This window comes from Xenopus laevis, chromosome 1S (genome assembly GCF_017654675.1).
Source record: "Xenopus laevis strain J_2021 chromosome 1S, Xenopus_laevis_v10.1, whole genome shotgun sequence".
Classification (NCBI taxonomy): Eukaryota; Metazoa; Chordata; class Amphibia; order Anura; family Pipidae; genus Xenopus; species Xenopus laevis.
In genome coordinates this window covers 15995061-16110711 of record NC_054372.1, presented here as the reverse complement: position 1 = coordinate 16110711, position 115651 = coordinate 15995061, and the positions used below count along the sequence as shown (strand labels likewise).

Sequence of the window (115651 nt, the reverse complement as noted above, 5' to 3'; positions counted from 1 at the left end):
TGCAATTATTATCGCAGAAGTACTCCCAGCATCCCCTGACACCCTACAGCTGGACACCTTGTATGTGTATAATAATATTGACATGGTATAACATGCACTTTGTACCAGCAACTCCTGTTACCCCCCATTAAATACAGTCTGTCATTTCAGTGTCTGGCTCCTGCAGGACCTGAGTCTGTGCATCACGAAGCAGAACAGAAATGCCTATGTGTGTACATCAGTGAGATGGGTGTAGCTGCAGACGATTGTGACATTTTATTGTATTCAAAGCCTGCTTTTGTGTAAAAGTGCAACTACCAAGTACAATATACAGGTGTGACGGGAGATAAAGGCAACTCTACGTGATGTGCTTGCGTGCCAAGCCTGCTCTTGGCATTTGAATATATATAAAAATAGAAAAAATGTTATGGATTATTTTAGACTTGTCTCTGAGAGTTTGTTCATCAGCAGTTGTGGCCTAGCCTTCCCACCAGACTTTGCCTGATTGCCACCTGCCTACTCAGCCCCTGCTTGTCTTCTCATTATGAATCTTGCTGCCTGCCCCAACAATTGCCTGAACATTTGCTGCCTGCCTGAACTCCAAAACTGCCTCACTTTGCCCTCCGTAAGATGAGTGATTACCCTGCACTCCTCAGTAAGAAAACTCACTGTGCCAACCCTCAGGTCAGTGTCAGAGGTCCAAATGGTTTACCCAAATATGCTCTTGGTCTACAAGCAACCTGACCACCCACTGAGAGGTCTCCTTCACTGGTTTTTGTAACCCATCATTTAATAAAACCTGACCACTATCTGATAATTCAATTCGCCTTTACTTTGACTTCTGTAACTCATCGTTCCAAAGAACCTATCCCCCCTCTGAGAAGTCTCCTTCCCTTTGACTTCCCGCAGTAGAGGAGATTTGTTGCTGGGCGACTAATCTCCCCATGTGCCACCACCCTTAGAAGAACCTGACCACCCACTGAGAATTCTCCTTTAACTTCTGTACCCCATTGTTCAAAAGAAGCTGACCACCCGGTGAGAAGTCTCCTTCACGTTGGCTTCTGTAACCCATTGTTCACAAGCATACCTCCCAACATTTTGGAACTAAAAAGAGGGACAAAAAAGTTTCTGTGCGTATCGCTGCAATTTTTTGACCATGCCCATTTTGTGACACGCCCCCTAATTACCATGTTCACTTTACAAAATTTGGCAGGTTATGAATGTTTGAACATATTTCTGTGTTTTTTTTTTAGTTATTACAGTTTTGCTAATGAAGGTGAATTGCCCTTTAAAGTGGACCTGTCACCCAGAAACAAAAATCTGTAAAATAAAAGTCCTTTTCAAATTAAACATGAAATCCAATTTCTATTTTTTATTAAAGCATTCATAGCTGTTGTAACCTCATTTAAAAATCTCAGCTGTCAATCAAATATTGTCTGCCCCTCCTCTATGCCAGTGGCATAGAGGCGGGGCAGACAATTACTTTCACTTTCCATTCAGCACTTCCTACATGTCACTGCTCTCCCCACATTCCCCCATTCTCTTTACCATTTAATTGTGTAGCCAGGGCATGGGGATGGACATCAGGTCCCCCATTCTGGTGCACAAACAAGATTCTGAGATGATACAAGGCTTTCCTTAAAAACAGTGTCCACAAAATGGCTGCTGCCTGCTTGCTATCATTTTGAATTCCCAGACTGAAGGAAACAAGATTCAAATAATTTATACAGTGTGATTAAAGTTCATTTTGCTTGACTTATGTGATAAAATAGGATTTTGAATAATTGTTTTTGGTGACGGGTCCCCTTTAAGTTGTGAGTCACAGTTTCCCCAAGAGACCTGTTATCTTATATTGTTACAATTACTTATTTGTTTATCTGAAATTGTTACAAAAGTTTCCAAGTGCACCTGGTGGCTGTTCTGTGCTCTCTGTCAAAAGCCAATTAAGTTAGAAACGTTGTTTCTTTTTCTGGCTGTTCAGTGCAGAGAAAAGACATCGGGTTGAGCTGTCAAAAGAGGGACTGTCCCTCTAAATACGGGACAGTTGGGAGGTATGCAGAAGAACCTGGCCATTCAGAAGAATCTGACCAATAGCAGATGAATTAGAGCTCACCCAAATAACTGATTCCAGTACAAATTAAATAACTGCCTTTTGCACAAATCCTGCATGTAGAGAGACATGATGTCTGGTGATTTTAATAGAGTGAGCTCTAATACATCGTCTAGGCAAAAGGAGCCCCCCCTATAATGAATATCTGACACCCAACTGCTGCATGAAGACAGAATGAAGAGAAACAGATGCTGAGAGAGGAATAGTGAAGATAAACTTGATTATTTCAGAAACAGTATAGAATATTTAATTGATTTAGAATGTTTCTTATTTCAGTATGATGAAGCTTATATTAAATTGTAATTTCCTTGATAGTTCCCCTTTAATAATAATAATAATAATAATAATAATAATAACATAACTGATATGCAAATGAGCTGCCAGTGCCTCAATGGCTACTGGGTAATTTCCAGTAAGTCAAATAGCTTTACTACTGTGGGCGAAGAAAATCCTATGTAATGGCTGGGGGGGGGGCTTAACTTGAATTTTTACATTAATTATAGAATATACTAGCAAATACAGTGCCCATTGGGTTATCATGGATTTTGCTTATTTGGGGTTTAGATAACTAGTGCTTCAAATTCATCACTTCAGCACTGTAGAATGTTGCATTTCTTCTTTGTACTTTCAATAGATCCATATTGGAGCTGAGTGATATCCCGGAGTTCAAGAGTGGGGGTGCAACTCCCCCCAGATAGCCACAGTATCAACATTTTCCGGGGGGCAAAGTTATCAATGAAAAACAAGCTGTTTTCTAGACTAAGCCTGAATACAATAACTAGGTGACAAGATTGTAGGAAATCAAGGATATGCTGCACTATACAAAACTCAATAATAAGTAAAAAGCAGTAAATTATGTGACCATCCAAGCTGGAACTAATAAAGTTTAACTCAGGTGGAAAAGTCTTGCTCAGGTGAAATACCAGGCAGTGAAATGCATTTTCCTTGGGGGAGAAAAAGGGGAAAAAGCTGAGAATTTTTTCCCAAAATAATAATGAATCTGCTCCTCCCCCCCCCAAGTCATTTCTAGTAAGTCAGAGATCACACTAGTAACAGAAAGCTGCCACAATGGAAATGAAATCTCTTAAAGGAAAAAGTAAACCCTAAAAATGAATGTCTAAAAATTTCATATTTTATATATTGAACTAATTGCACCAAACTAAAGTTTCAGCTTATCAATAGCAGCAATGATCCAGGACTTCAAACTTGTCACAGGGGGTCACCATCTTGGAAAGTGTCTGTGACACTCACATGCTCAGTCTGCTCTGATTGGCTGTTGAGAAGCTAAGCTTAGGGCTCGTCACTAATTATCCAGCAGAAAATGAGGTTGGTCTGTAATATAAGCTGATGCTAAACGGCTGATTATTAAATTCTGATGCTAATTGCACTGGTTTCTGTGCTGCCATGTAGTAATTATCTGTATTAATTACTAATCAGCCTTATATTGTGACATTTCTATTCTATGTGTACTGTATATTGTGAGTGGGTCCCTAAGCTCAGTAAGTGACAGCAGCACAGAGCATGTGCAGTGAATCAGCAGAAAAGAAGATGGGGAGCTACTGGGGCATCTTTGGAAACACAGATCTTTACTGCTAAAGGGCTGTGGTTGACTTGGGCTGGTACAGAAGCCCAAAACATATTGTACAACATTTCTACCTACTTCTTTAGTTAGGCTTTAGTTCTCCTTTAAGTGGCATGCCCATATCCCTAAAGATTCCTTATGTAGAAAACCCCAGGTCCCAAACATTCTGGATGAAAGATCCCATACTTTTACTACCTTTCCTCAATATAATCAGGAACTCCACTCAACCCTCTGTACTGCTGGTAGCAGAGCATTATCTGTTGGGAAGTCCCTGGATGGAGCAGACCATTAGCAAATTGATTCTTATGAGACTCCATAAACTGACCTATATAGAGAGTTTGTGGAACAATCGTCCATTAAGAAAAGCTTTCTCATCTCATCTCTAATAAAAGCCATAGGATTCAAGCATTCCCACAAGCAGCCGATACTCATAACTGCCCTATTTATATAGAATGAATGAATCTATTTACTCCTCCTTAAAGGGCATGTAAAGGCAAAAAAATAAAAGCCCATTTTTACTTTCTTTAATGAAAAAGAAACCTATCTCCAATATCTTCAATTAAAAAATGTGTACTGTTTTTATAAGAAACCTGACTGTATGAAGTGAAATTCTCCCTTCATTTACTGCTGTGGATAGGAATTGTCAGACAGTCCCTAACTGCTGAGCAGGGAAACAATCATACTTATGAACAGCAGGGGGAGCCCCCGCCTTACTTCCCAGCCATGCAGAACTCAAGCAGCTTTGTTTATGACGATCCCTAAGCAGCCCAGACCACACTGAGCATGTGCACAGTCTTAGTCTTGCAAAGATGTATAACAAAGTTACAAGATGGTGACCCCCTGTAGCCAACTTTGAAAGCATAAATTATTTGTTTGATTAGGCTTGTGGTGCAGTAAGTTCATGTTTATATTTAGTATACAAAATACAGCATTTCTAGCCTTATTCTATTTTAGACTTTACATCTCCTTTAAGACGCATGGAAACCATTGCATTGTCCCCACAGCAAAATTGCAGACTAGGAGTTTTTATTAAGCCAGATCTGACTGAGATGCTGCATTTTTAGGGGTCCCTGCCGTTTTGAGTTGATAATAAGAACTAAAAGCATCATTGACTCTGCAGTATGTTTATATATGTGTGTATTTGTATGTATGTGACGTTAAATATATTTAAGGAGAAAGAAAGTCGTCTTGCACTTGGGTGTGCCAAATGTTAGGCACCCCAAGTGATTGTATTTACTTACCAGAAACCCTGGGCTGTTGCTCCTATCAGCAGAAAACTGCACTGGCCCAGGGTTATTCTGCTGATAGGAGCACCGGCCCAGGGTTTCAGGTAACTCAATACAATCACTTGCGGTGCCTAACATTTGGCACACCCAAGTGCAAGACGACTTGCTTTCTCCTTTAATGCAGCTTTTATATTTATTTAGCTGGAAAACATAGAATACCCAGTACTACCATTAATGTAGCATGCAGGCTCACAAAGGGTTAAAGCCCTCTAGAATAGAGATTTCATCATAAAAAGGGCCATACTGTATTAGCCAATCCTAGATTACGGACCTCATGGGTTTTATAATCTGTGAGTCTTTATTGTCAGATGACAATTTGTAAAGTGTCTGCCGATAATATACATAAATAACCTTTAAATTGTATCCTAATACAGGTATGGGATCTGTTATCAGGAAACCCGTTATCCAGAAGGTTGCGGATTACAGAAAGGCCATCTCCCATAGACACCATTATAATCAAATAATCCAAATTTTAAAAGATGTTTCCCTTTTCTCTGTAATAATAAAACAGTCGCTTGTACTTGATTCCAACTGAGATATAATTAACCCTTATTGAAGGCAAAACCAGCCTATTGGGTTTATTTAATGTTTACATGATTTTCTAGTACTCTTAAGGTGTGAAGATCCAAATTACAGAAAGACCAGTTATCCAGAAAGTCCCAGGTCCCCGAGCATGCTGGTTAATAGGTCTCATATTATATAATAATCTCCCCTATGCAGAGACTTATCTGAATAATGCCTTCCAGAAAGCCCTTACTTCCCAGTCATCTTCTAATCCATACAATAATCCATACAATAACATCAACAAACATAAAACATATGAACAGACTCAGTGGTCCAGATGTCTATACAGAGAAATAGTATGTGCTCACCAACCTATTTTGTGACTAGATATAGTGCCCAATCTTACCAAATTAAAAGAATTTTGAATAGAAATTTGAACATATTGAGAATATTATTTTCTAGATCAGTGATCCCCAACCAGTAGCTCGTGAGAAACATGTTGCTCTCCAACCCCTTGGATGTTACTCTCAGGGCCCTCAAAGAAGGAGCTTATTTTTGAATTCCAAGCTTGAAAGCAAGTTTTAATCGTATAGAAACTAAGTAAAGTGCCAAGTAGAGCCTCCTGTAGGCTGCCAGTCCACATAGGGGCTACCAAATAGCCAATCACAGCACTTAGTTGGCATCCCAAGGGACATTTTCATGTTTGTGTTGCTCCCCAACTCTTTTTACATTTGAATGTGGCTCACAGGTAAAAAAGGTTGGGGACCCCTGCTCTAGACACTAACTGCGTTGGACTTTGGTTTCAGAGCAGTTACTAAACGTACCCGGACCATAGGCAACACAGTGGCACAGAATCACGGGAAATGGGCTCAGCACAGACGTTGCCTCACATGTGAACATGTCCAGAAAACCAAATACTTTGTGTCCTCAAATACACACAAGAGGTGCACCATCAAACACTACATAAACGGCAACACTCCCTTTGTAGTATATCCCCTAGAGTGCTCAAACTGCAACATCCAATATGTGGATCAAACCATCAGACCACTAAGGAAACGCATTAGGGAACATATTCAAGATATTAAACAAAAATCCTGATTCAAATGTGGCAAGACATTTCAATCATTTCAAGACCAAATGGCATTTTTTCTTACATACAAGAATACCAGATGGCCTAAATAGCGAATATGACGAAACATGTTATAAAGTTGTTTAACATATGAAATATTCTGTTTTTTCCTGACCCGCACACAACCTCCCTGAGCCTGCGCCCGACTTCTGGGTTCCTTTTATAGACCCGCGACCGTCCCACCAACGACGTCACAAAAGGGGTGGGGCGAGCAGACGCAGCGTCTATAAAAGAAGAACCCGGAAGTCGGAAGCCGGCTCTGCAACGTGGCAGGTGGGGAGAACAGGAGAAGAGCTCAACCTGCATCGGCCCGCCATCCGTGAACAGGAGTGCGAGGTCGGCCTGAACCCGCCTGACCCGCGAGTATTGGGCCGGCCCACATATCACTATAGCCTTTTACCCTGAGACCTGACATAAGGGAACAATGCCCAGCTACCAAATGCCCTTAACTTAACTAGTTCTTTTAAATTTGGATTTTAATAACTCTATTAGTATATATTAGGGATGCACCGAATCCACTTTTCTGTATTCGGCCTAACCCCCGAATCCTTTGCAAAAGATTCGGCCACATACCAAACCGAATCCGAACCTTAATTTGCATATGCAAATCAGTGAGGGGTGGGAAGAAATTTTTTTACTTCCTTGTTTTGTGACGAAAAGTCACATGATTTTAAGGATTCAGATTCTGTTCGGCCAGGCACAAGGATTCGGCCGAATCCGAATCCTGATGAAAATGGCCGAATCCTGGATGAATACCGAACCGAATCCTGGATTCGGTGCATCCCTAGTATATATACATATTTATCTATATATTTTTTCATAGGTTTAATTTTCCTTGCTTCGATAGGGATGCACCTAATCCACTATTTGTAATTCGGCCGAATCCCCGAAAGATTTGGCTGAATACCAAACTAATTTCAATTTTTTTACTTTTGTATTTTGTGACAAAAGTCAAGTGATTTCCTTTCTCTCCTAATTTGAATATGCAAATTAGTATTTTGATTCGGTTCTGCCTGACACCAGGATTCGGCTGAATCCAAATCTTGCTGAAAAAGACGGAATCCTGGCAGCATCACGAACCGAATCCTGGATTCGGTGCATCCCTACTTTATACACTTATTTTTAAACTAATTATTTTTGTTATTGGATAGCAATCAGTGTTTAGTACTCAGTCACACAGGTCTAACTTTTTTATGACATATGGTGAATTTCTTCACATAATACACTTTGTTTATGTTTCACACTTTCTTAAATATTCACCCGGCAGAATTTCACATGCTGTACATAATTCCCTGCACAGAAAATAGCTAAGAGTAATATATACTGTATATAATATATAACATAAAATAATATAATACAAACTGTTTGCACTATTTTTCCCAAGATTGTGCATGAATTGCTGTATTATGTGTTCTTCTCCAATCAGACTGTTTGTCTCATTAGACTTTGTTTCTATTGGGAGTAACCTAGTAAGATATAGTTTATGTAGCACATTTCTATTGGTCAATGTCCATGTAATGAGGTCTTTTTCTGATTTGTCAAACCATTATGATGCGATTTATGTAAATTTTTAATTGGTCAACACCCTTTTAAAAGGAATGTACCAAGGGGAGACCTTTAGCATTCCTACAATGGTAATGATAATAAGGTACATACTTAGCTTTGGTTTGGGCAGATAACTCCCTGACATAATTTGGGTCCCTTTATGGAAAAAAAGGTTAAGAAACGAGTTTCAGAATAATCCGAAACTCCGGTCGCCTTGCTCCTTCTAACGATGGATTATTTGCCATGGTTACCTTCCATGATTCAAATAATCCTGGGCCATTCTTTATCCATCTCTGCTGATTCATAAGGCACAAGGGAACTGACAGCCAGAACAGCAGGTTCATGGTAAACTCAATTAAAGGATAAGAAAACATTAGAAACGAGCAGTAACCTGAATACTAGGGATGCACCGAATCCACTATTTTGGATTTGGCCGAATCCCCGAATCCATCTTGGATCCCGAACCGAATCCTAATTAGTATATGCAGATTAGGGATGGGGAAGGAAAAAGTGGGAAAAAATTGGTTTACTTCCTTGTTTTGTTACAAAAAGTCACGTGAAATCCCGCCCTCCCCACAATTTACATATGCAAATTAGGATTCGGATTCGGCCAGGCACAAGGATTCGGATCCTGGATTCGGTGCAGCCCTACTGAATACTCTCATAATTGTGCTCACTGAGCTCAGTGCTGAACTTACACTATTGCTGGACTTGTTTCCTAGGTAGTCACAGTCACCATTATAAGTATCTACCCAGCATTCCCTGGGAAAGGGCCCAGTGATGATTGCTATCAAATATATATCAACTGTATGACTAAATGCCGCCTCCTTATCATTTCCATAGGCAGTGCTTAGAGAAAACAGATTCCGTCGGGCCCCATTGTTTATACAGGTATGGGATCTGTTATCCAGAATGCTCGGGACTTTTCTGGATAAGGGATATTTCCGTACTTTGGATCTTCATACCTTAAGTATGCTAGAAAATCACATAAACATTAAATAACTTTAGCTTTCCCATTTCATTAGCCTTAATGACTGATCAGAGCTAACGTATAATTATATAGTGAATAAAGTACCCCCTTTTGTAAAATATAAGGATTTTATAAGTTACCGAGGAGTTTCATGACCATATAAAAACACGAGGCCGAAGGCCGAGTGTTTTTATACAGGTCAGGAAACTCCGAGGTAACTTCTAATATCCTCATATTTTACAACTGGGGGTACTTTATTTATTATAATACACAAGTTTCGGTGAGTCATGTGACAGAAATGACATCAGAACTCACCGTTTATAACTGATGACATCAGAACTCACCGTTTATAAGGATATAATTTACAGGATATTCATGGCTTTTGTGTATTATAAATGAATATACAGCAGTTGGTCCCTTTTTGGGGGAAGCTAAGCCTCCCTAAACTGTCACTACTCTCTGCCTATGACGGGGCTGTGTACCCCTTGTTTAACTTCAATGAACAGGGAGGGGAATTCACAAAAGTGGAGTAAATTGAAATCGGAGTAAGAAATATGAATGTAGCTATAAAAGCCTGACTTTGTGAATATGGTGATTTTGTGCTTTGACGTTAAAATTTCCTTTCAGGTGCCAATTTTTTTAATGTGGATTGCAATTTTCGACATGCTAACGATGGCGTATTGAATTTTCCAATTATGTGTAAAAAATAAGAACATACAAGTTAGGGATGCACGGAATCCACTATTTTGGATTCGCAAACGCAAACGATTCGGCCAAATTCCGAACTGAATCCGAATTTGCATATGCAAATTAGGAGTGGGAAGGGGAAAACATTTTTGCTTTCTTGTTTTGTGACAAAAAGTCATGTGATTTCCCTCCCCGCCCTTAATTTGCATATGCATATTAGGATCCGAATTCGGTTCGGCCGGGCAGAAGGAATCGGCTAAATCCTAATCCTGCTGAAAAAATCCCGAACCAAATCCTGGATTCAGTGCATCCCTAATACCAGTGCATTATACTCATTTAGATATAGAAGAATTGTGCTTCAGAAAGTAGTGTTTCAGGTTGATTTATTGAATATTTCTGTAAAAACCCTACTAGTCCCTCCCTTCTCTTCCTGCTCCCTGAATTCCCAGGCTGTGCAGGGGAGTCGGCGGCTCTCAGCTCACTGCACTGTAGGACAGGAACCAATCAGCAGCTAGAAGGACCTGATAGGGAACTGAAGCCTGTTTGTGCTTGTGTGACTGCAGGGCTGTGATTGGCTGTCCCCTCCTACTATGCTTCTGGCAGGGTCCGTTAGGAAACGCCCACTTCTCATTTGAAACTCGGACAGTGACCAGAGAACATCTATAGGGAGCTCCAATAAAGGGGCTATTTTTAAAGATAATATTAATTTTCAGCACCATGTAAAAGCAACACCTTATATTACTCTTAGTTGCCTACAAAATTAGGACATTTTGCTGTTGTAGGAAATTCAGAAAGATGGTGTTAAACGGGCAAAATAGCAACCCCCCCAATAAAACAAAAACATTTTGGTTTCGGGTATAGTTAGTAACAAAAATGGCGGCCACTTTATTCCTGTTTAACTGCAAATTCGTCTTAAAACCACTTCCCATCTGGCAGTGGACCTGACATGAATAAAAATGTCTTTCATTTTTTGAAAACAAAAAAAAATGGTGGAAATCCCCTTTAAAAAAAATAAATCTCTATAAATATTTCTTGAGCTAAACAGAGGAAATTGTGATTATAAAGCCAGTTTCAGTTTGCAGGCTGCACCAAAGTACAAACCAGCCAAAGTTTTTCTTGCCTTAATGTGCCAAGCCTACGTCTCCCAGTGCATGTTGGGTAATGAAGTTTCTGCTTAATTTGCCGACTGTCAAGTTGAATGTAAGACTACAATACCCAGCATGCAATGGGACTGACTTGAGTAGTTACCAGATTTTGGGCTCTGTACCCCAGTCTCCCGTCCCTCTTAAGCATTCTCACATTCTCACATTTTCCGGTGACTTTCCTCAATTTGACAATTTTGGGGCAAAAATCTAGTGGCCACAAAAATATTTAGTGGTTGAGCTGTTTTACCAGTATTTATTGAACTTTTCCTATTTTGCTTCATGGAATAATTTGTGAATCAGTGCAAATTTTCACATATATTCAATTATTTTTTAGAATTTTTTCACTGCACATATTGTGCTATTTTATGGCTAATTTTGAAGTGCCTCTTGGCTAGTTTTGGGCTGGTTTTGTAGCTCTCCAGTTTGCATCTTAAGCAATCTAGTAACTAGGGTCCAAATGACCCTAGCAACCATGCATTGATTTAAATAAGATACTGGAATATGAATAGGAGAGGCCTGAATAGAAGGGTCAGTAATAAAGAGTAACAATAACACTACATTTGTAGCCTTACAGACCATTTGTTTTTTTAGAAGGGGTCAGCGACCCCATATGAAAAGCTGCAAAGAAAAAGAAAAATAACTATAAAAAAAAAATAATGAAGACCAATTGGAAAGTTGCTTAGAATTGGCAGTTCTATAACATAATAAAAGTTACCTTAAAGGTGAAGCACCACTTAAAATGCCAGTCTGCCAGTGGGGCTGCCCTATTAACCCCTCCCGCTCCAGAGCGGCCGAGGAACCTGTGCGAGATGCAGGGGGAGCGGCTTCACACGGGAAAAGGAGGCGGCACGGTGTGCGGGGAGGGAGAGTTGAGCAGCAGGAGGAGGAGGGTCAGACACAGTGAGGAAGCGCCTCCCTTCCAGGAACAAACTGCAGCACCTGCCGCTGGGAGAGGAGGGCTCAATCGCACGCTGGGACCCCTGTGGCAGGTGGGTGAGCTCAGGGAAGGAGCTACAGCTCCATAGGCATGGGGACGGGGATCGTTCCATTATCGGGGGAGAGGGGGGGTTGCTGTGCTTAGGTAGTGAGGCAGTGGGGTGTGAAAAGGAGCAGCACAAGGTGAGGGCTCACACTGGCATGTTTACTTTGCAGGGATGGGCTGTGTGCCAGGCTGGGGGGAGAGGCCCTGCTACTACTACTACTGGGCACAGTGTAAGGGAGAAGGTACAACTTGTGCCTGAGAGTCACTTGCAACTTCTCATGTATTCCTCACACTCATTCCTCACACTCATTCCTCACACTGGTTCCTCACATACATTCCCCACATTCATTCCTCACATGGGCAGCACATGACAACAGCTTGCCCAGCATTATTATCCTAATCTCATTCTAATCTTATTACTGCTTCTCATACAGCCCTGCCTGCACATCTCCCACCTTGCTCTTGGGGGGATGCTGGGACTTGTAGTCCAACAAGGAGCTATAGGCTGCCCTTCCCCTGTGACAGGGTGTTAGTTAGATCTCACTCAGCCGGGGATTATATGTCGCCCTACCACTGTCACCTCAATAAACTTTCTCTTAAAGGGACCCACCTTTATATCCACCAATGTTCCCCCACGTTAGAAACTGAAGAGGACAGACCACACGTTGAATGATTTTGCATGTGCCCTTTAATATCCTGCCTCTCATTAATTAATTTATTTATTGTACATCTCAATTACATTGACATTTGGGTTTTGTTTGTTTGTGTCTAGTTACCATTTCATTATATAGTGAATAAAGTAGCGTCTATTGTAAAATATAAGGATATTAGAAGTTACAGAGGAGTTCCATGACCATAAAGGCAGAGTGTTTTTATACAGGTCATGGATCTCTGAGGTTACTTCTAATATCCTCATATTTTGCAACAAGGGCTACTTTATTTTAGGGATGCGCCGAATCCACTATTTTGGATTCGGCCGAATCGTTCTCTAAAGATTCGGGCGAATACCGAATCCGAAACCTAATTTGCATATTCAAATTATGGGTGGGAAGGGGAAAACATTTTTTACTTCCTTGTTTTGTGACAAAAAGTTACGCGATTTCCCTCCCCGCCCATAATTGCATATGCAAATTAGGATTCGGACGAATCCCAAACCGAATCCTGGATTCGGTGCATCCCTACTTTATTTATTATAATACACAAGTTTTAGTGAGTTGACATCACTACTCACCGTTTATAACTGATGACATCACTAGTCACCGTTTATAAGGATATATTTTACAAGATATTCATGGCTTTTTTGTATTATATAGTGAATAAAGTACCCCCTCTTGTAAAATATAAGGATATTATAAGTTACCGAGGAGTTTCATGACCATATAAAAACACGAGGCCGAAGGCCGAGTGTTTTTATACAGGTCATGGAACTCCGAGGTAACTTATAATATCGTCATATTTTACAACTGGGGGTACTTTATTAATTATAATACACAAATTTTAGTGAGTCATGTGACAGAAATTACATCACTACTCACCGTTTATAACTGATGACATCACTAGTCTCCGTTTATAAGGATATATTTTACAAGATATTCATGGCTTTTTTGTATTATAGCTGTATACTGACACTATAGGTATCGGCATTATGGGGGACGCTGTTTCTTTACCTCCCCCTGAACTCATGGTCGTTTTTGTTTCCTCTCTCTCTTCCTCTTTTGTGAAAAGCATTAGAAGAAGTTCAGCGGCACCGGCCTAGCATGGAGCTGGCACCCCTCTGCCCTGCACTCTCGCTCTCCCTGTAAACTATGTCCCAAGCACAACATGCACCCCAACAAAATGGAGGTCTCCATAGCCCAGGTAAGAAACTGCACCCACTGTATCCGGCTGGTTAACCCTTACTTAGCAAAGAACAAATGTAAAGTCCCTCGAGACTGAAAACCACCAAAGCTGCTTCCTGAGTGAGTCTGCGTGATCATATGAATAGGAGACGGCTTGAACAGAAAGATAAATCCGAATAATATTACAATTATCACCTCACAGTGTGTTTGGGGGGACAGGACTGTAATAATTCCACAATACAGTAGATCCCCCATTTTACGTTTTTCCGGGGACCAGAAAAAAAATGATGTAAAATCAGGGAAATTTATTAAGTTTAAGATATAGGTGGGACCACAAAACAACAATGTAAAATGAGGGAAAACTAAAAATCAAGGGATGTCAAATGGTGGTTGTACTGTAGTAGCAAATGTTACAGAACTCAGTGTCTTTCCCAAACAGAAAGTGAGGAGGTGCGTCAGGTTCATGTTAAAAAAGGGTGTTTGTTCTTGTTTCTCAATGTATTGACACATAGTAACAGCTATTTTATTGCCTATACTTCATTTCCTTCCCCACGCTCAAGGAAGATTCTATGTTTCCCGTGGGCGGGAGGCTCCTACCGCTGAGCCTCAGTTTGTTTTTGCCCCCTGTGTTATCTGGATTTGGTTTATTCTGTTCGGATAATTGCCCGTACGAATATATATTTTATATGCGGGCTCTCTATAAATAAACTATAAGGCCGGCTGTCATTTCTCCTGCAGGTTTTTGAGGCTGATGCCTTGGCTAGCTGGTTACACAGGTTTCATTTGGACAGAAAGGTCGAACTCAGTGGGCCTGTGTATTTTATGTTTTCAGCTTAAAGGGGTGGTTCAACTTTTGGTATGTTCTCGAATGGCTAATTCTAAGCAACTTTTCAATTGGTCTTCATCATTTTTTTTTTTATAGTTTTCTAATATCCGCCTTCTTTTTCTGACTCTTTCCAGCTTTCAAATGGGGGTCACAACACAGGCTACACATTTATTTTTATTGCTACTTTTTATTACTTATCTTTCTATTCAGACCCTCTCCAATTTATATTCCAGTCTCTTATTCAAATCAATGCATGATTGCTAGGGCAATTTGGACCCTAGCAACCAGATTGCTAAAATTGCAAACTGGAGAGCTGCTGAATAAAAAGTGAAATAACGCAATAACCACTAATAATAAAAAAAGCAATTGCAAATTATCTCTGAATATCACTCTCTACATCATACTAAATATATAAGATATATCTTATATAGTTTCAGCTCTCTTGGTTTCCACTGATTGGTTACCAGACAGTAACCAATCAGTGACTTGAGGGGGCACATGGGTCATATCTGTTGATTTTGAGTCTGAGCTGAATGCTGAGGATCAATTGCAAACTCACTGAACAATTATGTCCCATGTGGCCCCCCTTAAAGTCGCTGACTAACTCAGAGTTAGAGAGCTGAAAAAAAGAAGTAGTTTTCTGGCTATTATGTTACACATCCAGTCACTCCAGCCTTTATACATTACATTTTTGGCTAACTAACTATATTAGATACATTTTTTTTTTATTTTACACAGCCTATCTATTTACCTACTTTTTATTTTTATACTGAACTGTTCCTTTAAATGTGCCTGGGTCGTGGCAGTCGCTGCATGTTGCACACACCTGGCTGATGTATAATTCATAAGGAAACCCGTGGTGATCTACAAGTGGGAACACGCTGGAGCTGCTCAGCTTTGTTAATCGTAGCCGAAAGCAGACGAGCCAGCCTTTCAGTATCAGTGTGGGGGCCCTGGGAGTGGAAATTCCGGCTTTTGTTTGTATACAAACAGCTCTGCCCTATAGAGGCGCATTGAGTTTGCACAATAAACAAAATCCTCATGTGCCTGTGAGTATAACCTTTGTGTATGCAACCTGGTGGGCTTGTACTTGTAACCTTGCAGGTGTTAGAATGTTCTGTTATCTGGTGAGGCTCCTATAAACTGGACACATGTTAATTCCTCATCCATAATATGGATTTTAAAGGGTAAAGTTGGGATCCGTTCTCCAGAAACCGGTTAATCCTAAAATCCGTTATCCAAAAAGCTACGGGAAGCAGGTCTGGACTGAGAATTAAAATAGGCCCTGGCATTTCAGGTACACAGAGGCCCAAACAGCCCCCACCAGCCCACTAAATACTGACTTTCTATGGCACCTTATAGCAGCCCCTCTGGCATTTGCCAGAACCCACAGATTGCCAGTCCGGGCCTGACGGGAAGGCTGTCTCCCATATACTCCATGTTATCCATATAATCTAATTTCTCTGTTATAATAAAACAGTACCTTGTACTTGATCCGAACTAAGAGGATCTTGAATTATTTCTTGGACAAGCAGAATACAGATCCATTATTTGGAAAATTCCAGGTCCCAAGCCTTCTGGATAACAGGTCCCAAGCCTTCTGGATAACAGGTCCCATAGCTGTAGTATGAATAATGACACACATTTTCCCTTCCCCTTGGCTATTGACTATAATGTACAGGTGCTCACCACAGGCGTCAGTATTTTAATTTCCAAATTTTCCTATGATGTAATATTTGCTATTGAGGCGCTTCAGTGTTATGGAAGCAGCACAGAATCCATGTGGATAAGTGATTTGCAGCCAGATTGCTGACAAACCTGGAATGTCTTGTTTCTCGGCGTCCTTGCTCCCGGTGCCAGAGGCAATGAGAAGAGATGGGATATGCCAGATGCAACACGGAAACAACAAAGAAACAAGATTAGACTTTCCAGTTATGGATCCGTTACTAAGCAAGGTATCCGAGCAAACAGACTATTATCATGGCGGCGCTGCTATAATCATCATTCAGATGGCGGCTCTCACTGACGGCTGGCAGCATGGGTAAAAGATAAAACCCTATTAACATCAGTGTGTCTTTATTCTAACAGCGCTGCCATTATTTTAACTTATTATAATTTCATTTGATGGTTTACAGTAAAACTAAAAGCTAAACACCCATGTCGTGTCTGTGGGACATCCAAAGTAGTCCTTGAAGGGGTGCTTCACCTTTATGTTAACTTTTAATATAATGGCTAATTCTAAGCAACTTTTCAACTGACCTTCATTTTTTTTTTTTAGTCAATGTTTTCCCCATTATTTGCCTTCTTTTTTTCTACTCTTTCCAGCATTAGGGCAGAGACAAACGCTCAGATTCGGGAAGATTTAGTCGCCCGGCGATAAATCTTCTTCGGGACAACTATTCTCTCCGAACTGCCTCCCGCCATCTAGAATCTAAATCATCGGCGGGATGGCACTCGGATCGCTTAATTTTCCGAAGTCACCGGAAGTTTCTCTTGTGAAGGAACTTTGTGCGACTTAGAAAACGAAGTGCCATCCCACCGATCTACATTCTAGCCGGCAAGAGGCAGTCGGGGAGATTAGTCGCTCCAAGGAAGAGGAGATTTGTCGCTGGGTGACTAATCTCCCCGAATCTGAGCGCGTGTCTCTGTCCTTAAAGGAAAACTTTACCCTCAAAATTAATATTTAAGCGACAATTTAAATCAAATTAAGTTGCATATTAAAGAATCTTACCAAACTGATATATATTGTGTGCTGCCTCAGAGATCACCTGACCAGAAATACTGCAGCTCTAACTGTAACAGGAAGAAGTGTGGAAGCAAAAGACAGAACTCTGTCTGTTAATTGGCTCATGTGACCTAACATGTATGGTTTGTTTGTATGCACCGTGAATCCTATGATCCCAGGGGGGCAGCCCTTATTTTTTAAAACGGCGATTTTCTATTTAGGATTTCCCAGTGGCACATACTACTAAAAAAGTATATTATTATAAAATAAATTGGTTTATTTAGATGAAGCAGGGTTTTACATATGAGTGGTTGTGCAATATATTTTTATAGAGACCTACATTGTTCGGGGGTATAGTTTTCCTTTAAAATAGGGGTCACTGACCCCATTTAAAAAATAAATGCTCTGTAAGGCTACACATTTATTGTTATTGCTACTTTTTATTACTAATCTTTCTATTCAGGCCTCTCCTATTCATATTCTTGTCTCTTATTCATATCAAGGCATGGTTGCTGGGATGATTGGGACCTTAGCAACTAGATTGCTGAAAACTGGAGAGGGCTACTGATTAAAAAACAAATAACTCTCTAAATAATAAAAAAAGAAAAACAATTGCAATTTGTCTCAGAACATTACTGTCTGCCTGGGCAAGAGCTAAATATTTGCCATGTGATAATGCACAATAGTGCACTTGTGTATCCAAGGCAGATCCCTTGAAGTCAGAGACTGCAGGAGTGGGCTAGACATTTTATGACTTTAATGGCAGCTTAGTGGGAAAGGGGGTTGGACGTTTTTGGTAGTGTAACCCGAAAATAATAGATTCAGAGTTAAGCGGGGCTTAGAGATCTTTTGGGAAATTAGGTTATAGTACCGTCAAGGATCAGATTCAGCATTGTGAGCATGCATGATTTATAATCCATAGCGAATCTCTATCTAGATTTTGGGTAACCAGTAACTTGGGTTTTTTTTTTTGTGTCTTTTACCTAGTTACGCCCTGGTCTAACATGAATAAAGACGTCTCAACCAACATTAAAAACTTAGGGTTCATTGAAGTCCAGGACATTAACATCGAGAGTGAAATCCCTGCCCTTGGCAAATGGAATCTAAAAGGTGCTCAGTCTTTTGGACTGCCAGAATACCGGCCCAGTCGTCGTTTTGCTACGAGAAGTGGGAGTCTTCCAGTGTCTTCTCGGGATTATGGTATCCCCACACTGGAAATTGCACCTCCAGAAGCAGTACAAACCTTACGACCAAACTTTTCCTCTAGCGCTCTTGCACATGAACGAGTTTTCCAGAACTCCAAGACAATCTCAGGTAGCAATGGACCCCCGTCTTTGAGTAGCACAGAACCAGACCACGTCGTCTGGAAATCCTCCACCCTTCCCAGATCTGGATACAACACCGCAAAACTCTACAGCCCGACGTCCCTCAACAGAAGCGACGACGTCTCGGACTGTAGCATTTCCAGCCTCAGCACAGACTTCTCCACCACTTTGTCTGTCAGTAATGAGGACATTGTGGATTTTGTTGTTATGAGCAACTCAAGTGCGATTGTCGCTTTGGAGAATGACGACACGCATTTTTCCGAAGTGACGCTGAACTCTACAAAAGACGGCAGTGCTGATGGGATTCATGAAAGTTTTGCCCAGGAGGCGGAAGTGGACAAAAAGTTGAAGATATTTGGATCTCTTAGTAATCTCTTTAACAGGTAAGTTTCCCTTTTAATATGTACAACTGTCCCCAATAGGGTGATGTAGTAAGATGGACCTAGCCATCGTTAGAGCAGACCTGTCTCCACCAGTTCAGACGCTTATTAGATATGGGATCCGTTATCCGGGAACTGGTTATCCAGAAAGCTCCGAATTACGGAAAGGCTTTCTCCCCTAGACTCCATTATACTCCCAACAATCCAATTTTTTTAAAAATATATTTCCTTTAACTCTGTAATAATAAAACAGTATCTTGTACTTAATCCCAACTAAGATACAAGTATTCCTTATTGGAAGTAAAATCAGTGTACTGGGTTTATTTAATGTTTACATGATTTTATAGTGGACCTAAGGTATGAAGATTCAAATCCAGATCTGTTATCCGGAAAACCCCAGGTCCCGAGCATTCTGGATGACCGGTCCCATACCTGTAGTTGCTTCTAATTCAGTGATTCTTAATCTATGGGTCAGAACCTAAAACTGGGTCCCCATATGGTATAGGGTGAGTCTCTAAGACCCCCTTTAATACAGGGAAATTCCTGCTAAAACAGGCAGTAGTATTTAATATAACACATAGAATCAATTCTAAATCATTTCTTACATGATGGGAGACTAACGGGGTTGTGAGAATGTTATACACTTAATATAATAAATTGTATGTATCTGTGTTATATGTATATTGTTTATCTTTCTGGAGTCCCCTATTCGATCTATAATCATTTTCAATCTGACTGCCCCGAAACTGGGAAACCACTCTTGTATGCGATGGCCAGTGCCGCATTGGTTGCATTTAAGCTTGGTTACTGATTGGTCAAAATGCTGGGCATCCCCGTTTTTCAGGTGTGGATATTTTAAAGGATAAAAAACACAAAGACATATTAAACTTTTAAATCGCTATGTCTTTACCGAAACTCCGCTTGCGCTCCTCTTCAGAAAAGGCGACATGGAGACAATCCATCATCGGGCGCTCAGTTTCTCCTCCTTGGCTTTCTCCTATAAGGAAAGCATGGAGGAGAAATCGAGCGCCGCACGATAGATCGCTGGATCACCTCATCAAGCGGAGTTTCGGTAAGTTATTTTTTAATAAAGACTTAGCGATTTAAACGTTTAATATGTCTTTGTGGTTTTTTTTCCGTACAACTCCCACTAGTGGGGAACACCAAGCAACACGGTGCCATAAGTTGTAAGCATTGCATTACATTGCATTTTCCATGCTTTAAGATAATTATCCATTTTTTCATGTTTGGTGGCTGGGTTATTCTTGAACAATTATAGAGTTCTATGCAGATCTTGGAGCATGCTGGGGGATGTAAAACTCTTTCTGATGGTGGTACAGGCCCCTAGTTGGTCAGCCCTACTCTAGATGGTCCCAGCATTGTACGAGAACCTCTCAACTTCACACAAACAGCACCCTCAATTCTGCACTGAAAGAGTTAATGTAAGATGCGTGGCAGGGTGCAAGCCATTACATGATTACTGTGCATCGGCCGTGCCTCTGGGCATGTGACTCACTGGCTTCACAGCCTTGTGCTCTTTCCACTTTCTGTTCCCCCCACAGCACAAGTGTGTTTTTTGGCCAGGAACATGTGTGCGTTGTAGTGAAGGGCAAGTTTGCTGAGCTAACACTGGAAAAGAAAGGGAAATGGCAAATGATTAAGCTAACAGCTTCCACAGTGACAAATGAGATTTTTAATTAGATTGACAGAAGCCCACTGTACACTGAATACTGTATGATGACTAACAGGGGAGCCTGCTTTTTTTCTCCATTAAGAAGACCCTTCTGTGCCCCCTCATGTCAGCACTTTATAATGTATATTAATAATAGGAACAGCCATACTGGTTAGTATAAGAAAAGCAGCATTCTTGACCACCTCCTATGGCTCCCATTAAAGGGTTTTTCACCTTTACATTAACTTTTAGTGTGATGTAGAACTGGGGACCCCAACCTCTTTTACTCGCGAGTTACACTTAAATCTAAAAAGAGTCGGGGAGCAACATAAGAATGAAAAAAGTTCCTGGGGATGCCGTGATTTGGTAGCCCCTATGTGGACTGGCAGCCTACAGGTTTGGTAGTACACATGTTTTTTATGCAACTAAAGCTTGCCTTCAAGCCAGGAATTAATTAAATAAATTAAATTAAAATAAGCACCTGCATTAAGCTCACTGGGAGCAACATCCATTGGGTTGCTCACGAGCCATTGGTTGGGGACCACTGATGTAGAGAGGGATATTCTGAGACAATTTGCAGTTGGCTTTCATTTTTTATTATTTGTGGTTTTTGAGTTCTTTAGCTTTTTATTCAGCAGCTTCCCAGTTAGCAGTTTCAGCTGTCTGGTTGCTAGGGTGCAACGTACCCTAGCAACCATGAACTGATTTGAATAAGTGACTGGAATATGAATAGAAGAGGCCTGAATAGAAAGATGGGAAATAGAAAGTAGCAATAACAATACATTTGTAGTCTTACAGTGACCCCCAATGGAAAGCTGGAAAGAGTCAGACGAAAAAAGTCAAAAAATTCAAAAACTATTATAAAAAAAAAAAAGAAAACATGAAGACCAATTGAAAAGTTGCTTCAGGTGGCCATACACACACAGATATTATCTTACAGCAGAAAGCTGGTATATCCGTTGGCTCGTTGATCAGCCCAGGTGGAAAATTTTGATTGGATGCCTATGAAAGCACCTGAACATCGGCCATTGTTAGTGCTGAATGGTCAGATACAGGTAGAATTCTGTTGTTTCTGTCTGTATATCTGACAATTCAGCTCTACACGTGTTTGTTGAAATGAACGATCCGTCTTGGAAACGTCTTTTCTAGGAAAGATCGTAATTGTTACGTCTCTGGCCACCTTTAGAATTAGCCATTCTATGATTTACTAAAAATTCACATAAAGGTGAAACACCCCTTTAACTCTAATGCAAGAAGCACAGAAGTAAAGGCTTCAGTACTTTTTGGCCCAATATGCTTTAGTGGGTATTTTGGGGGCTGGAAAGTGCTCTTACCTGCACCTCTGCTCATTTCCTATAAAAGTAAATAGGGGCTGTGGAAAGTGGTCTGAAGTGAAAAGCAGTGGCTGTGCAAGGCAAATATTCCACCTATGTGTTGGTAAATAATCCTGAATAATATCTGACCCCTGCTTATCAGTGATCATGTGCTAAAACCATTGTATTGTAAACATTTGTTATCTGCTGTGTGAAGAGGAGCCTCTATGGAACCCTGCATGGCAGCCCCCTGACTGGAGATGTATTTACATAAACTATACTGGAGCTTTTGAAACAAACACACCTTTTCCCAGTATAAAGACATATACATCCCTTTCATTTCTGATCCTTTAAAGGGATTGTTCACCTTCAAACACTTTTTTTTCAGTTCGGTTTGTTTAAGATAGTTCACCAGAAAGACCTTTTCCAGTTACTAAAGTTGGCCATACACAGGGAGATCGCCAAACGAGTGGATGTCTCCCTGATATGCCCACATTGAGGTGCGCAATATCGGGCTGACCCTAGGGCCCAACGATCGGATCAGAATGAAGGCAATACAGGTGGTCGGATCGTGGGACTGCATCAAGGAACATATGCGGTTATGATCAGATAACATTTTTTACTTTCGACTAGTTATTGATTGTGGAAGCCGTCAGAGGGCCCCACACACGGGCCAATAAGCTGCGGACTTGTTCTGTCAGCAGCTTTATCGGACCGTGTATGGGGCTTCTAGTCTAATTTTTTGCCTTTCTAAAGGTGGCCATACATGTAGAGATCCACTCGTTTGGCGATTTCGCCAAAACGAACGGATCTCTCCCCGATATGCCCACACTGAGGTGGTCGATATCAGGCTAATCCAATCGTGGGCCCTAGGGCCCAACAGTTGGCCCACAATGCAGCCAATAGACGTGGTCTGATCGTGGGACCGCATCAGCGCACAGATGCGGCCGTGATCTGACGTGATTTTTACCCTGCGCAATCGACATTTACCTGACTTTCGGCCAGATATCGTTCGGAAAAACACCACACACGGGCCAATAAGCTGCCGACTCAGTGGTCTCTGGGAAGGGGGGTCACCGACTCTCTAAACTCTCTAAACTGTTCTAAATTGAAACATTTAGTTGATCCATTTGTTATCTGAGATTCATTAAAGGCAACTGTTAGAATTGATATAATAGTTTCTAATATTCCACAGTTACTGCCGAGAAATGGATCAACTAATTGTATCAACTAAATGTAACAAATTGTATCAGTTTAGAGTCTGCGTCTGAATTACTGAACTGCCAGACTCAAACACCAGAGACAAGAACATTAAACTGTAAACTTAGATTTTAGAAAAACAGTACAAAATAAAAAATGGAAAGCAATGGAAAAAAAAGTCTTTATTTCTGGGGAACAATCTGAAAACAACTGATCTAAAAAAATGTTTGATAGGCGAATAAGCCCTTTTGCACAGACTGTAATGCCAAACAGTGGCCTCTAGTGGCCAAATTATGCAGAAGATTGCAAAGAGGGTTGTCCATTGCACACGTCTTTGTTTGCTGTTGGATGGTGGCAATGACGACTAGGGATCTTAGAATATTAAGAATGTGTTGATAAAAGGGAATAAACAGTTACCTTTCCTGCACCAGGGATGTGATTATACAGTTTTCCCTATACATGAATATTATAGACCCAAAATATACAGACTGAGAACTCTGCATTAAGTGACGCACCAAGCTGAGAAGTGTTATGCACATTACACACCACTACAGCTCCTGCTGATTCAAACTGCCACCCTGGGGACAACATAAACAGCAGGATAATGGGTATATGTTCCACCTGACAAATGCCACAGTTATTTCCACCCCTTTCTTAAACTCAATGATCTTTGACCTGTTAAACTACATCTCCCAGCAGCCCCTGCCAGGTGACTGTGTGGACTGTGGAACACTGGCCACAGGTATAGTTAAGGTTTGTATAACTAAGGGATGGAAATCTTCATCCTTATCCTTTAGGGCTCAATTGTTATAATAGAAACGAAATACCCGTGCACTGAAACCTTCAGTGGGACATTTCTACAAAGGCGCCTGAATTATTGAAACATTCTAAACCTGATCTGTCACATTATACCTAGATCAGCTTGGTGTGCCTTACAGCCAAACAGTAAAACAATTCATTAGGCACTTGGCTATTTTGTTTCCACTCATTAACCCTGACATTGGCTCTGGGAAGTAGCTTTAATTTTTTTTTTTTTACTCTTTCTGACGCAAACAGGTTGTAGAGTTGCTACGCAGCTTCATTGTCTCTAATCCTTTTAAACTGGGGTAATCATAAACAGATAAATAATGAATTTTATAATAGGTGTGGCTGAGCTAAGCCTAAAGGCATGTTCTCAGCTGCTTTTCCCCATAATCGCTGTAAGAACCTTGAGGAACACACAGCAAATTTAATTCAGACGTATTCAGAAGGATTTAATACCTGCAGCAATTCATCCGATGTTCGTAGTTCTATTTCCTCCCACTGACCCATGTTCTAATTTGTGGGGTTTCAGCACTAATATAAAGGTGTGGGACCTGTTATCCAGAATGCTCTGGACCTGGGGTTTATCGTATAATGGATCTTTATGTATTTTATATCTTCGTACTTTAAGTCTTCTAGAAAGTCATGAAAACTATAAGCTACTGTTTTATTATTATAGAGAAAAGGGAAATGATTAATTTAAAATTTGGATTATTTGAATAATCTCTATGGGATATGGCTTTCCAGATAACAGATCCCATACATATGTACATAAGCCCTCCAATATTCTTGTTAATGATAATTTATTCCACTCTGCGTACCAACGCTTCGGTCCACATTTGTACCTTTTATTAAGGATTTTGTGCAAGTGATACATGTGAGCTTAAATCAGTGTTGGACTGGCCCACCGGGATACCAGGAAAAGTCCCGGTGGGCCCAGGTGTCAGTGGCCCCTCATGGTGCTAAACATTTGGCCTATTTCATGGCCATTCCCTATTTCTATGAGAACAAAGAGGCTAATTATATGGAATAATAGATTATAATATGAATTGAAAAGAGACTAGGAGAAAAGAGGTTGAGTAAGGAGAGGAAGAATAATTGTACTGTGAGTGGACCCCTAGTCTAAATTTTGTTTGGTGGGCCCCTGGTCTAAGGTTTTTGGGTGGGCCCCTGGTGTCCCAGTCCGAAAGTGGCTTAAATACCCAACATTCAAAATAATGTGCTGTTGTGACATCATTATTTGCATACATCAATTAGCCAATAAAATTATAGTTTCAATCAACATCTTCCTTATTGTATCTCTTAATGTGCCTTTCATATTCATGTTACAAACTTACTATTTTCACCAATGCCCAGTGCAGTCTAAAGATGTGAAAGTCCAATTTATGTAATTTTGTGCAGGATACCTACAGGATAAAATAAAACATTTCAGCATGTTTCCACCATTGCTGTGTGAATAAAAATATATAGTAACTCAATACGTCCTTTTGTATATTTATTTACAATCTGTAGGATTTACCTTGATGCTGTATTGCTACACAGTCTCCTAACCCAGGAAACAATTCAAGATCAACTCATTTAGGCCCCTGGGGCCACACAGTCGAGCTCATGGATCCAATAAGCGTAGTAACATTTTATCTCCCCGCATCGGTTTGGACACATGCTCAATAGCCATACACCTGAATGTTGCAGGGTCATGCCTCACCTGTGCCCAAAGTCTAGCCACAGCCTGTTGAGCTATGTCTTGCTTTTTATCATGCATTTTAGAGGCTCTCTCGGGATCCATTGCTGCCCTTATACTTGACCTGTGCATACCAATACGCTCGTTTTGTTGCCTTATGGTTTTGCCGCAATACAATAGGCTACAAGAGCATTTAATGATATATATTACCAGTCGTTCTCTGTTTGATGAGGTATTTTTTTCCCATATATGGATGGTGCCATAAGGCAACTAAACGAGCACAGGTCAAATATAAGCAGCAATGGATCCCTCTAAAATGCATGATGAAAAGCAAGACATAGCTCAACAGGCTGCGGCTAGACATTGGGCACAGGCATGACCCTACAACATTCAGGTGCATGCCTATTGAATATGTGTCCAAACCGATGCGGGGAGGTGATCATAATAAAATGTTATTACAAAGAGAGGCGTATTGGATCCATGAGCTCGACTGTGTGGCCCTAAATAAGCAGTTGGTCTTGAATTGTTTCCTGGGTTAGAAGACTGTGTATCAATACAATATCAAGGTAAATCCTACAGATTGTAAATAAATATACAAATGGACGTATTGAGTTACAATATATTTTTATTTTGGTCACGCAGCAATGGTGGAAACATGCCGAAATGTTTTATTTGATACAGTAGGTATCCTGCACAAAATTACACAAAATGGACTTTCACATCTTTGGATTTAAAGTCTGACACTGGACATTGAGACACATTGGTTGAAAATAGTAAGTTTGCAACATGCATATGAAATGCACATTAAAGGAGAAGGAAAGGTTAAAACTAAGTAAGCCTTATCAGAAAGGTCCACCTAAATATACCAGTAAACCCCCAAAGTAATGTTGATCTGAGTCCCCTGTCAAAAGAAACACTGCATTTCTTTCCTTCTATTGTGTACTCATGGGCTTCTGTATCAGACTTCCTGTTTTCAGCTTAAACCTCATTGCCCTGGGCATGAGCATGCTCAGTTTGCTCCTCTCCCCCCACCCCTCCCTTCTCTGCTGTAATCTGAGCCCAGAGCAGGGAGAGACTCAGGCAGGCGATGTCACACCATGTTAATACTGCAGCTCCTATCCTAAACAAAGAGTTTCTAGAGCTTTTTACTCAGGTATGGTTAAACATTCTCCAGAATAAATATAGCATTCTAGCTTGCACTATTGCAGCTAATCTATTGGCAATAAAATGCCTCCCTAGCTTTCCTTCTCCTTTAAGAGATACAATGAGGAAGATGTTGATTAAAACTGTTATTGGCTAATTGATGTATGCAAATAATGATGTCACAACAGCACATTTTTTTGAATGTTGTGTATTTAAAGAACCAGTAACGTCACAATTTTTTAAAAAAAAATATTCGTTAGTATACATTGAAAAAAATCCACCAAGATAAATAAAATTTTAAAATCGCAAAGTCTTTATTAAGAAATAACTTACCGAAACTCCACTTGCACTCCTCTTCAGAAAGCGATCAGACGAGCCATCATTTGGTGCTCAATTTCTCCTCCCTGCCTTCCTTATAGGAGATAGCCAGGGAGGAGAAATCGAGCGCCGCACGATGGTTCGTCGCGGTTTGGCTTTTTTTGAAGAGGAGCAGAAATACATATCCATTCGATTATAATCTCCACTAGGGCAGAGACTGATGTGAATCTCTGTAAAGCCTCAAGTAGTAAAACACTGGCACTCAAGGAACTTCATGCAGGGTTACCCCTTGCTGGTTTATAAGGTGCGAACGTGCAACGTTTCAGGGCGAACCCCTTTATCAAGCATAAAGGGGTTCGCCCCGAAACGTTGCACGTTCGCACCTAATAAACCAGCAAGGGGTAACCCTGCATGAAGTTCCTTGAGTGCCAGTGTTTTACTACTTGAGGATTCACTGGAGGTTGCCGTACTCCAAACACTGTGCACCAGGTGTTCTCGTTTCATAAGCTTTAGGAGTGTGCTCTGCCTCACCTTTCTTCACTTGAATCTCTGTAAAGCACTGTATGATCCAATCATAGGCCCTAGGGCCAACGATAGGATCATAAGGATTGCAGGTGGAGGGATCGTGGTCGGATCTTGGACTGCATAGATGTGTTGATTCCGATGGGAATTTTAAGCCCGCCCCATTGACATCTGACCAATTGTCAGGCAGATATCGATCTCTAAAGCCCATTGGAGCGCCCATACACTGGCCAATCAGCTGCTGACTTTTTCTGTAGGCTTGGCCCATGTATGGAAACCTTAATTTAAGAGCCACCACTACTTTTTCTACCATTTTTATTATAATAAGGATGTGAGCATTTAGCTTGCTGAAGTAATGCAATTTACTCAGTGTATTGTCTCTGTTAACCAAGGGAAAATGAAGTGTGCACATTATGTTCATGTATCAGTAGGAGGTGGTAGAGTGTTGTACTGTGTTAGCCTTAGTTCAAGACAGGAAAATAGATTTCTTGTGCTAACATGGTACTGTTTATTGACTTATAAATGCAGGAAGGTAAGCTTAAAAAAAATATTACTCTAATATTATCTCTTCATCAGACATTTTCATAAAGTTACAATTTCTGAAACAGTAACTGAATATAGTTCAGATGGGGGGGACCCTTGGATACATGCAGCTTGGGGGGTTATAGATCTTAACTGACCATGAAGGTTCCATGTCATGTCAGGTGCCGTATTTTGACGTAACGTCATTCTGCTGTGTCTGCAAGTGTGTAGATATATGTAATATCTTCAGTTACTCTGGCAGAAATTGTAACATCATGAAATTATGTCATTTTTTTCTTAAAGGGATACTGTCATGGAAGAACATGTTTTTTTTCCAAAACACATCAGTTAATAGTGCTGCTCCAGCAGAATTCTGCACTGAAATCCATTTCTCAAAAGCGCAAACAGATTTTTTTTTGTATTCAATTTTGAAATCTGACATGGGGCTAGACACTTTGTCAGTTTCCCAGCTGCCCCAGTCATGTGACTTGTGCCTGCACTTTAGGATGGAATTACTTTCTGGCAGGCTGTTATTTCTCCTACTCAATGTAACTGAATGTGCCTCAGTGGGACCTGGATTTTACTATTGAGTGCTGTTCTTAGATCTACCAGGCAGCTGTTACCTGGTTACCCTCCATTGTTCTGCTGATGGGGGAAGAGAGGGGGTGATAGCAGTCCAATTTGCAGTACAGCAGTAAAGAGTGACTGAAGTTTATCAGAGCACAAGTCACATGACTGGGAGCAGCTGGGAAACTGACAATATGTCTAGCTCAATGTAAGATTTCAAAATTGAATATAACAAAATCTGTTTGCTCTTTTGAAAAATTGATTTCAGTGCAGAATTCTGCTGGAACAGCACTATTAACTGAAGCATTTTGGGAAAAAACATGTTTTCCCATGACAGTATCCCTTTAAAGGATCAGTATGACCTGGGCTTCAAGCTGTCAGATATACTGTTATACTGTGCTGTCTCCACAAGAGGGCAGAAGTGCTCTCATGCTGCAGCCTCTCATTTAGCAAGTAAACAGCCGAAATATCAAAACGTATGGGTTTCCCCGTAGACGCTTGCCAGGTGTTTATTCTTTTTCTACTTTTAAAACAAATGGGTGCTCTGGGCAGGTCCATGCTTTTGCTTTATTTTGTGTGTAGGGTTGCCACCTTGCTTTCATATGGTTGCTGGGGCCATTAGAAGCCGGCATGCAGAAGCATGTACAGTACGTGATTGGCCAATTATACAATCCCTAAAGAGCTACATGTCTGCATCTGATCCAATGACTATAGACACTGGCACCTTGGGCGCCTGGTCAATAAACTATGGTAACCAATCAGATGTTTGCATTCATTCTACCAGCTGTTGGCTGAAAAAAGCTACTCCCTGATTGATTGCTATAGGTTACTGCCCAAGTGCAAATGATCCAAGTGTTGGTGGAACACCCTTAAATGTCCAGCTAGTCTCTTATCTGTTGCTTAACTGCATCTGATACTCGCATATGTGTGTTTGCCTTTGGAAAAAAAGATTTTTAGGGAATTTTTCCAGTGGGATTATGTGCCCGTGGGAAAGCGCTTACTGCAGCCCCAGCAGGGTTCCTGTATCTTACCCCTCCGAGTTGTGTCTGTATGTTACCCTCCCATTTAGACTGTAAGCCCTATGGGGTAGGGTCCAAAAGCGTTTTGTTTCCTTGACACTGAGCACTTAATCTGTATTGGAATTATATTTTATATTTATGTGAATTGTATTACTAAGAATGCACCTATTGTAACGTTTTACTTCAAAGACCCCTTGTTTGTTACTACTAATTTATTGTTTTGCTGTACAGTGCTTTGCCCTCAAGGAGCGCTATACAAATAAAAATATACATACATCTTCCTTGTAGCCGTGCATCTCTGGCACAGCATTTGTATTTCCCATATAACAGGATTAATCTACTCAATTACCTTTAGCTACTCTTACATTGAATAGTGTTACTTTTGTGCCAGTCACATCTCTTCTATGTCACATTGTTCACAATAAATTCCTTCAGCTCTTCTGTGACCTTGGTGGAACTGCCTTGGAAATACCTGTAATTCAGTGATTGGCCTATAGATAAGGAGCTGCAATTCCATACACACAAGCTATTTGTGCATATACAGCTTTTAGTTCCTTTGTCGAACCTGTTCAGTGCCAGGGGTCTGCTGCAGCCTGGCTTGCCCTGCGTACAGGGGAACCTGTTATAGAAGTGATGGCATTGGCACAGTTGTACTTTTGTGCCGGCACTCTTCATTCTTAAAGGGTTAACCATTGTATAGAAACGTGTCTCTGCTCTGCTCTTATTGGCCGTTCATGCTTGCTTGGTGTGTATTTGATTTTCCACTGTGCAGGTTTAAGGCTCTGCTGCATTATGCGGGTCCGGGTTGTCAACTTTGTGATCCATAATTTGGTGTAAACACAGAACTCAGCCTGTAGTTTCTGCTACAGGCATTGGTGTAACTATAGAATCAGATCTTGTAGTCGCAGGGGGCCCAGACTGTGGGGTCTAATAATAAAAAAAAAAAACCTCCTCCCCAGCCGCTGTCTTACCTGCGTCGAGGAAGGACACAAGTTGGACAGGAAGTGGGTGGTCATGTTTCAGGGATATAGTGGTTGAGAAAACCAATCCACACGTGCGGATTAAGATAAAATCCATCTTTATTTGAATATTAAAAACAACAAACAGGCATCCATAACAGATGTACTCCTACCCTATGACATGTTAGATCACCTGACGCGTTTATGTTTCTATTCTTGCTTCAGTTTCTTTCTGTTATATGCCTATAGATAGCGCTGCACATGTGAGTGTAGATTAGTGTGACCATGAGTAGTTCAGTAACTTGAAAAAAAGGCCATGCAGGCTTGAAACTAGAGTCCTGTGCGTGTCCATTTTTTGGGACCTGTATCCGACACCTGCAATCCGCAACCCACATTCTTACTCGCTTGGAACCACTACCCGACCATACCCGCAAGTACCTTTTTGGTCGATAAAGACTAGGTGATATATCATCGGATATGGTCCTACCTCGTTTAAATACGTATTTTAAATTTCTCAATAGTGTATTGTCCAACAATGGATCTAACCGCAAAATGTCCAATCTTTTATCAATAATTGTGGGTGGTATGGGGCAGTTGGTAGGCACTTACCCAGACCTTTTAGGCTCTCAAGTAGTGCAAAGTTGTCCAATTCAACTGGCTTGGATACTAAAGTATTGAAGTCACAGCACCATCCCAGTTTTGTAATTATAAAAAGCCTTTATTGGAATCCTGGCTCAGATCTCGGACAAAACAACGTTTCAGGTAGAGTTCTGCAGCGGGTTGGGTTCCTGCAGATTAACAGCAAAAACATGCGGTACCCTTTGGGGTGCGGGTAAAGACGTGGGTTGGCGGTTCTGCGGGTTTGCGGGTCAGGCCGCAGGTCTTTTCAATAGCGATATTTACTCCTTTGTTCTGGTCACGTCTACTTCCGATGACGTCATTTCCAGTTTACAATGACAGCACTTCCTGATTGTTGATGGTCAGCGGGTCTGGGTTGCGGATAAGGTACTTGTGGGTCGGGTAGCGGTTCCAAGCGAGTAAGAATGTGGGTTGCGGATTGCGGATTGCAGGTGTCGGGTATGGGTCCCAAAAAATGGACACGCACAGGACTCTAGTTTCAGTCCTGCATGGCCTTTTTTTCAAGTTACTGAACTACTCATGGTCACACTAATCTATACTCACATGTGCAGCGTTATCTATAGGCATATAACAGAAATAAATTGAAGCAAGAATAGAAACATAAAGGCAACATAGACAGATACTAGAGTCCTGCACCGGTCCATTTTTTTTGACCCGACCCGTACCTGCAACGGGGGCCCGGTGCACTCTAGTTACGCCACTGGCAACAGGTATGGGACCTTTTATCCAGAATGCTTGGGACTTTCCGGATAAGTGGTCTTTCCGTAATTTGGATCTCCACACCCTAAGTCGGTAAAAAAAATTATTTAAACATTGAATGAACCCAATAAAATTATTCTGCCCAAAACAAGGATTAATTATATCTTAGTTGGGATAAAGTACAAGGTACTGTTCTATTATTACACAGAAAAAGGACATAATTTAATTTAAAAGACTGCCTTCCCATAATTTTGAGTTTTCTGGATAATGGATCCCATACCTGTATAAAAAAAAAAATCTGCATTGTTTTTTCCTGGAATAGTGAGAATTGTGGAATTTTTTACCCCATTTAAGGATGAAAAGCCTATGTCAAGCCCTGATGAAGTCTTTCAGAGCGCGGCAGGATTCTATATGCAGGACTCTAAGGGAATTCATAGAAATATCCCTGGGTCACCTCTATATATTTTTTATTGAAAAAAAAAAAACATTAATATGTATATACTGTATGAAAAACAAGAGCATACAATCATTTTTGTGTTGCAGAGATCTATACTGGTAAATACTGTGTTCCTGAAATCATCTGGTTGGCTAGAAACCTTGTATTGTAAGGCAGTAACCAAAATATGAGCTTGTTGCAATCATAGAATCTTGCCCCCGGGGATACAGAATGGGAGTACAACAGAACATTATCTCCGTCATAAAATTGCTTTGCTCTGAGGTGGATTGAATGTAATTTCACATGGATTAACCCATGCAGAACCCCTAGATATATATGTGACACACTTCAAACCCTCCAGTACTAAAGTGAGTAATTCACTTTTAAATGAACTTTCACTATGAAACGGGCAGTGGTGATATACTAAGAAAGTTTGCAATTAGTCTTTATGTTTTATTGTTTTTGTAGCTTTTTGTTCAGTAGCTCTCTAGGTTGGCCTTTTCAGCAGCGACCTGGTTTCTAGGCTCTTATTTTCTCTAGCAACCAGGCAGGGGTTTGAATATGAGACTGAAATGAGTATAGGAGGAGGCTGAATAGGAAGACAAGTAATAAAAAGTAACAATAACAGTAAAATATTAGCCTCACAGAGCAACAGCTGGTCAGCAATAGAAGAAGAAGGCAAAAAACTATAAAGGATAAATAATGAAAACCAATTGCAAAGTTGCTAGTAATAGTACATACTATAACACACACACACACACACACACACGTAAAGCTCAGCCACTAGCTTTAAGCCCGAGCAGAGTTGGGGAGATTTAATCGCCTCTTCTTCTGGGTGACAAACTCCCCGAACTGCCTTTCTTGTGTCTTCCCGTCTCCTAAAACGAAAAGTCGCCTGCGCTAAAGCACATGTGGCGCTTAGTTTTCCGAAGTCATCCGAAGTTGCCTCACGTGGAAACTTCGGGCGACTTTGGAAAACGAAGCGCCGCGTGTGCTTTAGTGCAGGCGACTTTTTATTATTGCAGACGAGAAGACACACAAAGGCAGTTCTGGGAGATTGTCACCCAGAAGAAGAGGCGCTTAGTCGGCCCCAAATCTGCTCGTGTGGACTGACCCTAAGGGCTAGTCCACACGGGGAGATAGCGACGCGTTTGCGGTCGCGGCGACAAAGCGCCGCGACAGTCGCCGCGACAGTTTTGTATGGGCGCCTATGTAAAAACGCCTGTGCTAACCACACGAGGCGATGCGCTTTTCAACAGTCGCCTGAAAAAGCCTGGCGAGGCATTTTCAGGCGACTGTTGAAAAGCGCATCGCCTCGTGTGGTTAGCACAGGCGTTTTTACATAGGCGCCCATACAAAACTGTCGCCTGCGCCGGTCGCGGCGACTGTCGCGGCGCTTTGTCGCCGCGACCGCAAACGCGTCGCTATCTCCCCGTGTGGAATAGCCCTTAATCACTGCTCATTTCATCCCAATCTGGCTCTTTTGATCATTTTTAACATTGAATAGTGGTGGGCAGCTCCCTGGCTTGCTTCACACTATCATGGGCAGTAAGTAGTCCAGGGCTTGCAAATATCGTTCAAAAACATACCTGCAATAATTATGGGAAAATGTCCCGCTTCACCTTCCAGACACTTTTTTCAGTTCAGATGTTTTTAGATTGCTCACCACAAACAAAGACTTTTTTTCAGTTGCTTTCCACCTTTTATTTTTTGCCATTTTCCCAAAATTTAAGTTTAAAGTTTAATGTTTGTGTCTCTAATGTTTCAATCTGGCAGTTCATTGATCCAGGAGCATCTGATCTATTTTGTTGATACAATTAGTTGATACATATTCTCTGTGGAATATTTGCAACTATTGGATCAATTCTGCCTTAAGGATAAGGTCACACTTGGAGATTTGGGGAGATTTAGTCACCCGGCGACTAATCGCCTCTTCTACTGGGCGACTTCAGAAAATGAAGTGCAGTGAGTGCCATCCCGCTGTCGATTTTTCATTATAGCCATTGGGAAAGCAGTGCGGGGAGATTGTTGCCCAGAAGAAGAGGCGATCAATCGCCGGGCAACTAAATCTCCCTGAATCTCCCAGTGTGACCTTACCCTTAATAAAACTCAGGGATTCTGCTCAGCAGGGACAAAGATAAGAAATGTATCAACTTAATGTATCAACTTAAAACAGAAAAGTTTTGGTGACCCCCCCCCACAGAAAAATAAAACGTTACACTTCATTATTAAAAAAAAAAAAGGTCTCAAATAGAAAATAGAAAGTAATTGGATAAAGTCTTTATTTCTTGTGAACTATCTGAAACCAACTGAACTGAAAAAAGTCTTTGACGTATGATGTAGTGAGGGATATTATGAGACAATTTGCGACTGCTTTTAATTTTATTACTTGTGCTTTTAAGTTATTTAGATTTTTTTTTTTTATTCGGCAGCTCTCCGGTTTGCAATTTCAGCAATCTGGTTGCTAGGCTCTAAATGACCTTGGCAACGATACATTGATTTGTATAAGGGACGAGAATATGAACAGGATAGGGCCTGAAAGAAAAAATATTAATAACTACATTTGTAGCATTTGTTTTGTAGATGAGGTCATCTGGAAAGAGTCAGAAGAAAAGGGCATATCATTTAAAACCTATGAGAAATATTGAAGACCAATTGAAAGTTGCTGAGAGTTGACCTTTCTGTACATACTAAAAGTTAATGTAAAGGCGAACCACCCCTTTATTTGCCCAGATGCAATGTTTGGATACAGCACCACTGCCCTTTTGCCCTGTAACCTTGTTGCTATGAATGCAGCCCTTGTGCTTGTTGTGTCAGGGTCACGAGCAATTCTTTTCTGGGCCTCCTACTGCTGCAGATTAGGGACCTCCTTTAGAGTGCCCCCAGAAATGCTTTGCTTGGTCATAGAGAAGATGCAGCACCAGACCGTACCAATATAATCCAGCAGTGACGTGTTTCAGGTGGTTTTTGGATGTCTTATAGGTTGGTCAAAAAAACCTGCTCAATATCAAACTATTCTGTTAGTAAAGATCCACTGATTTATCAGATAGGGATGTGGCCCTCATTTTCTTCAAGGTTGTTTGCATGGCTCACGAGTGACCTGCTTAGCTGGGACATCAACACTGTGCAGCTAAGCAACATGTGGTCACCACTTCAATCCAAATATCCCCATAGTCCATTGCTTGTTCGTTTTCCATAAATTTTTTGCCTGTTTTTACCAATTCTCTCTTTACAGTAAACTTGTCTGCGGGCCAAACAGTCCCTTTCACAAGGTGATGCTTATCATTGGCTTCCCAGTAACACAAACAAAGGAGCCAGTGTTTTTAGTAGATAACTAGTTCTTCCTTTGATTTCTGCTATGCCCTTGCATAAACACAAACTAAACGCAAACTAACTGAAGGATTAGTGCAATAGTTATACCACAAGGATTGTAGGGCATTTGGAGACATCATGGAGGCATCAGGTGACAACTACTAGTGATTTGCCTGATGGAGAACCTGGAACCAGAGGCCTTTGGCTGATGGAGAACCTGGGACTAGAGGCCTTTGGCTGATGGAGAACCTGGGACCAGAGGCCTTTGGCTGATGGAGAACCTGGGACCAGAGGCCTTTGGCTGATGAAGAACCTGGGACCAGGGGCCTTTGGCTGATGGAGAACCTGGGACCAGAGGCCTTTGGCTGATGGAGAACCTGAGGCCAGATGCCTTTGGCTGATGGAGAACCTGGAGCCAGAGGCATTTGGCTGATGGAGAACCTGCGGCCAGAGGCGTTTGGCTGATGGAGAATTTGGGGCCAGAAGCTAGGATAGTTTTCCTTTAAGTGATGCTTAATGAATTTGCTGCAAAATAAAAAAGTCCATAGCGCTGACTGATGCTGGTGGGAATTGTAGTTTAACAATCTCTCGATAGCGGCACTCTTGGGGGTAGATTTATCAAAGAGTGAAATTCCACCACTATTCATTCATTTCTATGGGAGTTTGAAAGGCTTATTTATCGATGGGTGAAAGTTCTAGGGATGCACCAAATCCAGGATTTGGTTCGGGATTCGGCCAGGATTCGGCCTTTTTCAGCAGGGTTTGGATTTGGTTCGGGATTCGGCCAAATCTTTCACAAAGGATTCGGGGGTTTGGCCGAATCCAAAATAGTGGATTCGGTGCATCCCTAGAAAGTTCACCCTTTGATAAATACACCTTTAAAAATCCCATAGAAATTAAAGAGAGTGGCGGAATTTCACTCTAGTGGTGGAACTTCACTCTTTGATAAATATACCCCATGGTGTCAGGGTTAAACCCCTTTCTCTCAACAGCAACTAGTCTTGCAACTGAGACATACTTATCTTTAGGTGTCTTCGTGGTGGTTTATAAAAAGTGAAAAAGGCTTGTGTTGAGCCTGCAGGCAGCGTAGATCATACATAGGACATGGTAGATAATTCTAATATAACATACACTACAGCAGGTGACATGTGCTCTGCATGGGGATTGAGCTGTGTAATGTGAGCAGCTGAGTTTCAGTGGGTGTGGATAAACTCTATGGCACCCAACCCTCTTATTAGGGAAGTGAACTAATGTACCCTTCCCCTGTTGACACAACAACTAAACGCCTCTTCAACCAGAGTCCCTTCCTTTTCACTCTGAGCTTCCCAACTATCAGGCCCGGCAATGGATTGCGCTCAGCTCAGCAGGACTGGAGTGTAACCCATGAACCCGATGTCCCTGGAGTGAGGGCCCCCCCCGTGTGTGACCATGGCTGCTCCCTCTTTGCTGCTCATAGTAGACAGGTGTGTATGGAACAGAGGGAACACAAGAGATTGTTACATTGTACAACTAGCAGCTGAGATTATGTGCAAGAGAGCAGAATCAGTGTCTCTGTTAATAGGGATTTAAAGGGCATACAGTACAACCCCCATTTTAAGTTTTTCAGGGGACCAGGAAAAAAATATTTAAAATCCGGGAAAATGTCAAATCAGGGAAACATGTTAAAGTAACTTTTTCTTCAAGTTCTGAAAGGATATAAGCACAAGGAGTCCGTTTTACTTTGAGATTCAATATTTACTGTGTTTAATAACAAGGGTCAAGCATTGCAGTGTTAATGTAAAGCTTGTCATACTTAGAGAGATCCACTCGTTTGGAGATGTTGCCAGACGAGCGGATCCCTATCCGATATGCCCACCTTGAGGTGGGGGGATATCGGGCTGATCTGATCATGGGCCCTAGGGATCATAATGCACAGAACACGGGAGGTCCAATCGCGTGGCCGCATCTGACTGGATTTTTAGTCCTGCCTGATCGACATCTGCCCGACTTTCGGGCAGATATCAGTCGGGGAAGCCCGTGGGAGGGTCACATACACAGGCCAATAAGATGCCGACACGGTCTGCGGCAGCTTTTATCGGCCCGTGTATGGCCATCTTTACACTATGGGGGCATGTGCAAGCCTCTGTCGGTAACATACACAACCTAAAGCAATAAGTGATCATTGCAGGACTGCATAAGGGGCAGACAAATTGCAATTCACCATTGCAAGCAAAAAGCAGTTTTTGAGTAAATCAGGACAAAATTTTGGAAAACATTACTTAAAATCAGGAAAATGCACCCACTGAAATGAATTATAAATTGGTGGACCACAAATAAAAAATGTAAAATGTGGGAAAACTTAAAATCAGGGTACTTTAATATCGAGGTTTCACTGTATAAAGGTTTCAGTGCAATAGGGAATTTAGGGCTTCGCAGTGCGTCTGTGTCATGGGCAGTTATACACAAGAAAAAGTATCATTATATGGAGTAACTAATACACAGCAATGTAAAGACTGTCTGTTTGCACTGGGAGTTGTAGCTTTACAAGAGCTAGGAGGCTGTAGGTGTAACTTTGTACATTTTGGTGGTGGGCTTGGGAAAGACCCTCGAACAGATTAAATGGGGACACAGATGGTTATAGGGTGACCCCTGCAGCAGTGCTGTTCTGCAATCGTCACATTCAGGAGACTTGCAGGAGGTCACAGATGCAACACACCATGCGCAGCTCGAATCGCGGTGTCTCCATCTGATCCCGCAGCTTTGTTACTTGTCACATTCCAACCACAAAACAGCTGCAGGGATCAGTTAAAAGGGGATTGAAACTAAAAAATCTTGCCTGGAAATGTAATGCTACACAATTGTCATAAACACATAACTTACAAATTATTACGTTGGCTGTAAATGTAATTGAAAACAGTACAGGTATGGGACCTGTTTTCCAGAATGCCCGGGACCTGGGGTTTGGGATGCTGTTATTCAGTTCACCCCTAGGACTATCCCTAAATTTTGGGAAGTGCTAGTGTGGGAGTGTCTGTTGCTAAGGTGCGACGTTTTGAAATGCCTCCTCTGTGTGTCATAAGCCCCGGTGATTTGTCTGCGAGATGGCAGAGAGACTGAAACTGTCAGCAGTTTGTTTGGCCAAGTTTAGGATCTCTGTTCCACTGGTTCTGTAGGTTCTGTAGGCTGCTGAGTCGGGCACCAGATTGTGTTTGGTGCTGCCATGTAGCTTTAGATACCTGTATGTAAATATATGTGTTTTTCTGAGTAGGCGCCACAGTCATTTAAAGGGATACTCTCATACAATAAGACTCTTTTCTGTTATTCATACACGGTTCAATAAAAGATGCTGACTCTGCCCCTCAGCAGCTTATAGGCCCATCCATGGGGCCCATAGAAGGTCCTGGCCAATCAATAGATGTGTTAGGTTTGAAATCCCATCAGAAAACGGAATCCGCAAATATGATCCAATCCTTAGTCCAAGGACCAACTGGATTTAATTCTCTGTGTTGGTGACCTTGCCAACCAAGTGGATCTCGCCATGTATATGGCCAGCTTTATTGCTTTCATATAATATGTATATTTACATTGCTTATAAGTTCAGTGGTCTGCTTTACTTTGCCTCAGCTAAGCCCCATTATCTCTCTCACTGTTGTTGTTAGGGTCAGGGCACACAGGCAGATTCAGGGAGATCAGTTGCCCGGCGACTAATCTCCTCTTCTTCGGGGCGACTAATCTCCACGACCTGCCTTCCCGCCAGCTAAAATACAAATTGCCGTCAGGATGGCACTCGGCGCGATTCGTCTTCCGAAGTTTCCTCGATGGTTCCGACCCAAAAATTGAATCGTATTCGATTTTGTACGAATCTAATTTTTCTCCCCCCCTCCAAAAAAACTCGAATGTCAGGAAGGCTATTAACATCTCCAAATGGCTCAACGGACCTCTGCCATTGACTACATGAACTCGGCAGGTTTTAGGTGGCAAATATTAGAATTAGGACTGTTTGCATGGTCGAGGCGTGATAGTAGAATTACATTTTGAATGTGTGAAACTCGAAAATTCAAATTTACTATTCGACCCGATAAATATGCCCCTTAGTGTCTTAGCAAAGCCAATTATCGCTATTGTAGGCATGACAAGTAACTGCTACTGTAGTTCTGTGTGTCTTCACCCTACAAGCAACCATTCTAGACGGAAGTGTAGTAAATGTTAAGTAGAGACTCAGATAAAGGGAAATTGATCCTGCTTGGGGCAGTGGTCAATGCGGAGATTTGATGCCTGTGATTATTTATGTGCGACTGCAAATCTCCCGAAAATGCCTCTCCATTGGAAATAACTGAAATCACCATCGGTAAAACCAATGCGTCGCTCCATTCTTCAAAAGTAGCCTGAAGTGCCTCTGGAGAAAAGTAAGTAAGTTTTACCACTGGCGATTTCAGTTATTAATAATGGAGAGGCATTTTCGGGAGATTTGTTGCCCGCAGTTATCCATAAGTAATCATGGGCAACAAATCTCCCCATCTGCCACTGGCCTTAGTCCCACGAGACTCTGACTCTGATTATCAGAATAGATATAGGGTCCCTGCCATAAAGCAAGATTGGTCTTCTGCAGGTGGCCGGATAGGAAGCGATAATATAATTTACAGCGATGACGTAAAACATTGCACATTGCTTTATGGCAAAAGTAAAAACTATTTTGTTTTGATGACAGTACCTCTTCATTCAGTCACCTGCAGGACCGCCATTGCTCCAGCCTCAGGATATCCGTGGTCTGTACATGCTGAAGAGAAGTGGGATTGGGGGCTCAGTGCCGTAACGCACAGCCGGGCCCCCGCCCCCCTCCATACACGCCGGATTCCAGTGGCGAGCGGGCTGCCGGGGGGCCCTTAGGGGGTGCGGGCCCTGGTCCGCTCGCACCCCCTGCTCCCCCGGTAGTTCCGCCACTGTGGGGGCTGCAAATAAGGCACTAGACTGCTGGCACCCAAAAAAGGTTGTGATTGACTATTGGTAGCCCCTATGTGGACTAGCAGCCTACAGGAGCTTCTGTTTAGTAGGACGCCTGGTTTTTATACAACCAAAACTTGCCTCCAAGCCTGGAATTCAAAAACAAGCACCTGCTTTGAGGCCGCTGAGAGCAACATTCAAGGGGTTGGGGAGTAACATGTTGCACACGAGCTACTGGTTGGGGATCACTGCCCTATGGTATAATGCATTTATATGGAAGATTGGATAATTTCACCAGGGTTAGTAAACCAAGGTATATAAAAATGAAAACCCTTTTGCCTTTTTCTTAATTTTTTTCATTTTTTTTTTCATTTTGCTTGTGTAGTCATCTCCTTGTTGAACCTTGTAATGTTAATCACATAAAGAGTGATCTATTGTGTCCTGGCTCGGGTTAATCATCCAGCTGCTCCTTCTTGGGAGTCTGTTGCAAAGTTCATTTTCAGAAGTCTTTGTGCAGTGTTAGCAGTGAATGGGGTGAAAGTCTGCTACAAGATAATGCCCAGACCCAGGTATTGCATTCTGCTGATATCCGAGCAGCCAGACTGAATAATCCAACCCTGTACACCCTGCTCACAGCCCACTCTAATTTAGTAACACGTAGTTTAAAGGGATACTGTCATGGGAAAAAAAAATGTTTTTTTCCAAAACATATTGGTTAATAGTGCTGTTCCAGCAGAATTCTGCACCGAAATCCATTTCTCCAAAGAGCAATTAATTGTCAGTTTCCCAGCTGCCCCAGTCATGTGACTTGTGCTCTGATAACACAAGATAACAGCTGCCTGGTAGATCTGAGAACAATACTCAGTAGTAAAATCCAGGTCCCACTGTGACACATTCAGTTACATTGAGTAGGAGAAACAACAGCCTGCCAGAAAGCAGTTCCATCCTAAAGTGCTGGCTCTTTCTGAAAGCACATGACCAGGCAAAATGACCTGAGATGCACCTACACACCAATATTACAACTAAAATAAAATACACTTACTGGTTCAGGAATTAAATTTTATAATGTAGATTGAATTATTTGCAGTGTAAACAGCGTAATTTACATAAAAATAAAAACATCATAAAAACCATGACAGAATCCGTTTATGTATATTTACACTTCTCTTTCAATGGGGACTTGCAGGTGGTTTTGTCTTAGAATTCAAACAGAGTCTATTGTGTATAACTGTATAACTCTCACCTTTCAGCCCTGGCAATATTAGAAAAGCCTTACGCACAACCAGATTTCCCTCTGATATAATTGTAGAAACAAAAGCAGAGAGCTCACACCCTGAGTATATACCTTTTGTGCTATCAGGTGCTGTACTGGAAGACCTGCGCCTGCTTCAAGGGTAAGAAATCCTATGAAGAAAATGCCAGCAGCACACTGAAAATTTGAAGTAGCAGAAGGTTTATTTAAACCCAAAACGTACATAAAAAAGGCAACATTTTGGGCCACCTGAAGGTTTGATAAAGGGCTCAGGTGGCCCGAAACGTTGCCTTTTATATGTATGTTTTGGGTTTAAATTTACCTTACACTACTTAAAATTTTCGGTGTGCTGCTGGCATTTTCTTTATCTGATATAATTGTAAACTATTGGGATCAGTAGTGGGATTGTGGGCATTTAGATTATTACATTGGAATCAACTTCCAGGTGCTACGCCCCAAATAGGGCTCTTGGGACGACTGGTCTTTGTGCTGATTCCCAACACAAGCTGTGGATGTACAGGGCTAATAAGTAATGAATACAGATTCACATTACATGGCAGCTCAAAAGCCAGTGAATTCTGCATCAGAATGTTGCATCAGCTTCAATGACAGATAAACCTCATTTTCCACTTGCATTTCAGTGACCCCTGAGCTTAGCTTTTCCAGAGCATACTGAGCATGTGCAGTGTCACTGACATTCAAAAGACCAACTAGAACCAAGATGGCAAGCCTTCATGAAAAGCTTTGATGGCCCAGATCATTACTGTTAAAGGGTTCACTAAGTTCAATACAATATACAGCATTTTTAGCCATTTTTAGGCTTTTTTTCTCCTTCAAAGTTTGTTTATTTATAAGAAAAAAATAGCAGTAGAGCTAAGAAATGTGGGGCTGAATTAAATACAGGTATGGAACCTGTTATCCAGAATGCTCTGGACCTGGGGTGTGCTGGATAACTGATCTTTCCATAATTTGGATCTTCATAGTTTGTCTACTAGAAAATCATGTAAACATTAAATAAACCAAATAGGCTGATTCTGCTTCCAATAAGGATTAATTATATATTAGTTGGGATCAAGTACAAGCTACTGTTTTATTATTACAGAGAAAAAGGAAATCGGTTTTAAAAATTTGGATTATTTGGATAAAATGGAGTCTATGGTAGAGGGTTTTTTCCATAATTCAGAGCTTTCTGGATAACGGGTTTCCGGAGATAACAGATCCCATACCTTTATAGGTATGGGACCTGTTAACCAGAATGCTTGGGACCTGGGGTTTTCTGGATAATGGATCTTTCTGTAATTCAGGTCTTCATACCATAAGTCTGCTAGAGGATCATGTAAATATTAAATAAACCCAATAGGCTGGTTTTGCCTCGAATAAGGATTCATTATATCTTAGTTGGGATCAAGTACAAGCTACTGTTTTATTATTACACAGAAAAAGGAAATCCGTTTTAAAAATGTTAATTATGTGCATAAAACGGAGTCTATGGGAGACGGCCTTTCCGTAATTTGGAGATTTCCGGATAACATACCTGTATATTAAAAAGTTAATGTTTTAGCTTTATGGTGCCATTGCTGGATTTGCAGCAGTTTTATTGCTGTTGAGTAATTGATTTGTGACACATGATTGGTCTGTAAAGGCTTTGGATTGTCCTATGGATCTATTGGAACTTTCTTGCTATTCTTTTCCCTGTGATTGAGTATAAAGTGGCCGAGGAGAGAGAATAATCGTTAAAGCTGATGTGACGAAGATCTTCTCTTGTGGTGAATAGAAGGGCAAGAATGGTTCCATTGTGTGTCACAGGTACATGGAAATAACCGAGCCCTTTTTCTTGCCAAGCTTTGTTCCTTATTACGCACACACGGGTTGTGCTCTGCTGCTTTTGACTGGAGTTGTGTAAAGAGACAATAGTTGTGTAGCGCTCAGGTTCTTTCCATTCCCAGGCTTGTTTGCGCGTTTTGTCTTCCTAGCTCCGGGTTTATGTTTGGCTTTGAGACCTTAGCCATCTGTTGATAAATATGCATACACTGAGTGGCTTGGGCTTGATTTCTAACATCACAATGCATCCCGTGGCACCCGCTGTGAATACTGGTACAATAGACTTCTGGCTCATTGGAGACCATAATGTTAGGAGGAAAAAATTGCTGCGGAAATCACCAGTTATGTGAAAAATAACCTTTTATGGAGTGTTAAAGGTCTGTCATTAGTTGAAGTTCAACCTGACTTGTAGACTATGGGGTATATTCATTAAGGATGCACCGAATCCACTATTTTGGATTCGGCCGAACCCTCGAATCCTTCACTAAAGATTTGGCCAAATACTGAACCGAATCCAAACCCTAATTTACATATGCAAATTTAGGGGTGGGAAGGGGAAAACATTTTTTACTTCCTTGTTTTCTGACAAAAAGTCATGCAATTTCCCTCCCCGCCCCTAATTTACATATGCAAATTCGGATTTGGTTCCGCTGGGGAGAAGGATTCGGCCGAATCCGAATCCTGCTGGAAAAGGCCGAATCCCGAACCGAATAGTGGATTCGGTGCATCCCTAATATTTATTAAAGAGCGAAGTTAGAGATCGCCACAGTTCTCTAGAGTGAAATTCACCCACTCTCCATTCATTTCAAATATGGAGAATTGAGTATTTATCAATAGGTGAAAGGGAAAGTTCATTCTTTGATAAATCAAAGTCAAAATCCCATAGAAATGAATGGAGAGTGGCGTAATTTAACTCTAGAGGACTGTGGCGATCTCTAAATTCACTCTTTGGTAAATATACCCCTTTTGTTCCTACACATGAGATTGGCAGAACAGATATAGGACTTGTTATCCACAATGCTCGGGACCTGGGGTTTTCCAAATAACGTATCTTTCCATAATTTGGATCTTCATACCTGAAGTCTAATAGGAAATCATGTAAATAAAAGCAATAGGTTGGTTCTGCCTCCAATAAGGATTCATTATATCTTAGTCGGGATCAAATACAAGCTACTGTTTTATTATAACAGAGAAAAGGGAAATCCTTTTTGAAAACTTGGATTAATTTGGTTAAAATAGAGTCTATGGGAGACGGCCTTCCCGTAATTCAAAGCTTTCTGGATAACGGATCCCATACCTGTAGCTTATTCTTCTTGCAACCTTGAACTCCAATACTGCCTGAGCTGGCTGAGCTATTCTAGTGCCATCAATCATTCCAATGACCATAAACCTGATGTAAATGTGCACCCTTTAATTGAATGTAAAATTGCTCTTCTGATAGTCGTCATTTTTCAAACGCTTATATAATGAATTTAAAACAACAGCACCACTTGCTGTTTATTTTGTCTGTCGGAACTGAGCTGGAATAAAATTAAGTTAAGGGTAAGGCCACACTGGGAGTTTTGGGGAGATTTGGTCGCCTGGCGACTAATCACCTCGTCTTTGCAGTGACCAATCTCCCCAAATGCCTTCCCTCACTCTTAACCGGCTAAAATGAAAAAAACGCCGCGCTAATCACACGCGGCGATTCATTTTCCGAAGTCGCACGAAGTTTCCTCGTGAGGCGACCAAATCTCCCCAAAACGCCAAGTGAGGCCTTAACCTAAAGGCCTTAACCTAAAGGGGCAGTAAAACCCCTTTGCTCACCGTTTTACAGCATGTTTACAACCATAAGTACAACCCCTTCAACTTGCAGTTTGTGTTGCGATAAAGTAATTCAATGGATGCTTAGACTGAGGATGAGGAAGGCTCTTTTGAGGTCATTTGTACACTCCTGTCTTAAGCTGGCCATAGATGTTGAGATTTTTAAAAGATCAGATCCTGATCGTGAGACCACTATCTTCTCAGAACGATCGTACGAATTGACCATCAACTAAAAAGACCAATTTGGCAGGAAAACAAAGGGGAGCTGCCTGCTTGGCCCTGCAAACATAGATAGATTGCACTGGGACCGACAAAGATTTTTTGACCTGGCCGATCAATTTCCTGACAGACCGAAAAATCGTAAGATGTACGATCGTTCGAATCCCACTAACCGCACGATAATTTCGAAGGATTGGTCGGACTTCCCTAAAATCGGTCGTTCAGCAAGAAGAATCGTTGCGTCTATGGGGAGCTTTACTCCTAGTAATCTACATGTTGGCCAAGCTAGCAACACAATCATCGACGACTTTCTACAACAATCGCCTCCATGGAAACTTCTAAAGAATTGTCCCTAGCAAACATTGACTTTTCATTTGCATATTTCATTATCAGATGTACTGAGCCAAGTCACTAAGAATTGAGTTATTAATGAGTGTTTCCCCATTCAGCATGGAAACGATTGTTATTTTTGGCTTGCTCTTTCTCAATAGTCTTAAGAATTAGCACAAACTTGTTTTTGTAACCTTTGTGGCAGCACAGTTGACTTTCCAAGGAATATTTCCTCCCGTGGTTTGTAATCCAGTTTGATGACTTGTGTTGGAGTTATTCTCTCTTGATACTGAAGCCTCTCGTTATTTTGTTCTTTTCATGAGAAACCAAACTGCACCTTCTCTACTTCTAAGGTCACTGTCATCAAGAAGTACATTATGTATTCAGTGGGATACAGGGGTTTGAGATACGTGGTTCATGGTACTTCATTTTTTAGAATTACTTGCGGGTTTTCCATCAGTCCCACATCAACTGTAAGACCTTGTGGTGTGTTCAGAATGGACTGACAATATAAATCACTTAAATTGTTGCATAAAGAAATTCAATGTGGACTCTATGGGTTTATACCCTCTGTTTGTACCTGCTTAGTTTAGAAGTATAGATTTGGGGTATAACAATTTAAGATATGTAGATATTTTGATGGCTTATATGAAAAGTCTTTTTGAATAATTATTTTTTTTTTTTGTTTTTTTTTCCCCTTTAGGAATATATTTGCTCGGAAAAAGAGTGTTTCGGTAGAAAAACCAGATGACCTGGGCTGGAAGTTGTTCAGTAGATTTCCCCAACAAGGAAGCCCTAGGACTGTAACAAAGGTATTTGCTTGTACTTGGTTTATCTTAATTTATGTTTGGTGGCCTGTAAAACTTGAAATTCCTGCTCTGAAAGTACCTGCTGTGGGGATATTTCTGGTGCTTTTGCTCACCCTGCCCTCTAGTGTGTGTTGCCATAGTTACATGAGCTTTCTTTGGATACAGTCTAAATACATGGTAAAATCCACTCATTTGACCAGATCAAAAAACAATCTGATCTTTACCTGATTTGACCACTAACATGGCCAACTATCAGTGATCGGATAATAATGGGACCAGGGATTGGCTAATAATGGGGCCAGTGATTGGCTAATAATGGGGCCAGTGATCAGATGATAAAAATAGGGCCAGTGATTGGATAATAATGGGGCCAGTGATTGGCTAATAATGGGGCCAGTGATTGGATAATAATGGGGCCAGTGATTGGCTATTAATGGGGCCAGTGATTGGATAATAATGGGGCCAGTGATCATATGATAATAATGGGGCCAGTGATCGTATGATAATAATGGGGGCAGTGATTGTATGATAATAATGGGGCCAGTGATCGTATGATAATAATGGGGCCAGATTATAATAATGGGGCCAGTGATCGGATGATAATAATGGGGCCAGTGATCGGATGATAATAATGGGGCCAGTGATCGGATGATAATAATGGGGCCAGTGATCGGATGATAATAATGGGGCCAGTGATCGGATGATAATAATGGGGCCAGTGATCGGGTGATAATAATGGGGTCAGTGATCAGATGATAATAATGGGCCAGTGATCGTGTGATAATAATGGGGCCAGTGATCGGGTGATAATAATGGGGCCAGTGATTGGATGATAATAATGGGGCCAGTGATTGGATGATAATAATGGGGCCAATGATCGGGTGATAATAATGGGGCCAATGATCGGGTGATAATAATGGGGCCAGTGATCGGGTGATAATAATGGGGTCAATGATCGGGTGATAATAATGGGGCCAGTGCAATATTCAGTAATATGTTTATAAGCTGTCCATGTGGGCCGAAACACGTTGATGCACCATGCATAATTAAAGATACGCTGATACACGCTTGCCTTTTGCTGCAGTGAATGCTTTCATGGAGTACTACTAAATCATTTTGGTTAGCACCCGGCCAAACTTTTAGTCTATCGTTTCGGTCCCACACAGGAACCTTTTTCAAGGAATCACAGTGCAATGTGAGAATACAACATAAATCGCCAAATAGAGGTTAAGTGATTAAAGGGCCCACCCCCTGTGAGATTAAAATGGCCTTCTGGTTGTAACAATTCAAAATTTAGTTTGGGTGATACTTTGATTGAACACTTATAGGCTGCCCTATACAGTATCTCCTTGGATCTGTGGCTGGATGGCTGATAGAGAAATGTTATTGTGCATATGTAACATGAACTAGGGGAACCTCACCAAGTACTGAACAAAATATGGCCATAAACCAAAAGCTAGAAATGCCTGATCTCTTTCTCTGTCTGAGATGTGCCCTGTGTCTTCTAGGCAATAGCAGCCTTGTTGGGATTATACTTCACACCACCTGTTTTGGGCCTGATTAAAGTCCTTATTAATCTCACAGGAGGGGGGAGATGGCTCTATGTACTTTCCTGGGAATAACTCTGAGCACTCTGGTGTCCCCTCTGTTTTATTTCATGTTTCTAGTGTTTCATTACTGGTACAGGTATGGGATCTGTAATCTGGAAAACTTGTTATCCAGAAATCTCCGAATTACAGGAAGGCCAGCCCCATAGACTCCATTTTATTCAAATAATTCAAGAATGTTAAAGGAGAAACAAACCCGTACTAGAAAAAAACCCTACCCTGCGTAGACCAACCTCCCTCCTCCCCACAGCCTAACTGCTCCCCCTGGGCAAGTGCCCCTAATTTTTTACTTACCCCTCCGTGCAGATCTGGCCTCGGGAGTTCACAAGCGCCATCTTCTTTTTCATGACTTTCGGCGCATGCGCAGTTGTTCGGGACCAGACATTTACTCCAGCTTCGCATGCGCCGAACTTCTGCTCAGATTCCGAAGAAGACTGAAAAAAGAAGATAGCGCCCGTGAACTCCCGAGGCCAGATCTGAACAGAGGGGTAAGTAAAAAATTAGGGGCATTTGCCCGGCGGGGGGCAGTTAAGCTGTGGGGGAGGAGGGAGGATGGTCTACGCAGGGTAGGGGTTATTTCTAGTACGGGTTTGTTTCTCCTTTAACCATATTTTATTTTTCTCTGTTATATTAACAGTGCCTTGTACTTCATCCCAACTAATATATAATTAATCCTTACTGGAGGGGAAACAATCCTGTTGGGTTTATTTAATGATTAAATCATCCAAATTACGGAAAGATCTCTTATCATAGGTCCCAAGCATTCTGGATAACTAGGGATGCACCGAATCCACTTTTTTGGATTCGGCCGAACCCCCGAATCCTTCACGAAGGATTCGGCCGAATACCGAACCGAATCCGAACCCTAATTTGCATATGCAAATTAGGGGTGGGAAGGGGAAAACATTGACTGATAAGTCACGTAATTTCCCTCCCCGCCCCTAATTTGCATATGCAAATTAGGATTCGGTTCGGCTGGGCAGAAGGATTCGGCCGAATCTGAATCTTGCTGAAAAAGGCCGAATCCTGGCCGAATCCCGAACCGAATCCTGGATTCGGTGCATCCCTATGGATAACATACCTGTACAGGGACCAGCAGAATATTGGTCTCATACGCATTCTCTGGTCTGTACGACCCACAGATTTGGCACAATTCAGCATTTGCTGGACACACAGCCACTTCTTACCATTTGTCATAATGACCACCTGAAGCATAAGCCATTTTTGTACCAGTGACATTGGGCTAGTCTTTGGCCAGTGTGCCAAAAATGGTATTATGGTAAGTTCTGGAGCCTACATATATAGATATGATCTATAATTCATCCCTTTGCTAGAGAATAGTCACAGGAGCCAGTACTGTGAAATTACTCCCAGCGATTGAATAATTCATTGCTAAGGCAACATCAGCAGAAATAACAGGTTCATTCATACGCTGTTATCCAAAAATAGATCTGTTTAATAGTTCTTCCATTTAATAGTTCTTCCATTTAATATTTCTTTGTATGTTGGGATCTGGCTATTAGGGGAGGATGGGGAGACTGGAATGGCAAGATATTCTGTGCACCTTTATCATATCTCCCAACCACTGGTGTAACTATTAGGAATGCACCGAATCCAGGTTTCGGTCCGGGATTCGGCCAGGATTCGGCCTTTTTCAGCAGGATTCGGATTCGGCCGAATCCTTCTGCCCAGCCGAACCGAATCCGAATCCTAATTTGCATATGCAAATTAGGGGCGGGAGGGAAATTGCATGACTTTTTGTCAGAAAACAAGGAAGTAAAAAATGTTTTCCCCTTCCCACCCCTAACTTGCATATGCAAATTAGGGTTCGGATTCGGTTCGGTATTCGGCCGAATCTTTCACGAAGGATTCGGGGGTTCGGCCGAATCCAAAAAAGTGGATTCGGTGCATCCCTAGTAACTATAGTGGAAGGTCGTTTGCTTCTATAGTGTTGAAATTCCCCTTTCTACTGCTTACTTTTTCTTTAAATTGACAAACTCGATCCTCATCGAGCAGTCGTGGGGGTGTGGGAATGCGCGCTGGGATCTCCGAGTATTTTTCTGATGGGGGGGGCCTGGAGCACCATTGTTACGCCCCAGCTCCCAACTGTCCCGTTTTTTGTGGGGCAGCCATGATTTTAACAGCTCATCCCACCGTCCTGGGTTGTTACTGAAATGTCCCCAGAATACGTGGCAGGTGCACTTAGATACCGTTGTATCAATTTAAAATAAGCAAAGAAACAATTGTAACTATTTAAAATAAGAATGTCTCTTGGGGGAAACTGTGACTTGCAGCTTAAAGGACCAGTGACAGCAAAAATGTTCTAAAATTAGTTAGTATGCTACGAAAAAAGACACTTACACATATTAAACTTAAAAGTCGCTAAGTCTTTATTAAGAAATAAACCGATACTCGTCGCTGTTTCTGAAGAGGAGCTTCATTAAGTTATTTCTTAATAAAGATTTTAAAGTTTAATATGTGTTGGCGTTTTGTTTTCGTAGCATACTAACTAATTTTCTTTAGAAAATTTTTGCTGTTAGTGGTCCTTTAAAGGGCAATTGACCTTCATTAGCAAAATTGTAATAAGAAATGTGTTCAGACTTTTAGAACTTACAAATTTTGGTAATTAGGGGGTGTGGGCACAAAATGGGCGTGGCTCTGCTTGCCAAATCCTCCTGTCCCTCTTTCTATTTCCAAAATGTTGGGACGTACTGTATGCTTTATACATGGGATAATGCTAATTCTTTTCATTCAGTTCTCTGTGTTGGGGTACATTATTCCTGCTTGAGTTGTTGAAGGATAACCAGTCACTAAGACTAGAGATGCACTAGTGATTAGGTGAGCATAGCCTGCAAGACATTGTTGGCCCCAGGTAGGAGTTAACTACCTCTCCTTCTAGACCTCTATTGATACTTATGCTCATATCAGTGGCTGAGGCTCAGATTATTGGGTGCAAGGCAAAGTCTTGTATAGGGAAATGTGGGCAGCAAACCAACTTCTACCTAGTGAGCTGGTCATTGAAGCTTAGGGGCTGTACTGTACAATGTGGTGCCCCCAGTGCATCAGGTCCTAGGGACAACTTTAGTTAGAACATGATTATCCCTAAGGTATGATTATGGCTTATGGATATCTGAAGTCAAGAGCTGATGGGACTGCAGGTTGGTTATTCTATAGGGGGATATAATCAGTGCATTGTTCTTAGTGATTCCTCTTAAAGGCGTTGCAAAGGCAAAAAAATAAAATCCCATTTTTACTATCTTTAATGAAAAAGAAACCTATCTCCAATATACTTTAATTAAAAAATGTGTACCGTTTTTATAAGAAACCTGACTGTATGCAGTGAAATTCTCCCTTCATTTACTGCTGTGGATAGGAATTGTCAGATGGTCCCTAACTGCTGAGCAGGGAAACAATCATACTTATGAACAGCAGGGGGAGCCCCCGCCTTACTTCCCAGCCATGCAGAACTCAAGCAGCTTTGTTTGTTTCCCTGCAGAGCAGTCGGCGACTGTGTAGAGATTTGTATTGGATTTTATCTTTGCCTTTACATCCCCTTTGCTGTTTCCAACTCCAGCCAAAGACAAAAGATCATGGAGACAGATTTAAACAGATAAACTGGAATTCTATTTGGAGGATTATTTTGCTGCAGCCACTGGTTCTGCAGAGTTGGAGAAACTATAAAATCCACATTAGATCACATGACAAAACAGGACCCAGTACAGTCTGTATATTCTGATTATTAATCAGCCTTGCTTTATCGGCTTCTGGCAGATATTATTTGACTTGTGCTGTTTTGATAATTTATGACGATCCCTAAGCAGCCCAGACCACACTGAGCATGTGCACAGTCTTGGTCTTGCAAAGATGTTTAACAAAGTTACAAGATGGTGACCCCCTGTGGCCAACTTTGAAATCATAAATTATTTGTTTGATTAGGCTTGTGGTGCAGTAAATTCATGTTTATATTTAGTACAGCATTTCTAGCCTTATTCTATTTTAAACTTTACTTCCCCTTTTAAGGTTGGGTCCTATTCTTTATATAGATTAAATTATCAGGTGAGTGTACAGAGGAACAGGGAAGAGACATTCATTCACTCACATGGTTATATACACGTGGCTCCCATTGTGTGGAATTCATGGGCATTTCAATCAGGGAACAGGGAAAGAATTATAAATGCAATAAGCAGCAGCTTCTTCTATCTTCTGATCTTTCCACAAAGCTTGGGACCTGCCATTTTCTGGATAAGGGGTCAGCTAGAATTGCTCAGGTATAAACATGTTATCTGGCTTACGTAACGGGAAGTACAAGGTTCTATGGTATTAAAGGGGAAGTTGCCTTGCTGCAATTCAGAGCTTTTTGTAGCATGGGTTTCTGGAAGTCGTTATTATATATTCATATTGGTTCTCTATATAAAGCCATATGTACTTTGGGTTTCATATTTAATCAGATTGCTTTGTCTGCATTGCCCTGGTGCCACAGGTATGGGATCCGTTACCCGGAAACCTGTTATCTAGAAAGCTCTGAATTACGGAAAGGCTGTCTCCCATAGACTCCATTATAATCAAATAATCCGGATTTGTAAAATTGATTTCCTTTTTCTTCGTAATAATAAAACAGTAGCTTGTACTGGATCCAAACAAAGATATAACTAATCCTTATTGGAAGCAAAACCAGCCTATTGGGTTTATTTAATGTTTACATGATTTTCTAGTAGACTTAGGGTAAGGGCATACCTGAAGATTCGGGGACATTGTCGCCCGGCAACTAACCGCCTCTTCTTTGGGGCGACTAATCTCCCCGAACCGCTTCCCCGTGTCTTTTGCTTGCTTCAATGAAAAAACGGCTGCGCCAATGCCCTCGTGGCGCTTTGATTTCTGAAGTCGCCTGAAGTCTACTCATGAGGAAACTTCGGGCGACTTCGGAAATGGAAGCACCACGAGATTAGTCGCCCCAAAGAAGAGGCGATTTAGTCGTCGGCCGACAATGTCCCCGAATCTTCAGGTATGCCCTTACCCTTAAGGTATAAAGACCATTATCCGGAAAATCCTAGGTCCCAAGAATTCTGGATAACTGATCCCATACTGTACCAGTTTCCAGCACACCTGCTGCACTGTCACCATAAATAGAAAATGTATGTAATGCTGCCTGCCATTTGCAGTATGCCAACCCCTGGGCCTCTGCATATGTGTATTTTTGGAAAGGGCTGTCAGCAATGTGGGCTTAGCTGAAGTTAGAGCTTAATGCAAGTAGTTGATTGAGGTTATGAATTGACAGCCAAAGGACGCAGGCTTCAGCAGCAGCTACATGGGGAGCCCATTGAATTCCGCTGAATTTATTAGTAATATGTTATGTAATATGCCTTTGAAATGACTTCTGTAAAACACACTTCAGTTGATTTTGGTGCTGACCTGCAAAGAAATACTGAGGCTAAAGCCTACCAAGCTTTTCACTCGCTCTGATGCCTCCGGTCACTAGGTGGCGCTGTGCATCCTAGGGCAACCTATGGCTGCACCCATGGCTTCACAGCAGCTTGTTTATATAAACTATAGTAGTACTTATCTGTTATCTACTGTGTATCCTGTGCTTGAATGGCTGCCCCCATGGCTACTCAGCAGCTTGTTTATATAAACTATAGTAGTACTTATCTGTTATATGCTGTGTATCCTGTGCTTGAATGGCTGCCCCCATGGCTACACAGCAGCTTGTTTATATAAACTATAGTAGTACTTATCTGTTATCTACTGTGTATCCTGTGCTTGAATGGCTGCCCCATGGCTACACAGCAGCTTGTTTATATAAACTATAGTAGTACTTTATCTTTATCTACTGTGTATCCTGTGCTTGAATGGCTGCCCCATGGCTACACAGCAGCTTGTTTATATAAACTATAAGTAGTACTTATCTGTTATCTACTGTGTATCCTGTGCTTGAATGTCTGCCACTATGGCTGCACAGCAGCTTGTTTATATAAACTATAGTAGTACTTATCTGTTATCTACTGTGTATCCTGTGCTTGAATGGCTGTCCCCATGGCTACACAGCAGCTTGTTTATATAAACTATAGTAGTACTTATCTGTTATCCACTGTGTATCCTGTGCTTGAATGGCTGCCCCCATGGCTACACAGCAGCTTGTTTTATATAAACTATAGTAGTACTTATCTGTTATCTACTGTGTATCCTGTGCTTGAATGGCTGCCCCCATGGCTACACAGCATTGTTTATATAAACTATAGTAGTACTTATCTGTTATCTACTGTGTATCCTGTGCTTGAATGTCTGCCCCATGGCTACCAGCAGCTTGTTTATATAAACTATAGTAGTACTTATCTGTTATCTACTGTGTATCCTGTGCTTGAATGGCTGCCCCATGGCTACACAGCAGCTTGTTTATATAAACTATAGTAGTACTTATCTGTTATCTACTGGTATCCTGTGCTTGAATGGCTGCCCCATGGCTACACAGCAGTTGTTTATATAAACTATAGTAGTACTTATCTTTCTACTGTGTATCTGTGCTTGAATGCTGCCCATGGCTACACAGCAGCTTGTTTATATAAACATAGTAGTATTATCTTATCTACTGTGTTCCTGTGCTTGAATGCTGCCCCATGGCTCACAGCAGCTTTTTATATAAACTATAGTAGTACTTATCTGTTATCTACTGTGTATCCTGTGCTTGAATGGCTGCCCCATGGCTAACAGCAGCTTGTTATATAAACTATAGTAGTACTTATCTGTTTTACTGTGTATCCTGTGCTTGAATGCTGCCCCATGGCTACACAGCAGCTTGTTTATATAAACTATAGTAGTACTTATCTGTTATCTACTGTGTATCCTGTGCTTGAATGGCTGCCCCATGGCTACACAGCAGCTTGTTTATATAAACTATAGTAGTACTTATCTGTTATCTACTGTGTATCCTGTGCTTGAATGGCTGCCCCCATGGCTACACAGCAGCTTGTTTATATAAACTATAGTAGTACTTATCTGTTATCTACTGTGTATCCTGTGCTTGAATGTCTGCCACATGGCTGCACAGCAGCTTGTTTATATAAACTATAGTAGTACTTATCTGTTATCTACTGTGTATCCTGTGCTTGAATGGCTGCCCCATGGCTACACAGCAGCTTGTTTATATAAACTATAGTAGTACTTATCTGTTATCTACTGTGTATCCTGTGCTTGAATGGCTGCCCCCATGGCTACACAGCAGCTTGTTTATATAAACTATAGTAGTACTTATCTGTTATCTACTGTGTATCCTGTGCTTGAATGGCTGCCCCATGGCTACACAGCAGCTTGTTTATATAAACTATAGTAGTACTTATCTGTTATCTACTGTGTATCCTGTGCTTGAATGGCTGCCCCATGGCTACACAGCAGCTTGTTTATATAAACTATAGTAGTACTTATCTGTTATCTACTGTGTATCCTGTGCTTGAATGTCTGCCACTATGGCTGCACAGCAGCTTGTTTATATAAACTATAGTAGTACTTATCTGTTATCTACTGTGTATCCTGTGCTTGAATGGCTGTCCCCATGGCTACACAGCAGCTTGTTTATATAAACTATAGTAGTACTTATCTGTTATCTACTGTGTATCCTGTGCTTGAATGGCTGCCCCATGGCTACACAGCAGTTGTTTATATAAACTATAGTAGTACTTATCTGTTCTCTACTGTGTATCTGTGCTTGAATGGCTGCCCCATGGCTACACAGCAGCTTGTTTATATAAACTATAGTAGTATTATCTTTATCTACTGTGTATCCTGTGCTTGAATGGCTGCCCTATGGCTGACACAGCAGCTTGTTTATATAAACTATAGTAGTACTTATCTGTTATCTACTGTGTATCCTGTGCTTGAATGGCTGCCCATGGCTACACAGCAGTTTGTTTATATAAACTATAGTAGTACTTATCTGTTTCTACTGTGTATACTGTGCTTGAATGGCTGCCCCATGGCTACACAGCAGCTTGTTTATATAAACTATAGTAGTACTTATCTGTTATCTACTGTGTATCCTGTGCTTGAATGGCTGCCCCATGGCTACACAGCAGCTTGTTTATATAAACTATAGTAGTACTTATCTGTTATCTACTGTGTATCCTGTGCTTGAATGGCTGCCCCATGGCTACACAGCAGCTTGTTTATATAAACTATAGTAGTACTTATCTGTTATCTACTGTGTATCCTGTGCTTGAATGCTGCCCCATGGCTACACAGCAGCTTGTTTATATAAACTATAGTAGTACTTATCTGTTATCTACTGTGTATCCTGTGCTTGAATGGCTGCCCCATGGCTACACAGCAGCTTTTTTATATAAACTATAGTAGTACTTATCTGTTATCTACTGTGTATCCTGTGCTTGAATGCTGCCACTATGGCTGCACAGCAGCTTGTTATATAAACTATAGTAGTACTTATCTGTTATCTACTGTGTATCCTGTGCTTGAATGGCTGCCCCCATGGCTACACAGCAGCTTGTTTATATAAACTATAGTAGTACTTATCTGTTATCTACTGTGTATCCTGTGCTTGAATGCTGCCCCCATGGCTACACAGCAGCTTGTTTATATAAACTATAGTAGTACTTATCTGTTATCTACTGTGTATCCTGTGCTTGAATGGCTGCCCCATGGCTACACAGCAGTTTGTTTATATAAACTATAGTAGTACTTATCTGTTCTCTACTGTGTATACTGTGCTTGAATGGCTGCCCCCATGGCTACACAGCAGCTTGTTTATATAAACAATAGTAGTAATTATCTTATCTACTGTGTGTCCTGTGCTTGAATGTCTGCCACTATGGCTGCACAGCAGCTTGTTTATATAAACTATAGTAGTACTTATCTGTTATCTACTGTGTATCCTGTGCTTGAATGGCTGCCCCCATAGCTACACAGCAGCTTGTTTATATAAACTATAGTAGTACTTATCTGTTATCTACTGTGTATCCTGTGCTTGAATGGCTGCCCCCATAGCTACACAGCAGCTTGTTTATATAAACTATAGTAGAGTTTCTGAAGCAAACACACCAGTTTTACCAGTGCAGGGCAACGCTACATTATTTATTCTTTACTTAAAAACACTTTCATATGTTGATGTTACAGTTCCTTTAAGGGAGTTATATGACTTTACCAATATGATGAGAACCATATATGTTTAGCAGTCAAGGCGTTAAATGCCAGCCTTTCTCCTAGTGTCAGTTTTATGTTACCCTGTTGCAGAGGAAGGATACAGTCGCATGCAGCAGTGCAGGGGTTAAGCCCAGTCCCAGAGGGGATCATTAGCCTTTGTGGTCCACAGAAACGGAAGCGAATAATGTCCCTGGTACCCTGCCCCCTGCATCCCTATCAAGGCATGAGTAGTTGATTGGATGCATTCCATCTGCAGCTGATTGAAATGGCTGCCGCAGCCTTGGGAGCATCAGGGAGAGAGGACAGGAGTCACGCACGTGACAGGGTAATCCTGTATCCTTCAGGCATGTCCTGATAGAAGCCTGGACCCCCACACCCCCTGCAGGTGACTAGGAATCTAAGATGCTGCTACACCGACACCCATTCTCCGAGCCAGCAGCGCTGTGATAGCAAAGGCAGGATGGGGCTTCATTGTCTGTGAGGAATTGCAGCTTTCATGGTGAGTGAATCCAGCAGGGACCATCAGCAGCAGGACTAATTGTGCAGCAGCAGCAGCAGCACCGGGAGGCTTTTCTGCCTGTGTTTCTTATGAGCGGTGCAGACACAGGGGAAACAGGGAGTTCTTTCTTACCTGCAAATAACCAGGAGTTGCTTCTCTTTCCACTGACCTTGTTACGCTGCGCCCAAGGAAATCGACGAGCAGAAGGCAATGTGCGTTCCGACTCCATACTTGTGCTCAAATCCTGCTGTATCATCTCATTTTTATTTCTAGCCGTAGCAATATTGGAGTTTTAATGTGCCGTCTCATAAAATTCCTTCTTGTACTACATCTCCCAGCAGCCCTCATTGGCCATAAACAGTGGAGAGTGTTTGTAGCTTGGCTTGAACTTCTCTGCTTTGTAGTTTATAAATACAGTAGTTACATATAGTTTAGAACCCAAATCCTGTTCTGGTTCATGTACAAGGCACCAGGGTGTATAATGAATGACAACTGGATTCATTACTTCTTGCATGTGGGGTGTATAATTCCACTGTATAAGAACATTGAATCATTTGGGGTGAGGCATAGCCCCTGCCTAATACTGTAGTGATGCTCTCATATACGTTCAGATCTCGTTTATACTATACACCAGAGAGCATGAAACTGGGACTTTCCTATACAGCTAGCTACTGGCTTTTTAGTATACAGTGAATAAAGTAGCCCCTATTGTAAAATAAGGGGATATTATAAGTCACAGAGGATTTCTATGACCATATAAAATTTTTATATTTTATACAGGTCATGGAACGCCAAGGTTACTTCTAATATCCTCATATTTTCCAGCAAGGGTACTTTATTTATCATAATACACAAGTTTTATGACCGTATAAAAACACAAGGCCAAAGGTCAAGTTTTCTTATACAGGTCATGGAACTCCGAGGTGACTTTTAATAGCCTCATATTTTGCAATAGGTGGTACTTTATTATAATACACACGTTTCAGTGAATCACGTGAGAGAAATGACATCACTCCTCACCATAACTGATGACATCATTACTCCCGTATCGTTTATAAGGATATAATTTACAAGATATTCATGGCTTTTATGTATTTTATATATATATATATATACATACATGCATTGTTGCTTGTTACACACATTAGTTAACACCATCAGTCCTGCCCCGTAGAGCTTGCAGTCTATATGTGGTGCCCTAGGCATAGCCAGATTACTAGACTCTAACACATGCAGTTCTTCACCACTTATTAAACTGGGTTGTGTATGTGTGGCTAAATTGTATGTTTAGCCACACTGTATGCGTGATAAAAATCATTGTGTTTAGCTGCACATAGAGCCATTAGCTAAAACAGATTAGATGCAATAGAGTTGGCTGGTATCTGCCCACACACGTGCAGATGCAGCCATTGGCCAGCCAGGTCACACGAGTCCCAATGCAGTTCATTTGGTGGGGTAACTACTCTCTATGGTCCCTGACTGAATATGATTTTGTCTCGCCAAATCAAAATCCATTGATCGGGATTGCTGTACCTGTAGTTTTTCATAACAAGGACTTCCACACTTTTGGCCATATAAAGGGAGATAGTCAGGGTCAGAATGGCAAAATCAAAGGACCTTCTGTTGGGTTCCAGCATAGAACAGTTGCCATAAGCTCATTATTATTTTCACCCTGGACCTGGGCCTCATTGGTGGGTCTTAGGCAGACCCTTTATGCAACTCTGGAGATAGTGACGCCCCTTGAGTGACACCAAGTTCATGTGCAGCTATGGAGCTTAGAATGGAAGCATAATAATTCTTAAAGGGGAACTATCGCAAAAATGAAAATGTAATATAAGCGTCATCATACTGAAATAAGGAATGTTCTAAATACAATCAATTAAATATGCTATACCGTTTCTGAAATAATCAAGTTTATCTTCACTATTACCCTCTCAGCATCTTTTTCTCATCATTCTGTATCATGCAGGAGTTGGGTGTCAGATGAATGATCCAATATATCTTATAGGGGGGTTCCTTTTGCCTAGAAGATGTATTAGAGCTCATTCTATTAAAATCACCAGACATCATGTCTCTCTACATGCAGGATTTGTGCAAAAGGCAGTTATTTTGTTACATTTTGTTTGTACTGGAATCAGTTATTTGAGTGAGCTCTAATACATCTGCTAGGAAAGGAAGCCCCCCTATAAGATATATTGGATTTAACTGTTAATGAATATCTGACACCCAACTGCTGCATGAAGAGAGAATGAAGAGAAACAGATGCTGAGAGAGGGACAGTGAAGATGAACTTGATTATTTCAGAAACAACACAGAACATTTAATTGATTGTATTTAGAAAGATTCTTATTTCAGTATGCTAAAGCTTATATTAAATTTTCATTTCTGCGATAGATCCCCTTTAAACAGCTCCGGCTCATGTAGGTGCTCGTGCTGTGTACTATCTGCAATGTCAAAAGGATACCTCAATTCATCATTTCTCTCTCTCTCTCTGCCCATAGGAATATGAGGAAAGAATTGGACGAGCTTCAAAGTCTCTCTCTCCGAAGCAGAATGTGAGGAAAAGCCTCATCTTTGAGCCTCTCTCCACCACCGCGCTTATTCTGGAAGACAGACCAGCGTGAGTAGAGTCAGGATCTTTTAAGTTCCTAAGTCATCTTTGCCTCCCAGGTGGCGGCCTACAGGGTTAAAGGAAAACTATAACCCCAAAAGCAATTCTTGAGCAAAAGATAGTTTATATCAAATTAAGTGCCTAGTAAAGAATCTTACCAAAGTGGAATATATATTTAAGTAAATATTGCCCTTTTACATCTCTTGCCTTGAACCACCATTTTGTGACTCTATTTGTGCTGCCTCAGAGATCACCTGACCAGAAATACTGCAGCTCTAACTGTAACAGGAAGAAGTGAGGAAGCAAAAGACACAACTCTGTCTGTTAATTGGCTCATGTGACCTAACATGTTTGGTTTGTTGTGTGCACCGTGAATCATGCAATCCCAGGGGCGGCCCTTATTTTTTAAAATGGCAGTTTTGTATTTATGGTTTCCCAGTGGCTCATACTACTAAAAAAGTATATTATTATGAAAATGGTTTATTTACATGAAGCAGGGTTTTACAAATGAGCTGTTTTATGTGATATCTTTTTATAGAGACCTACATTGTTTGAGTGGTATAGTTTTCCTTTAAATGGAATTGCTCACTGGCAGGAGAGACAAGGTCACAGTTTCCTATTCAGGTGGCTTTCAGTGCAGCCAGACCCGAACAACAGGTTTATCAGCTTCTCAATAATAACTGTGACCCGCTTGCCTTCAGTACAGAGAGGTTTGGCCTCCATACTCCAGTTGCTAACAGTCGCGGTGTATCTTGGCCATCCCTTTACTACAGTGTATATATAATATATTCTATAAGCTCCAAACATTCTACTCACTGTGGAATTGCTAAGGAATGTGCATCTCTGTCATTCATAATAACCCAACCCCCACTGACAGCTGCTCCCTATTCAGCTCACTGCTTCCAGACCATAGACATTCTGCCACTGTTCTGCATAGAAGGGAAGCAACCAGCACTACATGACACTTCTAGCCTTTCTTTCTTTGAATAATTCAATACAATATCAATATCAAACCTGTCTACTGGTTGTGAGATGGGTATAGTAGGGAGAGATGGTGCCTATAGTAACAGTGGGATAATAGTCTCTGGGAAGGGAGTGTGACTGTGGGATAGCAGGTATAGTAGGGAGAGATGGTGCCTATAGTAACAGTGGATAATAGTCTCTGGGAAGGGAGTGTGACTGTGGGATAGCAGGTATAGTAGGGAGAGATGGTGCCTATAGTAACAGTGGATAATAGTCTCTGGGAAGGGAGTGTGACTGTGGGATAGCAGGTATAGTAGGGAGAGATGTGTCTATAGTAACAGTGGATAATAGTCTCTGGGAAGGGAGTGTGACTGTGGCATAGCAGGTATAGTAGGGAGAGATGGTGCCTATAGTAACAGTGGGATAATAGTCTCTGGGAAGGGAGTGTGACTGTGGGATAGCAGGTATAGTAGGGAGAGATGGTGTCTATAGTAACAGTGGATAATAGTCTCTGGAAAGGGAGTGTGACTGTGGGACAGCAGGTATAGTAGGGAGAGATGGTGCCTATAGTAACAGTGGATAATAGTCTCTGGGAAGGGAGTGTGACTGTGGGATAGAAGGTATAGTAGGGAGAGATGGTGCCTATAGTAACAGTGGATAATAGTCTCTGGGAAGGGAGTGTGACTGTGGGATAGCAGGTATAGTAGGGAGAGATGGTGTCTATAGTAACAGTGGATAATAGTCTCTGGGAAGGAGTGTGACTGTGGGACAGCAGGTATAGTAGGAGAGATGGTGCCTATAGTAACAGTGGATAATAGTCTCTGGGAAGGGAGTGTGACTGTGGGATAGAAGGTATAGTAGGGAGAGATGGTGCCTATAGTAACAGTGGATAATAGTCTCTGGGAAGGAGTGTGACTGTGGGATAGCAGGTATAGTAGGGAGAGATGGTGTCTATAGTAACAGTGGATAATAGTCTCTGGGAAGGGAGTGTGACTGTGGGATAGCAGGTATAGTAGGGAGAGATGGTGCCTATAGTAACAGTGGATAATAGTCTCTGCGAAGGGAGTGTGACTGTGGGATAGCAGGTATAGTAGGGAGAGATGGTGTCTATAGTAACAGTGGATAATAGTCTCTGGGAAGGGAGTGTGACTGTGGGATAGCAGGTATAGTAGGGAGAGATGGTGCCTATAGTAACAGTGGATAATAGTCTCTGGGAAGGGACTGTGACTGTGGGATAGCAGGTATAGTAGGGAGAGATGGTGCCTATAGTAACAGTGGATAATAGTCTCTGGGAAGGGAGTGTGACTGTGGGATAGCAGGTATAGTAGGAGAGATGGTGTCTATAGTAACAGTGGATAATAGTCTCTGGGAAGGGAGTGTGACTGTGGCATAGCAGGTATAGTAGGAGAGATGGTGCCTATAGTAACAGTGGATAATAGTCTCTGGGAAGGGAGTGTGACTGTGGGACAGCAGGTATAGTAGGGAGAGATGGTGCCTATAGTAACAGTGGATAATAGTCTCTGGGAAGGGAGTGTGACTGTGGGATAGAAGGTATAGTAGGGAGAGATGGTGCCTATAGTAACAGTGGATAATAGTCTCTGGGAAGTGACTGTGACTGTGGATAGCAGGTATAGTAGGGAGAGATGGTGCCTATAGTAACAGTGGATAATAGTCTCTGGGAAGGGAGTGTGACTGTGGGATAGCAGGTATAGTAGGGAGAGATGGTGCTATAGTAAACAGTGGATAATAGTCTCTGGGAAGGGAGTGTGACTGTGGATAGCAGGTATAGTAGGGAGAGATGGTGCCTATAGTAACAGTGGATAATAGTCTCTGGGAAGGGAGTGTGACTGTGGATAGCAGGTATAGTAGGAGAGATGGTGCCTATAGTAACAGTGGATAATAGTCTCTGGGAAGGAGCTTGACTGTGGATAGCAGGTATATGTAGGAGAGATGTGCCTATAGTAACAGTGGATAATAGTCTCTGGGAAGGAGTGTGACGTGGATGGAAAGTATAGTAGGAGAGATGGTGCCTATAGTAACAGTGATAATAGTCTCTGGAAGGGAAGTGTGACTGTGGGATAGCAGGTATATAGAGGAGAGATGTGCTATATAACAGTGGATATATAGTCTCTGGAAGGAGTGTGACTGTGGATAGCAGTATAGTAGGGAGAGATGTGCTATAGTAACATGGATAATAGCTCTGGAAGGGAGTGTGACTGTGGATAGCAGGTATAGTAGGGAGAGATGGTGCCTATAGTACAGTGATATAGTCTCTGGAAGGAGTGTGACTGGGATAGCAGGTATAGTAGGGAAGATGGTGCCTATAGTAACATGATAATAGTCTCTGAAGGGAGTGTGACTGTGGAAGCAGGTATAGTAGGGAGAGATGTCTATAGTAACAGTGGATAATAGTCTCTGGGAAAGGAGTGTGACTGTGGATAGCAGGTATAGTAGGGAGAGATGGTGCTATAGTAACAGTGATAATAGTCTCTGGAAGGATGACTGTGGATAGCAGGTATAGTAGGAAGTGTGCCTATAGTAACAGTGGATAATACTCTGGAAGGAGTTGACTGGATAGCAGGTATAGTAGGGAGAATGTGCCTATATAACAGTGGATAATAGTCTCTGGAAGGATGTGACTGTGGATACAGTATAGTAGGAGAATGTGCTATAGACAGGATATAGTCTCTGGAAGGAGTGTGACTGTGGAAGCAGTATAGTAGGAGAGTTGCTATATAACAGTGGATAATAGTCTCTGGAAGGAGTTGACTGTGGGATAGCAGTATAGTAGGAGAGATGGTGCCTTAGTAACAGTGATAATAGTCTCTGGAAGGAGTGTGACTGTGGATAGCAGGTATAGTAGGAAGATGGTCTATATAAAGTGGATAATAGTCTCTGGAAGGAGTGTGACTGTGGGAAGCAGTATAGTAGGAGAATGTGCATAGTAACAGTGGATAATAGTCTCTGGGAAGAGTGTGACTGTGGGAAGCAGGTATAGTAGGAGAGATGTGCTATAGTAACATGGATAATAGTCTCTGGAAGGAGTGGACTGTGGATAGCAGTATAGTAGGAGAGATGGTGCCTATAGTAACATGGATAATAGTCTCTGGAAGGAGTGTGACTGTGGATAGCAGTATAGTAGGAGAGATGGTCTATAGTAACAGTGGATAAAGTCTCTGGGAAGAGGTGACTGTGATAGCAGATAGTAGGAAATGTGCTATATAACAGTGGATAATAGTCTCTGAAGGAGTTGACTGTGGATACAGTATAGTAGGAAATGTGCCTATAACAGTGATATAGTCTCTGGAAGGAGTGACTGTGGATAGCAGTATATAGGAGAGATGTCTATGTAACAGTGATAATAGCTCTGGAAAGAGTGACGTATACAGTTATAGAATGGCCTATAACAGGATAATAGTCTCGGAGGGAGTACTGTGGATAGCAGTATAGTAGGAGATTGCCTATATAACAGTGATAAATCTCTGGAAGGAGTACTTGAAGAAGTCTCTGGGAAGGAGTTGACTGTGATAGCAGTATAGTAGGAGAGATGTGCTATAGTAACAGTGGATAATAGTCTCTGGGAAGGGAGTGTGACTGTGGATAGCAGGTATAGTAGGAGAATGGTGCCTATAGTAACAGTGGATAATAGTCTCTGGAAGGGAGTGTACTGTGGATAGCAGTATAGTAGGAAGATGTGCCTATAGTAACAGTGGATAATAGTCTCTGGAAGGAGTGTGACTGTGGATAGCAGTATAGTAGGGAGAGATGGTGCCTATAGTAACAGTGGATAATAGTCTCTGGAAGGAGTGTGACTGTGGATAGCAGTATAGTAAGGAGAGATGTGCCTATAGTAACAGTGGATAATAGTCTCTGGAAGGAGTGTGACTGTGGATAGCAGTATAGTAGGAGAGATGGTGCCTATAGTAACAGTGGATAATAGTCTCTGGAAGGAGTGTGACTGTGGATAGCAGTATAGTAGGAGAGATGGTCCTATAGTAACAGTGGATAATAGTCTCTGGAAGGAGTGTACTGTGATACAGTATATAGAAGATGTGCTATAGAACAGGATAATAGTCTCTGGGAAGGATTGACTGTGGAAGCAGTATAGAGAAGATGTGCCTATAGTAACAGTGATAATAGTCTCTGGGAAGGAGTGTGACTGTGGATAGCAGTATAGTAGGAGAGATGGTGCCTATAGTAACAGTGATAATAGTCTCTGGAAGGGAGTGTGACTGTGGATAGCAGGTATAGTAGGGAGAGATGTGCTATAGTAACAGTGGAAATAGTCTCTGGGAAGAGTGTGACTGTGGGATAGCAGTATAGTAGGAGAGATGTGCTATAGTAACAGTGGATAATAGTCTCTGGAAGGGAGTGTGACTGTGGATAGCAGGTATAGTAGGGAGAGATGTGCTATAGTAACAGTGGATAATAGTCTCTGGGAAGGGGTGACGTGATAGCAATAGTAGAGAGCATAGCATGGTATAGCTAGATTGACTTGTACAGAGATAGAAGATGTCTATAGTAACAGTGATAATAGTCTCTGGAAGGAGTGTGACTTGGATAGCAGGTATAGTAGGAGAGATGGTGCCATATAGTAACAGTGGATAATAGTCTCTGGGAAGGGAGTGTGACTGTGGGATAGCAGGTATAGTAGGAGAGATGGTGCTATAGTAACAGTGGATAATAGTCTCTGGGAAGGGAGTGTGACTGTGGGATAGCAGGTATAGTAGGGAGAGATGGTGTCTATAGTAAAGTGGATAATAGTCTCTGGGAAGGGAGTGTGACTGTGGGATAGCAGGTATAGTAGGAGAGATGGTGTCTATAGTAACAGTGGATAATAGTCTTTGGGAAGGGAGTGTGACTGTGGGATAGCAGGTATAGTAGGGAGAGATGGTGCCTATAGTAACAGTGGATAATAGTCTCTGGGAAGGGAGTGTGACTGTGGGATAGCAGGTATAGTAGGGAGAGATGGGGCCTATAAGAACAGTCATTAACTCACTACAATACCCCAAAATAGCCCTTCAATTAACCTTTAATTATAATTTACATGAGTTTCAGAATACAAAATTTTTTCTTTGAAATCACCCAGCTTAGTGTTGAGGAATAGTGGCTGCTCAAGTTGTGTCCTTGTTTTTTATCGCATTTAACCCAAACTGTCTGCGCTTACGGTTTCCACTGGGCAGATAAAGGCAAATTAATTATGGCTTCCAGACGCCCAGGGATCATTGTGGCTCGGCCGTGCCATCCATTGAATACAAATGATTATTTGCCTGTCTTTGTAGAAGGGAATTCCGAGTGACGGAGACATAATCTTGGGGTTTTTTTTGTGTCTAGGAACCTTCCAGCCAAACCGGCTGAGGAGGCCCAGAAACACCGTCTGGAATATGAAGAAATGGTGGCCCAAGCCAAAAGGAGAGGTAAGTGCCTTGTGTCCTGGTAATGAAAAGTGAGAACTGGTAGCCAGATGAATGAGACCAGGCTGGATGCTTCAGTTGAGTTTATGTACAGTATGGATACAAGATACTCTATTACCAACCATGATATTTTTTATTTTTAAAGGGAAACTAAAGCCTAAAGTCCTATATTCACTTGTGTTCCAACGACAGTGCGGTTTTGTTGCACCCATTGTATGGTTCTACCCCTTTTGCTGCCCGGGTGTTCTCTCTCTCATGTTTTAATTTAAGGTGGCGCGGTTGTTTTGCAGCCCTATGGGAAACGGGCATCGGCCATAACTGGCTGCAAGGGGTAATTTACATAATAAATTATACTGAATTTTTCAATGAAGCATCTCCCAGAAAAATTGCGATTTTTGAATCCGTGGAAAGCGGTCATGCATCAATATGAATGTTATTTTATATGACGAGCGATTTGATTGGTCGGTTCTTGGCTGCTGTTGTGCAGTTGCCAGATACAGGAATTGTGGGGCTTTATGCAGAGTTAGGCATCTTGCAGAGCTGCTGTTTTACTTGCGTTGCATTCATTAACCTTTCCTATCTCCCCTGCTGTCCTTGTTCTAGTGCTGTAAATTCAGAGACATGCTGACTGAATTCCGGAGGGACTATATTAGGCTGCTTTCCTATCATACACAAGCAGAATGATGATTTAAAGGGATACTGTCATGGGAAAACATGTCCCCCCCCCCCCCAAATGCATCAGTTAATAGTGCTGCTCCAGGAGACTTCTGCACTGAAATCCGTTTTTTCAAACAGCAAACAGGTTTTTTTATATTTAATTTAGAAATCTGACATGGGGCTAGACATATTGTCAGTTTCCCAGCTGCCCCCAGTCATGTGCCTTGTGCTCTGGTAAACTTCAGTCACTCTTTACTGCTGTACTGCAAGTTGGACTGATATCACCCCCTCTCTTTTCCCATCAGCAGAACAATGGAGGGTAACCAGATAACAGCTGCCTGGTAGATCTAAGAACAGCACTCAGTAGTAAAATCCAGGTCCCACTGAGACACATTCAGTTACATTGAGTAGGAGAAACAACAGCCTGCCAGAAAGCAGTTCCATCCTAAAGTGCTGGCTCTTTCTGAAATCACATGACCAGGCAAAATGACCTGAGATGCACCTACACACCAATATTAGAACAATAAAAATACACTTGTTGGTTTAGGAATGAAATTTTATGTAGAGCGAATTCTTTGCAGTGTAAACAGTGTCATTTAGAAAGAAAAACTACACCATAATGACAGAATCCTTTTAAGTAGGAAAGCTCACATTCATTTCCCCAAGCCATGAGGCCGGATCCCTTCAGGGGGGCCAAATAAGTTCAGACCTGTGATCCTGGAGAAAAACTCCCAGCAACCTACTAATGATGATTTCTCAATAATCTCATTCAGCAGCAGCTGGAAAGGGGCAATCTGGCCACCCATGGTCTAATCGCATATGGTTTACTGGTTTAGACTGAGAATAGAAGCTGACAGTTGGGTGTGCATGGTAGTGCCACTTTTTGGCTAATAGAGAGAGAGAGAGAGAGGTTGAAAGGAGGGAGTGCACAGGTGCAAAACCACTGGCCCATACGTATATTAGCCATCTCCAATAGCAGTATTGGCTGTAGTGGGGTGGGCCAGGGGTCGTTGGGGCAGAGCAAATGTTTTGGAGAATTGATTGAAGGCTGATGCCACATCAGTAGCTTTCCTTGTCCTTGAAACAGCCATTGTTAGTATTCAGGGCAGACATGCTGCTAGCGTGTTGTACTAATTAACTAATGTTCCCTTTATGAATGGAATTGCATATTATTCCAGGCACTCATCGCCTTTCTGCTATTCCACATTACATTATGCCTGTTTGTCTCCCCTCCCTGATTAATTGTTCTGTACGATGCCTGGCACTGCAGGGACCATCTCACGGCCTCGCTGCATAACTTATCAGCCAATCATATTTATGGCTTTGTAAAGCCCAGGCATTTTAGTCATTCTGTTCTTAACCCCCAATGGTTCCAAAAGTAAAATATATTTGTTCCGCAAAAGCTCTGGGAACCTACTATTTCACAATGGACCCCTTATCCATAATTCCTGCAAACTGAGTTGGCCTATTACATGGTTGTGTGTCAGAAATTTCCCTTATTTACATTTAGATTGTAAGCTCAACTGCTGAAGCAATTTACTGCTCCGTGTGCATCCTCCCAAGATTCTTTCCATTTAAAGGAACTGTTCAGTGTAAAAATAAAAACTGGGTAAATATGCTGTGCAAAATAAAAATGTATCTAATATGGTTAGTTAGCCAAAAATGTAATGTATAAAGGCTGGAGTGACTGGTCATGACATCATCTTCCCTAGTCGTCGGTGCAGAATACCAATTATGTTTGTAATGGAACATTGTATTGTATTGCAGCCAGTACTGATGGGTGTTTTTAAAGGAACAGTTCAGTGTAAAAATAAAAACTGGGTAAATAAAATTGTGCAAAATAAAAAAATGTTTCTAATATAGTTAGTTAGGCAAAAATGTAAAGGCTGGAGTGACTGGATGTCTAACATAATAGCCAGAACACTACTTCCTGCTTTTCAGCTCTCTAACCCTGAGTTAGCCAATGACTATAAGGGGGCCCACATGGGACATAACTGTTCAGTGAGTTTGCAGTTGATCCTCAGCATTCAGCTCAGATTCAAAAGCAACAGTTATGGCCCATGCGCCCACCCCACAATTCACTGATTGGTTACTGCCTGGTAACCAATCAGTGGAAACCAAGAGAGCTGAAAAGCAGGAAGTAGTGTTCTGGTTATTATGTTAGACATCCAGTCACTCCAGCCTTTATACATTACATTTTTGGCTAATTAACTATATTAGATACATTTTTTATTTTGCACAGCCTGTCTATTACCCATTTTTTTATTTTTACACTGAACTGTTCCTTTAATAACATTATGAGAGGTGACAGGTGGCCTTGTGGCTCTAGATTTGAGCCCATTGGGAGAACAGTATTCAGATTAGTGGTCATTATTGGTAGTCTCATGTGCAAAGCTCGGTGTATATGGAGAGTAGGATTAGTCTCGTAGCAGCATGACATGGAATTCAGAATAGAATGCCCGGAATGCTGAGTGATAGGATGGTGGGGGTAGAGGAATAATTAGACTGAGGAGCGGCTCCCTGAAGGCAACCGCTGTTCCAGATAATTTGCAAACCTTGCTGATAAATAACTAATTCTATTTGCTGCGATTCAGCCGGAGAGACACAGCAATGAGTAAATCCCCCACCCACCCGCTCCTTCGGAATTGTGTATGTTTCCAGCCGGTTGGATTGAAATAGCTTTTCAATTACATTATCCCAGTAGGGAACAGGCTGTGTTGAGTCTTGGCAAAGAGCTTCTTGGGAGGGGGGGTTCAAATATTGAACTTGAAGTTTAGCATGAAATAAGGTCTGGGTTATCAAGCTCGTTTTGCCTTGGTTAATGAAGTTCCAGTTAATTGGAGAGAGGTGCTTGTGCCACTTTTTGTAGTGGGAGTTGCCATATTGCTGGTGTTAGCTGGGACACACACATCTGGTGGCCATAAACCAACAGTGCAGCATTTTTCTATTGGGGCTTCAACAGATATAAACAATATGGCAGCTTCATGCTGTGGGCTGTTCTTATCTAAGATTAGGGTCCAGCTTGCAATATACAGTACAGTATAATAGACATTATGAAATTCATGATACATGGCTGATTAGTAATGAATTTGGGTTCACGTTTCATGGTAGGTACCATACGTTCTCATTTAAAGGAGAAGTAAAGACTAACTAAAGAAGTCTCCAAAGATGCCCTAGTAGCTCCCCATCTTCTTTTCTGCTGATTCACTGCACATGCTCTGTGCTGCTGTCACTTACTGAGCTTAGGGACCCACTCACAATATACAGTACACATAGAATAGAAATGTCACAATATAAGGCTGATTAGTAATTAATACAGATAATTACTACATGGCAGTACAGAAACCAGTGCAATTAGCATCAGAATTTAATAATCAGCAAACCTGTAGCATCAGCTTATATTACAGGAGAAGCTCATTGTCTGCTGGATAATTAGTGACGAGCCTTAAGCTTAGCTTCTCAACAGCCAATCAGAGCCCACTGAGCATGTGAGTGTCACAGACACTTTCCAAGATGGTGACCCCCTGTGACAAGTTTGAAGTCCTGGATCATTGCTGCTATTGACAAGCTGAAACTTTAGGCTGGTGCAATAAGTTCAGAATATAAAATATGGCATTTTTAACCATATTCATTTTTAGAGTTTACTTCTCCTTTAAGACTTTTTGTGTTGCATCTAATGGGGGTTCAATCCCTCCTTGTGCCTGTGCCAATGTGTCCCTGAGTGTCTTTGTACAAAGGTCAGTCAGGGTTAGGGATAAACAGGCTCACGTGCCCTGTATCATATAATATTGGGGGGGAATCGTCACTGATGTAGAAGATGTAGCGGTTGAGTAGACCTGGCAGAGAAGTAGCTGCAATAATAACCTCCAGGCCATTGGCCCTGCACATTGTCACCCTCATTTACTGTGCCGCTTACAGCACTTTGAGGAATAATTATTTATATGAATTGCCTTTTTTCCTAGAATTTAAGGACGCCCAAAGGAAAAAAAAGCAACTGGAGGAAAGGTGCAAACTGGAAGAAAGTATCGGCAATGCAGCCTTAACCTGGAACACTGAGATCCTGCCCAACTGGGAAACCACGTAAGTGCCCCTCACTATTCAGGGAGAATGGGGGTGCCCATAGCAGCCAATGAACTGCCTTCATAAAGAGATGGGGAACCCGTGATGATGTTGCTCCTTATAATTTATGTTTATTTTGGCCTATTTACTGTTGCACATTGTGCTCAGCAGCTTTATGGCGTTTCTGCTAATGATTCTGCCGGCTGCTGCTGTTGGGAGGAGATGGGTCTGTGTATAGTTGAACGTTCAGCAAAATGGCTCCCGGTGGAATCAACAATCGCACGCTCCTGTTTCCTCTAAATAGGTCATGACATCATCTTCCCTAGTCGTCGGTGCAGAATACCAATTATGTTTGTAATGGAACATTGTATTGTATTGCAGCCAGTACTGATGGGTGTTTTTAAAGGAACAGTTCAGTGTAAAAATAAAAACTGGGTAAATAAAATTGTGCAAAATAAAAAAAAGTTTCTAATATAGTTAGTTAGGCAAAAATGTAAAGGCTGGAGTGACTGGATCTGTAACATAATAGCCAGAACACTACTTCCTGCTTTTCAGCTCTCTAACTCCGAGTTAGTCAGCGACTATAAGAGGGGCAACATGGGACATAACTGTTCAGTGAGTTTGCAATTGATCCTCAGCATTCAGCTCAGATTCAAAAGTAACAGTTATGACCCATGTGCCCCCCCCTTCAAGTCACTGATTGGTTACAGACTGGTAACCAATCAATGGAAACCAAGAGAGCTGCATTACATTTTTGGCCCCCATACACGGGCCGATAAAAGCTGCCGACAGACCAAGTCAGCATCTTATCGGCCCACGTGTAGAGCCCCCCTAAGGGCTTTCCCAATCGATATCTGGCCGAAAGCAGGTTAGAAAATCTCATCGGATAGCGGCCGCATCTTTTCATTGATGTGATCCGACTGCCCGTTTGGCCTCCGTTCTGATCCGATCCGATCATTGGGCCCTAGAGCCCATGATCGGATCAGTGCGATATCGCCCACTTCAGTGTGGGCATATCGGGGCGAGATCCGCTTGTTTGGCGACATTTCCAAACAAGTGGATCTCTACGTCTATGGCCACCTTAACTATATTAGAAACATTTTTTATTTTACACAGCCTATATATTTACCCAGTATTTATTTTTATACTGAATGCACATTTACATACTGATTGTTATTTTAAAGAGCAAGTAACATTTTCAACATGGTGTGACTTTCCTTCCGCTGTAGGTGCTGCTCCCGTAGAGTGCGCGACATGTGGTGGCAAGGGATACCACCCAGTGTGAGAGGGAGAGTCTGGAGCTTGGCAATTGGCAACGAGATGAACATCACTCACGGTGAGACAGCCGCACACCCTGTACAAAACGCTATCTCCTTGCCTACTCAATAAATATAGTGTTATAGCTTGCTCTATTGAGGCTAATCTAGTGGCAATAAAGTGCTTTGGTAGCTTTACTTCTCCTTTAATACACCTGAATATATAGTGTTTGTTGGATTGCTATGCAGGCTATTAGAATACTCAGGCACCTGTCCCTTCTATTGATAATCCTCCCCTTTATACCCCCATCTGGCTAGCCAGTCCCCCTCCCTTTCCTGTCTGGGGGTTGTAACACAATAGGAGGGCAGTGGGAAGCAATAAGGAAGTCTGTTTCCAGACAGCCTGAGAACTAGTTTGTCATATTACAAGCAGCGATAATCTAAGCAGCCTTGCGGTTGATCGTTGTTTTTCTTTTCTACAGCTTTTAAGTGGTTGACCAATCATGTTTCTTTCTAAGCTGGCTTTAAACTTCAGATGGTCCCTAGTAACCACAAAGCAGGAATTTGCTTCATTTCACCGGTTTAATTTTGTTTGCTTTAAACAGATAAAAGCTGAAATTCCTGATTCCTGATTGGTTGTCAATGGGTTACTCCACCGAGGTTTATGTTTAGGCATAATTTATAACCTGCCTGGCTATAGGGAGTAAATTTAGAAAAGTCAGATAATATAGTGCCCAGTTATTCACAGAGCCGGAAAACTACAGTTGGAAGAAATAGGTTACTAATTGCCATTCTTTCTTCATCCCATTGTCTAGTTTTATGTGGGGATGTCACTGGGGCTAATGATTTCCTTTTGTTGTTTTTAGACCTCTACGATATTTGTTTGTCCAGAGCCAAGGATCGATGGAAATCCCTGAGCATGGGAACTCAAGAAGCGGAGAATGAAGGTACCCTGTTGCGCCCAGAACTTTCATTACTAAAAATATGTATATTCAAGGCTAATTACTGGTTGTAACTTACCCCAGGGATCTGAATGGCCCAATGGTCAAAGGCAAATGCAGCCATTTTATCATTGAGCCAAATTCAGTCATTCTGCTTTGTGTCATTAACAGATTCTGGATTGTCTGTAGCTGATAGAGAAGCCAGTCTGGAGTCTATCAAGCTGGATATCTCCCGGACATTCCCCAATCTGTGTATATTTCAAAAGGTAAGTTCCATTCACTGTCATCTGCACAGCTTTATCCAACCTTGCCCTCTCCCGCCAGTGCCCAGCCCTCTCCAACCATCGCCCAGCCCTCTTCCGCCATGCCCAGCCCTGTCCACCTTCGCCACCCTCCCACCATCGCCAGCCCTCGCCCACCCAGCCCGCCACGCCATCGCCCACCCCCATCGCCCTCTCCCACCCCTCCATCGCCTCTCCCACCCACCATCGCCCTCTCCCGCCCACCATCACCCTCTCCCACCCCACCATCGCCCAGCCCTCTCCCACCGTCGCCCAGCCCTCTCCCACCATCGCCCAGCCCTCTAATGACCTTTAGTAATTGTATTGTTATGCATTCTTGCTTATCATATAACTTCTGATCTTCTGTGTTCTTATGTAGGGGGGCCCTTACCACGACATGTTGCACAGTATTTTAGGAGCTTACACGTGTTACAGACCAGATGTCGGTTATGTAAGTCAATGTGAATTCCCACGTATGTTCTCAATTATAAAAACACTGAGCTGATCATGGATAAGGCAGAATAACTGCACTTGAGTTCTGGCAGAGATGCCTATAAGGAAGCTGTTTATCAGCCCAGTGTTCTTTACAGTAAATAAAAAGAGACTGCTCACCCAGTGTGGTGTTATCTAACGGATTGTTCTCTTGGGTGTCCCATAGGTGCAGGGCATGTCCTTTATTGCTGCTGTGTTGATCTTGAACTTGGATACTGCAGATGCCTTTATCGCTTTCTCAAATCTCTTGAATAAACCCTGTCAGATGGCATTTTTTCGAGTGGACCATGGCCTTGTAAGTCTGACACCTGCAAAGTATTACTCAGATTCCAGGTTTGTGCTTAATACAGGGCAATGCTAAGACAGGCTTCGATTTATGGCGCCTCTATGGACAGAAGACTAAGGGATTGTCCGTAAGGAGGAGGTACATTGAGTGCACTGGTCAACTGATCTTGCACCCTGATGGCGTCTTGTAAAGGGGAGATCATAAGGAAGGCTGTGGGCAACCAGCTTAAAATAATGTCAGCGTTTGAGAGGATATACAGTTGTGTTTGAAACCAAGCGGCGGCAAAGTGCCCGGTACAGCGTAGCTGCTGCCATTATGAAACTCTTCCAGTGCTGGAAATTTGCTCAGGTCCCCATGGAAAGCCTCTTGCCACCAGATGTTGGGGTTCAAAATATAGACGGATCTTCCCTGTGACAAAATCCCATTCAGCTGTACCCCATCTAAAATAAACAAATGCTCAGTAAGGCTACAAATGTATTGTTATTGCTACTATTTATTACTCTTTCTATTTGTGCCCTCTCCTATTCGCGTTCCAGTCTCTTATTCAAAATAATGTATGGTTGCTAGGGTAATTTGGACCCTAGCAACCAGATGGCTGAAATTGCAAACTGGAGAGCTGATAATTAAAAAGCTAAATAACTCAAAAACCACAATTAATAAAAAATGAAAACCAATTGCAAATTTTCTCAGAATATCACTCTCTGTATCAAACTAACAGTTAACTTAAAGGTGAATAACCCCTTTAACATTATTATTTTTTGAATAAAAGGGGGTGCATAACTTAATTATTGTAGAGGTAGAAAACAGAATCCATCATTGAGTATATCCACAGCGCCCGGAGACCAGGTATAGTCTGGGCCTCAGACTCTGCCCACACGAGACACAGATTGGATCAGATGATACAAATACACTACATTCTTTGTATTCCTAATGGGGACAGATAGTTTGTGGCTCTATTTGTCTCCAGCTTCCAACATTCCTACAGCAGAGGGTGGGGTCCTGACGTTGGACAATCTCCTACTATATCTGTAACTATAATATTAATAGTGAGAGTGGAATGCTAAATAGGGAATGCTGTGGCTTTAAATATTAAAGGGATACTGTCATGGGAAAATTTTCTTTTTCAAAACTCGTCAGTTAATAGTGCTGCTCCAGCAGAATTCTGCACTGAAATCCATTTCTCAAAAGAGCAAACAGATTTTTTTATATTTAATTTTGAAATCTGACATGGGGCTAGACATATTGTCAGTTTCCCAGCTGCCCCAGTCATGTGACTTGTGCTCTGATAAACTTCAAGTTACTCTTTACTGCTGTACTGCAAGTTGGAGTGATATCAACCCGCCCCAGCAGCCAAACAACAGAACAATGGGAAGGTAACGAGATAGCAACTCCCTAACACAAGGTAACAGCTGCCTGGTAGATCTAAGAACAGCACTCAATAGTAAAATCCAGGTCCCACTGAGACATATTCAGTTACATTGAGTAGGAGAAACAACAGCCTGCCAGGAAGCAGTTCCATCCTAAAGTGCAGGCTCTTTCTGAAATCACATGACCAGGCAAAATGACCTGAGATGCACCTACCCACCAATATTACAACTAAAAAATACACTTGCTGGTTCAGGAATGAAATTTTATATTGTAAGAGAATTATTTTCAGTGTTAACCGTGTCATTTAGAAATAAAAACTACATAATAAAAATCATCACAGAATCCCTTTAACTAATTGTTTCTCTTTCAGATGTTGACCTATTTTGCCGCATTCGAAGTATTTTTTGAAGAAAATCTGCCAAAGTTATTTATTCATTTCAAGAAAAACAACCTAACGCCAGACATCTACCTAATAGACTGGTAAGTATAGGGCACAAGTATATGGCTGGAACGGTCTATGGAATTACCTGTGCCATTAACCCCTTGATGACCGAGGCACTTAAAGGGATTGTTCACCTTCCAAACACTTTTTTTCAGTTCAGTGTTTTTCAGATTGTTCACCATAAACAAAGTCTTTAAAGTTTAATGTTCCTGTCTCTGGTGTTTCAGTCTGGCAGCTCAGTGATCCAGGAGCATCTGAATTGTTACAATTTGCTCCATTTAGTTCATAAAATGAGTTGATACATTTAGTTGATAAAATTAGTTAATACATTTAATTGATACAATTAGTTGATACATTTCTCGGCAGCATCTGTGGAATATTAGCAACTATTGTATCAATTCTAACAGCTGCCTGTAATGAAACTCAGGGATTCTGCTCAGCAGGGACAGGTAACAAATGTATCAAATAAATGTATCAATTTAGAACAGTAAAAGAGTCGGCGACCCCCCTCCCCCCAGAGCTGCTTTTAAAAGGTGAAAAAATGAAATTTTATACTTCAATATTAGAAAAAAATGTCACAAATAGAAAGTAATTGAAAAAAGTCTTTATTTCTGGTGATCTATCTGAACCAGCTGAACTGAAAAAAAGTGTTTGAAGGTGAACAACCCCTTTAAGGAATACTCCATGGAAAAAATAAGGATAGTATTTGTGCATGAAAGAGGTTTGGGAAACTGTTAAAAAAAACATTTTGGATACATTTCTAATCCATCTTGTGGTTGCTTAGAGAAGTGTAATCCTGTGGGTAAGTCTTTCTGTCTCTCACAGAGCAGCACTTCTCTCATGCTTTATGGCTGGGATTGTAGCTTTATTTATAACAGAACATTTAGGGGCAGATTTACCAAGGGTCGACTTTCAAGGGTTAAGAAACCCTCAAATTCGACCCTTGAAGTAAAATCCTTCGAATTCAAATATCGAATTCGAAGGATTTACAGCAAATACTTTGATCGAACGATCAAATAAAAATCGAACGATCGAACAATAAAATCCTTCGAATTCAACGATTTTAATCGATCGATCAAAGGATTTTTATTCTACCACAAAAAACTTAGAAAAGTGCTGGGGAAGGTCCCCATAGGCTAACATTGAACCGTCGGTAGATTTAATAATAATTGTTATATCGATGCACCAAATCCACTATTTTGAATTCGGCCGAACCCCCGAATCCTTCGCGAAAGATTCAGACGAATACCAAACCAAATTTTCTTAGGGTTGGGAAGGGGGAAACTTTTTTTACTTCCTTGTTTTGTGACAATCTCTTCATTACCCTCCCCGCCCGCAGAAGGATTTGGCCGAATCTGAATCCTGCTGCAAAAAGGCCGAATCCCAAACCCGAATCCTGGATTCGGTGCAGCCCTAATTTGTTATAGACTATGAATTATTTGCCTGCCTCTTCCCAGCTTTCAAATGAGGGTCACTGACCCTGGCAGGTAAAAGCGATTACTTTCTGAGGCTGCAATTTTATTGCTTTTGATTTTAAATCTTCCTATTCAGTTTTTTTCCAATTCATATTGCAGCCTCTCATTCAAATCACTGGTTGCTAGGGTAAAACTCCTGGTACCTGGATATCTGCTGACGTATTAACAGCTGCTGAACAAAAAAACTAAACTGAACAGCAATAAAAAATGAAGACCAGTTTCAATTCAGATTTTTGATTGAAAACCACAAAATATTATTGCACAAAACCCAGCGCAGATCCAGATATTTTTTGGAACCTCTCCCATTGACTTATATTCAACCTGGGCAGTTCTGAGATGCCGGATTTTCGGATTTGGACATTTTCCATCATCGGGGTATTATAAATCCTTAAAGATTTGGGGGGGGGGGTTTCCACTAAAAATTCTGATTTTATACAAAAATACCCACATTTTTCGGGTTTTTGGAATTCGCCGTTTAATAAATAACCCCCTTAAAGTATAAAGATCCAAATTACAAAAAACTGGAATACCCCAGGTTCTGAGCATTCTGGATAACAGGTCCAATACCTGTACTCTAACTAAATAATATTATTAGTTAATATTATTTAATAAAATAATATTAACTAATATTTTATAATAATAAATAATAAAATGTGCCTCCATTCTGTAGTTACCAAAGACCAGCATAAGAATTGCAATTGTTTTGTTGAAATTTGCCAAAAATCATTGAAGCCTAAATCCAGAAGTGGAAGTTCCCCTGAGGTTGCAGGACAAGTAGTGATGTGGCATTTGCTGCTCAGTGAAAAGATTGATGAAAGAAGTGTTTGCTTTCCATGTGAAGCAGAAATGTAGCTCCCAGTTTAAGAGCCACGTTGCAGAAGTTCTTCCTTGGAGATTTTCCACAGCCCCATAAAGGACTTGCCTGCCATTCCATCCCCATAATTCTCAGGAACCGCTGTGAGCTGAAAAAATAATAATTTAGCTGTTCTCTTTCTCCCAGTACAAGTATGGGACCTGTTATCCAGAATGCCTGGGGATTTCATTGCTAAATTATACTGTTTACACTGCAAATAATTCACTATATAATATACAATTTAATTCCTGAACCAGCAAGTGTATTTTTTAGTTGTAATATTGGTGGGTAGGTGCATCTCAGGTCATTTTGCCTGGTCATGTGCTTTCAGAAAGAGCCAGCACTTTAGAAAGAAACTGCTGTCTGGCAGGCTGTTGTTTCTCCTACTCAATGTAACTGAATGTGTCTCAGTGGGACCTGGATTTTACTATTGAGTGCTGTTCTTAGATCTACCAGGCAGCTGTTATCTTGTGTTAGGGAGCTGTTATCTGGTTACCTTCCCATTGTTCTGTTGTTAGGCTGCTGGGGGGGAGGGGGTGATATCACTCCAACTTGCAGTACAGCAGTAAAGAGTGATTGAAGTTTATCAGAGCACAAGTCACATGACTTGGGGCAGCTGGGAAATTGACAATATGTCTAGCCCCATGTCAGATTTCAAAATTGAATATAAAAAAATCTGTTTGCTCTATTGAGAAACGGATTTCAGTGCAGAATTCTGCTGGAGCAGCACTATTAACTGATGTGTTTTGAAAAAAAAACATGTTTTCCCATGACAGTATCCCTTTAAGTCTACTAGAAAATCATGTAAACATTAAATAAACCCAATAGTCTGGTTTTGCTCCCAATAAGGATTAATTATATCTTAGTTGGGATCAAGTACAAGCGACTGTTTTATTATTACAGAGAAAAGGGAAATCATTTTTTTAAAATTTCGATTATTTGGATAAAATAGAGTCTGGGAGACTGCCTTTTCCGAAATTCTGAGCTTTCTGGATAATGGGTTTCCAGATAACAGATCCCATACCTGTACAAGGAAAGATAATGAGCCATTTATAATAAATCCCTCACCATTCATATTCTGCACATCTCTGGCATAATAATTGTTTATTATTCAGAATGAGTTAGAGCCCCTTGTCAGTTCTTCAGCACCATAGAGTTCAGTGTGGGCTTTGAAGATTTCTGATGCATATATTGTATATTTTGTGTCGTCATGATCTCTCCTCTGTCCCTCTGTAGGATTTTCACTTTATACAGTAAGTCGCTACCACTGGACTTGGCGTGCCGGGTGTGGGACGTGTTCTGCCGCGATGGAGAGGAGTTTCTGTTCAGGACTGCGCTGGGGATCCTTAGGCTTTTTGAAGACATTTTGACTAGAATGGACTTCATTCATATTGCCCAGTTCCTGACAAAACTACCTGAAGACTTGAACTCTGAGGACTTATTCGCCTCCATTGCTGCAATTCAGATGCAAAGCCGGAATAAAAAGTGGTCTCAGGTAATATACTGATAATGTGTCTTTACAGGTTTTATCAGCTATAGTGTTCTACTGAAATGTGTATAATTCCTATTATACCCATAACTGTTCCAATCTGCCTCCTGTAGTAACGGTGGGATACTAGTCTCTGGGAAGAGAGTGTGACTGTGGGATAGCAGGTATAGTAGGGAGAGATGGTGTCTATAGTAACAGTGGATAATAGTCTCTGGGAAGGGAGTGTGACTGTGGGATAGCAGGTATAGTAGGCAGAGATGGTGCCTATAGTAACAGTGGATAATAATCTCTGGGAAGGGAGTGTGACTGTGGGATAGCAGGTATAGTAGGGAGAGATTGTGCCTATAGTAACAGTGGATAATAGTCTCTGGGAAGGGAGTGTGACTGTGGGATAGCAGGTATAGTAGGGAGAGATGGTGCCTATAGTAACAGTGGGATAATAGTCTCTGGGAAGGGAGTGTGACTGTGGGATAGCAGGTATAGTAGGGAGAGATGGTGTCTATAGTAACAGTGGGATAATAGTCTCTGGAAGGGAGTGTGACTGTGGGATAGCAGGTATAGTAGGGAGAGATGGTGTCTATAGTAACAGTGGGATAATAGTCTCTGGGAAGGGAGTGTGACTGTGGGATAGCAGGTATAGTAGGGAGAGATGGTGCCGATAGTAACAGTGGATAATAGTCTCTGGGAAGGGAGTGTGACTGTGGGATAGCAGGTATAGTAGGGAGAGATGGTGTCTATAGTAACAGTGGGATAATAGTCTCTGGGAAGGGAGTGTGACTGTGGGATAGCAGGTATAGTAGGGAGAGATGGTGCCGATAGTAACAGTGGATAATAATCTCTGGGAAGGGAGTGTGACTGTGGGATAGCAGGTATAGTAGGGAGAGATGGTGCCTATAGTAACAGTGGGATAATAGTCTCTGGGAAGGGAGTGTGACTGTGGGATAGCAGGTATAGTAGGGAGAGATGGTGCCTATAGTAACAGTAGATAATAGTCTCTGGGAAGGGAGTGTGACTGTGGGATAGCAGGTATAGTAGGGAGAGATGGTGTCTATAGTAACAGTGGATAATAGTCTCTGGGAAGGGAGTGTGACTGTGGGATAGCAGGTATAGTAGGGAGAGATGGTGCCTATAGTAACAGTGGATAATAGTCTCTGAGAAGGGAGTGTGACTGTGGGATAGCAGGTATAGTAGGGAGAGATGGTGCCTATAGTAACAGTGGATAATAGTCTCTGGGAAGGGAGTGTGACTGTGGGATAGCAGGTATAGTAGGGAGAGATGGTGCCTATAGTAACAGTGGGATAATAGTCTCTGGGAAGGGACTGTGACTGTGGGATAGCAGGTATAGTAGGGAGAGATGGTGCCTATAGTAACAGTGGATAATAGTCTCTGGGAACCATTGTAACACATTTCCTTTAATGAAACCGTTGATTCTCTTGCTATTGCAGGTACTGTCTGCACTACAGAAAGATAATCGTGATATGGAAAACCGAAGCCCCTCTCTTAAACGCTAAAAGTCACAAGTCTCAGGAGGGATCCCCCTGTCTCGGTGTATGGAGAGTCCTTCATTCTCTGCTTCCAATGTCTTGGGTGGAACGTCATTTTTAATTCAAGACTGTGTGAAACCACTGGAATTGGCCTTAAACTCTTTGAGCCAATATTTGCTAATCAGACTTGTTCCACCAGACTGGCTCCCCCTCTGTACGGCGAGCGATGGCTTCCCATGCCGGGAGAATTCTGTGGAATGACCGAATTTAGTAAATACAGGCTTTAAACCCGAGGCCGGACCTCCGTGTGCTGTAGTCTGAACAGACTGTGCATTTGTGAGCTGGTGTCTGATTTCCATTGCACACAACCAAATCCATGTTTGATTTTTATTGACCATAAACCAAGGATATGCAACCTGTCACCCTCCATATGATCCACGCATCCTTCACTGGAATGCTGTTAACTGTAGTTCAACAACCTTTGAAAGGCCTGGAACTGCCACTTGTCCTGTTTAATTCTGGCCACATTGATTGGTAATCGGCTCATGTGCACCCTGCATGGCTGTTTAGAAAGTAGATTTGTCTCATGTAATTCTGTTGAGCCATACAACATCCAGATGGTCATGGTCTAGGTGGCCATGTTTAAAGGTGCAAAGAAGCAACTATGAGAGTGCTGCAGGTGGTACACCATACTTGTAGTCCATCATGGGCCACGCTGCAGGTTGTACACCCTACTTGTAGTCTATCATGGGCCACTCTGCAGGTTGTACACCATACTTGTAGTCCATCATGGGCCACTCTGCAGGTTGTACACCATACTTGTAGTCCATCATGGGCCACTCTGCAGGTTGTACACCATACTTGTAGTCCATCATGGGCCACGCTGCAGGTTGTACAACATACTTGTAGTCCATCTTGGGCCACGCTGCAGGTTGTACACCATACTTGTAGTCCATCATGGGCCACGCTGCAGGTTGTACACCATACTTGTAGTCCATCATGGGCCACGCTGCAGGTTGTACAACATACTTGTAGTCCATCTTGGGCCACGCTGCAGGTTGTACACCATACTTGTAGTCCATCATGGGCCACGCTGCAGGTTGTACATCATACTTGTAGTCCATCATGGGCCACACTGCAGGTTGTACACCCTACTTGTAGTCCATCATGGGCCACTCTGCAGGTTGTACATCATACTTGTAGTCCATCATGGACCACGCTGTCCAATAAACCCAAATATTTTTCGTGGCATCTTTGTTGTACCAGACGCTTTAACCCTCACAAACCAGGGCATTCATGTGTTGCAACGTGGACTCTTTTTAGTTTTAAAAGAATGTTTTATAATTTAATGGGCATTTTACCAAAGATATATATGCAAAACAACAGAAACCTATTCTCCAAGAAAAATGGTTGCTTAAGGTTAATTTAATATCATCATTCAAGTTGTTTTTGGGTCATTCGTGGTTATGCCTTATAGGTGTCTCCCAGGATCTAGAAAATCCCTTACTCCAGACTGCTGCATGATGGGACCTGTAGTTGATGGCACCTAAAAGGCTACATGTTTGGCATTCCTGCTGCTTCTTGTAGAGCACATAGGTGTGAATACTGAATACATTCCTTTGCAGAACCAGCAGTTGGGTTCTATGTTGGTCCAGGAAGGAAGGATCACATTATGTTCACTGCAGTAGTGATTGTGTGTATCTAGAATACTGCACGTGCAAAAGATGGATGAGCCCTGAAATACCGTGAATCAGCTGCCATCCTGCTCTTCACTAGCACTTGCTTTTGGGAGCAAGAACAGTTCTAGAGCATGTGTTATATAGGCTTTTGTAAGAAAGGGCAAAAAGTCTGGGGCCTACAGGGCAGATCCTTTGGCCAGTCCTTGTGTCCCGCCTTTCTGTATTCTCTAATATTCTTCGCTCTTTTATTGGTTTTCTTTGCTCATACCGGTCATGTCACATTACCTTGGTTTCACCAATCTTTTTTCCTTCTAGTTCATGAGTCCTGATTCTTATTTCTTCTGCCCTATGTCAGCTTCTTATCACCAGTCTCTTTCATCCATGCTTCTCTCTATCCTAACATCACCATATCTGCAGCTCTATTCCTTTTTAATAGGGTATACCAGAAAGGAAAGCTTAACCCTAAATCTATGATGATAAGATAGTGGTACAGCACCGAGTAGAGGGAGTAAGTGAGCAACGGGCTGAATGTAGTGGTAAATGAGACGGGAGAAAGACATTAAGAGAGATGATGAAGAAGGAAAATAATGAGACACTGAAGCTTAAGAGGATGAGATGGTAGAAAACGAGATGAGATGGAAATGCTTCATGGAGCTAAAGAGGTTTAGGTGGAAGATGATGGAGGATGAAGGCAAACATATGGATTAAGGTGATGAAAGTTGGGGTTATGGAAGATAAAGCTGGTTGAGTTGGTGATCCCCAGTTGGCAGTTAAAAGAAGATGGAGATTGAGTGGGACAATGACACATGAGATCAAAGAAAGAGGTGGATGATAAATTTCAGGTGGGACCAAACATATGGGAAGTGGGGGGATGAGGAGTTGAATATGAATCTGGGCGTTTGGAGAGGACACCAATAAAATAATTGATTGGATGTTGATATAAGGGTGGGGTCAGCACTGTTCCACATCATATTTTTCACTGTTTCGGTTCTGATTCTTTAAAATATATATTCTTACCCTGTACCTGTAGACAAGCATGTGATTATTTAGGAGTAGCGAGAGTGTCCCTTATGATCAGAACGTTGATGAAGTGGGAAGTCTCGATAGACACTCCCCGAAACCCTCACTGGATTTTACAACAAGCACTTTTAAATGGTTTGTTCCGATATATTTAGTTGGATGTACAGTACCAGACACAATGTTCCACACCACTCTGTCTTGGATAAAAAAAAATAATAACAAGAAAGGTCAATGGTTTTTTTTTTTTTCCATGATTTTTTTTTTTCCACAGTTGTGATTTTACTGTTTATCAACTCAGGCAAATTGTCTCTATCCCCTCCCCTAAATTTTGATTGCACTAGTGTCGACATTAAGATTTTATTTTCACTCTATACAGCAGTTCCTGGAGTGGGGTGTGGACATGGAGTGACATGGAGAAGTGGGGGAAGCCTACAATATTCAGTCATGTATTGACACGTATGGCCGTATTTATAGAGATATGTAAAATGTTTTGCACCAAAAATAAATGGTGTAGAAAGTGGTGTAAATAAAAGAGATATTTATAAAGTCTTGTGGTTCTTCTGAGCTGACCCCATCCGGCACCATTTGCTATATCAGCAGGCAGAGTCTATTGCACAATTAACAGTGGTGATATTGATCATATATATATATAACTTTTGTGACTCAGTGGGATGAGTTCTAGAGGAGAAGACATTCATTCAATGTTACAAAGGTAAGTGAATGGGAAAAAATCAGCAGTTTCCCAGAGAATACTCGTGCGTGTGTTTGGACCCACTGGCTTAACAGACTCATACCGTACAAGAGGTTCTACACCGTACAAGAGGTTCTACACCGTACAAGAGGTTCTACACCGTACAAGAGGTTCTACACCGTACAAGAGGGGCTACACTGTACAGCCACTTCTTGTACTGTTCGTAGAGGTGTCGGACCGAACAATCAGAACAGCAAGAGTGAAAAGGAGCTGCTGCTGCTTCTCATCACTTCCAACTTCACCGGCCAACTTGGTGCATTGGTAGACGACATTGTGAAACCTTCCAATCAATGAACTGACCAATATCTATGGAATGTCTGCCCAGTTTACAATATATAGGGACTCATAGGGTTAATGTGCCCCTATTGCTTTAAATCCCTACACTACCTGATCTCCCTAGTTGCTGGGCAGATGTCTATGTATCCAGTTGTAATTTGCATAGATGTATTATTGGCCAACAGATGTTGTGACCACTTACTGTCACGCTTTGGTATAGTAAGGGAGAAGGGATGGGTCTTCCTCTTTGGCCTATGGTTTGACCCAGCTGGACCTGTTCCAGGGAGCCTGGGTGCAACAAGGCCCAGTAAAACTGTTTTGCCATTGAGGGACCAGTACTCTGGAGCAGAGATCCCCAACCTTTTTTACTCGTGAGCCACATTCAAATAAAAAAAGAGTTGGGGAGCAACACAAGCATGAAAAGTCCCTTGGGGTGCCAAATAAGGTCTGTGATTGGCTATTTGGTAGCCCCTGTGTGGACTGGCAGCCTACAAGAGGCTCTACTTGGTACTTTACTTAGTTTTTATGCAATTAAAACTTGCTTCCAAGTCTGGAATTGAAAAATAATCACTTGCTTTGAGGCCACCGAGAGCAACATCCAAGGGGTTGTAGAGCAACATGTTACTCATGAGCTACTGGTTGGGGATCACTGCTCTAGAGAGAAAAGTTGGGGTGCAGGGACCCCGTGAATGATGCCAGCTAGCGATAGGATACTACCTGTAATAGTAGTCTCTAGGAGAGGAAGATAGGCAGGTTAAAGGAAAACTATACCCCCCAAACAATGTAGGTCTCTATAAAAAGATATTGCATAAAACAGCTCATATGTAAAACCCTGCTTCATGTAAATAAACCATTTTCATAATAATATACTTTTCTAGTAGTATGTGCCATTGGGTAATCAGAAATAGAAAATTGCCATTTTAAAAAATAAGGGCCGTCCCCTGGGATCGTAGGATTCACTGTACTCACAAACATACCAACAAACCATACATGTTAGGTCACATGAGCCAATTAACAGACAGAGTTGAGTCTTTTGCTTCCTCACTACTTCCTGTTACAGTTAGAGCTGTAGTATTTCTGGTCAGGTGATCTCTGAGGCAGCACACAGACCATCACGAAATGGTGGCTCAAGGCAAGAGATGTAAAAGGGCAAGATTTACTTAAATATATATTCCAGTTTGGTAAGATTTGGTAAGAAAAACAAACCGCTGCATATGGTTGAGTGGGAAGTAGTGGGAAATAATTTACAGGAGATTAGTCGTCCGCTTGGTGAGGATTTATTGCAGGTGACTGATCACTGCTTCTGCCAGTACCCTTAAATTCTGAGGAATTCTTTACTTCCATTGCTGCAATTCAGATGTAAGGTCACAACAAACAGTAGTCTCACTTAAATATTTATGAGATACCCCTAAAGCTTTACTGTGCAGTTATATTCTATTGACATGAGCACTTTCAACTCTCCATTTCTGTGAATCCAGTTGGATGGTGCCTATAGTAACTGTGGGATAATAGTCTCTGGGAAGGGAGTGTGACTGTGGGATAGCAGGTATAGTAGGGAGAGATGGTGCCTATAGTAACTGTGGGATAATAGTCTCTGGGAAGGGAGTGTGACTGTGGGATAGCAGGTATAGTAGGGAGAGATGGTGCCTATAGTAACTGTGGGATAATAGTCTCTGGGAAGGGAGTGTGACTGTAGGATAACAGGTATAGTAGGGAGAGATGGTGCCTATAGTAACAGTGGGATAATAGTCTCTGGGAAGGGAGTGTGACTGTGGGATAGCAGGTATAGTAGGGAGAGATGGTGTCTATAGTAGCAGTGGGATAATAGTCTCTGGGAAGGGAGTGTGACTGTGGGATAGCAGGTATAGTAGGGAGAGATGGTGTCTATAGTAACAGTGGGATAATAGTCTCTGGGAAGGGAGTGTGACTGTGGGATAGCAGGTATAGTAGGGAGAGATGGTGTCTATAGTAACAGTGGATAATAGTCTCTGGGAAGGGAGTGTGACTGTGGGATAGCAGGTATAGTAGGGAGAGATGGTGCCTATAGTAACAGTGGATAATAGTCTCTGGGAAGGGAGTGTGACTGTGGGATAGCAGGTATAGTAGGGAGAGATGGTGCCTATAGTAACAGTGGGATAATAGTCTCTGGGAAGGGAGTGTGACTGTGGGATAGCAGGTATAGTAGGGAGAGATGGTGTCTATAGTAACAGTGGATAATAGTCTCTAGGAAGGGAGTGTGACTGTGGGATAGCAGGTATAGTAGGGAGAGATGGTGCCTATAGTAACAGTGGATAATAGTCTCTGGGAAGGGAGTGTGACTGTGGGATAGCAGGTATAGTAGGGAGAGATGGTGTCTATAGTAACAGTGGATAATAGTCTCTAGGAAGGGAGTGTGACTGTGGGATAGCAGGTATAGTAGGGAGAGATGGTGCCTATAGTAACAGTGGATAATAGTCTCTGGGAAGGGAGTGTGACTGTGGGATAGCAGGTATTTTAGGTAAAGTGACAGTAGCAGTTTACTGATATTAAAAACACACTGTGGGAAAGGTGTATAAATGAATGTTTAATTTAGTTGTCACATATTGTGAGAGTTTTACTACAGTGCCTTCTATGTGTTTCATATGTACAATTCTTGTCATTAGTGGAGATGTGACCTTGAGAGAAGACGAGTCATTGTGGCATTACAGGGACTGCAGTTTGTATCACTGGCTGGATAATCACTGAAACACAAGCAGCACTGCCCCCTACTGGTGACTTGATAATAACATTTATAGTAAGTGATTTAGAAATATCCAATTCTGGAGATGTCAGTGTCATAGAGTAATGCGACTAAAGAATGTTGAAAAGTTGTTGTTAATTATGAACATAGAAGGCCCTCCTTATTCACCCAATGTCTCAGCAAAGACAAGTTTACATGGAGATACAATTTCGAGTATTAACTCTTTCTGGGATGAGCTAAGCAACCTGCAGCCCCTCACTGAGAATAAACATATAAGTGTAATTAAATATAAAAGGGCCACTGTACCTTCTAATTCTAAGTAGCTTTTCAATTGTTTTCTTTTGTTATAGTTTTTGAATTATTCGCCTTCTTCTCTTTCCAGCTTTCAAAGAGGGGTCACTGACCCCATCTAAAAAAACAAATGCTCTGTAAGGCTAAAAATGTATTGTTATTGCTACTTATTACTCATCTTTCTATTCAGGCCTCTCCTATTCATATTCCAGTCTCTTATTCAAATCAGTGGATGGTTGCTAGGGGAATTCAGACCTTTGCAACCAGATTGCTGAAATTGCAAACTGGAGAGCTGCTAAATAAAAAGTGAAATAACTCAAAAACCACAAATAATAAAAAATGAAAACAAACTGTCTCAGAATATGAGTTGCTAAATCATAGTGAGGGGGTTATTCATTAAAGTCCAAATACAAAGAAACTCAAAAAATTTGAGTTTTTTTACTATAAAATCTGAATTTTTACTGAAAAAAAAATAGAATTTTTCATGATTTATTATACCACGAGGATGGAAAAAAGTCTGAATCCAAAAATCCGGCATCTCAGACCTGCCGAGGTTGTAAATAAGTCAATGGCAGAAGTCCCGAAAATTTTGTGGTTTTGGGGCTGAAATAATTTTTTTTGAACGGAAAATTCGAAAAATTTATACAGTTTGAATTTCCATACGATTTTCACAATTTTTTCAAATTTTTTTGCCCCCAAACTGGAATTTTTCGGGAAAATGTATTGATAAATAATGGGAAATAACCCGTGCGGATGTGGTCGGAATATATTTAAGTAGGGATGCACCAAATCCACTATTTTGGGTTCGACCGAACCCCAAAATCCTTCATAAACGATTTGGCCGAATACATAACCCAAATTTGCATATACAAATTAGGGATGGGAAGGGGAAAACATTTTTTACTTCCTTGTTTTGTCACGCGATTTCCCTCCACCCCTAATTTGCATATGCAAATTAGGATTTGGTTCAGATGGGTAGAAGGATTTGGCCGAAATTCTGCTGAAAAGGGCCGAATCCCAAACCGAATCCTGGATTCGGTGCATCCTTATATTTAAGAAAATAATGAGGTAAATTTGGATTTTGATAAATAACCCCCTTAGTGTTAATTTAAAGGTAAACAACCCCTTTAAGTTTCTTTTATGAAGGTGTTGCACACTTTGTTTGCAGTTTCAATCCTGCCCTCCTCTCCATTGTTCACTGACTGTGTATCATCGCCCACAGCTCTCCTGTTCCATTACATAGAAGCCAATAGGAGCTGTGGCCCCAAGCAGCCAAGGGAGCACAGTTCAAAATAGTAATGCACCGAATCTATTGTTTTGGATTCGGATGAACCCCCGTATCCTTCATGAAAGATTCGGCCAAATACCGAACCGAAACCTAATTTGCGTATGCAAATTAGGGGTGGGAAGGGGAAACATTTTTTACTTCCTTGTTTTGCGACAAAAAGTCACGTGATTTCCCTCCCCGCCCCTAATTTGCATACAAAAATTCTAATTTGTTTTGGTCGGGCAGAAGGATTCAGCCAAATCCAAATTCTGCTGAAAAAGGCTGAATCCTGGATTCAGAGCATCCCTAGCTCATAATGGGAAACCTCTGCTACACCATGACTAGGTTTAGTAAATACAGGCTCTAAACTCATGGCCGTGCCCCAGAATGTGCTCTAGTTTTAACTGAAGGTGTATGTGCGTCTGTTATTTGATTTCCATTGTCTGTAATGACAGAGCCCTGTCTGTATCACCACAGTATTAGGGATGGGCAAATTTGACCCGTTTCGTTTCGCACAAAATTCGCCGCCGGTGAAATGTCGCCGACGCCCATTAAAGTCTATGGGCGTCAAAAAAAATTGTCGCGCAGCGAAATTGTTTTGACGCGCGTCTTTTTTTTGACGCATGCTGCCATACAAGTCTATGGGCGTAATTTTTTTTGGCAAAACAAGGCAAAAAAATTCGCCCATCCCTACACAGTATAGATGTCCTTATACTGTTCTTCTCATTCCGAGCCTGTCTGCGCGAAGTAAAAACTTCTTATCCTCAGGGGGCGCTGAGAATATAATAATACAGAGCAATATATTGTACATGCTCACGTTTAATGTATAATCTATTAAGGTTCAAATAGTAAATTCGAATTTTCTAATTTGTTTTTGGTTAAAACTCACAAATTTGAATTTAAAAGCACCAACTCGAATTTGAATTTGAATGTGAGATTTATTACACCTATACCGTAGAAACAGTTCTAATTCGATTATTCTCCATCTAAAGCCTGCCGAGTTCATGAAGAAGTCAGTGGTCCCTTGAACTATTTGAAGATGTTAATAGTAGTGATGAGTCAAGTTTTGCGCTTCGAAAATGACGCCAATGGGAGAAAAAAAATGCTGTGCATCAAAAAAAAAATATCACGCATCAGAGGAAAATGCAATTCAAATTTGATTCAAGTTTTCAGGTCGGGACTATTTGATGGAATTTTAGACGTTCGAATTTTTTCATAAATAACATAACATTCAAATTGGGAATAAAATCGAATTTATTGGAGTTTTAAAAAATTCACATTACTCTAAAATTTGATCTTTGATAAATAATCCCCATAATGTTAGTGTCGGTTACCATTTGAGAGTGGTTTCTTCTGGAAAACAACTTGAAGATTACAGAGACTGCCATCAGTTTTTCAGGGTAAGATTTCCTTCCTCTATTTTCTTCATTAACCCTTTACTGGACAGAGACAGCTCAGCATGGCGGCGCTTTAGGCTTTCCAGCTTCTGAGACATCACTTCTGTTGCATCTACTTTGTCTTCAAAGTCCTTTAATAGCAACTTGTTGTCTAACAGACCACTTTGTTGTTTAAGCTTTAAATTGTCTCTCCTTAGGCTGTCTCTCGCCTGTTTGGTTTTTGTCAGGATGTCCCTTTTATTAGCCAAAATGGCCTCTACCTCCATCAGTTGGTCTTTCTTTTCCTGATTCTCTGCCTGCATAAACTGTAGTTTTTCTTTTACGTGAGTCAGAGTATGAACTGTGCTTGTGATTTTCTTTCGGAGCTTGAGCAGCTCTTCGTTCCTCTCTTCGATCTTCTCGTTGTAGGTCTGGTTTTCAATCTTCAGCTGCTCAAAGTCAATGAGGTGCAGCCCCTCGGCCAGCTCTTCTTTGGATCTCAGTGCAGATTGGAACTGATAGATCTGATTCTTCAGCTTGATATTTTCCAGGTGAACCTGTGTGACCTCCTTTTCCTTGCGGTCCTCTTTGCCCTGCAGCTGAGCCAGAGTTTCAATAAAGGCAGATGATACATGCTTTCCAGCTCCAGATTTCTTATATGCAAGGACAGCTATACTTTTCTTATGCTCTTGAAAAGAGGTCCACTCCTTGTCCACCCGACTTACTACCTCCAGACATTGTGCGCTGAGTTCTTCGATTTGCTGCTGATGCATTGCTGCATCCTCCACGTTCTTCTTCTTCATGTCCTCCAGAGACGTCAGATACTTGAGGTATCGTTGCTCCTGGTCTGAGGTACGTTTTTCAGTCTCTGGCCGTAGGTCTTCTCCTTTCTTGCGTCTAAAATATTCATATAGTTTGTTCTGGAGTTGCGCATTGTGCTGCTGGACCTTATCCCGTTCTTGAATTAGGGCTTGGTATTGCTGAATCAGTTCTTCTCTTCTTTCTTTATCGTCAGTATCTTCCTCTTCTTCCTCCAGGACTTCCACCTCATTTGTACGTTCTTGGTCTTCTGCTTCTACTTCTAACTCCTCTTCTTCTGCAGTGGCCTTTGGTTCCAGAGAAGGCTCTGTGGTATCATTCCACTGCTTTGCTGATTCTAACTCTGATGTGTCAATTACTTCTTCACCAGGCACTACCACTTGCTCCATCTCTACCCCAGTTACCTCCTCTTCCTCCCTCTCAGTGGTATCTTCCTTACTATGGACTGAGGATCTGCTACCAGCTCCGTCGCGATGCATCTCCAACATGCTACCTTCTGCCAGCAAGTCGGCCATCTCCGAGGTGCCTTCTTCTTCACTGTGTGGTAACTCTGCTTCCTCTTTAATGCCAGCACTCCTTCCATAATCCACTCCAGTCTCTGACTCGTTTCCATCTTCCTTCTCTTCAGCTGGCCCGTTGCCTCCACTGAGTATTAAAAAGAAAAATATACACAAGAGGGTTAATCAAGTGGTTTGAGGATTGTTAAATGTATTTTTAAAGGCCACAGCTAGGAAGCCATCTGCACAATGCTTTGCAGAAGTTGTTCCAACATTCAATTCGGTCACTTATCCTCTTCCCTCTATTACCATGATAAGAATAAATTTCATCAGGAGGTAGTTTATCTATCTGTACTTTTATGGACTGTGGTAGGAAAAAGAACTGTAAATGGTATAAGTTATGTTAATGTGGTTTGCATATATAAACAGCCACTTAATTTTTTTTTTTTAATTTTTCCTTAAAAGACTGTCACTTATTTGCCAATATACATTTTGTGTTTTCGCTTCAGGTTAAAATAAAGCATTTGGTTCCTGCGAATATTAGGCAACAGCTCCCCCTGGCTGGCATGGTACACTCATTACACCCAGATTTGTAATACTTATGTTGTTGAGTAGAAATCATTACTACAGACCTTTGCTTAATTCTGATCCATGTCAGTTAGAAATTTTATTTCATAGAACTCTAAAGATCTTTGGCAGACAGCTACAGCTTTGACCCAACTGAACTAACCGATGAGTCCAATATATAGGGCAGTGCTCTTCAGACTTATTCTCCTCAAGCCCCTCCCCCCCTTTGGGGCCCAACAATAGGCCAGGGTCCCCCTTAGCCCATAAACAGGTTGGGATTCCAGTAGAATCCATTATAGAAAAGGGCATTCCACCCACATATGTTCCTAGGGTACCCCACACCAAAGATCTGAATCACCCAGGAAACCATTGATCTAAGATACTGTCAGCTTGAAATGCTGGAGGCGACGGTTTACCAATGCAAACCAGAGGCGGTAAACTTTTACAAACAAAGCACTAGATAGCACAAGTGCAGTTGCCCATGGCAAGTTAGTCTACTAACAAGCAGAAACTAAAAAGTGAATATCTGACTAGTAAGTAGGAGTATTAGTGACGTGGAAAGAATAACCAGCACTGCGTTTTAAATTTCTAATGTTCAGATCACTGGACTCAGGGCCACCATTAGAAGTCACATGACCCTGTACATTTATTAACCCACTGGTCACCTGGGCCCCTGAAAGGAGCTCCAACAAGTACAACAGGGCACCCCCAAAAAAGTCTGAACCAGCCATGCACCATGGGCCCCTGACTGCAGTACCCCCTGTACCCCCCAATGGTGGCCCTGACTGGAGCTTATTGCTGCCCTCCTAGTGCTGGGTTATATGTTATACTGTCCAGAACACTGTCTGCCTGCGCTGTCCATGTTTGCAGGGGTGTCTTCTGTAACCTGAAACTAACTGGTCGCACGTGAAATTCACCACATTAAGTGTGTGGGGTAGGGAAATGCTATTACAGGTATGGGACCTGTTATCCAGAATGCTGGGGCATTCTGGATACCGGATCTTTTCAAAATTTGGATCTTCATACTTAAAAGTGGACCTGTCACCCAGACACAAATCTGTATAAGAAAAGTCCTTTTCAAATTAAACCTGAATTCTATTTTTTATTAAAGCATTCATAGCTGTTGTAAGCTCATTTAAAAATCTCAGCTGTCAATCAAATACTGTCTGCCCCTCCTCTATGCCTCAGGTATAGAGGCGGGGCAGACAATCACTTTCTATTCAGCACTTCCCCAACCCGCACCCGATCCTAACCCGCCCTCCCTTAGCCCATGCCCGCCCACATCCGACTTCTGGGTTGCTTCTATAGAAGGGGCGGGGCAAGCAGGCGCATCGTCTCTAAAAGACTAACCCGGAAGTCGGAAGCCGGCATTTGACGGTAGCGGAAGGGGAGAGCAGGAGAAGAGCTTAACCCGCACCCACGAGGAAGAGTGCGAGGTCAGCCCGACCCACGGGTCCCGCGGGTATCGGCCCGGCCAGCACATCACTACTTACTAGATGTCACTGCTCTCCCCACATTCACCCATTCTCTTCACCATTTGTGTAGCCAGGACAAGGGGATGGACATCGGGACCCCCATTCTGGTGCACAAACAAGATTCTGAGATGATGCAAGACTTGTCTTAATAAAAAAATGGCTCCTGCCTGCTTGCTATAATTATGAATTCCAAGACTGAAGGAAACAAGATTCAAATAATTTATATAGTGACATTAAAGTTCATTTTGCTTAACTAATGTGATAAAATAGGATTTTGAATAATTTTTAAAAGGGTCCCCTTTGAAAATCATGTAAACATTAAATAAAGCCAATAGGCTGGTTTTGCTTCCAATAAGGATGATTTATATCTTAGTTGGGATCAAGTACAATGTAATGTTTTATTATTACACAGGAATAGGAAATCATTTTTAATATTTGGATAAAATGGAGTCCATGGGAATCGGCCTTTCTGTAAAAGACAAATATTCCTCTGAACATTACTATGGAACATGCTAGCGCCATACAGAAACAGCTGGAGGACTGCAGTCTGGACATACCTGATTTATGTATTGAAGATAACAAACGTCTGTTAAATATCATACATCTGAAATATTTGTACCAGGCATAGACTGGCAATCTGTGGGATCTGTCAAATGCCATATAGACAATAGTTAGTCAATAATTAGTGGGCTGGGGTTTTTACCTGAAATGTCAGGGCCTAATTTGAATGTCAGTACAGATCTGATTTATGCCAAGGCCATGCCCCTCATGCAGTAACGTAACTACTCCCCGCAGGGCCTGGGTGCAGCCGGGCTACCCCCACCCCCCTCTGTACATTTGCTTGTGTGCAAACTGCTGGTGGGCCCCGAGGGGGGGTGCGGGCCCTGGTACAGATGCACCCCCAGTAGTTCCACCACTGCCAGGCCCGGACTAGCAATCTATGGGTTCTGGCAAATGCCGGAGGAGCTGCTGTAAGATGCCATAGAAAGTCACTATTTATTGGGCTGCTGGGGGCTGTGTGGGCCTCTGTGTGTCTAAAATGGCAATGTCTCATTTTAATCCCAGTCCGGACATGGCCACTGCCCGCATGCTTAGTGATCTGGCTGCAAGTTTAGTCGCATCTTCTGCTGCCCCAGTAGTTACCCCACTCATAAGGGAATGTGTCAGGGGCCACGATTTGGGAGGGACCACGTTAAAAGAGAAGGAAAGGCTGAAACTAAGTGAGCTTTATCAGAAAGGTCTATATAAATACACCAGTAAACCCTCAAAGTAATGCTGCTCTGAGTCCTCTGTCAAAAAAAACTCTGAATTTCTATCCTTCTATTGTGTACTCATGGGCTTCTGTATCAGACTTCCTGTTTTCAGCTTAAACCTCCAGGGTTTGGGCTTGAGCATGCTCAGTTTGCTCCTCTCCCCCTCCCTTCTCTGCTGTAATCTGAGCCCAGAGCTATGAGTGAGCAGGGAGAGACTCAGCCAGGAAGTGATGTCACGCCAAGCTAATATGGCAGCTGCTATCCTAAACAATCAGAGAGTTTCTAGAGTTGATACTCAGGTATGGTAAAGCATTCTGCAGAATAAATATAGTGTTATAACTTGCACTGTTGTGTATAATCTATTGGCAATAAACTGTTTCGGTAGCTTTCCTTCTCCTTTAAATACGCGGCCTGGGCAATAATCCATGGCAAGTAAACAAAATGTTTTCATTGTTTTTTTAGATTGTAAGCTCTTCGCCTCTTGTATCAGTCATTGTTGGCTTTGTAATTCTGTAAATTCAGTGTACAGACACATTTATTGTGTAAATACAGAATAATAATAATAATAATAATAATAACTGGCTGAAGAAGGCTGGTTTGTTGCTATGGGTTACCACCCAGGGGCCTATTTTGCAAGTATATTGCAGAAATACTATTGTATAGTCTCAGTGTATCACAGATATACAAGCAGCAGCTGCTGCAGAACTGCACCTCTCTCGGCTCTCAGGGGGCTCCTAAGAGTATTAATGGTCTTTCAGTGGTTTTGACTCACCTCAGGTCTCTTCCTCCAATAACTACATCTCCTTCTTGCTGCTCAGACTCGGGTATTAGAGCAGGTTCGCTACTAGCGCTGGTTTCAAGCTCCATGCCCGCCTGTCACCTAAAAGCTGTAGAAGTTACTACTGGTTGCCAAGGCGACGGCGTGTAGAGGCGGTACTCATGAAACCACATTGACAAGCTTTCGCCAATAGCGCCTCGGTATTATTGGTTTTCGAAGACTGACACCAAGGTCGGAGGCTCTCAGCCAATGGGCTCCGACGTCAACCCTACTCAGCGGGGCGCATGCGCTTTGGAAAGGAGGGAAACGATGGGCGGGGCGTAGCTTGCAGAGAGTCCCCCAACAACAGCTCAATATGGCGGACCTGAGCAAGAAGTACTGCGTATATTGCTTAGCCGATGTGACCAGCCTGCGCCTCCGTTGCACGGAATGTCAGGACATCGAGCTGTGCACAGACTGCTTCTCGGCGGGGGCAGAGATCGGCAATCACCGGCGGTGGCACGGCTACCAATTAGTAGACGGCGGCAGATTCACCCTATGGGGGCCCGAAGCCGAGGGAGGCTGGACCAGCAGGGAAGAGCAGCTGCTGCTCGATGCAATCGAACAATTTGGCTTTGGAAACTGGGTGAGCAGAATCAATGGGCCCGTAAGGGAGAGCAGATGCTACTCGATGTCATCCAATCTGCTATTAGGCCTGCCCTAGGACTACAGCAAAGTTTACTGGGAGAGGTCTCTATATATAAACAACTGCTGCTGCTTATTGACACCAAAGTAGCAGCTAATGAACTGCAGGGCTGGATTCTGCTACACTCTTTATTGAGGAAAAGTGTGAGACTGCTTTCAAGTGTTATTTTCTTTCATTACAAACACTTTTTTGTGGAGTTTACATCCACTTAAAGCTCCAGCAGTCAAATCCATTGGTAAGAGAAGGCCCTGACAGGAGGGGTGTCTCAGCCATTCAAGCACAGGATACACAGTAGATAACAGATAAGTACTACTATAGTTTATATAAACAAGCTGCTGTGTAGCCATGGGGGCAGCCATTCAAGCACAGGATACACAGTAGATAACAGATAAGTACTACTATAGTTTATATAAACAAGCTGCTGTGTAGCCATGGGGGCAGCCATTCAAGCACAGGATACACAGTAGATAACAGATAAGTACTACTATAGTTTATATAAACAAGCTGCTGTGTAGCCATGGGGGCAGCCATTCAAGCACAGGATACACAGTAGATAACAGATAAGTACTACTATAGTTTATATAAACAAGCTGCTGTGTAGCCATGGGGCAGCCATTCAAGCACAGGGTACACAGTAGATAACAAATAAGTTCTTAAGAATCCCATTATATACTACAGAGCTCATCTGTTATCAGCTGTGTATCATGTGCCTTTTCTCCTTTTCCAGCTTTGAATGGCTGCCCCCATGGCTACACAGCAGCTTGTTTATATAAACTATAGTAGTATTTATTTGTTATCTACTGTGTATCCTGTGCTTAAATGGCTGCCCCCATGGCTACACAGCAGCTTGTTAATATAAACTATAGTAGTATTTATTTGTTATCTACTGTGTATCCTGTGCTTGAATGGCTGCCCCCATGGTCACACAGCAGCTTGTTTATATAAACTACAATAGTACTTATCTGTTATCTACTGTGTATCCTGTGCTTGAATGGCTGCCCCCATGGCTACACAGCAGCTTGTTTATATAAACTATAGTAGTACTTATCGGTAATCTACTGTGTATCCTGTGCTTGAATGGCTGCCCCCATGGCTACACAGCAGCTTGTTTATATAAACTATAGTAGTACTTATTTGTTATCTACTGTGTATCCTGTGCTTGAATGGCTGCCCCCGTGGCTACACAGCAGCTTGTTTATATAAACTATAGTAGTACTTATCTGTTATCTACTGTGTATCCTGTGCTTGAATGGCTGCCCCCATGGCTACACAGCAGCTTGTTTATATAAACTATAGTAGTAATTATCTGTTATCTACTGTGTATCCTGTGCTTGAATGGCTGCCCCCATGGCTACACAGCAGCTTGTTTATATAAACTATAGTAGAACTTATCTGTTATCTACTGTGTATCCTGTGCTTGAATGGCTGCCCCCATGGCTACACAGCAGCTTGTTTATATAAACTATAGTAGAACTTATCTGTTATCTACTGTGTATCCTGTGCTTGAATGGCTGCCCCCATGGCTACACAGCAGCTTGTTTATATAAACTATAGTAGAGTTTGTGAAGCAAACACACCCATTTTACCAGTGCAGCACAACAGTACATTATATTTTCATTACTTTAAAAGACTTGTTTTTTTGGTGTTACTCTTTCATTAAAGGGGACCCGTCACCCAAACAAAATTATTCCAAATCCTATTTTATCATGTTAGTCAAGCAAAATGAACTTTACTTACACTGTATAAATTATTTGAATATTGTTTCCATCAGTCTGGGTACTCATAATTATAGTAACCAGGAAGGAGCCATTTTGTGGACACTGTTATTAAGGCAAGCCTTGTATCATCTCAGAATCTTGTTTGTGCACCAGGGGACAGGGACCCAATGTCCATTCCCATGCACTGGTTACACAATTAAATTGTTAAGAGAACTGGGGGAATGTGGAGAGAGCAGTGACATCTAGGAAGTGCTGAATGGAAAGTGAAAGTAATTGTTTGCCCCACCTCTATGCCTAGGCATAGAGGCGGGGTACGCAATATTTGATTAACAGCTGATATTTTTAAATGAGTTTACAACAGCTATGAATACTTTAATAAAAAAAAGAAATTGGCTTTCATGTTTAATTTAAAAAGGACTTTTATTATACAGATTTTTATGTCTGGGTGACGGGTCCACTTTAACTACTTGAAACTTAGGGTTTTGAGGCACAACTACATTGTTCCAAATCCAGTATGTATGAAACAGTGTCAATGTTACCTTCTCTTGAATGCCTTCCTGGAATTAAAGCAACAGACTGGGATTATTCAACTCTCAGCAGATATGTGGCCTAGCCCAAGAGTTTTGCAGAGAGCTGGAAACTAAAAATAATCATGCAGAGGCTCATGTGCTTTCATCAAGGATACCAGCTCCAATCCTTTGTGCTATATCACCTTTACTCCATGTTCATTTACATAACCATGAATTATGTCATTGCTGAAATATGACTGGATTTACAAACTCCCCTTGGCTTAATGGGTTATTTTGCTTTGTTTTGGAAAATGTGGTTTCTTGAAAGAAAATAAAAGTTGTCTATTGTCAATGGACAGGGTCTGCTACTAAACGTCACAGTTGGACGTGAATGCTAAACCATAATCTGTATTTGGTCACATGTCTGAACGTTGGTGTACGTTAAAGGTAATGTCCACCTTTAGCAAAGTCATTCCAGTATCACAATTAAACATATTAATATGATTAATCATATTGGCAGCCAATACAGAATCTGGATAACTGATCTTTCCCTAATTTGGATCTCCATACCTTAAGTCTACTAGAAAATCATGTAACCAATAAATAAACCCAATAGGCTGGTTTTGCTCCAATAAGGATTAATTATATTTTAAGGTGACCATACACAGGCAGATTAAAGCTGCTGATCGAGTCCTGCAGCCGGGTCGGGTACCCGCAAAAAAGGGGGCACCCTGCGGAATTAGGGGAGGATATTGAAGTGCGAGTAAACCCGTGGGTCGGTTTGCGGGTCTCATCTAAATGTCTTATCTTATATTGTCTATATTTTACTCCTTTTAAAGTTTTACGAAACTTGTTTCTGTGCCCGCCCACTTTTGATGATGTCACTTCCAGTTTGTAGCACAGTCACTTCCTGTTTAATGGTGGTCGGGTTGTGGATAAGTCGGTTGCGGTTCCGGGTAGCAGATCAAAGTTGCTAAATATGCGGGTCGGGTCTGGGTCTTAGAAATTGGTTCCGTGCAGGACTCTAGCTGCCGATGTCAGTCCTTTAGGACGATTTGGCTGCTTATCTGCATGTGTATGGGTTCTCCCGATCTGTATCAGGCCAAAAATCACACAAATATCGATTGGTCAAGTTTGATTTTTTTCTGCGATCCAGGACTGAAACGGCTAGTTGATGCGGTCCTGCGACCCGTTGGCACCCATTCGCAGCATTGTAATGTGATGGCTCGGCCCCAGGGCCAAACGTTTGGATTCACCCAATATCGCCCAGCCGTTAGTGGGCATATCGGGTTAAGATCTGCTCGTTTGGCAGTGTATGATAGTGTATGGCCACCTTTAGTTTGGATACAAATCAAGATACTGTTTTCTTATTACAGAGAAAAATGAAGTAATTTTTAAATATTTGGATAAAATGGAGTCTACGAGAGATGGTCTTTCCGTGATTTAGAACCTTCTGGATACCGGGTTTCCGGATAACGGATCCCATACCTGTAGTATTCATTTTATACAAATGAGCAGTGGATAAGTTCAGTGAAGACAGGCCCTTTATACAGGCCAACTCACCTAATAGAAGAATGACAATCCACCCCCTGCTTCCTCATTGTATGATAATTTTAATGTTTGGCTTTTGAATTTTTTTGTCAATTTTTACCTTTTTCTTGTCAGGAGGATATGGCTGCACACGTGGGAGCTTCCAGAACACCAACAGAAGTAATGGAACACTACGTCACCATGTATATTCACGGCAACCTAGGGAAAGCATGTATTCCAGACAGTATCCCCAACAGAGTAACTGATCACACATGTCCCACAGGAGGTCCACTGTCCCCGAGCCTCACCGCCCCACAGACTCCTTTAGACTTAACAGTTGCAGATCAGCAGCAGTTGGGGTACATGCCACTCCGAGATGACTATGAAATTGAATACGACCAGGATGCAGAAACTCTAATTAGTGGGTTGTCTGTAAATTATGATGATGACGATGTTGAAGTAGAACTAAAAGAAGCCTACGTGGATATGTATGTAAGGAAACTCAAAGAAAGGCAACGGAGGAAAAGCATAGCAAGGGATTACAATCTTGTGCCTGCCTTTTTGGGTAAAGATAAAAAGGACAAAGAGAAACCGGGCAAACGGAAAATTTCCAAAGAGGAGAAAGAGCTCCGATTAAAACTGAGGCCGTTGTATCAGTTCATGTCAAACAAGGAAATCGAGGACTTTTTCGAGAACACGCACAAAGAGCGGATGCTTAGGGCTAAGATCCGGGAACTGCAGAGGTACCGCCGCAATGGCATCACCAAGATGGAGGAATCTGCTGAGTATGAAGCTGCCAGACATAAACGGGAGAAGAGGAAAGAAAATAAGAACATTGCAAACAACAAGAGAGGTAGAGAAGATGGCAAGGAGAGTGAATTTGCTGCCATTGAAAACCTTGCTGGGTTTGAACTGTTGTCTGACAGGGAGAAGGTGCTGTGCAGCTCCCTCAATTTGAGCCCCACTCGCTATCTGACTGTAAAAACCATCTTTATTAAGGACCACCTACAGAAACGGCAAGGGATCCCTTCTAAAAGCCGCCTCCCCAGCTATCTGGATAAAGTATTAAAGAAAAGGATTTTAAATTTCCTAACAGAGAGTGGCTGGATAGCTAGAGATGCATCCTGACAGGTTCTTCTTTGAAAGACTTCAAGGCACAGAGAGTCCTGTTTATATGTCCTCCTATTAACCCTTCATGCTACAGTGATAAGTGGCCATTGGGTTTCTCATCACAGCAGTGTGATGAGGGGAAACACTTGGTGTTATGTTTTATACATCCATTCACACTGTGCTCCAATCACATGTACTTCAAGTACAACACAAGGAGTTACGTGGCTGTTTGCAATTTAGGTCTAACACAGGTTCAGTGGCTGGAAAGGAATTGCTCCCAAAACGTTTCCCTAAGGGAATAGCTGCTGTGCAGTACATTAGAAAGGGTGATTGATATCCATATATTTGTATCTTGTCTATATTGGAGAACATGGGGATAACGTATCCCAGGTGGGCAAATCAGCTTTTTGATCTGTTACCATGCCGATGGACAGAAATAAGTGTACATTTTTGATTAAACTGTTTGCAGATTCTATTTTTCTGCTGGAAATGCCTGTGCCTTCCCCCCCCCCCTACATTCTGCAACCAATGTTGTACCAAGATGGAGTGTAGTCGGCTGCAGGAGAGGCTCTGTCACTTTGTTAGCTGCCACTGCAGGGGCCACACACTTCCCATGTGTCTGAACATAAAGTTCAATATGGTTTCTTTGTCAGTATCAAGGGAATATACACTTTGTTCCTAAAGATCTTAATTTAATCCGATTCTTGTTTTCCAGACATGACCATCCCAAGCATGGAATCTCTGATAATTGGATTTGAGTAACCACTCCATCCAATCCATCTAAAATATCCTTAACAAACATTTTCATATGATAGGTTCATAAAGTGCACCAGTTTGGGGGAATAATTAATAAGTATGTTCATCAAACAGTCTTGGAAGCCAACAGTTTGCTGGATCTATAGTTTACAGACTCCTGGTCCTATATTGTGCAGACTCCAATGGTTCCATTGAGCTACAAATTAATCCTTAAGGTCCCCATACACGGGCTGATAAACGCTGCGGACAGACCAAGTCGGCGGATTTTCGTCCCATGTGTAGAGCCCCCCAACGGGCTTTCCCGATCGATATCCAGCCAAAGTCGGCCAGATGGCAATTGGGCAGGTTAGAAAATCCTGTCTGATCGTGGCAGCATCTTTTCGTTGATCTGACCGCCCGTTTGGCCTCCGTTCTGATACAATCGTTGGGCCCTAGGGCCCACGATCGGATCAGCCCGATATGGCCAAACGTGCGGATCTCTACGTCTATTACCACCTTTAGTGTTTATAAATGGGAAGCAATCTGCTGATAATTTGCCTTGTTGCCCATATTAAGCTCAAAGAGAAGTAGTTGTTCCTATACAACCCAACATCTGACCAGAATGGGCTTGTGTTTGAATCCAATGGATCAGTCAAGGGCTGCTTTGTGCTGCTACCATAGATACGTATACAGAGGTATAAGGAGGATATTTAACCCTAATATAAAATATTAAGGTACTAGAAGCCACAGTGGAAGGTCATAGCCACATAAAGCTACAGGTTGGGTTTTACAGATCACGAAACAGCAAAGTGGCTTCAAACTGTTTTCATTATACCGTATGTTATTTTGTAGGTTGAATTATTTCTTGTTCTACAAGTTTAAATGCATCATATGGCAGTCTATAGGCACTATTTATAGAGATCTGCTGTGGTCTTTGTGTATTACAAGATGCACAACATATAGGGGATATAGCAAGTTACACTGATAAAGAGAAATGTTTGTATTTTGGCTCTTTGTTTTCCCATAGCAGATCAACATATAGGTTGAAGGAAGAGACTGATATAGGTCCAGTCATTACAGTGTGTTGGCATGCTGTGCCTTTACCTGTAGCTGGTGGGAGCAGGACCCCATTCCACTGGGGGTGGGCTGAGGGGGTAAATTTTAGAGGACTCTTGTGCATTGCCATGAAGGCACAGTTGTAATCTATGGCTTCACAGAGAGGGGGCAAAGTTCCATGCACTACCATGAAGCATTCAGTTGTTACTGTCTGTAGAGCCTTGTGTTGACATAAGACCATATGAGCAAACAGAGCACTTGCAGAACATGCCTAAATTTGCTCAGGAGGAGTTTTTCTGGCCAGGTCAGGGGTGGATTGTGATGGACCATCCTGCGATTCTTTCTGATGAAAGATGGTCGCCTGCAAATGTCCAGTATTGTTGAATTTGTTGGTGGAAGAGCCACAGCTCATCTTCACTTCCTACAGTTCTGATCATTTGTGCCGGTTGAACAGAACAGTAGAATATGGCCACCTGTATGGTAGTCATCTGTTTGGCCACATGAGTTGTCAAACTGGAGGCCTAATGTGGAGGCTTCCAGAATTTTCAGGGTTCCCATCCTCTTCTTTGGCTGTCGTTAGTATTTTAATATTATTTGGCCTTCAAAAATTGCCCAGTATATGACTATGCCTATCAGCTTATTCACCCTCGATTTGTGTTTGTTTGAAGGTGAATATAGCCAATTGATAAACAGTCTGTACCTCCCAATTCTTTTATCCATTCATATTTGCACTTATATGTTATATGTAAACTTCCATGGTGTTTGTTATTAACCCAACGGCAATTTTGCCTTAGAATACCCTTCTGTAAAAAAGCTGCTCAGCTAGTGTATGAACGCCAGTATGAAGAGAAGGAATGTCCTTTAAAGGGGAACTATTGCAAAATTGAAAATGTAATATAAGCTTCCTCATACTGATGGAATAAAATTTCTAAATGCAAGCAGTTAAAAATTCTGCATTGTTTCTGAAATAATCAAGTTTTCTTCACTATTCCTCTGTCGGCATCTGTTTCTCTTCTTTCTGTCTTAATGCAGCAGTTGGGTGTCTGATGAATGATCCAATATATCTTATAGGGGGGGCTTTCTTTCCTAGATGTATTAGAGCTCACTCAAATAACTGATTCCAGTACAAACAAAATCTAACAATATAACTGCCTCTTGCACAAATTCTGCATGTAGAGAGACATGATGTCTGGTGATTTTAATAGAGTGAGCTTTAATACACCTTCTAGGCAAAAGGAAGCCCCCCTAAAAGATATATTGGATCTAACTGTCAATGACACCCAAATGCTGCATGAAGAGAAACAGATGCTGAATAAGGGATAGTGGAGATCAATTCGATTATTTTAGAAACGGTACAGAGTTTTTGTATTTAGAAAGTTTCTTATATCAGTATGAAAATATAAAATTTTCATTTTGCCGATAGTTCCCCTTTAAGACATCAAGCATAATTCTCTAGAGCAGCCCTAATTAGTATTGCAGTCGTTCTGGTCCCCACCATGAAATACAAGGTTCAGGTATTGATTGCGTATTCATCAGGTGGCCGACACCAGTTCTATTTTTGATGGAAGCTTTAAGCACAAGCACTCATTTAGCTGCTGAAATAGTTTGGCTGTTCTTGTTTGGTATTGTCCGGGAAACCATCACATTTCTAAAGGCACCTTTAAAGGGCCAGTAACAAAATTGCTGACAAATATTTTATTTTGAATAAGCCTTTATTTTGGGAGTAATATTTGACCTAAGCTTAGCAGCAGCACTAGTAGACTGATTACCCAAAATAGTGTTTTTGGGCTAAAAATTGCCAGGACCAGCACTTTCAGGTGTTTCCAATTATTGGGAACGATTTTTGGATACTTTTTAGCTGGCTGAGCAGTGCTATGTGCGCCAACAGCCCTATATCTAAGGGGGTTTTGTAATAAAAGGTGCTACGTTTGCCCAGGAGCAGTAACCAATAGCAACCAATCAGCAGGTAGCATTTACTGGTCACCTGCTTAAAAGCAAACCGCTTATTGGTTGCTATGGGTTACTGCTCCTGGGCAAACTTAGTGCCTCTTTTTTACTAGGGATGCACCGAATCCATGTTGGATTCGGCCAAGCCCCCGAATCCTTCGCAAAAGAACCAAACCCAATCCTACTTATATGCACATTAGGGATGGGAAGAGGAAACATTTTTTACTTCCTTGTTTTGTGACAAAAAGTCCAGCAATTTCCATCCCCACCCCTAATTTACATGCGCAAATTCAGATTTGGTTCAGCCAGGCAGAAGTATTCAACTGAATCCGAATCTTGCTGAAAAAGGCCGAACCCCGAAACGAATCCTGGATTCTCTGCATCCTTATTGATTACATAAGGGGGTAAATATCTTTTATATTATCTGCTGTACAAAATGGATGTATTCTTCCCAGTATGACTGTTTACATGGCAAAGGAGTGAATACCATTTTATAATAACAAAGTGACACCCACACATAATACATGCCTGTATTTCCATACACAGCACAGAGGTCATTTAATGTAACGTGATAAATTATTGATTAGTTAGCGTTGTGATACCGCCACAATTCCGTCTATTGCTTACTTTTGACTTGAGCGGTGTATCTTGCTTCCAGGATATATTTTCATGTCCAGATACACCAGACGGCTGGAAATGCTAAATAGGTTTTTACGTTTTATTTTCAAAGGTAATATAATTTTTTTTTATAATCGCTGAAAGGAATATTTCAGTATAGGATATCCTGATTATTATTATTTTTATAAATAGGGCAACTTAATCCAGGAGTTAGTGTTTTCTAGAGATTTATATTGGACACTGGACTTTTTTTTTTACAGACGGCAGTTTAGAGAAGGTGGGCCCCTGTTCGATCTGGGTATAAACTGTCATACTGCTGTGGGAAGTGTCCCCAATACAAAGGCTTGAAGATTAACCTGACCCGGGCTTTAGTTGCCCTTTAAGTATTCCTAATCTATGTTTTGCATGGGTATTTATTTTTACTGTGAGTTTTTTAAAAATGTGTTAATGTTATTACACAAGGATGTACAGTGATTGCCGGGGTAATAATCGGAGAACTCTTGTTATTCTATGAGGGGGGTCATGCCCTGTGAAATATTGTGCACATTAGAGATGCACCGAATCCATTATTTTGGATTCGGCCGAAACCCCCAAATCCTTCACAAAACCGAACCGAATCCAAATCCTAATTTGCATATGCAAATTAGGGGTGGGAAGGGGAAAACATTTTTTGCCTCCTTGTTTTGTGACAAAAAGTCATGGGATTTCCCTCCTGCCCCTAATTTGCATATGCAAATTAGGAGATACGGGCAGGCCGGGCCGAATCTTGCGAAAAAGGCAGAATCCTGGATTCGGTGCATTCCTAGTGCACATATAGGAAAACTCTGGTGCTGCAACTGTGACTAGAAACTACAACTCCCATCATTCCAAGGGGAATGGCTGCAGGGAGTTGTAAATGTGCAGAATGCCTCGCTGTTCACACATCGCTGTGTATGTCAGAAATTCGAACAAAAAGATTATTACATCTGTAGGACAAATATATTTCTCTAGAGAGATGCGTTTGCATTCAGATCTTGTTAATGTATATTTAAAGGGGTTGTTCACCTTTAAGATAACTTTTAGAATGATGTAGAGAGTGATATTCTGAGACAATTTGCAATTGGTTTTCATTTTTTATTATTTAAGGTTTTTGGTTTATTTAGCTTTTTATTCAGCAGCTCTCCAGTTTGCATTTTTAGCAATCTGGTAACTAGGGTCCAAATTCCCCTAGCAACCATGCATTGATCGGAATAAGACACTGGAATATGAATAGGAGAGACCTGAATAGAAAGATGAGAAATAAAAATTAGCAATAACAATACATTTGTAGCCTTACAGAGCATTTACTCTTTAAAACGGGTCAGCGACGCCCATTTGAAAGCTGCAAAGAGTCGGAAGAGAAAGGCAAATAACTATAAAATAATAAATATTGAAAACCAATTGAAAAGTTGCTTAGAATTGTCCGTTCTATAACATACTAAAAGTTACCTTAAAGGTGAACCACCCCTTTAAGGGACGGGGAAAGGCTAGAGGCTGCCAGTTCTCCCCCCCCCACCCAGTGTATGAAATTCACTTTTTTTTCTTCAGACTTTTACTCCTTTTTCGAAACAAATTGCACTGGACTGTAGTTCTAACTACAGGTATGGGATCTGTTATCCGGAAAGCTCCGAATTACGGAAAGGCCGTCTCCCATAGACTCCATTTTAACCAAATAATCCAAATTTTTTAGATTGATTTCCTTTTTCTCTGTAATAATAAAACAGTCACTTGCACTTGATCCCAACTAAATTATAATTAAGAAAAACCAGCCTAGTGGGTTTATTTAATAATACGTGATTTTGTAGTAGACTAAAGGTGTGAAGATCCAAATTACAGAAAGATCCGTTATCCGGAAATCCCCAGGTCCCGAGCATTCTGGATAACTGGTCCCATACCTGTATTGTCATTCCTTTAAAATACCTTCATTAGTATTTGGTGTTACTGTTCCTTTAAAAGGATTGGGCCCATAATGCATTGCCTTACGTGCTTCCTCTTAGAATCGACGGTTTCAGAGCTACTGTCAATAATTGTTTTCACTTGATTTCTTACTTTGTAGGCTCCTTTGACGGAGAAATTCTATAGAAAGATTTTTTGTGTTGCTGTTGACACCTAAATCTTTGCACAGAAATACATTTTAATGATATTTTATGTCTTGTGACAGTTTGGTGCCACTTTTGTTTGGGGGGTCCTCCTTTTTCTGGTTTTATGTCTGTGTTGGACTCAAATGGCCTTTCTTGGTATTCAAGACTTTACAAAGATGGGATATCAAAGCTTTCAACTATGGACGCACGGAATCCGGGATTCGCCCTTTTTCAACAGGATTACGCCGAATCCTTGTGCCCGGCCAAACCTAATCCGAATTTGCATATGCAAATTAGGGGTGGGAAGGAGAAAAAAAAAGTCAAGCGATTTCCCTCTACACCACTATTTTGGATTCGGCTGAATCCCGGAATCCATCTTGGAAGGTTCAGCCGAATACCGAACCGAATCTTAATTTGCATATGCAAATTAGGGGTGGGAAAGGAAAAAGTGGGAAAAAATTGGTTTGCTTCCTTGTTTTGTAACACACGTGAAATCCCGCCCTCCCCACAATTTGCATATGCAAATTCGGTTCGGCCAGGCACAAGGATTCAGCCGAATCCGAATCCTGCTGAAAAAGGCCGAATCCTGGATTCTTTGCATCCCTAGTATTCGGCCAGGATTCAGCCTTTTTCAGCAGGATTCAGATTCGGCGGAATCCTTCTGCCCGGCCGAACCATATGCAAATTAGGGGTGGAGGTGGAAATCGCTTGACTGTTTTCTTCTTCCCGGCCCTATTTTGCATATGCAAATGTGGTTCGGCATTTGGCCAAATATTTCACAAAGGATTCTGCCGAATCCAAAATAATGGATTTGGTGCATCCCTAATTTCAACCAATGTTCCTTTAAAAAAAAAGAAAAACAAGATGGGATATCAAAGCTTTCAACCAATGTTCTTTTAAAAAAGAAAAACAAAAGCTCATTCTAAGAGAATATATATCATTGCTGGAAGCGGAAATGAAATCCTCAACGGAGTGTTTTTCTCATGGGGCATCTTTGTGACTTTCATGTTGGACATTTATATATATATATAAAGCAATGGAACCTTTTACATTTTCTAATTTATTATTTTGCAAGAAATAGTAATACTATAAATCTATTGGCATTATTTCCATTTTTTTATGATGTAATAAAGAAGTTTCTGTGAAACTGAAAATCCGTGCCGACTTCTGCCTCCTGCTTGTGTATGTTGAATTAATTCATGTTCCTCCTCCTCTCACAACAATCATAGAGCCTTTCAGAGGATATTCTAATGACATTTTGGAATGCTCGCCAGGGGGGTTATTTATCAAAATCCGAAAATATCTCATTATTGTTTGAAATCTACTCCAACCAAATCCGAACGGGTTAGTTCCCCTTATTTATCAATAGATTTTCCTGAAAATATTCTGTGAGGGGGAAAAAAAGTTTTGAAAAATTAGAATCGTACAAATTTTCAAAAACCACGAAATCTTCGGATTACTGTATGAAACTAGGGATGCACCGAATCCAGGATTCCTTTTTAATCAGTATTTGGCTGAATCAAATCTTAATTTGCATATGTAAATTAGGGGCGGTTGGGAAAGCACGTGATTTTTCGTCACAAAAGAAGAATTTTTTTCAAATTTTTCCTTTCCTGCCCCTAATTTGCATATGCAAATTAGGGGTTTGGTTGGATCTTTCACCAAGGATTCGTTTAATCCCTATATGAAACCCAGCGCAGATAAGGATATTTATTGGACTTCTCCCATTGACTTATATACGACCTTGGCAGGTCTGAGCTGCCAGGTTTTTGGATTCAGACTTTTTCCATCCTCGGGGTAAAATAAATCCAAAAAAATTAGGGGTTTAAATTAGTTTTTTCAACTAAAAATTATTCATATTTTATAGTCAAAAAATTTAAATTTTTTCGAGTTTTTGGCATTCAGAGTTTAATAAATAACCCCCAGCTGTTGGAGATTGCCATAGTCTTAAAAAAGCTGCAAATAGAGGCGACTGCCCATGACTAGGGATGTAGCGAACTGCCGATTTGGTGTTCGCGAACGCCGTTCGCGAACACCGGCAAAAAATGCGAACGTTCGCGAACAGTTCGCGAACTTCGAACACCCGCTAAAATCGTTCGATTCGAACGATCGAAGGATTTTAATCGTTCGATCGAAGGATTTTCATTCGAATCGAACGATCGAAGCCATTCGATCGAATGCTTTTCATTCGATCGAATGCTTTTCATTCGATCGAATGCTTACAATCGTTCGAACGAATGGAAATCGTTCGATTTTTAGCGGTCGAAGGAATTCGAATGGTCGAACGATCGACCGCGAACTCAAAATGCGAACGTTCCCAAACGTTCGCATACATTCGGCGGACGCGAACGGTCGAAGTTCGCGCGAACTAGTTCGCGGGCGAACAGTTCGCTACATCCCTACCCATGACCTCACCAAGCAGCAGTTGTAGGTGGCGCTTTATATCAGTGCTGTTCTTCATTTGTACAAGTATGGGATTTCCGTAATTTAATTCTTTATACCCGAAGCCTACTAGAAAATCATATAAACATTTATTAAAACCAGTTGTCTGGTTCTGCTTCCAATAAAGATTAATTATATCTTAGTTGGGATCAAGTACAAGCTACTGTTTTATTATTATAGAGAAATATAATCATTTAAACAATAAGGGGCAGATTTATCAACCCTCGAATTCAACCCTCAAAGTAAAATCCTTCGAATATTGAATTCTAAGGATTTTAGCGCAAAAGGTTCGAACGATTTTAAGCGATCGATCTAATGATTTTTATTCCATCATAAAAAGTGCACAAAACCTATCTACGATGTCTCCATAGGCTAACATTCAATTCGGTAGCTTTTATTTGGCGAAGAATTGAGTCGAAGGATTTTTTAAAGAGACAGTACTTCGATTATCGAATGGTGGAACGATTTTTACTTTGAATCGTTCGAATCATGCGATTCAATCGAATTCGACCAATTCGATGGTCGAAGTACCCAAAAAATTACTTCGAAATTTGAATATTTTTGGATTCAAACTATTCACTCGAGCTTAGTAAATCTGCCCCCTAAATGGTGTCTATGAGAGATGACCTGTCTGTAATTTGGAGCTTTCTGGATAACAAGAGGAAAGTCTGCAGTGTTAGATGATCCTAGCCATAGTCCTACATTATGTAAGTCATAGAATCCATAGCCCTATTACCAAGCTAAAGTTTTGAGACAATTAAAGATATAGTGGCAATGTGATAACGGGGATGACGGGGAGCTCGTGTGGACAATGTTGAAAGCCCGAATCATCACTGTTGTAAGTAAGAAGGTGCTGGATCCTAAATCTTTCATGAAATTGGGCAAATACAAATCCTAATTAGAGCAAGGTCAGGTTAAAACAAAAACAATGAGTTGCAAAAGTCACATGTTTGGATTCTGTTTGGCCAGGCACTTGGATACAGCCAAATCTGAATCCTGCTGAAAAGGAAAAATGTACAGGTATGGGTATCCATTATCCAGAAAGCTTCAAATTACAGAAAGTCACAAATAGACTCAATTTTATCCAGTTAATCAAAATGTTTTACAATTGTTTCCTTTTTCTCTACAATACATGATCCAAACTAAGAAATAATTAAAGGGATACTGTCATGGGAAAAAAAAAAATTTCAAAATGAATCAGTAAATAGTGCTGCTCCAGCAGAATTCTGCACTGAAATCCATTTCTCAAAAGAGCAAACAGATTTTTTTATATTTAATTTTGAAATCTGACATGGGTCTAGACATTTTGTTAATTTCCCAACTGCCCCTGGTCATGTGACTTGTGCCTGCACTTTAGGAGAGAAATGCTTTCTGGCAGGCTGCTGTTTTTCCTTCTCAATGTAACTGAATGTGTCTCAGTGGGACATGGGTTTTTACTATTGAGTGTTGTTCTTAGATCTACCAGGCAGCTGTTATCTTGTGTTAGGGAGCTGTTATCTGGTTACCTTCCCATTGTTCTTTTGTTTGTCTGCTGGGGGGGGGGGGGAAAGGGAGGGGGTTGATATCACTCCAACTTGCAGTACAGCAGTAAAGAGTGATTGAAGTTTATCAGAGCACAAGTCACATGACTTGGGGCAGCTGGGAAATTGATAATATGTCTAGCCCCATGTCAGATTTCAAAATTGAATATAAAAAAATCTGTGCGCTCTTTTGAGAAATTTTTTTTTTTTCCCATGACAGTATCCCTTTAATCCTTATTGGAAGCAAAGCCAGCCTTTTGGGTTTATTTAATGTTTATTTGATTTTCTAGTATGAAGGTCCAAATTATAGAAAGAGCCATTATCTGGAAAACCCCAGGTCCCGAGCATTCTGGATAACAGGTCCCATACCTGTACTAATTTTGGCAAATATGGTCACCTAAGATCATCAGTTTAAACAACGCATAGCCAAAGTCCTTGTATTTAAAGAAGAACCCTAAAAATGAATGTTGCTAAAAATGGCATATTTTATATAAATAATTTATTGCACGAGGCTAAAGTTTCAGCTTGTCAATAGCAGCAATGATCCAGGACTTCAAACTTGTCTCAGGGGGTCACCATCTTGGAAAGTGTCTGTGACACTCACATGCTCAGTGGGCTCTGATTGGCTGTTGAGAAGCTAAGCTTAGGGCTCGTCACTAATTATCCAGCAGAAAATGAGCTTCCCCTGTAATATAAGCTGATGCTACAGGTTTGCTGATTATTAAATTCTGATGCTAATTGCACTGGTTTCTGTGCTGCCATGTAGTAATTATCTGTATTAATTACTAATCAGCCTTATATTGTGACATTTCTATTCTATGTGTACTGTATATTGTGAGTGGGTCCCTAAGCTCAGTAAGTGACAGCAGCACAGAGCATGTGCAGTGAATCAGCAGAAAAGAAGATGGGGAGCTACTGGGGCATCTTTGGAGACACAGATCTTTACTACTAAAGGGCTGTGGTTGCCTTGGGCTGGTACAGAAGCACAAAACATAATGTACAACATTTCACATATTCTGCTGGATAATTAGTGACGAGCCCTAAGTTTAGCTTCTCAACAGCCAATCAGAGCCCACTGAGCATGTGAGTGTCACAGACACTTTCCAAGATGGTGACCCCCTGTGACAAGTTTGAAGTCCTGGATCATTGCTGCTTGACAAGCTGAAATTTTAGGCTGGTGCAATACGTTCAGTATATATCATATATCATTTTAGCCATATTCATATTTAGGCTTTAGTTTTTCCTTTAATACAGGCCATATACCTGTACTGCTAATTGGCAATTTAGATGCATGCTGACGACTGAACTGATTTATGTGCGGCCATGCAGCATGCATCTAAATTAACTGCTATTTAGCCATGCAGTTTGTGGTTTAAATGTGGTCATATTAAAGGGGTGAGGTGGCAATCCTACTTCCCATTGGCACTGCTTGCAGTTGGCGTGACTGACACAAATGCTTCTTCATCTCATTTTCTTTACTGGGCAATAAAATAATGTGACTAATAGAGACTCCTCTTGTTCCTATCTATTTCCAAGCTTGCACGTCATTCTGAGACCTGAAGTTCCTCTGCTTTCCCATAGTGGGAGGTGCACAGATTCTCTGGAAAGTAGAGAGACTTTCAGTCCCAGAATCCCTTGTTTTACATGAAACAAGGTAATGGAGGGGGTTGTATTACACTGTGAGCCTAAGGGAGAGGAGTTAAAGAACTGGTCCCATTGAGCACACAGACAGACTATCATGGTGGAATCAAGTATCTCTGCATAAAAGATACATTTATATTTGGAAATTCAGATAGTGTTTATGCACCTTTTCTACATAAGCCCAACTGAATGAGCTCTTGTTAAAAAGGGGGGTGTCTATACCCTTATGACAAGTGGTCACCCCTTATTGACAGCTTCGTATTTAAACGGCATGTAAAGTCTAAAATAGAATAAGGCTAGAAATGCTGTATTTTGTATACTAAATATAAACATGAACTTACTGCACCACAAGCCTAATCAAACAAATAATTTATGCTTTCAAAGTTGGCTACAGGGGGTCACCATCTTGTAACTTTGTTATACATCTTTGCAAGACTAAGACTGTGCACATGCTCAGTGTGGTCTGGGCTGCTTAGGGATCATCATAAACAAAGCTGCTTGAGTTCTGCATGGCTGGGAAGTAAGGCGGGGGTTCCCCCTGCTGTTCATAAGTATGATTGTTTCCCTGCTCAGCAGTTAGGGACCGTCTGACAATTCCTATCCACAGCAGTAAATGAAGGGAGAATTTCACTGCATACAGTCAGGTTTCTTATAAAAACGGTACACATTTTTTAATTGAAGTATATTGGGAGTAGGTTTCTTTTTCATTAAAGAAAGTAAAAATGGGATTTTATTTTTTTGCCTTCACATGCCTTTAAAGCCTGTTTTCTTGTGTAGGACACCAACACATAGAAATGGCTGCTCAAACCATATTTCTTAATTTCTAAAATGACAGTAATCTCTGCCTTACGTCTTTGATGTCCCAAATGCTTCAAATGCCATAATGATGGAATTAAGTCTCCGCAGGCCCTCGTAGAAGTCATATGCTAATCTTTAATACATGTATTTACATTTAACTTTATTCTCTTATCATACAGGGAAC

The 115651-nt window shown here is 41.5% G+C and overlaps 3 protein-coding genes across 7 annotated transcripts; 2 read left to right on the top strand and 1 right to left on the bottom strand.

Annotated features, from left to right (window-relative positions):
* The first annotated feature begins 11775 nt into the window (after positions 1 to 11775).
* Positions 11776 to 85536, top strand: LOC108706534 (TBC1 domain family member 14). 5 transcript variants are annotated; one of them, XM_018243033.2, is made up of 15 exons: positions 11776 to 11926; positions 13645 to 13776; positions 18296 to 19016; positions 46865 to 46973; positions 60722 to 60840; positions 67129 to 67211; positions 71828 to 71945; positions 73154 to 73260; positions 74047 to 74127; positions 74293 to 74387; positions 74782 to 74853; positions 75061 to 75189; positions 76919 to 77028; positions 80555 to 80813; positions 82253 to 85536. In XM_018243033.2, exons 2-15 carry the CDS (start codon positions 13725 to 13727, stop codon positions 82316 to 82318), a joined length of 2121 nt encoding a protein of 706 aa, XP_018098522.1. In that variant the 5' UTR covers positions 11776 to 11926; positions 13645 to 13724; the 3' UTR covers positions 82319 to 85536. The 5 variants fall into 5 exon arrangements, with proteins under 5 accessions (XP_018098522.1, XP_018098523.1, XP_041435326.1 ...); XM_018243034.2 differs by having other exon boundaries at positions 11792 to 11930; XM_041579392.1 differs by lacking the exon at positions 11776 to 11926 and adding an exon at positions 11928 to 12056.
* Positions 85537 to 91530: 5994 nt separating this feature from the next.
* LOC108706532 (coiled-coil domain-containing protein 96) lies at positions 91531 to 97307 on the bottom strand. Its single transcript, XM_018243030.2, has 2 exons — positions 97054 to 97307; positions 91531 to 93134 (listed from the first exon to the last, which is right to left on the bottom strand). Exons 1-2 carry the CDS (start codon positions 97146 to 97148, stop codon positions 91682 to 91684), a joined length of 1548 nt encoding a protein of 515 aa, XP_018098519.1. The 5' UTR covers positions 97149 to 97307; the 3' UTR covers positions 91531 to 91681.
* Positions 97308 to 97414: 107 nt separating this feature from the next.
* tada2b.S (transcriptional adaptor 2B S homeolog) lies at positions 97415 to 103086 on the top strand. Its single transcript, XM_018243031.2, has 2 exons — positions 97415 to 97684; positions 101637 to 103086. The coding sequence occupies exons 1-2, from the start codon at positions 97415 to 97417 to the stop codon at positions 102627 to 102629; spliced, it is 1263 nt and encodes a 420-aa protein (XP_018098520.1). The 3' UTR covers positions 102630 to 103086.
* Positions 103087 to 115651: the final 12565 nt, after the last annotated feature.

Excerpts from the sequence above, each read along its gene's own strand:
- LOC108706534 (XM_018243033.2), top strand. The coding sequence starts at position 13,725 with ATGTCCCAAGCACAACATGCACCCCAACAAAATGGAGGTCTCCATAGC. Across the intron at positions 19,017-46,864 it reads CTTAGTAATCTCTTTAACAG|GAATATATTTGCTCGGAAAA; the intron begins GTAAGTTTCCCT and ends TTTCCCCTTTAG. Across the intron at positions 46,974-60,721 it reads GCCCTAGGACTGTAACAAAG|GAATATGAGGAAAGAATTGG; the intron begins GTATTTGCTTGT and ends CTCTGCCCATAG.
- LOC108706532 (XM_018243030.2), bottom strand. The coding sequence starts at position 97,148 with ATGGAGCTTGAAACCAGCGCTAGTAGCGAACCTGCTCTAATACCCGAG. Across the intron at positions 93,135-97,053 it reads ATTGGAGGAAGAGACCTGAG|TGGAGGCAACGGGCCAGCTG; the intron begins GTGAGTCAAAAC and ends TTTAATACTCAG.
- tada2b.S (XM_018243031.2), top strand. The coding sequence starts at position 97,415 with ATGGCGGACCTGAGCAAGAAGTACTGCGTATATTGCTTAGCCGATGTG. Across the intron at positions 97,685-101,636 it reads AATTTGGCTTTGGAAACTGG|GAGGATATGGCTGCACACGT; the intron begins GTGAGCAGAATC and ends TTTTCTTGTCAG.